The 144,179-nt window shown below is 32.3% G+C and overlaps 3 protein-coding genes and 1 long non-coding RNA gene across 4 annotated transcripts in view; all 4 read right to left on the minus strand.

Annotated features, from left to right (window-relative positions):
- LOC134699296 (cytochrome P450 4A25-like) overlaps positions 1–11,922 on the minus strand; it is a 12,543-nt gene extending 621 nt beyond the window's left edge. Inside the window, exons 1-11 of the mRNA XM_063560904.1 lie at positions 11,749–11,922; positions 11,104–11,305; positions 9,832–9,959; positions 8,506–8,630; positions 7,424–7,486; positions 6,465–6,588; positions 5,267–5,396; positions 4,224–4,347; positions 3,327–3,522; positions 2,182–2,264; positions 1,352–1,417 (exon numbers count right to left, since the gene is read on the minus strand). Of these exons, the coding sequence (XP_063416974.1) occupies positions 1,352–1,417; positions 2,182–2,264; positions 3,327–3,522; positions 4,224–4,347; positions 5,267–5,396; positions 6,465–6,588; positions 7,424–7,486; positions 8,506–8,630; positions 9,832–9,959; positions 11,104–11,305; positions 11,749–11,919 (1,412 nt within the window). The 5' untranslated portion in view covers positions 11,920–11,922. The remainder of the gene's footprint in view (positions 1–1,351; positions 1,418–2,181; positions 2,265–3,326; positions 3,523–4,223; positions 4,348–5,266; positions 5,397–6,464; positions 6,589–7,423; positions 7,487–8,505; positions 8,631–9,831; positions 9,960–11,103; positions 11,306–11,748) is intronic.
- A 19,454-nt stretch (positions 11,923–31,376) lies between these two features.
- On the minus strand, positions 31,377–45,149 carry LOC134699338 (interferon-induced very large GTPase 1-like). The gene is made up of 6 exons (XM_063560948.1): positions 45,129–45,149; positions 44,674–44,746; positions 43,923–44,032; positions 43,457–43,547; positions 35,999–36,232; positions 31,377–35,155 (listed from the first exon to the last, which is right to left on the minus strand). The coding sequence occupies exons 1-6, from the start codon at positions 45,147–45,149 to the stop codon at positions 31,377–31,379; spliced, it is 4,308 nt and encodes a 1,435-aa protein (XP_063417018.1).
- Positions 45,150–62,512: 17,363 nt separating this feature from the next.
- LOC134699339 (probable serine racemase) lies at positions 62,513–104,801 on the minus strand. Its single transcript, XM_063560949.1, has 10 exons — positions 104,699–104,801; positions 88,917–89,113; positions 75,484–75,525; positions 74,201–74,367; positions 72,693–72,774; positions 71,325–71,451; positions 70,439–70,489; positions 68,915–69,042; positions 65,755–65,805; positions 62,513–62,674 (listed from the first exon to the last, which is right to left on the minus strand). The coding sequence occupies exons 1-10, from the start codon at positions 104,799–104,801 to the stop codon at positions 62,513–62,515; spliced, it is 1,110 nt and encodes a 369-aa protein (XP_063417019.1).
- A 9,746-nt stretch (positions 104,802–114,547) lies between these two features.
- Positions 114,548–119,183, minus strand: LOC134699288 (uncharacterized). Its single transcript, XR_010103546.1, has 3 exons — positions 118,878–119,183; positions 115,916–116,003; positions 114,548–115,229 (listed from the first exon to the last, which is right to left on the minus strand). It is a non-coding gene; the product is annotated as an uncharacterized LOC134699288 (long non-coding RNA).
- Positions 119,184–144,179: the final 24,996 nt, after the last annotated feature.

Consider the following 144,179-nt stretch of genomic DNA (forward strand, 5'->3'; position numbering starts at 1 on the left):
AACGAAAATAACGTAGATATTCATATGATATATATATATCTCATATTGAAATCACTGAGATAAATGTAGGCCAATGCTTATACAGCATAATTGAACGGCAAGATAAAAAAGAAAAGCTAATAAAGCATGAATACCTGTTGTAACATTAATACATATATTATAACAAGAATGTGTCCCCAGTACACAGATGCCCCACTCGCACTATCATTTTCTATGTTCAGTGGACCGTGAAATTAGGGTCAGAACTTTAATTTAGCATTAAAATTAGAAAGATCATATCAAAAGAATAAAATTGAGAATGGAAATGGGGAATGCATCAAAGAGACAACAACCCGACCATAGAAAAAACAACAGCGGAAGGTCATCAACAGGTCTTCAATGTAACGAGAAATTCCCGCACCCAGAGGTGTTCTTCAGCTGGTCCCTAAACAAATACATACTAGTTCAGTGACAATGAACGCCATACTAATTTTCAAATTGTACACAAGAAACTAAAATTAAAATAATACAAGACTAACAAAGACCAGAGGCTCCTGACTTGGGACAGGCGCAAAAATGCAGCGGGGTTAAACATGCTTATGAGATCTCAACCCTCCCCCTATACCTCTAGTCAATGTAGAAAAGTAAACGCACATTAAAAAATCAATTCAAAAGAAGTCCGAGTCTGATGTCAGAAGATGTAACCATGTATACTAAGTTTCTGGTTGATTGGACTTCAACTTCATCAAAAACTACCTCGACCAAAAAAACTTTAACCTGCAAGACAAACGAACGAACGAACGGAGGGACGGACGCACAGACCAGAAAACATAATGCCCCTCTACTATCGTAGGTGGGGCATAAAAACAGTAGTAAAAATCTACGTTACGGCTCAAGCGAAAAAGGAATCGAGTTGAGATGATCAATGATAATCTGTGTATCGCTATCTCACCTATGACGACGTTGTTAATTTCATGACAACGGGCATATGTGTCCTTAGTTTAAAGCTATAATTTTCGTATCATTAGACTCCGCTGAGAAAGAAAATGATCAGTCAGCAAGATCAAAGAAAAATTTCGAAAAAAACAATAATCTATTATGTAGACATTTACTAGAAATTTATTCTGTGGTCATTTTAGTGACCAGTTTTTTTTTGCAAGATCATAAGGACTCTACCAATTATGGACTGACGTAACTAAATGATACTTCAAATCAATATACACAAAACTTAAGGATCTGAATGTTGAACAAATTAACATCTGTCGTGTTGTTTTTTTTTTATGTGTTTTTCGTATTTAACTTTGTACTATAAAAAAGTTACAAGATATTGTGTACAACAGTTTAATATCATTGATTATGAACATCTACAAACCTCTGAACTAATCTGCTGATCATAACTTTTAATTCGTTAATTCCAAAATTTTGGCCAATACAATTCCTGAAATAAGAGTAAGAATAAAAGCAGAAGTGGCGTTTATCGTCAATGAACAATCAGCCTGAATGTAATAAAACAAACTCATAATACATTTCATACAACTTGATGTCTTTAACGATAGACACTGGACGTAATGCCTTTTTGTTTTATTTGTTAAAATAGTTATTTGTTTTTATACTGATTAAGATAATAACACAATGTTGACTGCTATTCCCCAATTATTTGACGTTTTTACCTACTAGTAATATGTCTGTTTGTCTTGCTCACACATTGTTGTCAGTATAATAAAAACCTATGCAATTATCAAACAATGTCGTGGTTTAGCTAGCTTTAAAACCAGGTTGTATCCACAATGTTCTGCATAAGAAAATGCATGTATTAAGTCAGAAATATTGCAGTTGATTTTTTTTCGTTTGGTGTGTTTTATCTATTGATTGTGGCCATTTGATAAGAAACTTTCCGTTTTGAATTTTCCCTGAAGTTTTTTTTTTTGGCGAATTTACTTTTATTTTATATATAATCTCTATATGGAACGAGCCTAAAGCTATAGTTACAGAATCATTTTCTATTTTAAAACAAATTTAAGTTAAGACTATAAGATGTAGTCTACACTTTCTTAATCGTACAAGGGAACATACCGTTTTATTGAAATGAGTTGTTCTTATATTCGGCTTTACTTAGCCATTCCTGCCGAAGACAAAACTAGAAAAGCTCCTCGGAAGCAAGAAATGTATAAAAAATTGTTTTCCTTTTTTTAAATTTTTTACCTTGACCCAGCAGCAAATGGTATATAGCTGTATGGATGTCTATCAGTTATATCTTCTTTCAAAAATCTCTCCGGTTTGAATACCTGAAAAAAAGTATCAGATACAATAAATAAACAGCAAAACAAATAATAAAAAGATTATATTCTCAGGATTGTTTAAGATATGCGAAATATATCAAAGAGACATTCGAAAAAAAAACTGACGACGCCATGACAAAAAAGAAAAGACTGCTTCCAAACCCTCAAAGCACCAAAACAAACAACAGATCATAATTCAATTCAAATTGAATGAATGTGCCTACTTCAAACTACACATTTTTTCGAAGAGGTTTTTAATCTAAAATAGTCAAATATGTTTTTCGCACACAATTTGAATCATCAAAACCAAATCGGAATCTTATCGATAATTGTAGAAATCCAAACCGGAACACAGATAAGATGATATAAGACAAAATTGACATTGATTTTTTTCGCATAACCATTACCTCTGATCCGAGTCCAAATTCGACGGAACGTCGCTACTTTTAACCATGATCCCGGATATTACACCCCAGCTCCTTTGTTCTAACAGGGGTTATCTGAGCCGGATCACCCCTACCAGATCACCACAGTTTGAGTTTCTTTTATTGTTGTGCCTGCTTTTCTTTGTTCTGTAACATTTTGGCGGGAATGTCAAATCCATTATAAAACTTATAATTAATTATACGGAAAACATTTTCCATCAAAATTCAAGTAGAAAAATCCAGCGTATATGCTGGGATTCAAACTCAAGACCTTTAGCATATCAAGTCACGACACATACCACTACACCAGGACGACTGAATACGAACTAATGGTAATTTGACATACTTAAAGGAAGCAAGATCTTTTTATAAGTGGGGCGAGTTTTCAGACATGTATGCAGTGGAATTTAAACCTTTATCGTTAATAGGTGAGTTTCAGACTGATTGTTCAATTTGATTCTACACTTTTTCAAAAGAGGCGCGGGGATTGGAACACCACTTTTTTTTTGGCCGATCAATGCATGTGGATTAGGACATATAATTGGAACCCCCTCCTCCCTTTGTCCTGGGTTGGGAATCCCCCCTCCCCTTTTTAAATTGGCTGAATCCGCTACTGAGGTGGGCAGAATTTTGTAAGATTTACCTCGTGTTCAGGCCAAACATCTGGATGATGATGAATCGAGTGAATACTGATATCTATATGAACACCTGCTGGTACTGTTATGTCACCAAACGTCATCGGTGACGTCAGTAAGCGTGCTGTTCCCGGCACTGGTGCAAACATTCTCATTGATTCTTTCACAAAAGCTGTGAGGCAAGGCATCTCTTGAAGATTTCCCCTGAATTAAACAAAACAAATTTGACGTGTCACCAGAAGATCATAACAATGTCGGATGCATACATGTATATCTATAAAATTTTATCCGTCAGATGTCCGCACGACATTATTTTGCAGATATCAATTATTACATTTTACCTTCAATAAGCAAACATACTTGAATTAAACCATATAAGATTTTTATAAAGTATCATTATTCGTGTAGTTAATTGACAAAACGATACCATCGCAGAATTCAGGATTGAAACGGAGAATGTGTTAAAGGGACAACAACCCGACCAAGAAAAGAAAGCAGAAAGGTCCTAGGATTGAAACGGAGAATGTGTTAAAGAGACAACAACCCGACCAAGAGCAGAAAGCAGAAAAGTCCTACGATGACCAAGGAAATCAAAATGTAGTTTTATTACTGACTTTTGTGCATTATTGAAATTGAAAATGAAAAGAAAGAATTTGAACAAACAACAGTTCTAGTTCGAAGAAGGACAGATAAAATCATGGATGTAAAAGAAAAGAAACAATCATTTAATTGTCTTTACATTGGCATACAGGAAATTATAAAATAAGTAAGTTGCACAATTTTTGACTCATTTTGTTTGAAAGTAGAACATTCGGCCCTCGATTATAAAGAAATGCTGTTTTTCGTCTCTATTTTTTTAATAAAATCATTCTCCGACCATGTTTTATTTTTAATATTAGACGTACCACGTTACCTCTAACCTATCTTCGAGTACCTCTGATATTTCAGTATATACTTTTTCCTGCTCCTCCGGATATCTCCCTAAACAGTATATAGACCAGCTAATGGCAGAAGCTACGGTGTCGTGACCTGCAAAGAACAGATATGCACAAATAGTCGTTCATGTACCTCTAAAGACACATTGTATAGAATGTTAACTTACTGTGCGTAGTGCTGTGTGTTTGTTTATTACATAATGGCTAGAGATATACGGGAGGTTTGAGAATTTGCAAATCATATTTAAACCCGCCGCATTGTTGTGTTTGTCCAAAGTCATTTACATTTGACCTTGTATGTTTTTTTTAAATTTTGGTTCATTTATATGTTTCGGAGTTTAATTTGACCTCAATTTTCGTGTACTAGTATACACTATTGATTAGGGACCTGCTGTTATGAAGACCCATTGGTAGCCTTGGGTTGTTTTCTGTTCTTTGGTTGGTTGGTTGGTTGTCTTTTTAACACATTTCCCGTTTCCATCTCAATTCTATTGATCACTTTGACATTTTGACTGGTTTTAGTTGACCTGTCACAAAATATGTTTCCAGATCAGAACGTTTTAGAAAGAAATTTAAATCTACCTATAAAGTAGATGTGATACGCAACCTTCTGATTGACAAAAAAGAATATTACCAAATTCTTTAATTTAACCTTCAGATGGTGTCCTGTTGCTCCATATGCCACACTTCATCGGATGCTTACATCTCATATATACTAGTTGGCATCAGTAAAAGATTTCAATGTGGCTGTCTAATTGACGTTACAAAAACAGTCTATCCTTTCTACGAATGATGAGTTGAACTCTATTTTTATTGGCCAGTGTTTGTATTGCTTAATACTTAGTTTTTGTCGTAACGTTTTTTTTTAAACTATAATTATTTGTCTTCTTGCCTTTTTCCCTAAGTATTACACAATGTTATATGTGCGGCTTGGGTTTTTATAACTGTTCATTTGTGTATTTCTTTTTCTACGAGAATAATCAAACATAAAAACTTAATCTTTAAACCTTCACCTTCAAACATAAACGTTTCCACTTCAGCTCTAATATCTTCATCAGAAAGTCCTATTCCATTTTCATCTTTAGCTGTAAGAAGTATATCTAGAAAATTAAGATGGCGCTTTGTTGGTAGACCTTTTTTCTTCTACAATGTAGAAAACATACAGTTGAAAAAAAAATAATCATAAAAACTGAGGTTCCAACATATGTGGGAAAATTGGATGGATTTGGCTCTTGTTGAATGTCCTTTTTGTCATATAGTTCCTAATTTAATCAATTAATTACACATACTTGGCATCCAAGCTTTATGTTCGTGTGCGTTATAAATAACGTCACGATTCGAAACCGTTCAAGGCCAGGCCTCACGGTCATAAAACTTTCGGGCACGATTTTTGTACTTAGACTCGAGAATCAACCAATCAAAATACTGGATTTCATGTTTCGATTATGATTTTTGTGCTCCAAGCACTGAGCAAAGTTTTATGACTTCAACCCCTGGCCTTGCGGTCATAAAACTTAAGAGTCAGTTTTTTTTGTACTCGTACTCGAAAATCAACCAATCAAAACGCTGGATTCCATGTTTCGAGCATGATTTTTGTGCTCCGAGCACTGATCAAATTTTTATGACTTCAAGGCCAGAAGTTCCTGTTTTGAACTATAAAACTTCAGGGAACCATACGCTCTAATATGCAATTAAAGGTGTGTTGATTTTTGCAGCACAAGTCAGGATAAGGTACAGTTTTGACATGAAATAACTGCCACTTTATTTGAAATTAAGACAAAGAAGCCATTAATGCAAGGACGTATATTATGTTAGTTATACGTCTTTGATTAATGCTTGAAATTGCAGAATTTTACATAGAAAGTAATGGGGCTATAAATTAGTGGTTTTATACCTATAGACACAGTTGATATGTATGTTGGCAGTTTTACTCAACCAGTTTTACGCGAAGTAGCAGAAAACAGTACATTTCTGAATCTAACTTGAATTTAATTATTAAAAAAAGAATATTATAATAATATATATCCTTTAATGCTTTTCAAACAATTAACAAATAACGTGCAAAATTCAAACTGCTTCTTTGTGCTTTGCACTTTTGATACACTATTGACATTTTATTTATATTTCTGATGTATTTTGATCTTGCCCAAATGATAAAATAAGACGATACATGACGTATCATGTGATTCTTACGTGCTTTTTAAAACGTACCAGAAGTTGCTGCCTTTCGTTTATAATTCTGTTAGAAAATTCGTGTGAATAATCACAAAGCTGCTTCATTTCCCTTCCTTCGTTAGAAAATTGATAGATGAAATCAATCTGATACCAAGGCTTTCTAAAAAAGAATGATTAGTTTTCATCGTTTTTATTGATAAGTGTTGAACGATGATGTTCAATCTCTGATGCTTTTTTTCTTTCAAGACAATAATTATGCATCCATATATGGTATCAAAGTTTGCGAAACGAAATATTTTAAATGGAGTGACGTTACTTTGCAGCAAAAGTTGATAAAACATACGAATAATCATTTTTTTCTGTCTTAGTTCTAAAACCGACGTGTCCTTGAAAAACACTTACCAGCATTTTGTGGTATGGCCGCGCTATGAATTGAGCAAATTACTCAAATTAGTCAAAATTCTGTTATATGTGGAAACAATGAAATAATGTATTCACAAGAGTTTATGTTTTGATAAGAAATTGGTAAAAAAAAAAGGATGTCATTCAATCGTATTCAAACACCTGCATCTTTGACATCATTGCAACACCTGCGCTGTGTTTATCGCTGTAGATCTCTCTTCCAACTAGGCTACACAGATATAGCTTGAGTTAGTCATTGAATCGTCGGTTTTATGATGTATTGTGGCAAATGAATGGTCCACCTTACAGATGATACATGTAGTTCTTGGTGGCGTTCGCGTTGCGCAGTAACATGTTACATAATTTGTATGTAGTATCTTGTGGACTAGTGGACTAGTTATTTTCTGCGTCGTCTTTTCGTGGTTTTTTTGTCGGTTTATCAGCTGTACATTTACGCTTGCTTTTTCTGTCTCCGTTTTTTGCAGACCATATGCATTTGCCGGTCGTGAAGGCTGATAATTGGACTTATCCTGCAGTGAGAAAATCAAACTCGTTGAGATCATCAACAATAATATATAAATACAAATACTTACAAGCACCTCGACAGCGTTAAATATGACAATCTGTTTACAGCATGAACATAGGGATGTTTTGATCTGTAACGATAAACTTTGTAAAAAATATAAATTGCTGTTCGTTTATGGCTTTTTTTCATTAGAATATACCTTACGTTTAAATCGAGGGAAAAGAAAATATCAGACAAACACAAAAAAAAAGAGACAGAAAACAGTTCGACGAAAAATCCAAAATATATCTTAACTTTATCAAAAGACAAATGCCCATACAGTATATAAAGTTCAAAACCATCCCAGATCTATTTACCGGATTTATAATAACATAAGTTACACGACGGGTGCCACATGTCATGCAAGATCTGCTTACCCTTCCGGAGTACCTGAGATAACCCCCATTTGTTTTTTTTGTTTTTTTTGGGGGGGGGGGGGGGGGGGTCGTGATGCTTAGTCTTTAGTTTTCTATGTTGTGTCTTGTGTACTGTTATGTGTCTGTTTGTCTCTTTATTTGTCAGCCATGGCGTTGTCATTCACTGAGAAAAAAATCAACTAAATATTGCGGAGTGTTCATTGAAAGTTGTTTTAGTCATTACAGCGTTATAAGATTAAATATGTTTTTTTCCTTAACTCTTCTATATTCTTCCTTCAACTATTCATATTAACAGGCAATATAAGTGTACATTAAGGTAGATAGATAAAAAGTTTTCTAGTAAAGCAAAATTTTAAAACTATTTTTTACGAAAACATCCTACGTTTTGATTTTCATGACCTTTTTAGTCTGGTACAGTATATTTGCAAAAATTTTTTTATAGGTAAATTATTTTGAACTACAAATGTAGCTATAGGGTGAAACAAAGAATTAATATTTTCTTGAATGTAAAATAACACAAAACACATTAAACGCGTCGAACTTACATTAATTCAATTTTAACGGACTGGCGGACGAACGGATAGATGTCCGCATATATTGAACAATATAATGCCCGCCCCATTTTGTCGTAGAAGGGGTGGGGCATACAAGTAAATCACGAGAGAAATATTATTTACAACAAACCTGCAATGAACAATGTCATCGATAATATTTTCCTTTTATACTTACTCACCCCTGATCTTGTATATTTCCTTGGTACGAAAAGGCACATCTTAATATAGTGTCTAAGGTTGCTAGCGCTACACGCGGGAAAATGTCTACTGCATCGCCGCTTTTGGAATAACACTCCAGTTTTTCCTAATAAAGTATGCAAACGAAATTATATAAAAAAATAAAATTAGAAATCGCTTAGAAATGTTATTTTAACTAAAACTAGAGCACGACATTTATTGTACGGGTAACTGTTTAGAAATGAAGGTCGTATTTTGATTTCATAATGTTTTTTTTAATTGATATGTAATAGGTTTCAACCATGATTTGAAAGATTAGTACGATAAGGACCTTATTTGACACACAACAGTAAACGATATACTACGGCTTCATAACGCAAGTGGTATTTTTTTTTTATTGATATGCAAGGCTATTCTGAATGAATTATCTAATCTACAAAGCGAGCACATTTCCACTTTTATCAGCTACATGTAGGAGACGGCTACCTTTTTCGAAAAGCTATTACTTGTATTGATATGAAGTCGATATGCTACTACACTAACGACGCATTTGTTATACATTGTATGGATCGATATTTTTCGTAAACAGTTGTTTTTTCGTCTTAGGATTAAAATTTTAACAAAATACAGTGATTGGAAAATCAAAGATATTACTCAGCTTACTTTTTGGTATTCATGTTGCTTGATAACAGAAATGCTCATGTTGTCTCAAGTGAAATGTTTTCCAATGTGAACTAACGTTATTCGTCTTACCCTTACTGTTGACAATCTTGGTGTGTTGACAAACTCCAAAGAGGCCGAACTAAGAACCAACAACATGATGATTGTAGAGTAAACAATTCTTGCATATATCTTAATTAAATATTCATGTTAAACCAACGATAATATAGTATAAGCTGTTTGTGTCTTTTCTGTTTTTATTGTGTTAGGGTTGCCATGCCACTGACGTATTCCAACAACCTCGCTTGGTCCCTAGTATAGTGTATGCACTGCCTTTATATATCACAATATGACATAATACGGGTGCCACGTGTGGAGCTTCAAGAGCACCTGAGATCACCACCAGTTCTTGGTGAGGTTCGTGTTGCTTGGTTTTTAGTTTTCCTTGCTGTGTCTTCCGTACTTTTATTTGTCTGTTGTTCTTTTTACTTTTTAGCCATGGCGTTGTCAGTTTATTATCGATTATGAGTATGACTGCCCTCTGGTATCTTTCGCCGCTCTTTTACATGAGTTAGTTTTGTTATTATTTACGGATATCTTCGTTTTTCTTCACCTTTTCTCTCTAATATTTTCGAATTTGGAAAACATCCCAACAAAACTTTACTTACAAGAAATATATCAGTAACGCTATTATATACTTCAACGTATGGTTTGAGTATTTCAAAATGGAAGCCTGGGGTCAAAAGGCGTCTGTTCCGTTCCCATTTTTTTCCGTCAGATATCAACAAACCGTCGCCTAGAAAAAATAATGTCTCAATATTGAATTATTTAAAAATAGTCACTAATATTGCATTTCATTAACTCATAGTGTAAGTATTTTAATCATTATCATTATCATCATTGTTAACACCATCATCATTATCATCATCATCATGAAAATATTACAGATGCTATTTTAAATTGATGCACTACTGCAGTACAGAAAGTAAAGGGGACAGGAAAAGAAAATGTCACTTTTGTTTGATATCTTCAGAACCCTATATATGCGTAAAATAAAAAAAAAAATCCTATTAAAACACTTGCATTTTTTCCAGTTAAAGGAAGACTATGTAAACTTTATAGTAATGAAGAAATAACAAGCATTGAAGTCTAGAGGACATGCATATATACAAATAAGGAGATGTGGTAAGGTTGCCAATGAAACAACTATGCACCAAAGTCCAAATGATGTACATGTTAGCAGTTATATGCAACTATACGGCCTTCAACAATAAGAAAAACCCATAACGTGTAGCCGGATATGAAAGGCCCCAATATGAGAAAATATAAAACAATGCAATTAAAAAATCTAACGGCCCAATTATTAACTGTTTACGGAAAGCGTATATAACAACCACGAACCAGCGACAACCACTGAACTAAATTCTCCTGACACCATGGAGAGACACACTCCCCCTCTCAACCACTTAACCTGGTACAGTGGTTTAATAGTATAACATAGGAACATACAATACAACCATTTGAAAAGGTCTCAGAAGGATACAAATAGAAATAAATCTAACAAAAACCAAAAAATAGACGTACACGGGTACTTGTACATCCCAAAAAGAAAAAAAGACGCAAAGAACACCTCTGAGAGAACTCGCAGTAAAAGACATCAAATGGACAACCAGCGTCGCGAAATAGTATTTGTAATATTTGTTAGCCCCTCTGACAACATTCTTACCTTTCATATTTCTTATATACAAGTATATGTAGATCCCTCCAACAGAATAAGGTAACCTTTCCAAACTCTTAATTATATGTAGGCCCTTCCGACAGCTTAAACTTACCTATTAAATTTCTCAGATGTTTGTGCCCCCCCTTTCCCGACAGGATTCTCACAGATCCAATATCTTATATACTGGTACATGTAGGCCCCTCATACAGCATTAGCTTACCTATCCAATCTCTGAGATATCTGTAGGCCCCTCCGCTACCATAAGCTTTAGGTGCTGAAGATTTATACAGTATCTGTGCCGAGTCTGGATGGCAGACCCCAAAACTGGCATAGAAAAACATACTCCAATAAACATAAACCTTAGGTCTCTCCTTTTCAACAATCTGTCCAAGAAGCTTGAAATATGATGCAAGATCATGAAACTACAAACAGAAGGCAATGTAATCAATAATGAAAAATATTTAAATTATTCAAAATTTTCTAAACATGCAAAAATAACACACAATTTTTGAAAATAAAATTAGAAAAAGACAGAAATTGCAAAAAGTTATAGTAAAACTTGACGAAGACAGATATTTCTGGTTATAGTTTAGTTTATTAATCCGATATGGGAACTATATTAAAATTAATACATGCCTTTCAAGAAAATGTTTGCTCGACAATTCATTTGTTAAAACGTTAGACTAATAGATGGACGATTTGTAGCTTAACATATTGCATTTACACTTGCCTATTGTTGAAGACTATATTGCCTTGTAGATGTCTCATGATAATTGCTGTCGTTGGATTGCGGTCTCATTGACTTCATATTCAGTTAACTTGTCTTCCTTAATTCCTTTTGTACAATTAATTCATGTATGCTTACCAAATGAAGAGAGCCCCAAATAGGATGAATCGGACCAAGAGTTGTAATGTTTTGTCCGAATGTTGCTGCTCGCAACTGTCTGAATTTCACCATAAAAGCTCTGATTTTCCATAGTAAGTACGTTATGACAATAATAAACAAGGATCTGTATATGTAAGTACTGAACACCATTGCTGAAATTCAATGTACATGAACATATAGGATCTGAAATATATTTTATTTTTCATTGTTTTCATAATTCAAACATTTCTACTTTCATTTCAATATAAAATCAGAATTGCAGAGGTTTAGGCTAGTCCTACAATATAAGATTTCGAAAGGTTCATTTCATTTACATTCAACGAGGTTCAACAATGATAGCAAAACAAAAATATCCGATAAAAAAACGTTGAATGTATCATCTTTCGAAGTTTTATATCATATGACTAAGGTTTATTTCTGGTAACTCATATATCTACAATGGGCGTATGAGAATTGTACACAATGCACAGAACTGTATTACACAATTGTTAGTCCGGCAACACATATTTTATTCCATAGTCAATATTTCATACTTGTAATATTCTTTCATACTCCATCTTAAGGGCATATCCAACAGTTTATTTCTGACGGTGAGAATTTTTTCCCTTTAAGATATTTTATTCTTCAATTGACAGAGAATCGAATTTTGCCCAAAAAAATATATGTTGTCGATTTCGTTTTTGCAAAAAATGCTGCTGAAAATTGAACATTTTTGGAATTTTGGAGTAAAAAACGTTTTTTATTTAAAAAATTTAAATATGATTTTTTAATCAAAATATACTTATATAATTGGGCTCAAATTGAAGCAAAATAATTCAAGATGGTTAGAAAAATCTAACTTGACCATTTAAAGAATTAATTCTTACTCAAATAAAGACAAAAACGTCATGGTTACCCCCAAACACGGTAAGAAATGAACATTTGAAATGCACATTTTAGATTTTTTTAAATATTTCTAACGGTGTCGATTTGACCAAAATAAGATATGTTATTCTTTGAAAAAAATGGAACGTCATAACGTTTTGAAAAATATTTGTCACCGTACTCGTTTTTGAGAAAAATCGAGTAATATCATACTGTTTACTCAATCTCTTCCGTAAGCCTCACAAATTGCGCCAAAAATAAGACGTTTCGGAACGTAACGTTATAGTTCCCGCTAATTTTTCATAGGCAGTGCGACGGTGTTGCAGACAAATGTATTTTTACACTGTGACTTTGTTGGATAGTTGTCTCGACAGCAGTCATGTCGCCTCTTCTTCTTTATAATGGACCAGTATATGAACGAGATAATAATTCAGTTAGCTCTTCTATAGTGTTCGTCAAAATTGTGAAACCCGGGTGTGAAACATGCAAACCATTAACCCGAATAATTCAGTCGTTATATTCCGCTGATCTTCGATTACTACCTAGCAAGTAGGAGAGATCGATTACGGGGAGGTACTGAATTATTCGGTTTAGCAAACCATGGAATAACAAACTATTAAAATAGTCCCCGGCTATCGTATACGGTATTTCATCCCTCTTCCTCTGAGTTCAGTATTTTTGTGATTTTACTTTTTACAACAAACGAATTACACGTTAGAAGTCCGTTTCTGTGTGTCGGTCTATAGTAAATTACTTTACAAAGAAGTGTTTGTCTTACACTGATTTACATTACACTGTCTATATAATTTCACATATCGAAATCAATAAAGAGCACGTGAAATTTTGCAACCAAACACTTGTCTAAAATCTCACCCACTCCGTATTATATATTCCTGTTGCAGTTTTGGCTTTTTCTCTTTACAGGCTTCTAGCTATAACAAAAATCTGTATGTTGACTATTAGTGTTTTGAATTATATGTGTCGTTGGTTTGCTGACGTATTGATGTATACCTTTAAAATCTTTATCATTAAAAATGGATTGATTGGGTATAGAAATATTCCGTCTCTGGACTGCTCCTGTCCAACAATTACGTGTATATATTTGCTAAAATTGGGTGCGGCCGTTTAGCTGCTCGGATGTATAAATTTGCAGCCTCATTTAGTCGAAATAAAAATGTCGTAATATCAGATGCATAGAGTAAGGAGAGTTTCGCGCTATCTATACGCTAAAATGCCATCTAAACGCTAAAATGCCATCTAAATAAATGATTGAAGGGATAAAGGAACTTCGAATAAAATCTATAAACAACAACAAAGGTCACATGAAAATTGAAGTTGCTCCTTTTGCAGTTGTAGATGAAAACATACTTTGTTGAACAAAACAGATCAGTTTGACATTAACTTGAGCATAAACAAAACGACCGAAAAATGTTGAATGTTGAAATAAATTGTGGACATTTTTTCGTGTGTTTTTGCTTTTATGACATATTTACTATAATTTATATAAGTATATGAAATTGAAACTGTGACAGTATTTTTTTCACCTAAACAAGCCTGACTGCCGTGGTTTTACGCTTCAATATATGAGTTATTGCATATATACACAATGGAAATTGTTTTCTGTTCTACTGCCCTCTACATAGTTTGGCTGTATACAATGTAACCACTGATGTAGACTACTAGAGTGGGGCGCTCATATTCGCCGTGGACACAATTTCGCCGTTTTATAATTTTAAGGTGTAAAACTTCAACGGATGGTTGAAATGGAAGAAATATGCCGATAAATTATATTTTTAAAACAAATATGGTTATTTTTGAAAATGAGACATAATTTCGGAACTAACCGCAAAGGACCGAAAAACGGACATCGGTTTACAGCCAATTTCCTGAATGAAAAAAAAATTCAAAGAAATATTTCTTAGTTATTTTCTTGACTGATTGCCCAAAATTTCAGTTTTTTACACCTTTCAAATGTCTGCTATTCATCTATAATGAAATTTATTTGATAAATATTGTTTAAAGCTGCAGTTATTTGGTTTAAAATAGATATGCAAAAACGGCGAATATGTGTCCCCCGTTGACAAAAAATCAGGAAATTTCAAACACCCTTTAATCACACTTTTCAGATGATTTTTCTCAAAACAAACACGTTTTCAAGCTAAGAATAATTTGCATTTGAAGTTATCTTCATATAGAAATATCAGTATACTTCAAAAACATAAAGACCTGAACATAAACTGAAGAAAACATGGAAAGATATGGTGAAATTGAGCACCCCACTCTATATTATTATTGATTATTCAAAAAAGTGAATTCAAAGAGAAAGATGCGGAAAGAAATTCTAAAATTTTCGTTTTGAAATAAGATATAAAATAAAAATAAAAAACCAAAACTGGAACACTGTTTGAGACAATTATCAGTTGAGAACTAATGATTATGCATCACTATATGAAACTGATGAATTGATTGTTGCCATGCTCCATGCTCCAGTGGCAAATATATCACGCATATCTACGACGAGGCGAGAGTGGATCGATCGATACATTATCAAGATATAAAGAGTGTACTAGCGGTAAAACGTATGCCGTACTAGATAAAGTTGAATGATGATCAAAATCGTGAGTAAAGCTATTAGCCCCCCCCCCCCCCCCCCCCCTTCCCCATTTTGAATTATGGTATTTTGTCAAAGGCTGGGTTTTTTTTTCCATCATGTTATTGACCTACTGACTGAAAAGGGCGTGTCTAATTAGTAAAGACACCTACACTGTTTTTTTGGGGTGTTTTATTTTTAAATTATATTTGTTTCCTCATACATAAGTAAACACCAACATCGTCGGATATTTTCTACTTGTATGTCAGTGTATATATTACAATGTTTTCCTATTTCAATATTTTTTTATTACTGTGTCATCTTTTGTTTTACATTGTTTACCGGTTAAAGTTCATATTCATTTAAAGAGCTACTGTATATCTATTAGCACTTCAACGCAAAGCTAGATGCATGATAAATGCTATATTACGCCGTATTTATTTTTTCTCAAGAAACCTTTTTTTTCATCTTTCTCAAGTAAAACCAAACTTTAAGTTTTCTATCCTGAATGACAAAATCTCGGAAAAAGTTGATAAAGAACTATAAATTACAATTTGTGCTACTTTCTTATGCAATAATAAATCATTATGCATTTGCTCTCGTTGTTTTCTACTGTATTGAAGATAATTTAATAAAACGGAAACTTAAGTGAATATGGTCCAGTAATGATTAAGATAATTGCAGTTCTTTTATAATAGACCAAATGGACAAAGATATCTTTTAGTTTTGAATTCTAGTTCTGCTAATATTCTGTATGATTTTTTGCCGATTCCCGCCGTGCCATTTCCAATGAGGAAAGAAACCGCTCTTTCCAAACGGCCATTATGACGTCGTTGAAACACCGTGAAATTACGGGAAACAATAGACGACGTTTACGTTTGTTATTACCTCCCCTGAAACTGTTGGATATGCCCTTAATTCATTTTTTTTATGTGTTATGCAAGATGAGGGGGATTATTACACTGTCAAACAATTGAATTCGGGTCATGAATTTGAAAGTGAGGTAGTGTTATAGTCTAAGTGAAATAAAGAAGCGAGACTGGATGCTTTAGATAGGATAAGTGTCTCAAAATGTGCATGCATCACACGTCATGCGAATTTTCAACGGAGTGACTATTTGTCCGGCTAGCCGGACGAATCTAGCCGGACGAATAGTGCCAGGGCTATTTGTCCAGCCATTGCAATTTGCAAGTCATATAATGTGAATTCGGAAGTGTGAGTAATATTATCTTCAGTGACACCAAGAGGGCGCGTGTAATTCGATCACTGATTTATAATTTTAATATAATGGCTGAAAACGGCAAGATCAATATTTGGGATATATTTTACAGTTTTCTGAATTTGACAGTGGAACACGCCGGATAGTATGAACTTCAAAGAATGGTATAATCTTATAAAAGGGACTCCAAAAATGAAATCACAAGGAAAATGGGTAATAAAAGACGATTGATCGTAGAACTGTAGTTTTACAAAATTATTCGACTCGCTACAGCTGTGTAAATGGTGGAAAAGATGTTAAAAGCAGCAGTAGTTGAGAAAGGCCTTTACGATTGCTTATCTAACTGAATAAAATTTAGCTTAGTTATATTCCGAAAACGAATCCTGCAAGTAGCCCTTGAAGTGGTATATATAGGATGGGGTGGAGGTTACACACTTGAAGTGTGGATGTTGGATATAGGATTATAAAATGTGGGGTAACGAAATACACGGGACAACAAAGATGGGATCAGGAGCAACAGAAAAGAGGCCTTTTGCTCCGGCCCCCTTGCGTAATATATATTTTTTTGGGGGGGATTATAGAAATCTCCAAATTCTCACTCAAAATATGGGTAACTTTATGGAAAGGGGTCTATATTTCCCTTAAACAGCAAAACATAATAATTTGTGCCTTTTTCAGCTAGACAAAATCCTTTACGTTAACTTAAATGCACGAGTCAAATACTACCCAAGTTTGATTTACAAGTAATTTCTTCTCTCTTCACTTAGTATATAAAAAAATAGGGATACACAGTATATGATTTTTTTCTAAATACTTAGTATTCGTTATCCACATAAGACGATATACTAGTAAGAAGAAAACAACAATTTCAATTACCAGTCAAAGGCCCTAACAATAAAGATTACAACCATTTGCATGCTACCCCCTGTTGCTGCTGAAGATAATATTACACGTACACACAAATAGTGACATGCGCATTGTATTGGCCGGACAAATAGCAACTGCCAATTTGCAAATAGGCAAAATGATCCTGTCGGGAATACGTAACAAAAAACTAAAATTATGTATGTTTACTTGATCATATGCCTTCCACAGTATATATTTGTTCGTTGTACTTATTTCAAATGTTTCGTTGTTGCTGTTACAGAGAAAGATTATAGTTGTACTCCTGTTGTTTGATCATTGCTTATTAGATTTTTTTCACGGAAGTGTACAGTTTATTCGTATATTGTATTTGTAGTTTGGAGAAAAAAATCTACGCTGTATGGTTATCTACAATTGTTTACATTCTCGTTCTTATTTGTGTCTCTGGTGAAGTGCTGTTTGTTTCTTATTTCATTATTTATCGTATATAAAAATTTAAAATAACAGTTAGACTACTGTATATTTCACACACTAGGTATATACAAATAAGGAGATGTGGTATGATTATCAATGAGACAACTATCCACTAAAGTTCAATGAAGTGGATGTAAGCAATTATAGTCAGGCCCTCAACAACGAGAAAAAGAAACCCATACCGTATGGTCGGCTCTAAGATAAAAAGATACCAAAGATAAAAGGAAAATCCAATAAATGACAGAATACATATTAAATTACAGACAAAATTATACAATATACATTTTTATTTTGGTATAATTTTATTTTCTAAAATATTGCTACAAAAGGTCCAGACATGAAAAATAAGAAATAATTGAACCAAGAAAACTAACGGACCAATTTATAACAAAACAGTTGACGAAAAACAAATATGACAGACACGAACCAACGACAAGCACTTAACTATACAGGCTCCTGACTTTGGACAGGCACATGCATAACTTGTCGGAGTTAAACATGTTTGTGATCGCACAATCATCCCTAACCTAGGACAGAGGAGCAACAGTACAACAGTTGCTCAGACCAACTCTACCAGTACATACAAACAACATAGACGTTACGCTCGATGTTGGTGTCACTTTTGGTAACGTCGTATGTTAACGTCAAAATCATATTATGTAGACGTTTTGTAATATTGACGTCCCGTATATTCGTTAAACACTTTGTTTTCTGTTAATCATGAAAGGAATTATGGGTGCATGCCAGGTAACATATAGACAAAGGAAATATAAGATAAATGTGTATGGTGTTTTGTGAAAAGGGCGGAAATTGTGGGATTTACGCTACATTCAAATCCACGCGTATGCATTCATGCACAATTTGTTATAAAATAATGTTAATACCGGTTGAAAAAAAACCAAGATTATTCTTTTATTATGAAAATCGTACTAAAGAAGAGAAACGCTTACAATTTTAGATTTTTTTAATACTTGATCTTTTTGTTTTAACTTTAAATGCGGTTGTAGGGAGGTCCGACATAATTTTTTTTTATATCAACCTTAAAGTAGTTTTAAAAATTAACTTTTGCGTATTTTCAATGATTGTGATGTCTGTCAAAATTCTACGATGACAGTATTTGATTGTCAAGTTTGAATTTTTGGGGAATGGGATGGTTATAAAAGGTTCGCCTCCGGGTGCAGGAATTTTTCGCTAAAATACCCATTAGTGGCCTTCGACTGCTATCTGCTCTTTAATTTAGTCGGGTTGTTGTCTCTTTGACATATTCCCCGTTTCCTTTCTCAATGATCTGTATTTGTTTAGTATTCATTGTTTTCTCTCTCTCATTCACCTGGGTTTTTTTCGTTGATGGTATCTTATTTAATTATTTAATTGTTCTCATTTGGTGCATTTTTTATTTCTCAACGAAATGAGTTTCTGTTCCTTAGAATACAATTTAAGTAAAGATGTACTTTAGTGTCATGTGATTTTCTCCCGGGTAAAGTTTTCAATTTTGCATTTCTCTAAAATATCACAAACAAAGTACCCATTGTTTAATACAAGATTTATCTAACACGAGAAAACAGACAAATTATGCGTCATACATTTCTAAATCACTTCTTTTAATATCAATTGGAGAAATTAAAAAAAAAAAAAAAATATTCAATGTAATAGATATTATTGCTTTGGACAATATTGGATCAATATTGTGAAAGTTCTATAGTGCTCTCATCCTGTGCCGTGACACCTTGTGAACTTGCCGTGACACAATATAAATGTCAAATGAATATTAATGAAGCATAAATTAAAGCATTCCTAAATATGTTTTTTCTCTTCTTCGGTTAAAACGAGTGTATTTCTTTTCAAAATATTGTCTTGGCATATAAACAACACGGAAGCGGTCGCAACAATTGCTTTTTTTTATTTTTTAAAAGACTGTCCTGTAAACCGTGATGTTTTTTTCTTTATGAAATAATGTCCATTAATTACAGCTGTTCCTTCAGGGAAAGTTGAACCTTTTTTACTTTATATTAAGGTTCCCTATACTTTAGAGGTAGGGTTAATTCATGGTAATTGTTAGGTTAGAAGATGTTTTAGGTTAGGGTTAGGTTATATGGTTAGGGCGAGTGTTGCGGTTAGGTATGGATTAAGGAATGATTTGGGGTTTATAATAGTGTAGTATTTAAATGCTCTAAGTGTTGGGACCCCTAAAGAAAAAGAATGCCGAAAGTTGACCCTCACTCATTAGTTTCTTCTCCTGATAACATAATTATGACTCCAAGATGTAGCATTAAGGAGGAACTAGTACCGTTTGTAGATGTTTTGTTTCTACTCGATGTATGGTCCGTATACCCTTTATTGGTTTAAATGATTTTCTATCTCTAGGAATTTCTTCTACGTATTTAGAAATTCTTCGTTTGCAAGCATATGACCATTGTGTTGTTAATCGTGACTGCGTGAATTGAAACAGTTATACAGCCGAACATATCTGAAATTGTCCGCGTATATAACGGCAATATCTGCTTCATTTTTCAAAAGTCCACCTGCAGCATACTTTGGACCCTTTCTATGACAACTTTCAAAATAATGCCTAATTATTTGTTTATATCCAAATTTGGCTACATATTCTACTAGGGTACCAATGCAGTGACCTATAATTGCATTTGTCTTCGTCATTAGAACTTAAGTCTTACTAGTGGACAAGTCAACTTAAAAATATCAGACATGTTGAGGTGAATATTTGACATGCCAACCTAAATATCCAACATGTTGATTTAATGTCCAAAACTTTCTTCGTCAATATCTATGTAAGGCAACATAAAGTATCGATGATTTTTATTTGATACATATATACTTTTAAAATATCAATCATATTAAAAACGGAAAATTTTCTACCTATGTTTGGAAATATTAATATCCAATTATAGGCTGTACGTATAACATATCTCCGTATTTGATTGTTTACATATCGATATGTTCCGTGTGTCCGTATTCGTATACATGTATGTAATAACACAATCGTTCAACTTTCTTATTCAATACTTTAATTGATACGAATATCCATTATCGTGTATGATTTGTTAGTTGTATTTTGAGGCGATTATCTCCATTGAAGATATTAATTTTGTATATACATGTATAATTTTGTTGTTGTTGGGTTTCTATTTCATTAGCTTTCACAAAAAATGACATGAAAGAAAAAAAAAACATTTGAAAGAAAAAGTATATGCAAAATTTAAGTTTTATATGTTTTTATAACAAAATAAAAACGTTTTAAAAACGCCATAATACAAAAAACGGTTACATATAATGGTGAACGTCAAAAAACGTCAAATAATCGTCGCTGTGACATTTTGGTAGACCACCATGTGACCACTATATTTTGATAATTAGTACATTAATCTTTATCCTATTTATATTGAAATGTTCCTTCGGCTTGAGAATTTCCGATTATCGCTTAAATTTTCTTCTTAATTATACAGTTTTTACTTATTTGTAAAGATTTGTAACAACTTGTTTTAAGTATTTTAGAAAAAAATTGAAGATGCCATTTTTGTGACATTTTGGTAGACACCCTTCCAACGCATTAGTAATCGAAATAAATTGACAAAAATATAAACGAATGCATACTACCGTTTCTTTTTTATTAGGAATTTATCATATTGGCTTCATTTCTCCGTTTTAAAAAGCACAATCCTTTTTTTTTCTTCGTTTTCTTTAAAAAACATCGAAATTACTAACGTTAAACGTTAGTTAAAAGTTTTGTGACGGGAGCCGTGTGCGGACTCATATACATAATATGATTTTATGTAATGCTAAAAAAGAGACTGCGATATGAATAAATGCCGTTCAGATGTTCTAGATTACCGGACATATAGTATTTTCTGACTAGATAACATGCTTTACATATTTTTACTCGGTATTGATAATTTCAAGTAGAGCAAGATTTTTAAAACGTTGTTGTGACAATGTTTTTCGGGACTTTGATTTTGATAATGATGTCGATGTTCTCATTGAATTCGTTCTTTTAAATTGGAAATCAATGTTTTTAAAGCATTTTCCAAGTTTGTTTTACATAATGACATTTGATATAAAGACTTTGATGACAAATAATCTCGCTATCGATCGATTCTCACCTGTTATGCCGCAAAGGGCTTATATTTTTCCTTCAGTGTCTACAAGCTGAAATGACTTTTTCCAAGGTCTACTTGTTCGAAAATGGTGTCAATTGCGTTATACAAATATGACATCACAAAGCCCTAACGTTCCTCTTTCAAATGGTATACAATTTTTATATTTTATTTACTTGTGGGTACCCGAAATTAGGAGGAACCCTCAAAACCAATATTAGTATGTTACCCGTCTACACGCAAAAAAATATGATTTGTCTCGTTTGTTTTTGGAAAGCTTAGTGGCAAAGGTTAATAAAAACTAATAAGCCACCATAAAAATAATGTTTTAAGTGCTCTGAAGATTTTAACACAAAAAAACATTTGATATTTCCGGTATTTTTCTTATTTTAAGCCGATTATTGGTCAGAGGTACATAAAATCAGAAAACGTCACCAACATCGAGCGTAACGTCATAACAACAAACTATGCCATTATTTCTGCAACTTATTTCATGATCAATGTTATTAATTTTGCTCCAGTTCTTACCTGCAATAATCTGTAACACAAAGTTTGGTATTTCAAAATGGTAGCTTGAGGTCAAAAGTCACCATAATATTTGTTTCTTGTTTTGCAGCACCAAACAAATCACAATGAGGCTCCATATTTGTGACGTTACAAAACTAGTGGTTTTGAGGAGTACAGCGCTTTCCCGCCGTCCGTTACTTTGCTAGCGATAACAGCTCACAAAGTTTCAAGTTTGTTGCCAGCTGTTTCATGCACTTTTACTTCAATATAAGAGCTTGATAAGTTTTCATTTCTAGGGTAAAATACACTATTGATTTTAAGACCCCTTAAATTAACACATATACCAGAATATATTGTCACTAGCTAATAACGGAAACAATTATCCAAGTTTGAATACAAAAATCTATTCCGAGATGCAGTTGGTCTATTTAATGTTTAATATTAATGAATTAATAAACTTCAATATATCACTTCAAAAAAACATTTTTGAAATGGGCATTCTGATTTGAGGTTCAGGATTTTGAAAAAATAATTACAGAAGGTTTTTTTGAAAAAGCTAAGATGACGTCATTATAATCGATTTTGTAATTACCAACTTGAAGATATATCAGCATTCTACTAGTAGTATAGAAAGAAAATGTCAAGTCAGTTTCCTCTTTTTATCTCTTTTTGTTTTATTTCAATAATTTGCGTCCAAAAATGGGCCTTTTTCCGGCCTTGAACTGTCTTGTTATGCCACGTTCACACGTACATGTACCTTTAACTCGAATCGAATGCGAATCGAATTCGCTAATTGCGTTCACACACTCTTTTTTTTTTTTAATTCGAATTGATTCGAATGGGGTAATTCGAATTAACTAATTCGCATTTCAGTTAGGATAGTTAAGCGAATTTGATGCGCATTCCAATTCGAATTAGAATTGATGTTAGGACGTTAAACGTTTCGAATGCGAATTAAACTAGACATCTACAGCTTTTTGAGGCCTTTGCCAAGGATGAGATGATTTTAGCTACTCATACTTTAGATTTAAACAATCAGTTTACTTTCCCTGTCAGTCATAGAACAAAGTAACACGCTTCTCTTCCATTTAAGATCTTTCATATACTTCGTTCTGATGTCGGATATAAAATTGTACTTAATTTTTTATTTTGATCTAAACAGTGACCTGTCTGGTCATACTCTTATCTATGTTCATGACAATTTGACGATATACGATTTCGGCGAACAGGAAGAAAATCATCGACCAAATTAAAAATAAATGTTATGCTGCATGTTGTAACTAGATGACGATTGACGAACATTTCAAAAACACATGATTTGTAGTTACTGAGAAAAAAATGTAAATGAAATTTGATATTTTTGCATGGAATTTTAAATAGGCAAAGTGTAACAAGAACTTATTTGTTTTGGTGGAATTGTAGATCTGCGATATTGCACCACCAGATGAAAATTAAGCAGCGTAGTTGGTCCGAGACCACAATTGTCGTCCCTTGATTTTCAACAAATATAGTCCCTAGTGTTGACAGTGGGTTAATTGCCATTAATTTTTATATCCCTTCCAAATTTATTTCTCCATGTTTAATGCCTCAAATTGCAAGAAGGGAGTTGAAATTGATCTGTAAAAAAGTTTTGGGTCCCGATTTTTTAAGGAAAGTAGTGATTTGGTCCAGCTGAAAAAGGTTAAATATTAGCACTTCGGAACCTTTTTTTAAGTATCCCTTTTACACGGTTAAATATTATCAAATACTAATAGATCTATAACATTATAATCAAGAAGGTACAGTTTTGTGTGTAATCCTTTTCAAATCAACCTTTCTGACTATACTTGGATTGTATATCCGATTCGGCTTGATTACATAGATGCAAGTTAAGATATAGTTTTTGCTGGTGGCTTTCCCTTATTTGAATTGTTTCGAAAAGAAGTTTTCAATCTTGGTACAATACCAAAAGAAGCATTTGGTGACCGCAATTTTTTCTCTTACATCCGTTTTCATTCAATCCGTTTCAAGAATCGATCAAAAGGAGGTCACACAACCCTGATTTTGGTGTCCAATAATGTAAACATGTTTTCCTCATTTAAAGAAAGATGTGTGTAAACATTAATACTACTTTGACATAAGATTTTCTTGGTAGCGTATTACGGAAGCTTTTAAAGCCAATAGTAATTTCATAATTTTATTACCGATGGGGATATACACGGTCTTTATTTAGCTGTTCTTTTAATCAATTTTCTGAAGTTTCAGTTTACATTTTAAAGTACGTCCTAGTCATATATTCAATTTACGAATTACGGGATAAAGAGGGAAAGAAAAAAAAAAGGGGGGGGGACATTAAAAGCTCTCAAGTCGAAGAGAAAATGACAACCCCATTGCCAAAAAAAAAAAGGAAAAACAATTAGGTCCAACAAAACACCATACAGAACACCAACATTAATGCTGAGCATAGTAAACATTTACAAAAAATTAAAGGAGCAAAGTAAGGTAAATATATCTAGATTGATTCCCACCGAAAAATATTAAGTATGCCATCGGATTATACAAATAAACTGATATTGGCAAAAAATGAATACAACACTTTTAAAACAAGGAACGCTCAAACCGAATAATTGGAATCCAAGAATGTATATATAAGAACCGAAACAGTTGAAAATCTATATGATAAAAAAGGATCTAATAAAAGAAAAATCCGTCTTAAGCTAATTGGCAAAAATTAGTAACCAGTCTAAAGCAGATCTTGCTCTACAAGTGACATCCATCCTGTTGGTCATGGTAAGAACACATTTGATGACAAGTCTCATTCAATAGTGTCACAATCGTTAAAGAAGACGAGACTTTGATTATGTTATCAATCTTTAATGTGATTTTATGAAAGGTTAACAGACACGTCTAAATAATGAAAATATATTAACATTGAAAAAGGAAAAAAAAATGTTCAGTAATTAACTGATGTTTTTAGAAACATCTTCAAAAATTAGATAAAGTATTGGGTTCAACAATACATTTGTTTATTTTCTTTGGTTACATCTTCTGACATCAGATTCGGACTTCTCTTGAACTGAATTTTAATGTGCGTATTGTTATGCGTTTACTTTTCTACATTGGTTAGAGGTATAGGGGGAGGGTTGAGATCTCACAAACATGTTTAACCCCGCCGCATTTTTGCGCCTGTCCCAAGTCAGGAGCCTCTGGCCTTTGTAAGTCTTGTATTATTTTAATTTTAGTTTCTTGTGTACAATTTGGAAATTAGTAAGGCGTTCATTATCACTGAACTAGTATATATTTGTTTAGGGGCCAGCTGAAGGACGCCTCCGGGTGCGGGAATTTCTCGCTACATTGAAGACCTGTTGGTGACCTTCTGCTGTTGGTTCTTTATTTGGTCGGGTTGTTGTCTCTTTGACACATTCCCCATTTTCATTCTCAATTTTATTGCATACTACTTCTCAATCCTTCGTGGAATTTTAAGAAATTTTTATAGAAGTTTCTTCGCCATCAAAAGTAATAACCATCTAGAGTAAAAACATATTTAGGCAAAACATTTTTTCTTTAAATGATTGCTAAATGGACTTTCTGGTATTTTGCATTACACGTTAACAAGACCAAGTGCAGGCAAGACACAACGTTACTTTGAACTCTTAACGGGTTTTTGTGGTCTAAGTTATGTGTGCAAAAATTGAGGTGCATGCACAGTATGCAACACTTCAGTGCCATAAGTTGAACAAAAACTGCTTATTATTCCAGTGCACTAAAGTTCATTTCTTTTTTTTTTTGTGGGTTTTTTGTTTGTTAATCTTTTTTTTTATATGTTGATTGTATTTTTGTCAAGCTGTTGTTTTCTTTGACTTATGATTTCTGTTAGCCTCTTTGATATTTTTTCTTTTTTTCATACAAGAAACGTGCACGAGAGCTTCGTTTCATTTAAGTTGGTATGCATACAGACATATTAATTTGGTAAAAATACGTATTAAAGACGTCTTGCTCAATTTTGGCCTAATGTACTAAGATAAACTATGTTCAACTTTTTGTTTAATGTTTAATTATAATAACAATTTGGTTACAAAATGCTAACAAAAGATAGCAATAGCTACACGAATGATATCGTTCCTGTTTCTGTACATTTTTCACATTTTTTTTTAACTATTGTTTTTCTTTAAGATGATTTCAAATTCTCTCCATTCTTTTCTAATTACTAAATTTAAGATTTGTATAAGATTTCCTATAATTTATTATCGTCGGTATAAAAATATAAATCACTTATAATATATATTATATATTAACATTCACACATAGATGATTCAGGTTCTTATTACATTCCTCATCTTATTTTTTCTCTCTCATATATTTACATTTTCTCTGTCATCATTTGTTCATTTGAAATTTTAGGTGAAATATTTTATGTACTTGTAGTATCATCAATACCAAAATATCCCATAACTATTAAAATTATGGCTGATTCTTTTAATTGAAACACTCATTGATATAAAATATCTTTCCGACATAACTTTTTATAATAACATAAAATCTCTTTTTAAACCAGATACAGATTTACTAATGTAATACATTGTACATGTAAGTAAGTATACGTCTATTTACACAAAACATCACGTCAAAGTATTCCCAATTATTCAACACTTAAATTTGAGTAATTGTCAAATACTTTTCCTTTCATCTATATTTGCAATTACATGTATTTATCTAATATTGGACAATCAGGATGACAATGGAAATCGCATATGACAAGTTAAACTGTACAATTGATATCTAATAACGGATGACAGATATGTAATTGAGTCGAAAGACAATAATCAGTTCATATATACATCATAAACAACAAACATATAAGAAAGTGCAAATAATAATAATAATTATATTCTAAGACTCTATACTTTTTAAGACAGGTAAATGATAAAACTATATTACAAAAAGATTATTATAAGTTCATCCATCTTTGACACGAACTATATAACTTCCTACAAGTTATCAAATAATAACATATTTAATAATGCCTGCAGAAGTTTCATTTTGTCTTCAAACATTTCAAACATTTTTTTCTGTTCTAATCGAAATCGTTTTTTTATATAGATTTTACCGTTGGTTTTCCCCTTTGAATTGTTTTACACTAAGGCCCGTTTTGGAGACCGTACTTTATTCTATAATTGTTTACTTTTATAAATTGTGACTTGGACGAAGAGTTGTCGGATTGGCACTCATACCATATCTTTTTAAATCTATGCTTTCGAAAAAAATGGAAAAAATGTTTATTTGATTGTTAATCCCTCAAACATGACGACAATGACGTCTATGTGATTCTCATATACAACTTTTGTTTGGTTATATATTTTGGATGGTTGGAATTGATGTTTTTTTTACTGTAATTGCTAAAAGTAAAAATTTTTTTTTTTTAATATACTAAGAAAAAAAAAAAAAAAAAAATGCTTCATAGATAGCTAACATACATCGTCGTTTTTAACAGGTTATACCTCAATTAGTAAATAGTGTCAGTCTCAGTGAAAATATAAAGTTTTTATTCAAATGCATAACGGTCATGTGCTGCGAAATCAGTTCTTCAGACTTAAATTCATGCTCCGGGCTTACACGTATATTATTTATTTGAAATTTTAAATAATTAGATATTCAGAATCTTTTCAATCAAATAAACACTATTTTGTATATATACTCATAATGTCGTTTGTGATCTCCTCTCTCGATTTTCTTTTCAGAAAGTGCGCCTGATTGCCCCATGGTTGTCTCCAAAACAGACAATAGTTCCAGTGCAATTTTTAACTCTGTAGTTGCTAAGCTATTCACAGCATCTTTATCAGATGCTACACACAAATCTTACTCTAGAATGATAAATAATTATTTACAATTTTGTGAGACGTATTATGCTGAATGCAGACCATTTCCATCTTCCCACATACTCCTATCTCATTTTATTGCTAATTTATTCTTACGAAATTATAGTCCATCAACTATCGCCACCCATATATCAGCTTTGAGTTTTGTGCACAAATCAAATAGTTGGCCTGATCCAACAGATATGTTTGTTATTCATAAAATTTTGAAAGGTGTACAGAATTTGAAAGGCAAAAATGACCCTAGACTACCAATAACTAAGGACATTTTGATCAAATTAGTTGACTCTTTGCCGTGTGTAATTGTTAATGTAGACAACCAATTAGCCCTTAAGGCTATGTTTCTACTTGCTTTTTATGCCTTTTTACGAGTAGGTGAGATATCGACCAAAAGCGGCTCCGATATAAAGCAGGTGCTTCAGGTTGGCGACATATCATTTGATCGTGAAAATAGTACTTTGAAAGGTATGTCTATAACCATGACATATTATAAACACAGTGATCTGCATCCAAAAACCATTTATATCCCGATTTGTGCAGATAATATTACGTGTCCAGTCACTCATGTACATCACTATCTGTCTCAATTTGGACATTCAAGTGGACCTTTGTTCCAATTTAAGTCTGGAGCTCCAGTTACTAGGTCTTATTTCACCACCTCTTTAAAGTCGGCTCTCTCATTCATCGGTTTAGATACTCGGTACTATAAAGCACACAGTTTCAGGATAGGGGCTGCGACTTCTGCTGCTGCTAGGGGAATTCCCCACTCCGTGATTCAAGGGATGGGAAGATGGAAATCGAGTGCTTTTATGAAATATATAAGGATGCAAAATTTTTAAGTTATTAGTTGCACGTTTTGGGTCAGCATTGCCTGCCAAAACATTTGTCACTTAATTATTTAATATCTGTGTCTGTTGTATTAATCATTGCCATAAGAAATGCTAATTTCAATTTTGATTTGTACAGTTGTGTACATTATTATATGTTTTGTGATTTGTTTTGAGAGCATGTTATGGATGTCAGCATTGCCTGGTCTGTAGCTGCAATCTGTTATTTTTCTTTTCTTAATATTTTTTATATTTACATAATTGATTTTTATAACATGAATTTTATGTACATAGACTGGATTCACGTCGCCAGAGCCCTCGGGTGGGGGATCCACTCTTAATGTAAGAGTGTATTTGTGGCAGATTTTTCTCCCCACCTTTGCTATTATTTGTCATTTATTCAATTGATATGATTTTAGTTGATGTAATTTCGTATTAATTATGTATTATAATTGCATATTAATTATGAACTTTTATGTCAAATGTTTTATTTGCAAATTGTAATTTTTTGCATTTTATTTTTGAATAAATGACCTTTTTTCGTCAATCTTGTTTTTATAGATATAGCAAAACAAGCTCAAACTCTGGCTGACATGTTTATATGTCAATAAGTTTATGGTATCTGTCTGTCTGTCTTAAAACCAATTTTATTTGCTAATTAAGAAGCGGAATAAAATAATTTAAGACAGCAGGGAAGATTAATTTTGTAGTTTTATAGCTTTAACTGATGTAAAGAATGAGAACTTTATATTGTAAATTTTACGATGTCTCTGAAGTGACCAGTGGGTCAGATTTGTATAACATTGCTATTTGATTAATTGTCTAAATTGTATAACACTTTTTCACGTGTAGAAAACCATGTGAGTGGATTTCTTACTTCTTATTGGTCAATGATCTTGCGGGGTCAGCACAAGTTTACGTGCCATGTGTGCACTTCCTTTTATCATTAACTTTCGTCTTGATAACTTGTGATTCTAAAACATTGCGTGAAATTTAAATTTCCCACCCGCAAACCTCCCTTTATTTTATCTTTACATGTAGCCTTGTAAATAGATTTTTTTAGTTGGGCAGATTTTTCTCCCCACCTTTGCTATTATTTGTCATTTATTCAATTGATATGATTTTAGTTGATGTAATTTCGTATTAATTATGTATTATAATTGCATATTAATTATGAACTTTTATGTCAAATGTTTTATTTGCAAATTGTAATTTTTTGCATTTTATGATTTTGAATAAATGACCTTTTTTCGTCAATCTTGTTTTTATAGATATAGCAAAACAAGCTCAAACTCTGGCTGACATGTTTATATGTCAATAAGTTTATGGTATCTGTCTGTCTGTCTTAAATACTCATCGCATCTACAACATATCTGTGGGTTGCCGTTATAAACAGTCTTATATTGTAATGTTAAATACACAAAAAAAGTGTGATGAAACTTTAAATAGAATGCAATTTCCTGCTATTTAGTATATGTTTTCATTCATAGATACCTAGTTATTTTTTATTTTTTTAAAAATCTTTTTCATTTTAGTACAGCCTGAGGTTTTTTGGCTATTTATTTGGAAATTAGTTTTTTTGTCAGAGGTAGCTTATGAAATGATACCTTTGCGAATTCCGGAATGAAAAATGATTTGTCGCTTTAACGTATAAATGTTGTTGACAGCATTTTCGAACTGATATTTCAGCGATATTGCAGTTAATGTTGCAATAATCTCCAAAATTTGTAAATAATGCCGATTTTGGCAAAATATATCCATAAAGATAATTCTATAACTGAACGTTATGATTAAAACAAATCAAAATGAAACTGGCTAATGGTATCAATCTACAAATGGCAAATGTGAGGCCTGATGTTCTGATGAGGGACTAAGCATTAAATAAAGTATTGTTGTTGGCGTTGTTGTTAGAATGAAAATTTTTGATATTTTACTAGCAAACATGAGGAGTTAAATATCATTCGCAGCTTTATCCTTCATGACAACTTATTTATGAGATGTATGAACCAAAGTGAGCACAGATGCAGAAGCGATCTTTCATTCTATTGATATGTTGACTATTTTGTGGTAGAAGTATTTTTATGTGACATAATTTCTAATTCGTTTCTTGCCTCTAAACTTTTTGTTGTAAAAGTTTACCATAGACAAAGAAAACTTGACTTTTCCGCTTGGCAATCCCCTGTCAGTACTTTAAATTTGAATTCGTAATGAATGATTTGTGATAAATTTAACAAACGATTGAAAATGTGGCGTAAATATAAAATTTAATCCCGATATCTATAATGAGTTTTTTTGCAAACATCAAAGACTCTGTATTGCCTCTTCCTTTTGAACCAACCACCAGTTTTCGGGAATATCTGGTGCTTCAGTGTTATACATTTCCTTCAGTTGATCTTTAAATTTACATGTTACCCACATCCAGTACTTTGATACATCGGAATTAGGTGGAATGTCCCAATCGGGATAATGTTCTTTGTAGTTTTTATATGGTCCCTCTTTGTTTCCTCTGATATAAATCGCATCTGTTGTAATTGAATAATTGCAAAATTCTACTGCCAATTTGTTTGTTGTATTCCAACTGCAACCACCTATACCTTCTGGGCGATGCTGTAAACATTTATGAGGAAATTTGTCTTCTAAATGATTTTTATCGCTATTCATACAAGGTTCATGGCAAAACATACAATTTGCCGTGCAACCCCATAGACTCTCCATTATTTCTGAAATAGGATTTTTCTTCCATTGGACATTATCTGAATTCACATTTGAAAAAGTGTCTAGCACCATGTCTTCCATAACAGAAAGCTGTTCATTTAAAATTACGACAAAAGTATCCAGATTAGATATTTTCCTATCTCTGACATGAATCAGAGTATCATTGGACAAAGGTAAATCTGGAGATTTACAGTTATGCAATATAAACGAATCTATCCATTTTGGCATACAGCTTGACGATCTACCTTGACAGTCTTTTGTTGCATCTGATATACATTTGGAAATATGCGAAAATATTTTTGTCACCCGACTCCGCGCTAATTGATTATACAAGCATCCACTATGAGTTCCTGCTTTCTCCTCAAACAGTTCCCTTTTTAATAATTTCATTATCCATCTGGTGGCATAGATGTATGGATCGGAAATAAAAGATTTATATTTTCGAAAATCCTCAGCTGTAGCCAAATGAATAAGTATATCTTTAATTAAACTGTATTTCCTATTTGCAAAGAGAATCTGGATACTTTCTTGTGCATCAATAGGGAGACATTCATATACTTGGTCTACAACAGCTTTCACTATAGCATCTCTGAAAAATCCAAAAGCAATTAAGTCTTCTGTTGCATCTTCAACTGTATTTTTGAACAAAGCCCATGCTGTGCCTTTATACTCTCCCATTTGTGCTTTTGGGCTATTCTTTATATTATACGAATCATTCATTCTTGTAAAAAAGCTAATTGCATACCGCACAACATGATTCATAATCATAGCACGAAATGGCGCGAGCAAGTTGAATTTACATTCATTTTTAGTGTGTTGATTGAATTCACTGTACTCTTCTGAAACAATGTACAAAATTTCAGTGACGTATGACGGATCAAATCGAATGCCATCGGTGTTGAGCTCTTCTAGCTTAAGATCAATTTTTCTAAATATTCTATTTGCAAAATCGATTGCTTGATGTTTACATTCATCTGGACTCACTTCGCGCCAAAAAATATACAACTTGCGAATACTCAAATGTTTCTTTGTTGAAATATATATTTCCGTCAAAGTTTGCTCAAGGTGTTTCATGTTTTGATAAGCTTTTGCGTCTGGTAAACGCAATCCTTTATCTATAAAATCTTCTTTAAATGTTGCATCTGACGGGAACAACTCAATGAGTAGTGATTCGATTTGATCTTTAATTGGAACGATATCGGTGAAGTCTTTTGTGGTAAAATTATTGATCCATGAGTTCCAGAGACTGTTGAACTTGTCCTCCATTACCATTATACTTGGTACTTGTCCTTTCATTTGAAGAGCTAATTCCTTGGCCATATTGTTTATTTCCATTTCATGTTTAGTTTTTTCACTTACTCGAAGTTTTTGTATTCTTAATTCTTCTTTTGTATTATTCACAGCTGTTTTTGCTTTCATTATAAGACTTTCTGCATGATTACAAAGTCTATTTCGTTTAGCCTGTGTCCACTGGATCAAAATGTCTTGAAGTATGCTTTCTGCAACAAACTGATCTAGTTCATGATTAAGATCTTCAACTTGTTTGTCAACTTCTTTTGTAAGTTGAATCATAATGGCAGGAACTGCTATTTCAAGAGCGTCTTTATTTACACAACTGACAAGTTTGCTTTTTGCTTCAGATTTAATGAATTCCAAAACATACTTTTCCAATTTCCATGCTATTGCTTGATATTTTTGATCCATGCTATTATATGCCTTTAGTTCGAGACTGTTACGAAAGCTGAAAACAAAATCGTCTTTCAGAATGCCATTCCAGAGATCGTCTATTCGAGAAGCAGTATCTGCGATAGTCAAATACGTTTCTCTGCCATTTGTCAGCCGAAAGATGATGGCTTCCTTCACTTTACTCACACTCTCACTGTATCCAGGATTGGCAGGAGCCATCGGCGGATCCCCGTGCCAAAGGTCTGAAAAATACCAAACATTTTTTTCACTATCAAAATCTATCACTTGATTGAATGACTGTATATCTGCAATTTTTTCTTGTTCTGCCGCCTCTCTTGTCATCTCATCTAGAACTTCCACAAACTTTTGTCTACCTTGCATCATTTTGTCATTAGCGTCAGATGCTGGCACATTTTGATGAACAAAAACGCAGGTCTGTTTAAGATTTATTTTTTCGTTGGTTAATTTTAGTCTTAGGAAGGCGTGCACAGCTATTTGCAAAACATCTTTCATTTCAGCTGTATTTTCGCCCTTTATATTGACAATTGTTATGTCTCCAAGTCCTATAACAAACGTTGCTAACTCATTATCATGGGTATGTTTTTGATTGGCTAGTTCTGGGGCTCGTAGACCTTCTGTATCAATGACAAGAATGTAGTCGAATTTAGTGTTGGCTGTATCTATTGGAACTAACTGAATAAAAACACCTCTGGTGCATCTTCCTGCACTCACTGCAAATTGAAGACCAAACATTGTATTCAGAAGTGTAGATTTTCCAGAACTTTGAATACCTAATACAGACAGGGCTAGAAGTTTTTTCTCACCCAGTATTGTCCTCAACTGCTGAAGAACAGCTTTAACCCAACACAGGGGCACGTTAGCGATGTCACCGTCCATTATTTCAAATGGTTGTCCCATGACGAGCAGTTTTGCTGTTATTAGAGGAAGCATATTTGCTAAAGATTTAAGATTAATTGTATCTTGGCTGCGGCATTGATAAATTGATTCATATATTTGACCCATCTCTCGACATAGATGTTCAAATCCAAACGAAGCTTCAGCTAGTTTATATTCAGTTCTTTCTAGGTCCTCTTTACATTTTTTTATAACATCACCTTCTGTTTTGTTGTCCCTGTTTGTTTTTAGAGCTTGCCAATCAGTTTGATACTGAGACAAGTATCCAGGAAGTACGGATCTTGATCTCTGATCGAGGAATTGTTTTAACCAGAGAACAAACACTGTGCAATCTTCGTCTGATTGTATCATATTTGATAGTATATCTAATAATGTCTTCATAAATGGTCCCATGTTTTTACATATTTGTAATTGTTTTTTTCTCTCTTCATTCATTTCGTTCCTTATTGTACCTTGTTCGGGCAAACTTTTGTACTGAGATGATTTATTAACACTTTTGAGTTTCTTACTCCAAGATGCCCAAGTAACACCTTGAAGGGGTACCACTGTCGCTTTTACATTCAAACAGATATATGGTATTTGTCTAAAAACATTTAATGCTTTTAATTTAGCTGTTTTGTAAAGTGCAGTTTCCTCGTCTGTACCTATCAAACATCTAGGTAGCCTATCGTATACCGACTCTCCTATATTTTGTTTCATCATCCCTGCAATTGCCTTTCTCATTTCAGTTTTGATGTTGGAAGTGCTTCTCATTTGTCCACCAACTGACAATATACATACGTTAACCATTCGCTGGTAGCTTTCCATTGATTTTGTAAAAGTTTGCAGTTTTTGTTTTACTACCATTTTATCAATTTGAAACGCATCTATGGCTACAACAACACCTTTTTCGTTTTCAAACATATTAACGAGGACACCATTGAATGTTTTGTCTTCCAAATCGCTAAGTAACACCATTACTACTAAAACATCTGATAGTTGTGACATTCCACAAAGTTGCTCTGTGTATAAAATAGCATTTCCTCTCAAATTTAGAAACATTGTCGTATTTCTAAGGATTGTTGATTTGTTCGATGGAATGTACCAGGCTGCTTCAACCATTCCGTCACTTAAGATTCGTTTTGCTGTCCCGAGGGGACAGTCCTTATTTAAATAGGTATTGTGATATTGATCTGTCAAAATTTCATTTAAAAGTTTTGATTTTGAGACTGATGGACAACCTATCCGAACAAAAGAGACAATGTCACATGGGCATTCCACAGACATATCTTGAAATGTACTTTTCTGAATTTTTTTTTCTAAAATAATTGACCGCAGTGGCCACACAGATACCTCTATGGGCTCATTTCCAAAATTTGGGAGAATAAATGGAATAGAAAGCTTGCACATGAACAATTTGTTCGCAATTATTTGTTTTAACATTGGGCTACTACATTTAAATAGCGCAAGCAGCAGGTCAAGTGGATTTATTTCAATCTTATCTTCATTGCCAGTATCATTCAATATATGATCAAAGCAAAACTCATCTGACATGTTTTTATTTTGACCTTCCTCGCAATTCTCAGATTTAATATTTTCAAGAAATTCATGAAGCATTTGGTCCCTACAGGTACAATTCATCATTACAATATTTTCCACAAATTTTAATGCAACATCTTTCAGTTTAAAAGATGTTGTTATTGCCCGAATGCTCATAGCATCCACTAACATTAATTTATTTGGATAAAACCTTTCTAGTCCTATTCGCTTCAAGAAATGAAGCATGCTGCTGCAAGAATCTTGAGGAACTGATTTGCTTGTAGGCGTACTTGTTTTTTCATGGTCTGCGAACTTCTTTTCCTCTGAGAAAAAAAATGAAAATCCAGTTGTGACATTTGGTATTTTAATTCAAGCAGTATAGCTGTTTTATCATGTTCATAAGATAACACAGTATATAGTAGACCTCATTACTAAAAAAATTAACTCTTAGTACATCAATAATTTTTATAGAAAAATAATACTTTTAGAAAAAAATGGCATTTAGTGTATATATTTATATTATTTAAAGAGAAATCATCGGTAATTTATTCATACAATTTGATAGAAATAATCTTTTAAAAAACAGACTTTCTCTTTGAGGTATTGGGCACACTTTTCAAGTTTTTTAGCACACATAACTACCAGTTAAAGTTATTTGAGTAGAAAGTAGATAAACCATTGGGAATGTGCAAAACCATCTCGTTCTTTATTTTTCTTAAAGAATCACCGAAATATCCCAAGACCTTGTGGAAAATATCAACTTCACAAATAAAAAACGATGATCTGACATTGTTTATCGTCTAAATGAAGTGTTAGAGTATTTTTTATTTGTCTTTGTAAATTATTACTTTTATATATCGAACTAAAAGACGAATTAAAAGAGTTTGTATGGCTTTGTTGCATAAAAAAGAATGGCCAACGTAGAAAAAAGTATCTTGTTTTACAGAACGGATAAATCCTACTCTGAAAAAAATCACTCTGATTCAAAAAGAAATTTTCCCTCTGAAACTGACGTTGTCAAAATGCTTGACCTCATAATTGACAATGTATAATTTACGTTTGAATAACGTGTTTGTCAACAAACTATCGACATTCCAATGGGAACCAATTGTGGCCCTTTTCTTGCTGACATGTTCTTTAATTCTGATGAGGCTAAACTCATACAGGAACTACGGGATTATACTATTTTCGGGTTTGTAATAACATGAACAACACGACGGGTGCCACATGTGAAGCATGATCTGCTTACCCTTCCAAAGCACCCGACATCACCGTGAGTGTTTTATGGGGTTCGTGTTGCTTAGTATTTAGTTTTCTGTTATGCATTGTTTACTATTATTTGTCTGTTTGTCTGTTTTCCTTTTTAACCATGGCGTTGAAAGTTTATTTTCGATATATGAGTTTGAATGTCTCTGGTATCTTTATTTTTATGAGATGAACATAACCCGTACCATGCAAACAAATGAATTTAGAATAAATGGCCTATTCCCGATGGAAGGATTGCACTTTGTAAATATAGCTGTTTAACAAGCCATACGTCTTTTGGGAAGATATGTAATATTCATAGATATGTTTATTTGTTAACTTACTAGTTGCCAGATATTATCTCTGAGTTCCAGCGCATTGAGACATAACTGTGAATTAGTCACTGGATAACCAGGGAATTTATTCAGTGAATTCATATATAAAATCATAGTTTGTTAGTTTTACAGTTCATGGTTATTACATACATTTTACAAACTATATTGTTTCATGATTACGGAAAGTGTACCATTTTGTCCGGTTTTGTTTCTAAAGATAAAACTTTATGATCGTTGACCTTTAACCTTATTGATGAAAACCGTTGAAGCTGGATTAATTTATATGTTTTATTGATACACACGAACAACTTCAACTTTAGTTAAAAATTACATGTGGTAAGTTTCGACATTGTTGTTGGAAAATCATTTGATTAAGTAATAAAGTGTGTATAAAAGTATTTTGAGACAAAATTCTGTACATTTTCACAAAACATGCTGTTTTGGTTTATTACCACGTGCTCAGATCATATATTGTCAACTTTTGCTACACAAATTTTATACATGAAAAAAAATATTATATCAGCTATTCATGATCATATGTATCTTTTTACATCATTTAAAAATTTTCTGTTTTTAGCATTAATATATATGTTAATTTCGTATGTTTTTAAAAATTCATTTCTGAAAACTGCATAAGCGTCTATGTCTTTTTGTTTATAATTTGATATATGAGTGCTTTTATGAATTGAATATAATAAGACAGTTAGAAAGAGATTTATATCATTATACATAGGATCATGTATTTTATAGCCCAGTACTAAAGTTTTAAAATTAAAAATATGTGACCCAATTTTGATTTTGCTTACAAGTACATATATTTTCTTCCAAAATTCATGAAAGAATTGACATTTGAGAAAAAAAGTGTTCGTAATCTTCAGTCACGTTACACAAGTCACACATACTTGTTTCTTGTATGTGCCATTGTAGTAATAATTGTTTACATGGTAGGATGAAATGGAGTAATTTCCATCTTAACATTTTATATTTGTTATTAATTAAATAGGTAAAAGTAAATTGAAGCACATTATTTATTGGAGTGATTGATTCTAGATGAAAGATGTTTTTCCATTTGGAGAACCCTAGTGGTCTCTCCTCATTTTTGTTATTTAAATAGTTATATATATCTTTGGATGACATATTTTCAATTAGTTCTGTTTTTTTGTTAACAGTCAAGGACAAGTTTAATTTTGTTTTTACAGAAGTTTTCAAAGATTTGTCAGATTTTAATGTACTAACCCATTCTTTTGGAATGCAATTTTTCAATTTTAAAAGTTCTGAGATCCAATTGGTTTTTGAGGTTAGTTTCTCCAATATAAGTTTTTGTGATATGTGCCCTTTTTGGTCAATTATATCATTAATGAAAATAATACCATCTTTTATCCAATTTGGGTAAACTAAACATTTTCCTTTAAATTTTATATTTTTATTACCCCACAACATTTGCTGCCTAATATTTCTAAAATTTATGATAGGCGTATTACTTGTTGATGTATTATATGCTTCATACCAGCTCTTTAATATGTTCAAGTAAAATGAAGGTAGAACATTACTTAAATTAGGTAATGATTTTATGTTGTCAGGCATCATATAAAATATAAGGTTGTTTTTACCAAATTTATTGAAATAATATGTTTGAATAACTTTCCAATTAGCAAATTCTTTTGCCGTTAATCGTTTAACCCATGAAATATTTAGTGCATTTAAGAAGCAATCAATGTCAGTAATTTTTAGACCTCCATTTGTGTAATCTTTGGTAAGTGTTGAGCGTTTTACCTTTTCTTGTTTATTATTCCATATAAAATTATAAATAAGTTTTTTAAAATCTTTTATGTACATTTGGGGTATTGAAACAACCGAAGCCAAAAAAGTAAGATTAGGTAAAATAAGCGACTTAACAACTGTTATTCGTCCTATCACATGTATCATGGTTAAATTTCTTTTTTCCCAATCAAGTATTAATTTTTTTGTCTGTTTCATTGTTTTTTCAATATTTAATTTGTGACATTCACTTTTATGTAATCCGAAGTAAACACCTAGACTTTTAATTGGTTCTTTGCTCCAGTGTATATTTTCAATTTTTTCTTTACAATGTTTAAGTCTACCTAACCATATACCTTCTGTTTTAGATTTATTCAGTTTCAAACCAGAAAGTGTTCCAAATATTTCTATTAGGTTTAATGATTGGTGTATTTCATTTTTTGAACTGAAAAAGAGTGTTGTGTCATCAGCCAATTGAGACATAACTTGGTAATGTTATCAGTATAGAAAAACATGATAGCGTCTTGAACTTAATTCTCAGGATGTATAAAAGTGGAGGTAGGTATAGTATAGAATTTAGGTTAAAACTCGCAAAGTTCAACGCATGTAAATGTTAAAAAGTGCCGTACAGCCCCATATTTCGACCTTTGAATTAAATAGTAATGTATATCAATTTTCCGTTCTGGAATAACACATTTCACGAAACATCATGGTAAAAGTGGCACAGATTTGTAAAGTCAAATTGCTTGTTTCTGGATCCTTAATATCAGTTCAAAAATAATAAAGTGGCACAGTTTTAGCCACAAAGGGTATGGCAAATTGCATTGGTTATATTTACAGAATTGCAACTTTTTACGGTGCAAAAATAGATCATAAAGAATTTCACCAAATCTGGTTTAACTCGTATATTTAAATGAAGTTAACACAAGTACAAAGTTTTAGGATATTTCAGGAAGAATGCGAAAATCCTGGGATTTAACTATGATGACTCAGTATAGATTCACAGTTTACAGTATACATTGTTTACATAAAGCCCTTAATAAAAAAATCTTAATGTATGCATATCTATAATTTGAATTGTTTAGAGAGCTTATATTTAATTTTAACTGTCGTTGGAACTCATAGATCTTCACTGAGTATTGTTTTGGGGTGGCTTTGTTCTGTCGATAAGCCCCCAAAAACAAGCCGTAATAACACGAATAACGAAAAAAATGGTTTTTAGTGACTGTGGCAATAAACAAGAGACTCCCAAGAACCTCAATCGATCACTTGTATTTGCTTTTCAATATACATTAATGAGTGGCTTAAAATTTTCATATAAATGTTCTTTGTATTCTCATATTTTCTTCATAAACAAAAAAAGCTTCTTTTTTTACACATATGTTCCATTTTAGCTACATGTATATATATAGTGGCTATGTTTTTTGACGTGCAAGGAAATAAAATACAAAGTTTATACTAGATACTCTAAAACTCGTTCAACCCAAGTTTGGCAGAAATTGAATTCATCATGAAAAATTGTCTTAAGAGGGCAATAACTCCTTTAAGGGTCAATTTACAATTTTGTTCATACAAAGCTTATTTGCAGCTCTAACTTTGCTTATGTAGACGAAACACAAGTCTTGCGTACTAAATTATAATCATGGTACCTTTGATAAATATTTGCTGACTATTTCTGTTGTTTACAGTTTATCTTTATCATTCGAGATGATAACCAGAAACTGCAAAAAATCCTTAAAATTACTATTTTAGTGGCAGCAACCGAACAATGGGTTATAAGATTCATCTGAAAATTTCAGGGCTGATAGAGCTTCATCTGATAACTACTTTACCCCATGTCAGTTTTGCTCTAAATACTTTGGTTGCGAGCAAATCGAGTGAGTTCAATGAACCATCTATAAATGGACAATCAACAAAAGGAAATCAAAAATCATCTTTTATCATTAATTTTGGAATTAACCTACCCATTAAAGATTTATATGTCAAAATCCAGGAAAATGCAGTGTTCATTGTAAGTATTTGCTTTATTTAACAGGGCACTAACTGTCAAATTCAGTTTCACTCATCATATTTGATTTATAACAATGAGAAATATTTATCCAAATTAAAAGAGTCTAAAATAAACATTTCACAGGGAATCGGTTCTATTATATATAGCTTGATTTCGTGTGTATTTTAATCTAGACACCATCTAAAATAGATATCGAAATCGTGCAATTAGATTTTTATAGTCCTGTCTAGTTTTGTTTTATAGATTATGCATTACTTCACACGCACAATCCATGCGATCTCCAGTTAATTAAGGAGTAAAATTGAAGTTCACATAGATACTTTTTTCAGTGATGTTGAATTGTTTACTTGCCAATGAATAATCATTATCAATGTTTCTGAGCTTATTTTGACAAAATAGAAGCAGACTGGTTGCTAAAAGCGAATTGATATTTCACTATTTAACTTTCATTAATGATTGAACAAAAATTCAAAATTTAGATTTTAAATTTATCTCGTAGTCAGTTCGCTAGAAAGTCGTCATTATTGAGAGCCAATATATTATCCACTTATCTAAAAGTGTTATAAGTTATTTGTATCAGATCACGAGTTTGTTTACCTTTATTGAAAATCTGTATGAAATATATGGTCACGGATATAACCAAATCGTCGTCACAATCCCAAAATCTTTATTTGGAAGATTATGAATTCATCAAATTACGCGCTTCACTGATTTTGTTTATACCACTTGTAATACAACTAATTTTATAGCGAATCAGCATCTGTTTGCCTAGCCGAAAAACCTGCTATCAAGCAAATATGTTATTTTATCAAGTTCGTTGCCTGATATTACTATCTGTTAAAGGCAATCTGTTAAGAGCAAAACTGAAATAAGATGGCATGTACTTTCTGATTTTAATTCCTATCGTTAGATATCAATGTTTAGATGGTGACGTTCCATTGTCACCATCTTATGGTGTTTATATATCTCAACTGGTACGATTCGCTTGTGTATGTAATAACGTATTAGATTAAAACGAGGAAAAAACGTATTACGGAAAACTTTTTAATCATGTTAAACCAGGGTTTTTAGTTATCATAAAATAGTCAAAACATTTACTAGATTTTGTCATCGGTACACGGACATTATTAGTAAATATAACTCCCCTTGTAGACATCTTATACATTCAGGTATTTCACATTCAATCTTTTATTCTTAACAAAACACAACAATGTCAGTATTCAACTGAAAAGCTAACAAAACCTTTAAACAGACTTATTAAGAAGGGATATAGTTACGATACTGTTGTCAGGATATTAAAGATTGCGTATTTTGTCTTTAAAATTGATTCACTTATAGGGTCTTCGCATCGGAATCAAACATATGTATTACAAAACCAGTTGTTGGCATGGCATGGATTTTGTTCTTCTCATATATTTATGATGATACACCGTAATACTAAACCCATAACGGGAGGGATTGATATTCATATGACGAAGACTTAATCTTTCAATCTGTTTAATTGAGGTCTGGAGATGGCATGTAAGTAACTGCTTGTAGTCAAAATCTCTGTTGTTAATTTATGTATTATTGTCATTTTGTTTAGTTCCTTTTGACTCGTACTTGTCTTAAACTGAGTTTACTATGCATATTGTTGTGCGTTTGTGGTTTCAACATTGGCTAGATGTATAGGGGAGGGTTGACATATCTAAAAAAACCATGTCTTACCCCACCGCATTTTTGCGCCTGTCCCAAGCCAGGAGTCTCTGAACTTTGTTAGTGTTTTATGATTTTTAATTTTAGTTTCCTTTGTATAATCTAGGGTTTAGTATGACGTCCTTTATCACTGAACTAGTAACATATTTGTTTAGGGGCCAGCTGAAGGACGCCTCTGGGTGCGGGAATTTCTTTGCTGCATTGAAGACCCGTTGGTGGCCTTCGGCTGTTGTCTGCCCCATGGTCGGATTGTTGTCTCTTTGGCACATTCCCCATTTCAATTCTCAATTTTATTTGAGACTTTTATGCACCTTTTAGTATCTTTTAGTCGCAATGCAGTATGTCCTTAATGACGTGGGCGTTCTGTTATTTTTAGCGAATCAGTCAATTCTTTCTGATCTACATGTAAGCAAATCTTATCTAACAAATGTTTATCTTTTCTGACCTACGCTAAAGTCTTCTAACTTTCTCTAATTTGTTTTACCTACGCTTATCTTTCTTACCTTTGTTTATTTTCACATCAGAGTTGTGCGACACGCTTTCCTCCGTTTGTTGATTCATATCATCTTTTAATTTACTTTTTTCTTCTGTTACCTGTGGATACACACATACAAAAATACTTATTTACTGAGTCAATGAGCGGGAAAAGTTGTACCCTTTTACAAGTTTTATATCTGAATCGTCTGTCTTTTCCTTCTGAAAGTTTGGGAAATGCCTAATATAACAAATGATTCAACCGCAAAAAAAATATTAGATTTTCAACAAACAAGACAAATTTCAACCACTTAAACTACCCGATGCATAGTCTTCTACATAGAACGTTTTGTTTTTACCGAAAGCATTTAAGTTGGGTGACACTGATGAGTCTTTTTAAATGAAAAGGTGTGGCCCGCATACGAAAACATAAGCTTGGTATATTAAATGGCTGTTAATTCGTATTTAAATAATTTGATTTGAAATTCAGAATACCTCGCTGTTATAAGTATTTCCGTAGCCATCCCTCTCAATTTCTTCAGTTTTATCTGACATTTGTATTTCTTTTGCTGCCGTTTGCCTTAAAGGATTTTTGCCTTGGTCCTCTGAAAAAAAGTTCAGAAAAGTTTTAACCAATCAGCATTGAATTGAATACAAAACCTTTGTTCTAAACTACAAACTTTGACGATTCAACCACGGGTTAGGTGTTTGTCTAAAGAGAGTAAAATGTAAAATGGTTGGATTGCCGAATAATTTGCAATTTAAAATCAAACTAATAATTGTTAACATATTTGATTTAGTACGTATCTATCGTAATCTGTCAGTGTGTTTGGTTTGCGTAGCTGATGAGAGTATCAATTGTTTTTTTTATGCATTCAGGAAAGGATGTTGTTAAAACAGAAACACGTGATGCTATCAAATTTAAGTAAAGCCATTGAACACACACTTTCAATAGTTGATACGGGTAGTTTTTAAAAGTTTCTTATTATTATTTGAGTATTCCTAAACACGATATAATTACTACATGTTAACTAAATATAAAGAATTTCATAAAAATGTCCCAACTAACAAGTACCCGTGTCTGCCAAACCTTTATTGAAAACATAACAAATTCTGCCGACATGATTGTGTGTCAAACAAATACTTTCGCCAATCTAAAGAGAACAATGTATACAAACAATGTATCAAAGCATTATGTAATATACGTATGTAATAACATTGTGCCAAACACATTGTCGCTCATTACCTTCGAAGTCACTGTCTACTATTTCATCTTTCTGATTTAAGCTAGAAGGTTTCTGAACACATGCTACAACATCCTAAAATATATATAAAAACGAGGTCACTTATTTTGTACATTTTCCGTGTTTTCATATGATAATAAAAAGTAAAATCACAAAATTACTGTACTTTGAATATAATTCAAAACAAAAAGTCCCTTATCAAATGGCAAAATCAAATGATAGAACACATTGAAGAAATAGACAACAACTGTCATATTCCTGACTTGGTGCAGACATTTTCAAATGTAGAAAATGGTAGATTGAACCTGTTTTTATAGCGTCATACCTCTATCTTTTATGTCAATCGCATTAAATTTTATTATATTAACAACGATGCGTGAACAAAACAGACATAATACATTGAAGACCCATTGGTAGCCTTCGGTTGTTGTCTGCTCCATGGTCGGATTGCTGTCACTTTACACATCCCCATCTCCATTCTCAATTTTATAATAGATAAAATTGTCAAAATAGGGGTACATCAGTCACCAATGTCATAATCTCAATTAGAATTAAAAAACAACTGTTCAGAGAACGATTGAAAGTTTTTCCACCAATATTATGATTAAGTTTAAAATGGCATTTCAATCGTCAAATGATAGCTTATTGTACGCTGATTCCAAAAATGTCTGGTTTCTATACAATATTTTTCAAATAAGGGAGATAATTTGTTACTACCGGTTTGAAAAATGTCACTTTCGATAATATTTAAATATTTACATGACACTGATCCCAAAAATAGCTGGTTGTATATACTTTTATATTAATAAAGAACAATAAAAACGCTACTTCCGGTTTACACAAGGTCACTTTTTTTTAAAGTTGAATGGTTTGATACCTTTTGCTAAAAGTCTCATGCCTTTATCATGCATACATGTGAGGTAAAAGCAAAGGTCAAAATATAGAACGTCAAATTAAGCTATGACCTTGAGATCAATTTAAAGGTCATGAACCAAGGACCTCAAATCAAAAGACCATAGGTCTTAATTATATATGGTTGATGAGTTATATCACCCTATGTATATTTTTAAATACAAGAGGGGAGAAAACTCCCTTTTACGTTCAATGTACCCTTACAATCAAAATTTACGTGCTACGACATATCGCAACTAACTATTTAGTAAAACTAATTTGTTGATATCTTATACGGTTTTTGGAAATAAGTGAAAATAAGCCAAATTCAAAAATAAGAATTTCACCTTGACCCTTGACTTTGACCTAAATTTCATTTTTTTGGACGAAGGACCTCTAATCAAAAGATCCAAGGTCTCTATCACCTATGGTTTTCAAGATAGAAATGCATATCACTTATATCAAATGCATAAGAGGACATAACTCTCATATGGAGTGTTCATATTGCTTTCGTCAAAATAGGACAAATCATACGTAGGATTTAACGAGCAATTTTATAAAATAAATTAGTCGTAAACTTTTACGGTTGCAAAGGAGTAGTGGACAAAAGGAAAACAGTGTTTGGGGAGATAACTCCTACAAATAAAAGTATTCGGTTACGCAGGGTAAATTTCAAAAGCGCATAAACTGTTCAATATCATATACCAAATATCTAAGCGACATATTGGGAAACAAATATTTATCGCAAGAACAATATAAAGCGGAAGAAAAAAAATAAAATAAATAAACAAACCAACTGTTCAGAGAATAATTGAAGGTCTTTCCACAAAAAGCAATGTATTTTAATATGAAAGTTGTCAAATTAAGTTTGAGATGTCATTTCAATCGTTAAATGATAGCTTATTGTACGCTGATCCCAAAAATATATCGTTTCTACACAATAGTTTTTGAATAAGGGAGATAATTTGTTACTTCCGGTTTGAAAAATGTTACTTCTGATAATATTTGAATATCAAATTGACACTGATTAAAAAATATCTGGTTCTATATACTTTTTTTACTAATAAAGTACAAAAAATAGCTACTTCCAGTTTACACAAGGTCACTTCCGGTTGTTTTTTCAAGGTTAAATAGTTTGATACCTTTTACCAAAAGTATCATGGCTTTATCATGTATACATATGAGCTAAAAGCAAAGGTCAACATCTAGAACATTAAATTTAGCTATGACCTTGATATCAATTTCAAGGTCATAAACCAAGGACCTCAAATCAAAAGACAATAAGTCTTAATTATTTTTAGTAAATCAGTTGTATCACCATACACGTATTTTTAAATACAAGAGGGGAGAATACTCACTTTTACGTTCAACATATCCTTGCAATCAAAATTTACGTGTTAAGACATGTCGCAACTAACAATTTAAAAAAAAAATTGTTGATATCTTATACGGTTTCTGAAAATGAGTGGAAATCAGCCAAATTCAAAAAGTAGAATATGATCTTGACCTTTGACCTTGACCTAATTTTCAATTTTTTAGACAAAGGACCTCAAATCAAAAGATCCTAGGTCTCTATCACTTATGGATTACGAGATGGAAATGCATATCACTTATATCAAATGCATAAGGGGAAATAACTCTCATATGGAGCGTACATATCGCTTTGGTCAAATTAGGACAAATGATTGGAAGGATATAACGAGCAATTTTGTAAAATAAATTTCTCGTAATCTTTCACGGTTGCAAAGGAGTAGTGGACACAAGGAAATCAGTGTTTGGGGAGATAACTCCTATACAGTAAAGTATTCGGTTACGCAGGGTAAATTTCAAAAGCGCATAAACTGTTCGATATCATATACCAAATATTTAAGCGACATATTGGGAAACAAATATTTATCACGAGAACAAAATTAGGCGGAAGAAAAAAAAATCAGAAGAAAAACAATAGGTCTTTCCACAGAAAAGTGGAAAGACCTAAATAATCAGAAAAAAAACAATAGGTCTTTCCACAGAAAAGTGGAAAAACATAATAAAAACAAACAAATATTAAACAAAGAAGTGCAAAAAGTATCTATCAAGTTTTATAACCACATTCATTGCTTACTTCTATAGTCATGTATTTTAAATCAACCTGCAACGCTTAAAACATTTTACACAAAATATCCCTAAATAAGTATAGCATAATATAGAATATCTATTTAGTTACTATTATATAAATCATGTGAAAATTGGATACAGAAAATCGTACAAAACAAAATTGAACACTTAGTACATTAAAAAAGAGAAAATAATCAAGTAATTTAGCAGCATTGGTTTGTGCCAGACACTTCACTGTTTTATATGAACAAAACACACACCTGTTATTGATTTGTAGCGATTCTTTCTATTCTTGTAACACCATAGGAATAGTGTTTTGTTCCAAAGAATCCAAAATTTCAGCCAGTGTACAATATATAATGAAATTGTAGGCAAGTCTAAACTGGAAGACTGTCATAAAAAGTCGGAGAACGGTTATACATTGCGTTTACTTCGTCAATGACAAAATGATTTTAAACTCATCATGTGTCAAAATAGTGTTATGATTTATATTGCCAAATGTAGGAATGGTTGAAATATGTGCTTCTGGACCTTGATTTAAAAAAATACTCACTGTAGGTTTAGAAACGAAGGCTCCTGAGTTGGAAATAATGTCTTTGAATTTGTGAATTGCCTCATCCAAATGTAAATTGTATTCGTCACTGTCCACAATTTCCTGTTCAATATTTTCGACTTCTGTTCCATCTAGAATCTTTGAGTCGAAATCTTCAAGCAAGTTCCTCTTTTTCACCAGTGTTTCTATGGCTGCTGACAGTTCTTGATTTTTAAAATTATTTTCCAAAATTTTGTCATTTGTTTTATTTATCAGTCTTGTGGTGGCGCTTCTGTGTCCACTACGAATCGCTTTCAGTTTCTCCATTTGTGGAAGCACAATAATTCAAATAAGAATGATTGCTTGACCATGTAGTATTTTAAACTAAATTAGAGTTTTCATCATTCTCATTCACATAATTTTGAACTCTAAAAAAAATAATTATTATAGCATAAATTAATGATAATATCTTTTTCAACATCAGAAATTTTACTTCATAAATATCGTTGAAAATCTTTAAGCTAGATTGATGGTTTATTGCCATTTTGGAATGTCCTAAGACAATAGAGAAATATATAATTTCTACTTGTAGCAAGGGAACAAATTCGATGACACAATTTTTCTTTTTTATTATCTTAAAACATTTTATAAAAACCCATCTTCATCAAAGTTGTTATCGTTGGCTATTCTTGTAGGATCAATGGAAGTATTTTCTTAATGCTTACAGTATTGAAGACTAGCTTGTCCATTTTGATATGACAACTTCAACTTCGTACCTGTTTTGGTTCCTTCAACTTGTTGTTTTGTTACTGATGAGTATTTTACAGATGCAACGCGCGTTAGGTGCACATATGTTTTTAAACCTGGTCTCTGGGATGAGTTTATTGACTGAAATTATCAAGATTTGAATGGTGTTTTCCTACACTATTCGATTGTACACGCAAATATAGTTTTTTTTGCTGTTGTTATCTTTTTCTTCTTATCGTTCGCATTTACACTCGCATACCAGTCTGCTCAACAAATCTAGTGGTCTTTGTTATTAAAAGTTGTACGGATCCTATGTACTTCTCATCTTTAACTAGTTCAAATTATCTTGCTTCCTTGAATAATTATTACAAAGTTTCGTATGACAGTCAAGTGAACTAAATCAAGTATAACATTGTTAGTTATTGATTCATTTGCACAATTTAGTGGTCCAGTTTTGTTTAGTACAATACGGAAACTTTGAAAAAAGTTGGCCTTTTTGTTTCTTTAAAAGCAAGAACAATTCCCAAATCTTAGAGATGGTTTTGGCAAGTGGCAAAAACATAACAGTTAAATGTGCTTTTGCTTTTTACCACTCTTTCATTCAGATGTCTTTTGTGTCAAATATTTATAAGGAAGAGTTCTAAAACATATAATATTCGTCACAATCAAAAATATTCTGAGGCTTGTAATCCTGAAAAAATTGTCACATTTACAGTGTCTTTGTCGCCACTTTCACCACACACTTCTTTATTCTTGCATCATTTGCAACTGTCCAGCATTCCATTATGCAGTTGGCTTTATTAATATTACTTTTACTATTTGGTCCCGTCATTGTGTTATTGTTTTATGGTAAAATTTTGTATTCTTGTTTGCTAATGTGCTTGGTAGGCCTATTTAGGGTTTCCTTGAAACATATGACGTGGTTCTATACATTGCGTCAGTGTACTATTGTCTTTCATTTTTGTTAATGTGCTTTTACTGTTTGCCTATTTGTGCTTCTATGTAACATATTTGATTGTTTATCTAATCTAACATTTTTTTATATAAGAAATTGTCTGTATTTCGATAGTTATTTTGATTCGTGTGGTGTGTTTGAGCTTTTGACCTTGCCATTTAATGAGGGACTTTCCGTTTTAAATTGTCATCGGAGTTCAGTATATTTGTCATTTAACTTTATTCAAGTCTAGTCATATGTGAGGTCTTATTCCGCTGTGAAATATAAGGCCTTTACTTCAAAACTGAACCTCTCAGAGGAATGATTTTGCTCTGTCTTGCCATTGAGTACCTGATCAATTAATTCTCAATATTTCGACAAAATTTGAAAACATTATTGCAAAACTATCCGCATATAACTGGTTTTAAATTCCTTTCTTTTTTTCATAAATATCTGACACTGGTCCCTTTCTTTATCAGAGTTTTCGATCACCTTCAACCTTTTGTCTAAGCTTTAATCCTTCCTAGTCCATTTTGGCAATTTTCTTATATTCTCTGTGCACAAATAGGTATCATAGCCAAATTGTATAATGCTTGAATGAGTTCTACAGAAAAACTGAAGATAACGTACCTCAAAGACCTTATTTCCAATTAAGTTAAACCTATCTGAGCCCTTAACGAGCCTCAATTCACCTTACAATCTGTTTAAAATATACAATGCTGTTGATTTGTTAAATGGTTCAGTGGTTGTTATAGACATATTTCATGACTATATTTGATTTGTTGGATGTCACAAGTGGTCAAAGTACTAAGGTGTCTGATGATCAAAGTTGAACTGTGCATAATATCAATCATTGAATATCATGTTGAAAACATTTGAAATGCTCGAAAGCTCCAGAGTATGATTTTAAAATTATTTGTTCACACTTTAGCGACGTATTTAACAAATTCATAAGTTAACAATGCATGTTGGGTCAAATTACGTACATAGGTCATATCATTGAAATATATAGGTAACTTTAAACCGTAACAATAACGATTATATTACCTGAGATAATGTTCGTTATAAAAACATATCATTACAATGATTACATACAGTCTTATAAAATCACAAAATTTAAGATAAACTTGAAATTCGTTGAGATTGCAAGTAAGCAAGTGTGAAAATTAACACTTACTTTGTTTGGAATAATTAAACACGTACTTTAGATCAAATTAGTATTTATAGGCAAAATTCATCGTTATGTCGCAAAAGCACTGAATAATTGGCTCCAATGAAAATGATATTCATATGGCAACTGAGAGATTCTTTAGACAAAGTGGCCAACTCAGTGTATGATTAGAAAAATTTAGTTAAGATTTGAACAATTACGATTGGGAACAAAGACATACAAATGTCAAACGCCTTATCCTGTTACACTTATCGTGCTGATGTATTGCTGAAGTCTGTAAAATTACTAGCAACTCATTTGAAATGTCAACAGTATAAGAAGGGTTCATCGGAGACCAAAAGGTCTTAGTTGATCATGTCAACTTATAACTGATTAAATCCGAGATCGAGTGTTGAAATCCCGCTTGTGGTCAAACCACCAGCAATTACTGTAAAATTATTGCTTAACCTAATTATTTATTGCAGCGATATTTTGGCCAACCAATATGACGACACATATTTCATATATTTGGTATAAAGTACACATGTTGCAATTAGATTTGTTTTGTATTGAATATTGTATTGTATGATTGTAGTAATAATACATTCCTACGATCGTTCATCAAATACTGGGATTAAGACGTCCTATCAATCGATTGAGAGTGACCTACATGTATATACTTACTTCAACTCATCTTATACTTTTTCCTTCTGTTGTAAATTGCAGGTAAATTTAGGTCATCATTTTCTCGTCGGATCGGAAAGTTTTAACATATGTAATTATGTTTTAATGTCCCGGCCCTGATAACATCTGTAACAAACAAAATAGATTTACGTTTGTTAACATGGGCTCTTGTAAAAGGTTGTCTCCTTGGCAATTAACCTACATCTTCGTTTTTTTTTAATATATAAGGCTTTGTTTCCAATTATTTGTTTGCAACATTTTGAATATAGGCTAATGTTTCTCACTTATTGTAGGTCTTTGACCTCTTTCAAGGACTATTGGTACTAAGACAAGAATTTTATGATGCACAAAAAGGTCGAGAGGTTATGTCACTTATATTCTTACAACAATTTTCAAAGCTTAAATCGTATATAAAACAATTATATAACATCATGACTAAAGTAAACTAATTGGTTAATAGTCTTTAATTGCATAGACTTGTTTATTTTCCATAAACTAGTTTCATGAAATAGCTTTTTCGAAAAAAACAGATGAAATTGACTAGAGGCATTCAGCCAACTATAAAATAAACTGTAAAATACAACGTAAAATACAATAATGCGCTTACATACATGTAGATTTTACTGTTGCAACTGCTAAGATAACTACATATATTTGCTCATAACTTAACATTGATCCGATTTGGAAAACTCATTTAACAATTAAAATGATGCAAATGAATACTTACAAATAATTTGACAACTATGAAAGCCACTGTTTACTACCTGTATACAAATTGTGTGGTATTATTTGTTTCCAAAAAGTGCATGCACTAGTTGAGACTTCATATTTTGTTTTGTTCAAAACATCTATTCTTTTGTTAAAATGTTTCTTATGACCTATATTCAGGTTTCAGTAAGGTGCGTTTAAAAAACTCCTCAACCAAAGAATTACTTTACCTGAGAAGAGTTTCTTATTTCAAATGTCATTACAATCTATATTTTGTTATAAAAACAAGCTTATTCTCAAAATTTCGATAGACTTTGTTAGTGTTTTTCTTCTCTTTTAAACTGTTGGTACATTTCTTTATTGTCGTAATTTTTTATATTTGAATGTCATTCAGTTATACGTATATATCTGTACCGAAAACTGTTGCTTGAACCAACCGTTTTGTCAGAAGAATTACACTGGTTATATAGCAGTTTGACAAACACCAATTTTGATCATTGAGAAGCTTAATATTTCTTTTACAACACGACGTTATTAATACGTTTAGCTGACTTTACAAAGTTATCTCCCTGTAGTGTTAGGTACCACCTTAATATTTCTTTGTATCAATCATGACCAAATTCATTCAATAAACTACCTCCAATTGACGGCCCTTTTTATTCGGTTGACAGTTTTTCCTTTCTTTATACTACAATTTCACTTTGAAGTATTGAGGTGTAAGAGATGATAAAATCACTAAATGTTCTCCTTGACAACATTTATGTTTGTTTCTGCAATGAAGTTTCTCGACAGGTGGCTGGTACTCCCAAAGGCACTGTTATGAATGACATTTTATGGCAAAACTCAGATTAGAACCGTCGAAATTGTATTCAATTGATAAATTCAAAAACACTTATTATAAATGCCTGTCCAAGCTAACTTTGTGTTTTTGTTAAATGTTTTTTCTGATGCAGTACTTTATTTGAAAATTTTATTTCCCATAAAGGGAAACCTAGCTATAGCCCTTAACGAGCCTCAATTCACCATCCAATCTGTTTGAAATATACAATGCTGTCGATTTGTTTGATGGTTCAGTGTATGTTATAGAAATTTTTCATTACCATGTTTGTTTTGTTGGATGTCACAAGTGGTCAAATCACTAAAGTGTATGATGATCAAAGTTGAACTGTTTATAATAAAATTCATTGAATATCATGTTGAAAACATTTCAAATGATTGAAAGCTCCAGAGTATGATGTTAAAAGTATTTGTTAACACTTTAGCGACGTATTTAAAAAATTCATAAGTTAACAATGCATGTTGGGTCGAATTACGTACATAGGTCATATCATTGAAATATATAGGTAACTTTAAACCGTAACAATAACGATTATATTACCTGAGATAATGTTCGTTATAAAAACATATCATTACAATGATTACATACAGTCTTATAAAATCACAAAATTTAAGATAAACTTGAAATTCGTTGAGATTGCAAGTAAGCAAGTGTGAAAATTAACACTTACTTTGTTTGGAATAATTAAACACGTACTTTAGATCAAATTAGTATTTATAGGCAAAATTCATCGTTATGTCGCAAAAGCACTGAATAATTGGCTCCAATGAAAATGATATTCATATGGCAACTGAGAGATTCTTTAGACAAAGTGACCAACTCAGTGTATGATAAGAAAAATTTAGTTAAGATTTGAACAATTACGATTGGGAACAAAGACATACAAATGTCAAACGCCTTATCCTGTTACGTTACACTTATCGTGCTGATGTATTGCTGAAGCCTGTTAAATTTCTAGCAACTCATCTGAAATGTCAAAAGTATAAGAAGGGTTCATCGGAGAACAAAAGGTCTTAGTTGATCATGTCAACTTATAACTGATTAAATCCGGGATCGAGTGCTGAAATCCCGCTTGTGGTCAAACCACCATCAATTATTGTAAAAGTATTGCTAAACTTAATTATTTATTGCAGCGATATTTTGGCCAACCAATATGACGACACATATTTCATATATTTGGTATAAAGTACACATGTTGCAACTAGATTTGTTTTGTATTGAATACAATCTTAAATTGATATCACTTTTAAAAATGCATAACTATATGATTGAAGTGATAATTTGGATCCAAACGTTTTTAAAGAAGAGATAGAAGAATACATTCCTACGATCGTTCATCAAATACTGGGATTAAGACGTTCTATCAATCGATTTAGAGTGACCTATATAAACTTACTTCAACTCATCTTATACTTTTTCCTTCTGTTGTAAATTGCAGGTAAATTTAGGTCATCATTTTCTCATCGGATCGGAAAGTTTTAACATATGTAATTACGTTTTAATGTCCCGGCCCTGATAACATCTGTAACAAACAAAATAGATTTACGTTTCTTAACATGGGCTCTTGTAAAAGGTTGTCTCATTGGCAATTAACCTACATCTTCGTTTTCTTTTATATATAAGGCTTTGTTTCCAATTATTTGTTTGCAACATTTTGAATATAGGCTAATGTTTCTCACTTATTGTAGGTCTTTGACCTCTTTCAAGGACTATTGGCACTAAGACAAGAATTTTATGATTCAAAAAAAGGTCGAGAGGTTATGTCACTTATATTCTTACAACAATTTTCAAAGCTTAAATCGTATATAAAACAATTATATAACAACATGACTAAAGTAAACTAATTGGTTAATAGTCTTTGATTGCATAGACTTGTTTATTTTCCATAAACTAGTTTCATGAAATAGCTTTTTCGAAAAATGCAGATGAAATTGACTAGAGGCATTCAGCCAACTATAAAATAAACTATAAATTACAACGTAAAATACAATAATGCGCTTACATACATGTAGATTTTACTGTTGCAACTGCTAAGATAACTACATATATTTGCTCATTACTAAACATTGATCCGATTTGGAAAACACATTTAACAATTAAAATGATGCAAATGAATACTTACAAATAATTTGACAACTATGAAAGCCACTGTTTACTACCTGTATACAAATTTTGTGGTATTATTTGTTTCCAACAAGTGTATGCACTAGTTGAGGCTTCATATTTGTTTGGTTCAAAACATCTATTCTTTTGTTAAAATGTTTCTTATGACCTATATTCAGGTTTCAGTAAGGTGCGTTTAACAAACTACTCAACCAAAGAATTACTTTACCTGAGAAGAGTTTCTTATTTCAAATGTCATTAAAATCTATATTTTGTTATAAAAACAAGTTTATTCTCAAAATTCCGATAGACTTTGTCAGTGTTTTTTTTCTCTTTTAAACTGTTGGTACATTTCTTTATTGTCGTAATTTTTTTATATTTGAATGTCATTCAGCATGTTCAGTTATACGTATATATCTGTACCGAAAACTGTTGCTTGAACCAACCGTTTTATCAGAAGAATTACACTGGTTATATAGCAGTTTGACAAACACCAATTTTGATCATTGAGAAGCTTAATATTTCTTTTACAACACAACGTTATTAATACGTTTAGCTGACTTTACAAAGTTATCTCCCTGTAGTGTTAGGTACAACCTTAAGATTTATCAATCATGACCAAATTCATTCAATAAACTACCTCCAATTGACGGCCCTTTTTATTTGGTTGACAGTTTTTCCTTTCTTTATACTACACTTTCACGCTGAAGTATTGAGGTGTAAGTGATGATAAAATCACTAAATGTTGTCCTTGACAACATTTATGTTTGTTTCTGCAATGAAGTTTCTCGACAGGTTTCTGGTACTTCTAAAGGCACTGTTACAGTTATGAATGACATTTTATGGCAAAACTCAGATTAGTTGTATTCAATTGATAAATTCAAAAACGCTTATTATAAATGCCTGTCCAAGCTAGTTTTGTGTTTTTGTCAAATGTTTTTTCTGATGCAGTACTTTATTTGAAAATTTGAATTTATATTCTCACTTAATGGGCCAGTTGAAAGACGATTATGGCTGTTACTTGACCTTTGGTCTAAAATTGTTATTTTGACACTTGTTGGAAACACGACCTTTTTAACCTGTTGATATTTCGCATATGGATTCAGAACCTCAAGTCAATGTGTTGCGTTCCATGGAAGATAATTACTCATCCTGACATTGATCATTGAAGGTCAAATTATTGAGTTTTTCCATTTCAAAAATCATAAACAGTAAATGTTCAAACCAATTTGAGCATTTATTACAGCGAATGTCGGACAAAAATAAATTATTTTGATAATTGCAAAATTAAATATCATGCATTACCGCAAACAAATTATGATTTAACAATATATGCTGATATTTTTTTGTAATTATAAAAACAATGCTAACATTTCTGAATAAACAGTATACTCTTGTTTGACATACCAAGACCTTATCAATGCACCGTATGTGTGAACATTTAGATCATCCTCGCAATGGACCCCTAATAAAGTAAATCAATCACTGTTCATGTATATCGACAACTATTTATGGTACAGACCTCCATCCTACACCATTGATAGTCTTAACTACCGTGATTGGACATTTCCATTTTGTCACAGTTTTATTCCCTCGATTACATGCCCTGCTCCCTTCATATATATATATATATCATATACAGTGAAACCTGTGTCGGAATAAACAGGGTTTTTCTGCAATGATATGTATATTTTTGGAACAGGACAATGTGTTGGTTAATGCAGGTTGTTGGAAATACAAAGGTGTCGGATAAGGCAGTTTCACTGTAGTGTTAAATATCATGAAAGCTATGTTTTATTTTCTAGTGCTTTTATAGGTTTAAGAGTTTACAAGTGTGACGTCCATTTTCAAAGAACTAGTACACATTTTAGCTTTTTGGTAAAAATACAGCCCGCCTCCGAATGCTGAATTTCCAGCTGTTTTGAAGACCAATCTGGGGCTTTGGCTGTTTTCGGCTCTTTGGTCGAATAAATGTATATTTACATTTTTCATTTTAATTCTCAATGCTTTTAATTTGCCTTACAACACTGTTATTGATTATTTTTTTCGCTGATGTCAGTAACTTCATCGTCTTCATTTTGTTAATTATATATTTTATACGTTTTAGATCATCATCCATAAATATTTGGAACTGCTATGACCATTCATTCTTTCGATAGTCAAGTCAAAGGGGCGATTTCATATCATTCTGCCAAGGGCAACTAAAGTTAGGGAGAACTGACAATATTGTGTTTTTTAATAAGCCAGTTTTAACAAAATGTATAGACATATATAATAAACACATCATTATTGTATCGTATGTGTTCATATCAGATAACCATATATGATAAATGTACATAAAGGCCAATGAAACATACATTCATAAATAGTTCTTACCTGTGTGTGGTGGATTTATCTACAAATAACATCTGATTGTTATATAAAGATCATAACAGGTCAATGGTGAAGATAAATTAAAATAACTTGCTACCAAGTTTTCAATGTAGAACAGATATTTGTGGTTTACATGTTTTGAAGTTGGAATAAGGTCTCTGTCGCTTTTTAAAATCAAATATTACTTCACACTACAAATACATGAGAAGGTTAATTCCAACTGACTTCCAAGGGAGAGAAGTTTTGTTTTCTGTTATACTATGATTTTTAATTTAATTTATTTTTTTTAAATTCTAGAGCATAGATAAAAGGAAAGTATTGTTTTAAATTATTGTCATTTGCTTAATTTGGGATGACTTTGTGTAAATACGGTGATGATTAAGAATTATTGAACGTATTGGTAATTCATGTTATCTTAAGTCTATATCGAAAGTGATGACGACCATTCCAAGTACAATTTGTTTAGAATCCATGTTATGTTACTGCACTAGTTTTAATGAAATATGTCGATATTAAATAAGCGTTTTAAGAAAAAGTAAAAAAATAAATTACCAAACGAGGGATATTCTATTTGAAAAGTCTCTTAGCAAATGGCACAACCAAAAACTCGATTTCATCAAGCGACTGGATAACAGCTGTTATACTCCTGACAAGCATTGTACTATGTAAAAAATGGCGGACCAAATCCTGTTTTATAACTAGCTTAACCTTTCATTTGTATGACAGTCGTATAAAATTTCAAAAGATTGACAATGATGTGTGAACAAAACAAACAGACATAATGGGTAAAAATGTCAAAATAAGAAGTACATCAGTCAAAAATCTTAATCGATATAAAAACAAGCAAATATTCAACAAAGTTTAACAAAAAAGGCATATAGACAAAGCACTTTATCAAAAACGAAAAAACAAAAATAACCATTGCACAATAACCATGATAACACAACGACGTGATGTAAAAGTACTGAGCCACGTCAAATGGATATCGCCAAACATAGAATAAACAGTAAAGGTAATAATTAACAAAGACAAATAAAAGAATATTATAACACATTATTAAGAAGATAAACATTTTCAGTAACTAAATCTATTTTTCAAGACCATCTTGTATCATTTGTGAATTTGAAACGGAATATGTTTCAAAAAGATCTTGGTTTTTCCGATGACCAACCTCAGAAAAAGGACTAGCCATTCTTTGACATTCACCTGGTTCGTCTCCTTTCTGTTCAGATAGTATCAAAGGTACCAGGATTATAATTTAGTACGCAAGACCTGCGTTTCGTCTACACAAGACTCATCAGTGACGCTCATATCGAAATATTAATAAAGCCAAACAAGAACAAAGTTGAAGAGCATTTAAAATCCTAAACTTCAAAAAGTTGTGCCAAATACGTCTTAGGTAATCTATGCTTTGGGTAAGAAAATCCTTAGTTTTTCGAAAAATTCAAAGTTTTATAAACAGGATATTTATAAAAATGACCACATTATTGATATTCATGTCAACACCGAAGTGTTGACTACTGGGCTGGTGATGCCCTCGGAGACGAAACGTCCACCAGCAGTGGTATCGACCCAGTGGTGTAAATAGTTATCAAAGGTACCAGGATTATAATTTTGTACGCCAGACGCGCGTTTCGTCTACACAAGACTCATCAGTGACACTCATATCGAAATATTTATAAACCCAAACAAGAACAAAGTTGAAGAGCAGACACTTGTGACTTTTACAAAGCCTGAGTAGTAGCTGCTAGCAAATTTTCAGACCGAATGAGTTAAGAGATGTAAATACCATATGCGGGTGTAGTTGATATATTGGTAAATGGCAGGGGAAATTGAAAATTTCTAAATTTAAATCCTCTCGTTTGTCATTGATTTCGGTAAAAAGAGGATCGGTCGCTTATGTTAAATTCGAATCTAAAATGATACAGAAGAATTTTCTAAATTTCTAATTCTGGAGGATATATTGGCGAAATTTTACAAGTGTTAGCTTCCTCAGGTATAAGTAAGACTAGATGATCTTTTCTATTCTGTTAACAATTCATTTTGGTTGTTTTCCATTAGATATATATGTGCTAGTTATCTCAAACTTTTCGTCCTCAGATTGTTAAGGAAAATTCTAATTACATACTGAATTCCTAGAGTTTTATATTATAATTTGGTTCTTATTAAAAAAAAATAAGACTTCTTAACTGCATTGTTACTTGCCATCAATGAACAGATAAACGTTAAGAGACAATGAAACGTCAACAGAATTTGATTACGCAACGTCATTTGCCAAACATGTTTACGGCCGCAACGTCAACTGCTAATCAAATTGCCGAGTGCCATTGAGTACAGATTCATGCCATAAATGTTTCCCATCAACTGAATTGCCAAAGAATCAAGGAAAACCTTAAATGCCCTAAAGTTCCAACCGCATAATTGCCAAAACCAATTAATGGGTTGAACAAATGCAAAACCAGAAGGTTTAAAACAGAACCCAAAACATGTCGGACAGAATTTGTTGACCTTTCTAACAATTATTTTGGCGTTTGCAACATGCAGTCTTTGCTTTTGACCGTGACACATTCATTCAAAAATAACACAAAAATAATCTAGTGTTGCGTTTCTAAAGTCGGTCAGTATACGTAAGATAGTTTAAAAATGTACGTTTGAATACGGAACAACATTCGAATGAACTTCTAATATATCAATAATAAAACTACCCGAAATAGAGACAATTATTTTCACAATACATGACTTGTATAATTCATTTGTGTATTTTTACAGGTGAACCTAATAATAAGAATGTTGAAAATTGCGGTCAAATACTCAAGGACTCAACTTGGAAGGATTCACTTTGAAATGATACAAAGGTCAAACTCCCGGTTATTTGTAAAAAAAAAGTTGATTTAAGCACGAAAGATTTTTTTTTAAAAGTCCCTTTTCAAACAGGAACAGAAAAGCTAACGCATTTAAAACGCAATTAAAAACCCAGAGCAAACTGAAAAGCAGTGAGAACATCAGACGTGAAATAATCAAACACATGACTTTTCACTTATGTCAAAACGGTTAATATATTTCATTCAATGTATAAAAAGGAATAAAGAAGAAAAAATGGTTACAGGAGGATAAACGGCAAAAGGCAACAAAGAAAACATAGATCGATGACAAACATATAATTTATCAGATTGTATAAACAAATATTTTGTCTATGAGAATGCATTCGTTACGCACAAAATTGCAAAGAACAAGTTTTGAAAATAATTTCTAAATGTATCTGGAAGGGTAACATGAACGGATTCTACATCACTTACAAGTTGAGACAGCCCTTAGTAACAGTTTTAGTGAAATTCTGTGGTACGTTTCACAAACGCAAAAGGGGGAGTCTCAATTTCATCTTGGCTTATTTCTCGCTACATTGAAGGCCTGTTGGTGACCTTCTGCTGTTGGTTTTTTTATTTGGTCGGGTTGTTGTCTCTTTGAGACATTCCCCATTCTCAATTTTATTCAGATATAAAAGACATAAATACAAGAATAAAATAAATGTATTGCCGAAAGAAATGATGTCAGTGTACTATTTAGAAATGTTTTGTTTAACAATGTTTAACATTTTAAAGGTAAACGCTAACGCTCCGTGTAAAATATCGACAAATATAATGCCTACCCATGTTAAAATGAGCATAGAGCATGACATGAAGGAATTATTTCTAAAATAAATTACTCCATGTACAAAGTGTTACAAGTGCATATCAATACATTTACAAACAAATGACAACTAATATACCGTTTTATAACGTTCATGGATCGACACCCGCCCATCCGATCTCCCGTGGACAGCAGTGGGCGTGTATTCCACGCTATACCGTGGACCGGTCGGTGGCCGTGGACGACCGATGTCCATTCAATGCACACGACATACCGTGGACAAGTGAACACGTGGGCGGGCGTGGACCGAAATGTCCACCCGATGCACACACCCAACGTTGGCGCGAGGAAATGACAAAGTCCATGTGGGCTGTAGTGTATATGTGTCAAGATAAAAAGATAAAAACAGAGCTTCATATATCTTATTCGACTTATTGTCATATTACAAACAGTTAAAAAAATATTATGTAAGGTTCTTTGAAGACATTAAACATGCTAAACCTACAATTTGTAAATTGAAACACAAATTTTAAATCATGCATGTGGATGTTCAATTAAGTCTTGTGACGAAATATAAGAACATTAATATTGATAGAAATTCTTAGCTACTATTTTTCGATATGACACAGCTAAGTCATTAGCATATTTTATTGATTCATATAGGGGTAAATTCAGTAAAAAATCTCCCATTGACTTTAATGCTAATCTATGTGTGGAGATAAATTTATACCAGATTTACCTTTAGAAATTAAAATCTTTCATATATCATTCATGAGTACAAATGTAGCCCTATCTTTTGCAACAATAAAAACATAGGGTCATGCGGCATTTTTGGGCATTCACATGGCCTTGTTTACAAACAATGTAGATTCGCACTGAATTCCTATACTGACCCCCATTACTTTTCAACCCTGAAGGGAAAAAAAATTGTACATTCAGCATTTATTTTTAATTTTTTTTCAACTCTAGTTTTGATCCATCTACCAAAAAATATTTATTACAAACATTATCTGCCAATCAGAAGAGCATATAACTTCAGTGTTATACAGAAAGCTCTCCCCTAAATGGGCGGTCCCTGATGACGTATATTTATTTACTGAATTTACCCCTATAGTATTAATTTATACAATTTAAACTGCTCGTATTTTTGAAGCTCGCTATCCCTTCAGTGCCTTCTGCGAAAACCATGGTAATCTATCTATGTCAACGTTTCCACCACATATTATAATGCCAATTTTCTTCATACTAGGATCCATTTGTCTTAACTTTTCTGACATGGCAGCAGCTACTGTTGCTCCAGAAGCCGCTTCTAAAACCAACTTAAATAAAACAAAATATAGTTTTAAAAATGTCACAAAAAATTAAAAGAGGGAATATATCTTCCTCATGCGAAGCTCGGATCACTTGCCCGGTTATGACTATATGTTTGTTCTGTTTGGATTTTACATCTTTTTAAATAGTTTTAGATTTTAAAATATTTTGACCTTGAGCCATACTACAGTGACATTAACTGATGAAACGAGTATCTGGTGCAATAAAATTTATCAGTTTTTGTTGTTAGTTTCACTTCAATTTTCATTATTCCATTCTATGAGGAAAACATCCTTATTAAAAAAAACAACATTACATTCTATATTGATAATTTCAGTTTATCGACGCTTAGTAAAATGTGAAAGGCCGTATGATATACAGATACACGTCTTGACATACATATACAATGTACAACAAAAACATTGCAAGATCAATATCTTCAAAATTGAATCTTGTAAGATAGATTATTAAACTGATGGCTAATTTGCATCTAAAGAAATATATTTCATTGTGTGGTCAAGACTTTCATTACATGTTAATGTGTAAAAAAGAATTATAGTCACTACCAAATGTCACGATCGTATATTTTCTAAGTACTTGTAGGAGAACATAATTTATACACCAAAATTTGTTTACCGAATTGTTAAATTTGCATATAGTGCATTATCTTACCTCCAATACATTCATAGGAATATAATTGGTTTAAGACGTCCGCGTGGAAACCGTGTATATCATATTAGGTAAGTAAGAAGGCGGGGCTAATTTCAATACACGGCGAGTAGTTGAGGACCATGTTAGATGTGGACACTACTTGGTTATTTAAATGTATTGAAAGTTCAGTTTAATATTGTTATATCAAGGTTGTTGTAATTAAATTGTTATTGTTGACATTTGTTGTTTGTGCAGACCAATGAAAGAAGTTCTTGAAATTCAACACCTGAACACTTAAATATAAATGTAAGAAGATGTGGTATGCATACAAACTAGTTACTCTAATCTAAGTCTAACTTCAACAAATAAAGCTTCGCTCTGACCCCATATGGAATTTACTGACTCCGTATATATCGTATTAGGTCACTAACACACTATGTAACTAATAATGTCAGGTTGAAATACAAAGACCAACCAAAAGTATATTATCGCACCTCGGGTAAATAGTCACATTGTGATTTTAACGCCGTCACGTGGTGACCCCCTATTGGCCGGTAGGGTGTCAGTAAATTTCATAGGGGATATCTTGGCGGCGATGGAAGATGACGAAGGTGCCGCTTCGAATTTTCAAAACGGTATTTTAGATCAGTTGATCAGTAAACAAAATCAGTCCTTTAACAGAAGTTAAGCTTTAAGTTTAATTTCCCATTGCAAACAACATGTGACATCATATTTCGTCTGCAACAAAATGGAGAAATTTGGAACGTCATCACGTCAGGACATTGACGATAAAAGACGGAACATTAACTCCGACAAGACACAAAAAATTAACACCCTATATGGAAAATTGTTCAGGGAAAATCTTACCAGTAAAAACCATGAAGCGGACTTTGAAAGATTTACAACATAACTTTTGGATGAAGCGTTGTCTCATTTCTACCTTGATGTTAGAAAAATAGATTGCTCAATGTATTAAACCTCTTCCTTGGAATCGATTCGACATTGCTTAGATCGCCACCTTAAAGCACCTCCGAATAATAAGGTATTTGACCCATATATAGAGATTGTACGAATTTGTGACCGGTAACAGACATTATCTGAGCATCATTAAATTACTTTAAAATGTTGTTTTTTATGATACCTACACTATAGATCATATATAATTTTGTATTCCAGGCTCAATGTATTGTCCAATAAAATCCTTTATAAAGTATACAGACAAACTGCACCCTGATTGTGATAGGTAAGTAAATCTAGCAATAAATAAGACTACAACCTTCAAACTATTTTAAACACGTCAATCATAAGGACCAAAACCCCAATAAACATGAAACAACATTGGTAAATAAAAAAAAAGGAAAAAAATCCACCGAAAGTGTATCAAATATGGTATGCATATGTCTCAATTGTTTTAAAGGTAAAGAAAAAATATATTTTTTAATGTTAATTCTTCATTTTATTCTTCATTTAAAAAAATTAGATTGCGGCAGCGTCCAAGGGACTGTTGGGATGATGATGAAAACGAAATATAGTATTACAACGCAGTTGTTGGGGAGGAAAAGCTGAACACATTTATGAGTGACCTGAGTTTAACATGCCAAAAAATATACAAATCATTCAATCTTCAATTTTGTAAAGAAATAAATTTAATGATGCTCAGATAATGTCTATTACCGGTCACAAATCCGTACAATCTCTATCCGTTTATCAACGGGTAGACACGCAAATAAAGTTAGAAATGGGCACCTGCTCTTATTGAAGCAGACACTCCACAGAGTTAACATTCCGATTTCGAAGGATTTGATTTGAACGCTATATTAGGGGACTTTGCTTATTAGGAATCATCTATAAAAAAAAGTAAAATCACAAAAATACTGAACTCAGAGGAAAATCAATTTGTAAAGTCCATAATCACATGGCAAAATCAAAAAACAAAACGCATCAAAAAAGAATGGACAAGAACTGTCATATTCCTGACTTGGTACAGGCATTTTCAAATGTAGAAAATGGTGGATGTTAGAAACACAAGACAAGCTGCCGGTCAACAATTATTTCACAAATGTACAGTGACAATTGTTCAAAATCTAACATTGCTATATTCATACTAGAAAATACTTTAAACACTTGTTAGAAAATGTGTTAATAAATTCCTATTGTTATTGTTATTATTATGATATTTCATACTTAACTTGACACAAAACGTTCTCAATGCGATAAATTCGTTATACGGTTCGCTACTGACCCCTACGGATCCATAGCCGGTTAGTAAAATATATAGGAAACACGGGCTACGGCCTGACCCCCTATGGGTTTTACAAACCCTCTATGGATCCGCCTCACCCCTTATCGGTTTTACTAACCCTCTATTAATCCGTCGTGGGTCAGTAGCAAACCATAAAACTTATACTATTATACTAAAATATAAATTTACATTTACCTTCATATGTTGAAATGCAAACTGCATACCCTTTATAATATCTTCTTTTCCCTGAATAATAGTAAGCGGTTGTCACGTTTTTTTTTGTATATACTTCTAGTAGCTAATAATGTGGTAATATAATCATACATTACAAACAGTCTGATTCGTCAAATATAATACATAAAGCTACCATACTAAAATGTAAAGATAGAATACTACTGAAGAAGGGTTGAGTTCCATATGTCTGCAAGTTATAGATAAGGAAATTGAATTGGCGTAGAGTAATAAAAAGACTATACAAAAAATTAATCAATAAGACAAGCGTCTTTTGGTTTCGTGACTGCATAATTTCTCGGAATTAAAAGGAAGACGAAACTTTTGATATACAAAAAAGAGTCAAAATATGCCAATAGGAAATTCAACTTCCAGAGTTGAAAAAAACACTATCAATAAAAACAAACTACAGTACACAAGCTCCAAAAGGCATATTCAAACTCAGATGTCTAAAACAAACTGAAATTTCCTTGAAACAAAATGTTCAACAAAAAACAATAAAAAGACTAACAAAAGTATACATAACACAACATAGAAACTAAGAACTAGACAACACTAGCCCCATCACAAACAGGATGTATCGTATGTGCTCCGGAAGGGTGAGTTATCTTTTGGCCTCGTGTGATACCTGAGCTTTTGCTCTTATAAATGCAACCCGGTGATAAGTTTAATTCGTTAAGTCATGGTTTAGTCATGGTTAAGTCATGGTTAAGTCATGTTTAAGTCATGATTAAGTCATAGCCATGGTTTAGGAAAAAAGATCGGGATTCAGGTTACGACAATTGATCGTTTCAGAATCTAGAGCATCATGGGTAATTTCATCGTTCGTACCCCAAATTTAAAGTGAAATAACGTTACCTCATTGGTTGAACTACCATTGTTTATATAACGTTTTAAACCAATCAAAACGCTTTTGTGTACGCTTTTGAAGATATTACTCAGGATGCATTAGATATTGAAACGGTGAATTGGAAAAGATTTGTGGTCATCTGTGAAACAACGTTCACCATACTCGTGATTTCGTCCGTATATTTTTGTAAGGGGATTTCAACTTCCCGAAGTAAATACCTTATTAGCAACACCCGTACATCAACGAAAAAGACAAACCAATAACAATACCGAACTCCAAAAAAAACCTTAAAACGAAAAGTCTCTTAGCAATTGATAAAATCACAAGCTCAAACTCATCAAACACATGTAAAATCACTGTCATGGAAACATTGGTAAAACATGCAAGCTCTAAAATATCAAAACATCTGGGGGTATGCCTCTTGTCAATTTTAAGATGTACATGTAAATCAATATTTAAGGCAGACCTAACTGTAACTGCTGTCTCCTTTATCTACAATTCGTGGGATAGACATGATAGAGGCGTTCAATATTATCAATTTACATCCAATTGTTTAGTGAGAGGAATCTGAAGTTGAAAAATAATAATAGCGTCTTTCCATTCATCATAAGAAGTTCATTGCGAAATCAGCCGCATAAATAAATGCACGAAGGGAACAGTTGGTTATCATAGGAATGAAGAACGCTTGTTGAAAATCAGAATCTGTACATGTTATTTGTTATGGCATGTCGGTAATTTAGGTATCAAATACAGTGATGGAAGACCTAGGTCTTTATATCTGGTTGCAACTAAGAAGGAACATAACACAGACATATGATCATTTAAGATTTTCTCGTCAGTAACAGTTTTCAATTGAATTTTCCATACCTGATTTCTTTATTAAGCAGTGTATGTCATTTGCTTTTACAAACAATATTTTAGTGGGGATTTTTTTGCAGTAAATATTAAAAGATCGATGTAGCTTGTGCTTTAAGTGCCAGTCTTTGTAAGAATCAGGCAATTTAGGTAAAAATTAAAACATGATTAGAAAAAAACCATCGAGCTAATCATGCTATTTAATACTAACCATTATCCTGAGTTAAAAAGTATGAGTCTTTCGTTTGTGTGTGTCTGGTTATATCAAATAACTTGGTTAGAAAATTGGTTAGAATGATATCAAATTACAGAGTATTCGTTAATTTCTAGTGTATTTCAACCAATTTGTATCTTCTATTACCAGAACAGAATGTTTTCACCACTGCCTGATTCTTAAGCAGACTGGCACTTAATAAATCCATTCAGTTCTTCAGTTCTAATTTGTTTCAACGACCTCACGGATTTAACCCATACGAGTATATACGTCTTCCCCTTTACGTTTGGCCATTGCCTCGAAAAATCGTTAACTTAATGCATTTTAATTTAGTATTTTGAAGTTATGTTTACAATTAATGGATGTTTAACTGAATTAGCAAATAATGATAAAGAAATGCATTTTGATACAAACAATATTTTTTTTATGTGATCGTACCTTTTGGAAAACATGTTTTGCGAATACTGAAAATCATTGTATCAAATCTAAATAGTTTGGTTTAATGTCAGGAATATGACAATTGTTTTTCATTCGATTAATGTGTTTGACGTTTTCATTTTTCTACTTGACTACGGACTTTTCGTTTTGAATATTTCTCAGAGTTGGGAATTAATAAAACACATTGTAGCACAATATCGATCGTCTGTTTTGTTCACGCATCCTTGTCAGTATAATGGAATCTGATGCGACTGTCATACAACTGAGAGGTTTAGCTAGCTTTAAAACAAGGTTCAATACACCATTTTCTTCACATGAAAATGCCTTAACCAAGTCAGGAATATGACAGTTGTTATCCATTCGTTTGAAGTGTTTGAGCTTTTGATTTTGAGTTTGATTGGGGATTTTCCGTTTTGAATTTTCCTCGGAGTTCAGCATTTTTATGATTTTACTTTTTATTATACATTAAGAGTGACTGTTGCAAATCCATGTTTACTTTTTTTTTATCATCAGAAAGTTAATACATGTAATAGCAATCGTCTCATACATTATTTCAAAATACATGTTCATATTCCCTCTGTATCATCAATATGAAATAAAAGAATTCTCTGCACCTATACGTTGAAAGCATCAGGAACAAGATGAACGTATATGATAGAAAGGGTACAAAATTATGTAATTTTTTATTTATTGATCAACACTGCCTTAAGCCGACACAATACAAAAATGCATTATACAGGTATATTTTATTCTACTGTATGACTTACAACAGTGAAGACATCCTTTTCTACTAGATCACAGATAATAGGAAAAGTGAGGTGACCTAATTGCTGTTGGCTAATTCCGTCTGCTATCGTATCCAGAATTTTTGGAGGGTTTGGCCACAATCTTTCACCTTAAATTAATTATACATTGTGATGTTTTTTATTACATCTCGAATTGAAAGTTGACTTATTGTAATAAAGAAGACAAAGCAAAATTACGGTTAAGTTAGTGTTCACCTGAAGGTAAAGTTATAAAACAGAAACAACTGAAATATATCTTTTAAAAACAATCCATGTACATGTAGTTCATGGGACAAGGACATCATAACATAAAATATAAGTTACAATGAAGAAAAATCAAAAATCGACAAGGCATCAATACTTTCAAGTATCAGATTTCTAAAAGTTTCATAGATATAAGTGTGTGATTTAAAAGAGTTGTACAATGTAGAAGACGGATTTCTACCGTCTTACTGTGTAGAGAATAAAGTAAACATAGATATCAGGAATAAATTTTGTATATACGTCAGACAAGCGTTTCGTCTACAAAAGCCTCATAAGTGATGTCCGAATCCAAACAAGTTGAATATTTCAAATAAAGTATGAAGTTGAAGAACATTAAGGGCCAATATTCCAAAACGTTTTGTCAAATACAGCTAAGATAATATATTCCTTAAGTAGAAAGGCCTTAGAATTTTAAAAATTCGAAAGTTTTGTAAACAGCTAAAGACTGATTTCTGCTTTACTTAAAAGATTAATATATAATGCATTGCATTATTTCAAATAATTAAGAGATTTAGAAAGTTGTGATATCACTGTATCACATTATGATTGATTCAGAGCAGTTTAAAAGCGTTTAAAAAAATATTGGATTATATTCTAAATACAATAACTATGTTTGATCACTTGATTTAATTAACAGTATTAATTTAAGGGGAAAAAATAGTACGAGGTTTGTAGGTCGTTAGAAACAGGAAGAAACCCGAGAACTTCCGTGTTTTTCTCTTGTTTCGTAGCGATCTCAAATACTAGTACTTAGATTACACTTTATATGTCCCTTCAATGTACGGATATTAATTCTATCATGCACAGTTGTATATGTTATGCATCCCCCTCCCGTACAGCTGTATTGTTTTTCCATAAAATCGACAGGGCTTTAAAAGCTTTTTAAAACCACGACGAAAACCATAAATCGAACTGTGAAGTAGACATAACTCTAAAATTCAATTTACAATTAATGTAACCATTCCCTCTCAACAGAGTCAGGATCAAATAATACAGTATATTCTGGTCGATTGTAGGACAAAAGAGCATACATGCACTGTCTTTATCAACTCAAAATTCTTTGACAAGGAGATGGTAAGAGAGCTTGTAAGTTTTCACATTAATTGTTATTTGTTGTTGGTTTTGTCTGATATGGATTTTATTTTTGATACAATACTAGTATTCGTTTGATTCTATTTTTTGGGCGTTGATTTGTTCTTTTGGTTCATAGTTACTATATTCTTATTGCAGTATTTCAATTACCTGATCGCATGCACTTCTCAGCCATTTTGCCTTCAGGTTCTACCACAAATACTGAAAAGAAAGCAATGTTAAGTTGAGAAATACGTTAAACATAAAAACTGCTCAATACATTGTATTCATTTTGCAATACTATCTGCACAGGTTGAAATGAAGCATGAGTCATTGATGACTTAATATTTACAAAGAAAATTTATCGTTTCAATATCAATTGTCAAATATTCATTGCTTCTCATGTTAAATTTCTCCTTGATTCTTCCATATTAGCATTTGTAATTTGAAGCCACTGAAAATCTACAACAACAGTAGATGAACCGTTATACACAGTATAAATCACACTTGACACCAGACGTTTATACAAATGAAGTATCGTCTGCTAGGCTGGTGTCATTTCTATGCGTTTCGAAAACCATTTCTGGTAAAGAGCGTCAACTCAGATGCAACAAGAATTATGACCGAGAAAACACTTGCATGTCTTACGTTCTGTAAATACATTTAGTAAATTAACACAAGAGATGTCGTAACAGTCCATCAATTCTTGTTGGTTTATGTATATTATAGAGTACATTAACTCCCATTGAAGAACACGTGCTCTGGAGAGTATAACATGAACTGAGATATGAATAGCATGGGCATACAGAACGTTTGATACTGTAATAAAATAGAAGAGTTCAAATGTGAATACAATCCTGGTCAAAATAAGGTCAAGAGGTCATACAAAACACAACAGTTTTTGACAATTTATTTGCTAGTAAAAAAATACTTTTTGATGAGTTTATCAAATGAAGACCAAGTGAAATTCGATAACTTTTATTTTTGAACAATATCCCGTTTCAGATCAGACAAGACACATACATGTATGTAGAAAATATGATATAACGATATTTACCTTTAACATTTTTGTTGATAGCTTTAGCTGCAATAGCTATACCAGATATCATTCCGCCTCCACTAGCCGATACTAATATCGCATCTAAATCTGGTACTTCTTCTAAAAGCTCCACTGCAATGGTACCCTGAATATTTATAAAAGAGTTTAAATCCGTTTTGTAAATTCAAGGAATAATGAATCGTAGTTACGAAGACAGAGATATTCTTCAATGTAAACAAGATTGAAAGATTTTTGGAATTTAACCCAAAATATCGTAATCTTGATCGTGGCGGCCAGTTTCGAATTTGTGGAGCAAGCAGGAGTGAACGGAAAACAGGAAAAACTTGGAAAATAAAGATTTGATTCGAACCCACTTAATTCGTGCTGGTTATAAACTCACAAACTCGGTGTTAACATGCTCACGGGTTGTAAGGTCGTCATATCGAGAAGTGTATAATGCAGTGATTTTGTCATAGTTTTGATAAGTTAGACATGGTTGTGTTATGTCTTTTTTTATTGACATAATGTCGTTGATTTCACCCACAGTGGAAGAACTACTTAGAGCATTGGGCAACCGAGGTCCCAAGGTAAACGAGACTGCCATCCAATGACTAAGCAAACAACATACATACAGGGGACAACATTACGTATTTTCTGTACGACCGTACGGGGACCTATAATTGTTAATGTTTGTGTCATTTTGTTTTTTTTTTAATAGTTGTCTCATTGGCAATCATACCACATCTTCTTTTTTATATAACTTAAAATAACTGTAAAGGTAACAGAACACACAACTACAAAAAAGAATGCAATCAAAGTTTACTTTTCCCTAATCAAATAATGCTCTACGTTTCTGAAAGCAAACTCAAAGTACTTAATATGATGACATAAACAATGACGTCTAACATGATTGTCTACAAAGAGTTAAAAAAGATACAAACTTGTGTAATTCCAAGAATAAGCATTTAATAAATATTTAAATGCAGAAAAACAAAAAAAAAACCATTTAAGTACTGCTTCAATCAATAATTTAGTGATACAATGAACGAACATGATCAAATTACAAGTTTGAAGCCAGCCTCTGGGTACGGGATTCTATCGCTTTGTTGAATTGGTGACCTTTGACTGTTTTCTGCTCTTTGGTCGGGTTGTTGTCTCTTAGACATAAATTCCCAATTTCCATTCTCAATTTTAATGACATATTGAAGATTTTTTTTCTGTGAAATCAAAACATCATAAGCACGATACCCATAGAACGTTAATTTTGTGCAACTGAATAGTGTTGTTTGATTATATATATATTCATTTCGTACATTATACACGCTCTGATCATCCTCCTCAACATCGTCGACATTGTCGTCGTTCTGTGATATCAAAATGTAATACCTGTCCAGCGATAATATCATGGTCTGCCGTGTGAACAATTGCATATCCTTTCTCTTCTACTATCTTGTCACAGATTTCTTTTCTATATTAGATAAAATCAAATAAAAACGATAGTAACTGTTACAGTGGTACAAATATAATAACAAATGCAAACAATTTAAGAAACATAATCAATTCTATTGAGAAATCATTAAAAACGTTTATATTAAATAAAAAGATTTGGTATGATTTCCAATGAGACAAATCTCCACCAGAGATCAAATGACGTATATATCGTTTACTACCACTCCCTCCCCACAAACAAATCATTATAGGGGAAAGAGTTTATAATAAATCAATTTTCAAATGCGTTTCCAAAAAACGTTGTATAACTATGAATTACTGGCTGTATGCTTTTAACAAGTTGATGAAAAGAGAGAGTAGCTTTTAGTGTTATTTAAAAATGATCATTCACAGAGGTTTATCATATCACATGTCATTGAAATATTTTCTTCAAATTTCCATTGTAAATGAAATGATATTTTAAAAGACAATGTCGAGCTAAAGCTCCCGTATTAATAAACATCAATTATCACATATTGTATACAAAAACATTAAGTTTTGCATATGCAATAACTGCACATTTACCATAGTCATATTCCTGCTCGGGGGAAATAACTGATTGTTGTGCCCTTTTATGACGTCATACGCGTTCATAACATCACTGGCGGATGAGAAACGTCGATTAAAATGACAGCGTAATATTTCAGTGGAGGACAAAAATATATATTCTTGACAGACACATGTTATTCATTTCTTTCTTCCTTTGTAAGCATTTGTATATATGTGATAAATAATATGTCCGAAAATAGCCTTGGTATCACCCCTCGGCCGATATGAGACCTTAGCGCCTTGGGCTAATACGAGAGTCTTTGGATGATACAAGGTCCGATATGTAAAAGGACATGTTATAATTTATAATTATAAACACGTGAAGATAGCCAAAAACATCAATATTGAGAGATTGCCAAATTTTCACTATATCAAAACAGAATTATGTTGTAGGTCAACCAATGGATTGTCTTTCGAATACAAATTAATTCAGTTTGGTTAGTAATGTCATTTGTTGAAGAATTTGATAAAAAAAAATGCTTTTAACAGCAACAAGGTTTTTTTTCCGCAATGTAAATTTATACTCTTCATTCTATTCATTTCTCTTCTTTTCGTCACTTGAACAACGTTTATGTAGCAACAATTATGTTCACGTCATACTTAGCCTTTGATAAGGTAGGCATGATCCCAAATGTTCTGCAACCCAGGTACGTCTGTTAGCCTTAAAGCCGAAGGGACATAAAGAAAATACGCAGCATAGCACTTTCATAAGTATGTTGGAAAGCTGAACGGCTACTTATATATAGTTGCTAAAATTTACGTCATTTGGTCTTTTGTGAATATTTGTTTAATTGGCATTCATACCTCATCTCATGATCTTACACTTCATTTAACATTAAAACGATGTGTAAAGTTACCTTCCACTTGGGTAAGGTTCACAAAATATCAATTCTGCTCCATAACCTTTAATAGCCGCAGCTTTGACTTTAGAAGCTTTGTTTGGAATAATAACCGAACATTCGATACCTGACATACGAGAAGCCCAAGCTGTTGCCTGCCCGTGGTTACCACTGCTGTGAGTGACCTGTAGTAAATTCATTGAAATTATATGATAAGTACCTAGTATTTGAATAGGGTAATTCTATACGAAACAGCAACTTGTTTTTTATAATTTTTAACAATATAACAAATATTTCCAAAAGGTGACAACAGCATTATCAAGTGTCCAATCTACTTTACCTAAGAAGGTCTAAATCAAACATAGCCTTTAAAAAACTGAACACAGATGACAAAATATCTATCGTTTGAAGGAAAAAAATCATCCATAATTTGACCCGATACATAAACATATAGTGCAGGTAATAACGTATAAAAAAAATACATGGTAAATTCAGAAAGGAGAAGTCTGTAAAACAGTTACTGACATCACTAAACGCTATCAAACAATGGAACGATGCAAAACAACTGCCATATGTCTGACTTGGTACAGGCAACTATCAAATAATTTGTTGGGTTAAACCTGTTGATAGTTTTGTTTCATTGATAAAATTTGGAAAGCAAACAACTCAGACATACTAGTAATAGGTAAGGTAGAAGACAACTGATGTGAGTAATGTCAAACCAAAACTCCCATCATTTCAATCACTTCGATCAGCGGAAGCAACAACAAAATATCAAACATAGTTAAAGGATTAAGACGGTATAATTAAGATGTCCTAATTTAAAAGTAAAAAGCGTTTGTTCCGAAACAGGTTAATTTCTAGGAGACTTATTGTTTTTGCTTTGGGTCTATTTCGATTCTCTAAAGAAATTAATTAGATTCTATTCAAGGGTATTATTCAATATTCTAAATGCACATGTAATATAGATAAATCAAAGTTGTTATGAATTGGTAATAAAATCTGTTACCCACTAGTCGATATATTTTGTCGGTAGCTGAAACGCACGTAGTTGACCAATTTTATACATGTAGTTTTAACAAATGTTCAGTCACCTACCTCTTTCTTTAAATAACGAATCTTTTATTTTACCACAGTGAAAGTAAATATTTTTAATATCAGCAAATATTTGGCATAATATTCACGTACAAATATACTTTAAATATGACAATAAGGTTTGAGTGGCTGTCGGGCCTCAAGACAAGCAAATCAACGCTTAATGTTTTTTTTTCTTCATAAAAATGGAATTGAACATTACATACCACTCCTTTCAAATCTGGATCTGTTTCTTTCAATTTCAAAATCTAAAATATGAATTTGTATGCATGTAAGAAATGCAAGTGTTAGTAATTATAGTGCTTAACGTTGTTTTTTTTCAAACTCAAGAGGAATATTCATTTTGATGGTTAATGGAGCTTAAAGCATACGTAACAATGCATACAATGCTCCTATACATATACTTAAGGGTTTTGTATTAAAAGCACGTATAATAAATTATAATGGCTAAAATTCAAGACATTGTAATTTAAGAAATTTTAATGTCCTAAATTCGGCCATAGTTTTTTTTCTTCATATTCTTATTAGGTGTTTATGATATTTTCATGAAACAACCTTGTATTTTCGTTACTTTAAATTTGTAAAAGACCAACACTCCGTTCTTAATATTTTTCAATAAATTCCGTTTGTCCAATCTTTTGTTGTTAGAGTTTTGCCAGATTCTTGCTTGCGCGTTTGATATTTAAACAATCATTACCAGCCATATATACTTTCCGACCTTTTCTTTCTACATTTGTTGATCATTGCGAATAGTAAGCAATTATAATACATTGGACTTTTATTTGACACTGTTTATGTAATATTACATTGTTATTTTAATTATAGTAAATGAATAATACTAGAATATTTTAGATTGATAGTGAAAGTAATTGTGTATAATTATGTTTGAGAAAGTGTTGGCAAATTCCGGAATTTACCCGGTTACTAAAAATAGTTTAGTTATCATTTCTCTAGTTAATTATAGTTTGTTCTAGAATTAGAATATTCTTTTGATTTTAGTATTTAAGATAATGGTTTTGATGGATAATCATCATTGTAAAAATAGTAGTAACAGAAGTATAGAAATATTATCAGTGTAACTAGACAGAAAGAGACGGATTATTCCAATGTGGTAATTTTTAACTGTACATACTGTAGGGAAAACGGTACTATTTATTCTGTCATAGGCGACAATACTAACATTTTCTAAATTTACCAGTTTTTATGATAATAACCTGGATAAAACAGTTATCTATGGTGTTAGTACTTTATTACTGTATTCTAAAAATTGAAGCCAAATAGTATCATGACCAATTTCCAACGGAGCTTGTTTATGTTATCAATGCCCACCTTCAGTTTGCACCAAATTTATGAAATTTTGGAAGCCTTTTCGAATAATTCTCTAGAAAATATTGCAATAGGTTTTAAAATTTATATTGTAAATTTACACACTGCAGTTATTCATAGATAATTAATAACATATATTGTACCCTTACAACCAATCACAGCGCACCTAATTTGACTTCCTTCACCTGTTATGGGTACATAAAAATCCAACCTACTGCTGGGAAAATGTAATACTACCGTGTTTCCTGTAAATAGCTGTTAGTTATTGGATTAAAGATATAAAAAGATTCCGTGTTAGTCTGATTTCACCACATTGTACGGTGCCGGAACCCGGGAATTACATAAAGAACACGGAAAAGAAGTAACCACAGAAAAGATGGCAGTCTCATATTTGAAAGGACTCTTTACAAGGTACAGTCATTTGTTAGCTAAAGAATAAGATAAAAGTGGAGATTTAATAGCAGAAAGAATTCTAGATGAAAAAGGATTTTGCAGCAAAACATGAAGATAGACATTTCACTTATATTAGAGGAGAAAGAAGATAACTAAGGTGACATTGCAAATTTAACAAAGGCAAGCGAAATATATTTTAAATTGCTTGACAGTGTAATACAGCGCTCAGACGAATTAAAAATATTCGAGGAAGAAATTCTGGATAAAATTTCAGATATTAAGACAACATAATCGGCCACGGACCACAAAGTCGACGTTTATTACAATTGCAGACACAAATGCGAGAACAGATATAACAGTTACAACAGTTACAACTACAAGAATTACAGAGGAAAAGTCAACCTTCAACAGTTAGTGCAGTTAAAATTCCTAAATTAGAACTAGTTTCGTACAATGGAGATAACTTAAAATGGACAGAAATTTGGGATTCATTTGAAGCAGCAGTGCACACAAACCAAAGCTTGACATCAATAAAGAAATTAAATTACTTGACAAGCAAACTTTTTGGAACAGCTAATTCTGCTATATCTGGTTTAACGCTCTCCCATGAACATTACGATGTAGCAATTTCAATACTAAAGGAAAAATTTGGAAATATTCAATCTGTTGTCACCGAGTACTATTCAGATGTAATAAACCTTCAGTCAGCTTTAAATCAAACTACACATCTACGTAGACTTTATGATGAATTGGAAGATTGACAATAGGGAGGTTAAGATAGTTTTACAATACTTACATAACTGCTAGGGAAGCTGCAGAAAGTCTAAGGAAATACATACTGGTCCCAGTTTTGAAGAAAAACATCAGTCTAAAATCAAGTCAAACAGCAGTTTTTTCAACCAAGAAAACATTTATCTGCAGAAGCTCTGATGACAGTATAGCCATTTGGAAAAAACTCAGGCAGTGGAAATTCAATGGTTTGCAGATATTATGATGGACACCATTTGAGTGATGAGAGCAGAAAGTTCAGTACAATTGAAGGCAGAAAGCAGAAAATCAAGGGAAGTTGTTATACATGCTTGAAACCAGTACATGTTAGTAGAGACTGTAAATTTGAAAAAGCATGATGCAAACAGAGAAGGGGCACCATAGAAGGCTGTGCCAAAAGAAAATTCCCTCTCAACAAAAAGAAGTTTCACATCTAACTGATGAAATTTGTGAAATAGCTTCAAGTGAAAAGAACGTACCAGAAAATAGCGTGTTGTTCTCTGAAGATATAGTTTTGATGCATCCAGCACAAACAGCTGTGTCAAATACAGAAATTAATGAAACAGAAGTAGCAAGACTATTAATGAATTCCGGATCTCAGCGAACATATATAACAGAACATTTGGCCAAGAGATTAAACTTGAAGAAGAAAGCTACAGAGGAGATAACTCTTGTCACATTTGGTGCAGATAAGCAAAAAAAAACCCATTAATAACACAAAAGGTGTCACTACAAATCAGACTAAAAGATGGCGTTTGTATACTTATTAATGCTAATATTGTTCTTAAGATAACAGGGTCAATACTAAGAAGACCTTTACATATGGATGTATGTGAAAATGTGAAATACTTATGTAACCATCTTCAACTTGCTGACACACTGCCCAGTTGCTTAGAAAGTTCAACAATTGAGATGCTTATCGGAAATGATTATTATTTGGATATCATATTGCCATAGAAAATAGAAATTCAACAAGGGCTTTATCTATTTGGCTCTAAGCTAGGATGGATCTTTACAATAAGGTCACACTTAAATGATGAAGAAAGAGAGAACAAAATGACCATGACAGTTAATGGCTTGTTATCTATAACAAAATGTTGTATCCACTCTACAATTGACACATGTCTACGAATCAAGCCTTCCATTGAAGATTTCTGGAAATTAAAAACTATTGGAATACAAGATTGTCCATATACATCAGACAACGAAAATACTTTGAGTTACTTTCTCACCTTACTCCAAATGGAAAATGGAAGATATCAAGTAGCCTGGCCGTGAAAAGAAATATTACCAGAACTTCCTGAAAATAGGGAACTTGCATACGGAAGACTAAAGTCACTTTTTCAGAAGATGAAGAACAATCCTGACCTTTTTTGGATTAACTTGGACAATAACAGATGATACATTCACTGTGAACAGTGCAAAAATTGATAACATGTTTCCAGTCACCAAAAGAGAAGTATTAAAGAGAGTGGCTTCTGTGTTTGATCCACTGCGATTTTTTACACCTGTGACTTTAAGAACCAAGCAAATGTTGTGGAACAAGAAAATGGAATGGGATGAACAACTGACAGAGGAAGATATTCAGCAATGGAAATAAATCTCTTTTGATTTAGAAGAAGTTCAGGAATATCAATTGTGAGACGATTTTGTGGACAGATTCTCAATGTCTTTTACACTGGATAGGAACAAAAAAAACCTCTAGCAACATTTGAAATGAATTGTTGATAATAGAATAAGGGAGATTAGGCAGCAATAAGACATTCAATTTCAGTACGTCTTTACGAAAGAAAATCCAGCTGATATTGCAAGCAGAGGCAACAGTATCACTGTTAAAAGAATACATTCCCTCTTGGTTAACAAAACACAGAACTGAGTAGCCTAGGTGGGATCTCACAATATAAGTGTTGACAATTAAAATTCGATTGAATCAGAATACAAGGTATCTAAAGTATTACATGAAGCAACATTGCTTGCTGGAGATGATCCTGACGGAGAAACAAACAGTTTTACTTTTCTACATTAGCTAGAGGTATAGGGGACGGTTAAGATCGCACAAACATGTTTAACCCCGCCGCATTTTTGTGACTGGTCCAAGTCATGAGCCTCTGGCCTTTGTTAGTCTTGTATTATTTTAATTGTAGTTTCTTGTGTACAATTTGGAAATTAGTATGGCGTTTATTATCACTGAACTAGTATATATTTTTTAGGGGCCAGCTGAAGGTCGCCTCTGGGTGCGGGAATTTCTCGCTACATTGAAGACCTGTTGGTGACCTTCTACTGTTGTTTTTTTTTTCTATGGTCGGGTTGTTGTCTATTTGACACATTCCCCATTTCCATTCTTAATTTTAGTTTTGGAAATTCGAAATCTAATATTGCGTATCTGTTAGACATTGATTGTATCAGATTTTCCTCATTTATCCTCTTGATTAGAGTATCAGCTTAGGTATAAATATTTGTTAAATGGTTCAATAAAGAGACGATATCTGGTACTGTAACAGCTGCAGAGCTAGAGCATACAAAGTTATTGTGGATAAAATCTGTTCAAAATCAATGTTTTGAAGAAGTGATGATAGCAGTTAAAGAAAATAAAAGACACAACTAAGTAAGTCAGTTAGGGCTCATTTTAGACCAGGAAAATGTTATCAGCTGTATTGGTAGATTAGAAGCAGCTCAACTGTCAGAAGGGGCAAAAACACCAATATTACTTCCAAAGAAAAACAAATTTACTGAACTGTTAATTGAAAGCATGCACATAAAATACTTTCATGTTTGTGTCTTACAAACTTTATCAGCGATGGTTCAAACGTACTGGATTCCACAAGGACGTTTAAAAGTAAAAAGAGTTTGGAGAAAGTGTACAATCTGCAACGGTGTGAAGGCGGACCATATAAAATGCCATGAATGCCTCCACTACCAAAGAAACGTGTAAACGAATCAGTCCCATTTACATATACAGGAGTAGACTATGTTGGACCATTTTTTGTGAATTCAGACACTAGACGCAAAAAAGTATGAGTTTGCTTATATACATGTCTAGTGGTTCCATACATATGGAATTAATGCAAGCAGGTCAGCAGAGGAATTCTAACTAGGCTTTCGAAGGTTAATTGCTTGCTGGGGTAACCCAAAACAAATAATTTCAGATAACGGCGTAAAAACATACATGGCAAATGAAGGAATTCAGTGGCAATTCATTGTTGAGTTAGCATCTTGGATGGGTGGATTTTATGAAAGATTAATTGGTATTGTAAAACGATGTTTATGGAAAACAATTGGAAAGTTATGTCTAACAAATGAAAAATGTAGAACTCTTTTAGCTAAATCTGAAGCAGTAGTGAATTTTAGACCACTTGTATATATTGGAGATGACATAAATTCAAATATTATTCTTACACCAGCACACTTTTTAACTCTGAACCCTAAAATAGGATTTCCAGATCATAACGACGAAGATTATACAGATCCAGAATGTTAAACGCAAATCAGTAGTGCTAAAAATTGCTATTGATATGGAAGTAAGGACAGAAACATCTAACTATGTTTTGAAAAACGTGAGAGATAAGTATCTTATTAGTCTACGTGAAAGGACTGCAAACAAACTAAGGGGTGGAAGAATTCAGTGCAAAACTCCAGCTAAGGTTGAAAACATAGTGTTAATAAAGGAAACCTTCCACGAGGAAGTTGGAAAACTGGCCGTATATGTCAATTAGCATTCAGTCGAGATGGTCAAATAAGGTCTGGAAAAGTTTGCTACCTAAAAAGAAGACATTAAATAGAGCTTTTGTTATGATATTGTAATTATTATGTTTATTTATGTTGGCCTAATTTGTGTTGTATGGCCTGATAGTTGTTTACCAAATAATCTTATAACTGTGCAGTCTAGAAATCACTGGAACAATCACAGAATGATTGGAACTTTCTAGAATGATCCTTATAAAAGATGCGAAATTTAAACTTCTACGTTATTCCAGAAACTTCCGTTGTAACTTTCCAGGATTTTCCACAATGTTCTAGAGTGTTCTAGAATTTTCCATGACAACACTATATATACAGACACTAAAGTTAAACTCTAATTATTAAACTTGGACATAGACATTGATAGACATTAGTATTCACAACATTTGGATTGACCCTTTTATTCTACAAACAACATCATATTGGATTGTGAAAATAGTAGCGAACGTTATATTCAAATTGGATTCCGAAAGATTTCCGGATACAGATAAAGATAACAGATTGGACTCATATTTTGACAGTTAAGTTAACAGTAATATTTGTGTAATACCTTTTGTAAACTTTTGTATATTAAATATTGTTAAATTTTATTATTGATTTGTGTCTTTTGTTGGCTACAATTTAAAGGCGATTTCTGGCCGTAACAGAAATTGGGGGCTCGTCCGCGATCTTAAAATATTTATTCAAAATTTGTTTAGTATTTTTATTAAAACTAGCCAACAAAATTCTACAAAATGGCATTTGATGCTGGTAAATTTTTGAAAACGCCAGACCTGGAGAGTTTTGATAATTTAAAGAAAGAGGAATTAGTGTTGCTTGCTAAACAACTGAAATTTGTTTTTAAAATATCTATGAGAAAACAAATTATTAAAAATTTGGTTAAAATAAATTAGTTGACGCAGAAATTTTAGGTGAAGAGGCTCTTGAACTCAAGGTTGAAAATGTTGACGCCTTTAAGTTAAAACAGCTTGAATTAGAACATGAATTTAAATTAAAACAGGCAGAACTGGAAATGAAGGAAAGGTTAGAAATGGAGAAAAAAGAAAAAAAAGATGAATTTAAATTTAAAGAAATGGAAATGAAGGAGAGGGAAAAAATAAAAGAAGATGAATTAAAATTAAAACTAGAAATGAGAGAAAGGCTAGAGATGGAAAAACTGAAAATTGAAATGGTCAAAGAAGAACGCAACACTAAAGTTCACTCGAAATCAGATTATTTTGATGCAGCAAAAAATATACGTTTGGTTCCGAAATTTTGTGAAAAAACAGTTGATAAATATTTTCCACAGTTTGAGAAAATTGCAAATAATTTGAAATGGCCGAAGCCATATTGGACTACGATGCTGCAAAGTGTTTTTGAGGGTAAGGCCGCTGAAATTTATTCCGCACTTCCATCAGAAAAAAGTTCTGATTATGATATGGTAAAACAGGAAGTTTTGAAAGCTTATGAACTAGTACCAGAAGCATATAGACAGAAATTTAGATCTTATAAAAAGTTTGATTCACAAACATATGTGGAATTTGCTCGGGAAAAAGAAGATCTATTTGATAAATGGCTTACGTCAAAGAAAACAGATAACAATTTTGATAACCTAAGACAATTGATGTTATTAGAAGAGTTCAAACAATGTGTTCATTTAGACTTAAAAACACATTTAGACGACAAAACTGTTGAATCAATACATGATGCAGCTGTTATTTCAGATACTCATACTCTTTCACATGAAAGAAGTTCCAAGGGTCAAATTGTTAATACTTCCAGTGGAAATTACAAAAATCAAAGCACTGAGCATACTGATAGTAAACCTGTTCCACAGAATAAGAGTCAGTCCAGTTATAATATGTCTATTCCAAAATTTGATACTTTTGAGAAGAAGTCACTGACTTGTAAGAAGATTGGTCACCTGATGGCTGATTGTTTTAGACTCCAGAAGAAGAATGAACGAGATGATAAGCCGAAGACTAGTGCTTGTACGACACCTTATATTACCAGTACATTGGAATGCCCTGCGCGTCATGCTTTTAAGTCCAGTTTTTGTGATTACATGGAGGAATACGAACCCTTTATGTCTGATGGGTTTGTTTCTATTGTTGATGATACCACTCTTAAGCCTATTAAGATTTTACGGGACACTGGAGCTTCTCAGACTTTATTGTTAGAAGGTGTGTTGCCTTTGTCGGAGAATACTTCTGTTGGTGCCTCCGTTTTGTTACAAGGTGTAGAGTTAGGTTGTATAGATGTTCCTCTCCATCGTATTTATCTGAAGTCAGATTTAATAACTGGACCAGTTGTTGTAGGTGTTCGTCCTAATCTCCATGTTGAGGGTGTTACCTTATTGCTAGGAAATGATCTAGCTAGGAACAAAGTGGTTGCTGAACCAATTGTTACCAGTGAACCGATGGTGGATGTTAAATCACCTGAAGATGATGCTGAATTGTATCCAGCTTGTGTTGTTACTAGGGCGATGGCTAGAAAACAACAAAATGAGAATTGCAAGAAGACAAGTTTGATTACATGGACCTTTCTGATACTTTTATAGCTGATATTGAAGATCCTGGTAACTCAGAAAAGGCCATTATAAAACCACCTAGTGTTAACAAAAATGTGATTATGCCATGGTCAGATGTAAACAGCCATTCATTAGACCGAAAGAATTTACTCGAAGAACAACATAAAGACCCTGAGGTTCTTCAGCTCAGCCAGAGGGCTCAACCACAGGAAGAAGCAGACAAAGTGGCCGAATGCTATTACCATCAGGACAGTATTTTAATGAGGAAGTGGAGGCCTCCTGATGCTACTCCAGAGGAGGAATGGAGAGTGCTATACCAAGTGGTGGTGCCTAAAGTTTATAGACAAGAAATTATTGGTCTTGCCCATGACACCCCCTTGGCTGGACACTTAGGTATAAGGAAGACTTGCCTTAAGATCTTGCAGCATTTTTACTGGCCTAAACTTAGAAATGATGTTGCAGAATACTGCAAATCATGTCATATATGCCAGGTAGTTGGTAAACCTAACCAGAAAATACCACCAGCACCACTTCTGCCTATTCCAGCCTTTGATGAACCTTTCAGCAGAGTTCTAATTGACTGTGTTGGACCTTTACCAAAGACCAAGACTGGAAATGCATATTTATTGACAATCATGTGTACATCTACCCGCTTTCCTGAAGCTATTCCGCTCAGAAATATCAAGACACCTACTATCGTCAAAGCTTTGATCAAATTTTTCACATTAGTAGGACTTCCTAAGTCTATACAGTCCGACCAGGGATCAAATTTCATGTCAGGTTTATTTCAGCAAGTCGTATACCAGATAGGGATTGCTCAGTACAGATCAAGTGCTTATCATCCAGAATCTCAAGGTGCCTTAGAACGTTTTCATCAAACATTGAAGAACATGATTAGAACTTGTTGTCTTCAATTTGACAGAGACTGGGATGATGGAGTTCACTTTCTACTCTTTGCAGTCCGAGAGGCTGTTCAAGAATCCCTTGGATTTAGTCCCTTTGAGTTGGTATTTGGTCATACTGTAAGGGGACCGTTAAAATTTATAAAGGAAAAGTGGCTTACTGAACATACTGACTTGAATCTTTTAGACAATGTATCTAGATTTAAAGAAAAATTGTATACTGCTTGTCAAATTGCTCAGAAAAACTTAAAAAATGTACAGAACAAGATGAATATATGGTATGATAAAGATGCCAGGGACAGAGTTTTTGAGCCTGGTGATAAGGTACTTGTATTTCTGCCTGTCCCTGGACATCCTTTACAGGCTAAATATTGCGGTCCTTATACAATGGAGAGTAAAATTAATGATTTGAATTATATTGTACTCCAGGTCGGCGCAAACAAAATAGAGTGTGTCATATTAATATGTTAAAACCATATTTTGAGCGTACTAATGTACTATGTGATAGTAAACCAGTTGCCACTTTAGGCATGGTTTTTGAGAACAATCATGACAAACCAGATGTAATTGAACCAACTTTTAGTTGTAAAACTATGGAAGAGACAGTTAGATTGAAAAATTCAGAAATTTTGTCAAATTTAGATTCAAAACTTGCACATCTGTCTTTTGATCGTAGAGAAGAAATAAAAACTTTGGTATTTTCTTTTAAAAATCTTTTTTCAGATGTGCCAAACAAAACCACTGCTGTTTGTAATGATGTTGATGTCGGAGATGCTTCTCCAATTAAGCAACATCCTTACAGGCTCAATCCACTCAAACTTGAAGTTATGAGAAAAGAAATTAAATATATGCTTGACAATGATATTATTGAGCCGAGTAACAGTGAATGGAGCTCTCCTTGTCTCCTTGTGCCAAAACCAGATAAAACTTTTCGTTTCGTGACTGATTTCAGAAAAGTAAATTCAGTGTCAAAATCTGATTCCTATCCGATTCCAAGGATAGACGATTGTATTGACTATATTGGTCAAGCAAAATTTGTGAGCAAATTTGATTTATTGAAAGGTTTATTTGCAAGTTCCATTGACACAGAGAGCTCGTGAAATATCAGCTTTTGTTACACCAGATGGCTTATTTCAATATACTGTAATGCCATTTGGCATAAAAAGTGCTCCAGCTACATTTCAAAGAATGATCAATAATGTTATAAAAGATTTAGACTGTTGTTATGCTTATATTGATGATCTTATCGTATGTAGTGATAGCTGGGAACAGCATTTAACACATTTGTATGATACTTTTGATAGATTGTCAAAATCAAATTTGACTGTTAATCTTGGTAAAAGTGAATTTTGTCAGGCCACTGTTGATTATTTAGGGCATACAGTTGGCCAAGGTCAAGTAAAACCTATTATGGCTAAAGTGGAAGCTATTTCCAAATTTCCACCTCCTACAAATAGAAAACAACTTATGAGATATTTAGGCATGATTGGATTTTACAGAAAAAATTGTTCAAATTTTGCGACTGTTGTTCAACCATTGACTCATCTTTTACGGAAAGATTCTAAATTTATCTGGAGCGAAAATTGTCAAAAAGCTTTTGAAAATAGCAAATCACTTTTAATTAATAGTCCAGTTCTGATTACTCCAGACTTTGAAAAACAATTTAAACTTGCCGTTGATGCAAGTGATGTAGGAATAGGAGCTGTTTTATATCAAGAGACAGATGATAATGTTGAAAAACCTATATCATATTTTTCGAAGAAATTAGATAAACATCAGAAAAATTATTCAACTATTGAAAAAGAGGGTTTTGCAATGTTGTCAGCACTTCAACATTTTGATGTATATTTGAATCCCACTGTATATCCTATTCTTGTTTATACTGATCATAATCCTCTCACCTTCATGCATAAAATGAGAAACAAAAATCAGAGGTTGACTAGGTGGAGTTTATTGTTACAGGAATATGATGTAATTGTAAAACATATTAAGGGTAAAGATAATGTAATAGCTGATGCTTTATCTAGAGCTTATTAAATCACTTTGTATATATTATTTATTTTTGTTCATATTATTCATGATAAGTTTTTGTTACACTAAAACTTCTTTTAAGGGGGGAGATGTTATGATATTGTAATTATTATGTTTATTTATGTTGGCCTAATTTGTGTTGTATGGCCTGATAGTTGTTTACCAAATAATCTTATAACTGTGCAGTCTAGGAATCACTGGAACAATCACAGAATGATTGGAACTTTCTAGAATGATCCTTATAAAAGATGCGTAATTTAAACTTCTACGTTATTCCAGAAACTTCCGTTGTAACTTTCCAGGATTTTCCACAATGTTCCATTATAGAGTGTTCTAGAATTTTCCATGACAACACTATATATACAGACACTAAAGTTAAACTCTAATTATTAAACTTGGACATAGACATTGATAGACATTAGTATTCACAACATTTGGATTGACCCTTTTATTCTGCAAACAACATCATACTGGATTGTGACATTAGTAGTGAACGTAATATTCAAATTGGATTCCGAAAGATTTCCGGATACAGATAAAGATAATAGATTGGACTCATATTTTGACAGTTAAGTTAACAGTAATATTTGTGTAATACCTTTTGTGAACTTTTGTACATTAGATATTGTTAAATTTTACTATTGATTTGTGTCTTTTGTTGGCTACAATTTAAAGGCGATTTCTGGCCGTAACACTTTGAATATGCTATATCCTATAGAATGTGAAGAGTTAAATGAGGGCTTAACAGACTCAGATACGGAAAACAATACTGAGTTGATAAATGACAATACTAGTACTACAAGAGATAGAACACAAAGACAAGCAGCCCGAACGGCAATGAAGAAGATACAAGAACAGTTTGAATAGTGATATACTTTCTTTGGCCTCTGGAGTGTCGCGAATAGTACGCAATTATAAGACATTGGACTTTTATTTGACACTGTTTATATACTATCACATTGTTATTTTAATTATAGTAAATGAATCATACTAGAATATTCTAGATTGATAGTGAAAGTAATTATGTATTTTTAGGTTTGAGAAAGTTTTGGCAAATTCCGGAATTTACCCAGTTACTAAAAATAGATTAGTTATCATTTCTCTAGTTAATTATAATAGTTTGTTCTAGATTTAGAATGTTCTTTTGATTTTAGTATACATAAGATAATGGTTTTGATGGATAAACATCATTGTAAAAATAGTAGTAACAGAAGTATAGAAGTAATATCACTTTAACTAGACTTTAACTATTCCAAAGTGGTAATTATTAATTGTACAATCATGCATTCTGTATAACTGTTAGCTATTGGATAAAAGATATTAACAGATTCTGTGTTAGTCTGATTTCGCCACATTTGTTACATTCAAATCAAACGAGGTGTAAATTTGATATTCAATTTATACGATACATTCCACCATGTAATGAAATGCCTCATTTTAAAAAAACTCTCAAATTTTCCTTCAGCTACAGTTAAAAATATTTTGTTTTTGTTTTTGTGATTCACCAGCACCTTACGAATTTTACGATTAATTGTGATTAATTGACTGTTGGTTACTTAACGTCCAATGACAAAATCTGGCATGCATGTTCAGGACGAATGCAGTTAACGAGTATAAACATGACATGCAAGAACAAAATCTGACAAATACGAAAATCCTTACATTCTCGAGTTATATAATTCTACACAATACAAAGATGTTGTTGTTGCTCAACCAATCATAGACCTTATATTAAAAAAAAAACACATGCACATCACTACACTAAGCGAGATCTCACGTGCTTACGAGTTGTAAACCCGTTACAAACTAGAAAAAAATACTATTGTTTTGAATGTTACAATGTATGAGTATACGAACTTTTTATGAAATGCAGACCGGCATATTGTGGTATGCATTTATCGTTATCTGAAAATGGTTTTCTCTTTTAAAAAATAATCTCTTAAAAAAGATTTATAACAACCTACATACTTACTGAATTTAGTGCTCCTCTTGCTTTAAAAGATCCAGTTTTCTGTAAATTTTCGCATTTGAAAAATGCTTCTCTCCCAATTAAATTATTAAAAGTCGAACTTGTGAAAATAGGTGTTCTGAGAACAAACGGTTTTAACCTTTCGTGTGCTTTGTGAATATCATTGACAGTTGTCCGACTCGACATTGTCACAGTAGAATTCAGAACAATTTTTCAGTTTGTTGCCTAGTACACGTTAGACAAAAAATTCGAACATTCCTTTCTATTTAAAAAAAGTGATTAAAGTTGTGTTTTATACTGTTTTCACACTAATATTAAATCCATACTTACTAGCCTAGGCGCAACTTCTGAAACACGATATTTTAATATTAAATCAAAAAATATAATGCTTCACTAAGTATATTTGAAGACATTTTCATCGCATAATAGTTGGAATATGATTAAACTTGATTCACAAGTACACGTTAGACAAAAATTTCGAACTTCCTTTCTATTTAAAAGAAGTGATTAAACTTGTGTTTTATACTGTGTTCAAACTAGTATTAAATCCATACCGGTCCCACTAGCCTAAGCGCAACTTCTGAAACACGATATTTTAATATTAAATCAAAAAATAAAATGCTTCACTAAGTATATTTGAGGAAATTTTCATCGCAAAATAGTTTTAATATGATTAAACTTGATTCACAAGTTAACATTAATTTAATGAGACCATATTAAATAAACGGGTGACTGCACTTTGATTAACATTTTGTATCACAAATTATTCCTTTAACACGCTTCAAAAAATGCAAACAATAAATAAATTCAAAAACCAATATATAAATACACAGACAATGAACGTATCTGTGTCAAGAATATTTCCCTCATACATAATTAATCGTAATTATTTTGATTTTCTAAAATAGTGATAAGTTTATAAAATTGTTTACTGTACCTTCTTTACGAGTTTCAGTAAGTATACTGAAGGCCAAATAATTATCATTCGTTGGTAAAATCATTCTGGGGCCTGGTTTTCGAAATCATCATAAGATATGTCATAATCTATATTTTAGGACATAATTTATGATCATCTTATGACTATCAGATGATATGTCATAGGATGTAAACCAAAGCTGTCTTCAGAGAGTCAAAGCTATAATGCTCTTATGACTGTCAGAAGTGAAAATTATTTTCTATTATTTTAAATAATGATTCAAAGGTGATAAATGTAAAAAAGAAAATAAATAGTTTGGTGGAGATTTATTCCCCCGAGGGTATCACCAGCCCAGTAGTCAGCAATTTTTGTGCTGACATGAACTTTCATTGACATGGTTATATTTATAAATTAACTGTTTACAAAATTTAGATTTTTTAAAAACTATGGCTTTTCTATCTCAGGCATAGATTACCTAAGCTGTATTTGGCAAAACTTTCATGAATTTTTGTCCTTAATGGTCTTCAACTTCGTACTTTATTTGTCCTTTTCAACGTTTTGGGGTTCGAGCGTCACTGATGAGTCTTTGTAGACGAAACGCGCGCCTGGCGTTTATACAAAATTTAGTCCTGGTATCTATGATGAGTTTATTTGAACATGTTATTATTATCATTCTTAATATTTACGAATAGTTTATGTTCTTTATAATGAACATGAAATTTCATACATTATAAACCTGCTCGTGCATTTTTCATTGTTATTCAACGCAAAATAATTATCTTAGAAACCTGGGACGATTTCATTTCACATCGGATTTCTGTTGTCTACTTATTGTACCTCGAACTTATTTACCCGATGTAGGTCTTTAAGTTGACGTTCAATTTACTTAAAGGTAATCGGACTTGGCTAATGAGATACGCCTTCTTAAAATCAGGGGGTCCGAAATAGGATCGGGAAAAAACACCTAGCAAAATACCTTAATTTACAATTTAAGAATTTGTTTGATTCAAAGTGCTTTTGGTTGCTTAAATATCTCCGATCAATAATTAGGCTGTATTTTGTGGAAATAACAACCTGTCCCGAACCTGGAGATTTTAGCTGCAATAGGAATTTATTTATAAAAAAATTCCATATCTCATTTACCTTTGGTGGCCATTATTGATTGTAAGTTCATAACATTTTGTTTATGGCATTCGTCTATCGTGGAGAAAAAAGAGGAAAGGAGGGCTAAAAAGTTTACTTACGAGTTCCATCATTATGTTTCAAATCTATTCTATTATGGCATACAGTTTACCTCTAGCGAACGCTCTGCCTTGTTGTAAAAAGTACTACTCTAAATTTGTAAGCATTTGCTTCAGATTGATCCACTTTGAATCTAGTCGTGAATATGCATGAAATATTCGCCACTTGACACAAAGGAGCAATAAATTAATCAGCTTCATTTAGAGATGTATAATCATTTGTCCTCAGTTGATTATAGTCTCAAACAGTTTTCCTATTTTTATATATTTCATTATTATTTACATTTGAATTTTTATGCCTAAATCTTAGCATTTCTTCCAACATTTTTCTGTTTGCATTTAATCTTTTTTTTAAATTAAAATAACCGTTGTCGTAGTACACATCAGGGGTTAGTTACGTTGTATAATTTCCAGCAAAAACTAATAGGGGAGGGACCTAAACAGAAAAACAATCTTCATTGATTGGCAATAACTCATATATTGAAGCGTACAATGACGACTGTCTCGTCTAGGTGACAACATTTGCTGTTTCAAGTTTATTTATATCTCAGACTGGTATACATGGTATGATAGTTGACAACAATTTATAAAAAAAAGATTCAACTTATTTTGGGCGTTACATTTTTTTTTTATATTGTGTTGCTGATCGGTTTAAAATGTTATATTTTTTTCATCTTCTATATCGGAAAAAACTGTGTATTTATAGAACCCACAGGCCAATCGAACGCACACATTTAGTAAGGATATACTGTAGACCGGTGTATTTCTATACCCAAGCGAATCATTTGGTTTGGAATAAAAGGAGATATAGTAGGGTGTCCTATCAACAAATTTTATCAATTTGCCTTAACGGAACAACACACGACTATATTCTACATCTTTGGAAAGAGCAGAATAAGCCTCATTGTGCCATCGAAATAGCGTTATCGTCGTTGTCTACCGTGGTTAGGATTTTTTTTAAATCAGGGTAAAAGGTCAAAGCAAAAATGTAAGAAAATGCACAGTCACATTTAGATAGCTTCATTCTTCTAGATCTATTCGTTTGGAGCAAAATAAAATTTTTTTTTTTATAGTAAAATAGCTGTTGTATCAACATTAAGAACTCATTTTATATTTTTATCCCCAAAAATTACTTAAGCTTGACTTTTTTGCATTAAGGGTGAAAATTTGAAAATATCAAACAGCTGTTAAATAACAGTGACCGTGACCTATTTCAATTTCTAAATTTGTTATTTTTGTATTCAAGTTGTTACAAGTAATATCTAAATATGCTTATGAGTTCTTAACTTTAATCATTTGTTGAAAACACAATGTGTTTTTGACGTCTTTTGATAGCAATTAAGGTGTTCGTCAATTTCTAGGTAAATATCATTTTTTTGTTATTGGGTGCAAAATGGTATATATAAATGATTTGTTCCGAAATTAACTTCGAACTTGGTTGAATTTAAAGCTCTGTGTTTAGCTTTGCTTTAAAGAAGCAAAAATTACTGCAAACCGAGAAAGGGGGAAATTATGAAAACAACACGTCTATTAGAACAGGTAAAACACCCCTTCCTACATATACAGATGACTAAATGAACAACAATTGGCTTTAATATTTATAAGTTTTCCAAAAATGACAAAGGGAGAGGGTTATGTACAGCACTGATGTTTTTACAAACAAATGCAAACAAAAAAGGCGTGAGAAACCAAAAGGAACATTAAAAACTTATAAATGAAAACAAGCAGACAACAGTATGGCTAAAACACATTTAAAAAAAAGATCAAATGCAAGTAGAAATTATGATCGAGGCTAGTATTACCTACTACGTTCTATGGTCTCCTATAGTTTAAGCCCACCAACCATACCAAGGTCCGAGAACACATTTAATTTACATATCTTTCGGAATCCCCACTATAAAGATTATTACTATATTTCCAGCGATATCAAAATTGATTATATTTTTTATTTATTGTTTAAAAAATATTATGGACTTCTTAATTTCATTCGATAGCTAACAATGATTTATAAGGTACATACAGAAAAAATGAAATCTTATACGTCGTCATCTTCGTCGCCATCAATGTTTCTAACTGCAACCAGACGAGTATTTATATTTTGACATATATCATTTGCCTGACATGGGCATACATCTGTACAGGATAGATTTGTCGAAGCAAATGCAACCCTTTGAAAAAACAGATTTCCCCTCACAAGTTCAAACTAAATCTTGCAGAAACTAGGATGACATCTGACCCTCGAGATAGATAAGGCATTTTTCTTTTCCCATTCGAACTGAAGAGGAGAACGTTAGGTTAGTTTTGGTGTTTTGGAAGATATCTTTACGTCTGGAGTGAAGCGCTTATTTCATATTGTTTAAAAGTAGTTTCACAAGGAGGAAATTTGAAAAGGGAGACATTTTGAAATGTAGCCAATTTTACTCTCAATTTATTTAAGCACAATGATCTTTTTTAAGTTTTGGCTTGAGATCATCCAACCTAACAACAATATCTCGAGCTGTATCTATCGATTCATCGATGTCACAATAAGAAAGGTTTTAAAAATCGATGAAATCATCTGAATTGTCCTTCAAGACTAATAAACAGTGCTCTTATCGATCCTAAACAGGACCGATTACATTGTATCGCATCATGTAATAGCATTGCGGCTGGTACGATGTTACAGGTGGCAAACCCGATACTTTTACATGTGTCATGGACAGGTAAATAGCGGCGCAAATCTTGTGTGCAAGCTATATTGCTTGTTTGAAACCATAGCTCATGCGTATGCTGCATTGAGGGGAAGGAAAACCATAAAATACTGAACTCCGAGGAAAATTCAATCGGGCAGTCCCTAATCACATGGCAAAATCAAATGACAAAACACATCAAAAACGTTAACGAATGGACTACAACTGACATATTCCTGACATGGTACAGGCATTTTCAAATGTAGAAAATGGTGGATTGAACCTTGTTTAATAGCGCTAAACCCCTTACTTGTACATATGAACCAATAAAATCAGAACATCTGTATATTGTGATTTTATGTTTAAGCCTACCCTTGATTTTTTACTCACCAAACTGTTTGTCTACATGAATTAAAATCATGTAAAATCATGCGAGTATCTTCTTCATCGGGCAAACAAAATAATTCTTAAAACCTGAATACTCCGTCTGAGCTGATTTAGGGTCCTCGAAGTGCTAAATAGAACATGACTTCTTCATGTATCATAGTAACTGTTGATATACCATGATGCCGAACAATCAATTCACCAAGAAATCTGATTAAGGCCTGCTGGTTCTCACTGACACAAAGAAACTTTATCCAGTCAGCAATTTAACGACCATTTAAATATGACCCGAAACACTTCACAGACGAACAAGAACTTGATTCAGCTTTAAAATAACTGCAGTGTTGTGTCTTGGAATGTAAGATTTATTGCAAGAATGATGATACAATATTTTGTTATCATCAGTACGCAGATAGTCTAGGTCTGAAGTATCGTGCAATATACTAAAATGTACAATGATCTTTCCATCCTCCAATAGCCTCGCATATTAATAAGCAATTCAATAGAAGAACCATGACATATAAGTTATATCACACCATTATCCCATTGTATTTTAGTCCTACTTCGCTTAGGGTTTGATTATCATAGTTTTACAGGACTGTGAATGTGCGCCATATTCCGGGTCTGAAACGTGACCGAAGTATTTGTGTTGTATATTAAAATTATAACAAAACTATCAATTAAAAAAAAACCATGATTAAAGTTATAAAAAACAAACAAAATAATATATCAAGTTACTAAACAAAGATCTTCAAACAAACTGGACTATTCAAAACAAACAAATTGATCATACAACAAGCAAAAAGAGAAATAAAGTTAGTGACAATTGTCCCACAGGTGTTTGAGGACAGGATCCTGTATGAGCCCCATATAGTCCCTCCCCCTTTTTTTTATCATAAATCTCAGATTTTTCGATATATATCACTTATTTGTACTTATTTGTACCATATATATACTAATATATCATATTTATACTCTAAATATGCATGTTTACTATCAACGTGAATCTCGACTATAGAGCGAAGCGAAAGGTTGCCAACTTCGTTTCAAGAAATTGGGGCATTGGTCGGGAAAAAATGTTTTAAAATCTAATAAAATGTCACTTACCGGTCTAATCAACGAGTACTTGCTGTTCCCATAAAATTATCCTTATTGAATATCAATATCCAGACATAATATATTACTGTTTAAACACTTTTAATTAGTTTTTTCGCTGGCGGTGTTGCAGTTTTTTTGTCCATTCAACTTCGATCAACGGAAGTTACAAAACAACGACATCTGTGTGGTCTTCAGCTCAAGAAGGATAACTCCACCTGAAAACGCGGGAAATAAGATGAGTTCCGGGGTAGAAAAAGTCAGAGATTTTCGAAATGTACACATTCGAAATTCTCGTATGTTTTCTTTCGTTGCATTTACACCGGAACTCATATAATTTCCCGCGTTTTCAGGTGGAGTTATCCTTCTTGAGCTATCGTTATATGATAAATTCAATTTTCAAGCTCAATGATAAGTATCATTTGAACAAATAACACAGAAAGCAATAATTTTATTTTCGTGTTGATGAGGTATCTTTGGGTACAGCAGTCATATTCGCAAGTTCAATGCATTATATGAAAACAAACTCTTTAATTTAATATGTTTGTAGATAGATGTTTTTGTGTTCTGTTAAATTGTTCCTCTTAAGATTGTTACACGATGATGACTGATTTTCCCATATTTTGACTAATTTATTTATTGTGTCTGTTTAGTTAACGCATCATTGTAAACATAACGGAATTTGAAGATACTGTCATCAACGTGAGAGGGTAAGCGCTATAGAACCAGGTTTAATCAACCATTTTCCACATTTGAAAATGCCTGTACTAAGTCAGGAATATGACAGTTCTTGTCTATTCGTTATTGATGCGTTTTGTATTTTGATTTTGCGGTTACACGCCATTATTCCGCAAGAATATTGGTCCGACAACCCATAAATCCGACAACCCAATAGTCCAACAACCCATTGCTCCGACAGCCCAATACTCCGACAACCCATAAGTGCGACACTTATCAAGTCATTCATCAGGGTATCAGGGTAAAATAAAATTTGTGTTTCTGTATTATTACGGTTAGATATTTTAAGAAATAACTCCGTATAAATAACATATGGCTGAGGTACATGTAGTTCAAATACTTTCTATATACTAAATTCGAAATCTGTATATAGAATATAACAGAAAAGAATCCTTTTCCAAATTAAAGGATCTTTATTAAAGAGCATATGAACCAAGAACAACCATGATTGGTACGAGCTACTGATGACACCCCCGCCCAAACATTTCGGTAGACGAGATAGTTTTGAGTTGTGAATCTGAAAAAGCATATAACTTACTTTTGTAAACCTTGAAACCAAATTTCAGAAATCATTGTATTGTAGTTCCTGAGAAAAATATGACGAAATTTTTCAACTTGGCTGTCATGTAATGAGTAATGAATTTGAAAACGCATCACACGATAAAGCCGACTTCAACAAACATTTTTGAAATCTTATTAATGTAGTTCATGAAAATGTTGCAACGAAAATATTTATGGGACGGACGGACGAACTGACATATCGACGGTTGAACGGACGGAGAGAAAGAGGTAAAACAGTATACCCCTAATTTTTCGAAGCGGTGGTCTAATGACTGGGTCAACATTAAGACATTGCAATACTAATAAGATATAATTATCTCTTTAGCACTATAAGCATCAGACACAATTGAAGCTAAGACAAAAAGAAAAAGAAACTAACACATCGATAACAAATAACAGTCCGTATCTAGACATATACTACATAATTCAAAAGAAATAACAATGTAATCATCATTACCCCCATAAAAGTAAAGTTTTCTCTTGTTAAAATCGAAAATTTATCATATTTATCTAACTTTGTAAAGTTCTTACATGTGCTAGAAATATGGTGAAAGAGTTCCTCCCTCAAATTATTATGCAGTGAGCATTCGATTAAAAATTGACGCTCATCCTGAACTTTATCAGCTGTACAATACGATTTGTTAGTATCTAGCATGTTCAATTCTTAATGTAATGGAAGAGCACCGATTCTGAGTTAACATATGAACTACTTTTCTTAAAATCAATGATATCTAAATATTTTGTTCTTCTGGGGTCCTTTAAAGCTTGTTGTGAGACAAGGCCCCGTGTTTAAGGCCATACCTTGACCTATAATGGTTTACTTTTATAAATTGTTACTTGGATAAAAAGTTGTCTCATTGGCAACCACACTAGTCCTTTAGTATTTATATACGAATATACATGTATTTATATATCATAATATACGGAGTGTTGAATGACATATCTAAGTTGTATTAAAGTGACCGTTAATTTAGTTTTTATTTTATTATTGTATCTAGTGTGCAAACGTAACACACAGGCGGACATCATGGTACTTTTAGATGTCCAAAAGAACCAGTCAAATGTCAAGTTGCAGTACCGACATAAGTTCATCGAGAATTTACGGAAAGTTTAAAATAATGATGGGTCTAACAAACGAGTAGGCATGATAGCATACTCAGATCATGCTGATTATATTTTCAAATTATCGTGGTTGGCCAACTTAGACAAACTTATCGGTTTTGCCAATAATGTTGATTTAGACAAAGTGCCAATCGAATCGATTCTACGCCATGCTCCTCAAGTTGTAGGCGTTGATGCCTTTTCGAGTTAATATATATGGTGTACGACCATCATATAGGAAAATAATTCTGATATTTTCCACCTTAACGTCTGATTAATCCGCTGAAATAAGAGACACCATACTAGATTTAAACATATCAGATATTGAAGTTATAGGAGTAGCCACAGGCCATGATGAGGCTATATTTAAATCATTATACAGAAATACTTTTGGATCCAAGTCAGTTATTGTTTATAGACGTCGTATGATATGTGTAATGATACTGTTTTTAAATTGTATCCATAATAAATGTTTTTAAATTTGAATCCAAGTAATTAAAACTAATCTTATATAACTTGAAAAAAAGAAAAATTATCAAGACATACATGTATATATGAAAAGTATTGTACCCTTCTCCAAAAATATGTTTTATCAAAAACAAACAACAAGAACCAATTGAAAACAAAAACCAACAAGAAAACAAAAACAAAACCAAAATATCACAACCCTCCATAAAAAACAACAACAAATAAACATAAAAAAACATCAGTATAAAATCACATTCGTATACCTTTCAGGTACATGTAAACAAATAATAAGCGCCCAAATGAAAAATAAATTGCGTTGTACGATTATTTCTATAAAGAAATAGTTGAATCAATCTTTTCAAATTTCATTTAATTGCGCATTTCTGCGTACCGAACGAAATATAAACATCTACCTTAAACATATGACTAAATGAGTAATCACGTCTGTTTTAAACCGTCTAATGGTACAATGTATCATGTTCTCATTTATCACCAGAGGTCAGGGATTTAATCCTAAAATGGATTATTGATAAGTTAAATTTAGCACAGATCATAGCATGAACGAATTTTGTAAGTAAATTATATCAGTAAGTGCATTTCAAAACACCCACTTAATTGGTCTTTTTTTTTAATCAATTCTAAGTATAAAAAAAAAAATAACAGTTATTTCAAATATTTTAGATATATATTCATCGAAATCAATTTCTTAACACGCCCCTAAACTGGATAGAGATTATTTTCAAAAAATCAAATTAGAATACGAAAAGTATATATATGTTAATTGTATCTAGACAAATACTTCCTCTTTGGATACCAAAAATAGTTCGATTGAACTATTTTGTTTTGAAATATGTCATGTATAGCCATATAGAACTCTTTTCAAAAGATAGATATATTTGCATGTACTGTTCTCTTTAAAACTCTTTATAACATAACAGAAGTGTTTGCATTATATTACAAAATGTATTGTGGGCTAATATAGATAATTGGGAATAAAGCGGATTTATTAGATTTAAATGAAAGTAAAGGTATCAAGTTTACCTAGAGAAAATTGCTGAGTTATAGTGTATGAAATATTATACATCTAAAAAAATACAAGAACTTTAAATATGCAAAAAGATAGTTTTTACGTAATATATAACTCTTGCCCCTCCCCATAAAAAAGAGTCTTGATGAACACAGATAGGATATATTCACTTGTTTTGATGTTAAAATAATATCAGCATATCATGATGAATACCTCAAATTGGTACGCTTAATCATTCATGAAATATTTGCCATTGAACGTTAAGAATCAGCATTCAATCAATCGAATACAACACATGATAACGAATAGCTTTTCAATATATATGTTTGAGTTAAGCCTGTGTCTTCTTTGCTTCCTTCTTTCCTTGGAAAATAAAATACATTGCAAATCACATAATCATATATGAATGAAGTGAATTGTAACGTTTAAGAACTGTAAAAATACTAAAAGGTATAAAGCTATATCTTCGTTTACGTTGACTGATTTTAGATTGTGTGGACAAATTGAATATAATTTTTATAAACGGCTGAGATATATTTTCATTTGAAAGAAAATGCTAACAATCTGCTTAATTCGACGTATCCTTATTGTTTGTAACGGCACTTTCTGATAAAACATTTTTGTTCGTCAGCGACTGGCAGTATTATTATATCATTGGTTGATAAACATCAGGTAATTATGTTGCATATCGTTTGACACAAAAAAAAAACCTTTCGTGAAACACGGAGAGTTATACAATTCTAGAATATGGGGTACTATTTTGTTCTCCTTTATGCTCAGTTATGACCAACTTACTTTTAGAATTCCTGCTTAGTTAAGTTTATTGTTTAGAAAAAAAGTCCCGGTATGATTTCAGGACATAGAAATATGATAATTGTATAGATGTACTCTCATTGCACTCAGGTAATATAAAGTTGTTTTTTTTTCACCACTGCACAATTAATTTTTATATCAAAATAGTGTACATAATGCAATCAGTTTTTAAAACGTTTGTACAATATATCACCAGAGAACTTTAAGTACGTGCAAATGTACCAATTGTTCACTTCCGAAAATTATAAATAAAACTGTCATGATTGTAGATAATTATAAAAAGAATCAATGATCTGAAGTAACTACACACAATGCGTCAAGCAGAGTGTTAGACATACATTATATGTGAATAACATTTTTAAAAAGTTCGTCCCGATTCTTTATAAATCATTTTGTTTGTTAAACTGGAATAATAGCCGACTTCCTCATAAAATTCCTGGTAAGATTTGGTATGATTCACTCATAAATAATCATTTTTACCAAAACAGTTATTTATTTGGTAGGTTTTCAATAATTCAAGTTTCATAGATAGGACGATATTGTAACACGTAGCAGTTTATATAAAATAAAATTTTAGTACAATCTGATATCTAAATGTTAAATGTGTATTAGATATAACAGGTTTTGTTTGAGAATGAAGGTATATATATATATAAGTATGAGAACGTTAATTAATATCGAAACAAGTATTATAGAACTTATTATGTTACTTGATATGTTGATTAACTTTCTAACGTGATCTACAAAAAATACTTTTAATATGCGAATTCTTATTCAAGATTTTATACAACGTAAAAGAATAAGAAAAAATCTTTACCTCTTGAGTTACGAACAACGTAACAGTACCCAAATTTCTTCGACTACACAACTTGCTACCATTATTTCATTCAAAGCGACTTATATCTTAAAGATTATCTAAGAGACTAAACAATTTTTATTTTTATAACAAAAAAATAGTTGTACCTATTTAACTTAACAACGCTTATTAATCGTCAAAAAGGCTCTGCATTCCCTTTATATATCAACAGATTAAGTCTCCATTGAAAAGAAAGTAAAAAAGAGATGGTTCAGTAAGACCCCTTTCTGGCCCCAAAATTAAGCAGTTTTACTAAATTGAGGAAATGTAATCTTTTAGTTATTTATTGGAAAGAAAAATGCTTCTGCTACATAAATATTGGCTGTTTTTGACAATATAATGCACATATATCTGGTACTAACATCATAAAGTCATGCTAAATTACTGAAATCTTCACAATTTCAGCATTTTAGTTAAATTTTAGACGGTTTCAGTCTAATTTTTATAACAAAAATACAAGCCAAATTTAAGAAAGCTAGATAAACAAACCCAGTAAAAATTCTTGGAAGTGAACTTCAATAAAGTTATCTGTTTTTATGTCGAATTTCTGAAATAAAAAGCTAGACTGAGGCTAAAAATTGCCAATTTCAAATACTTAAAACCGCATACTTTCAACCCTTCGAACAGTTGCAGTTTTACTAAACTGCATGTCACTTATAGTTCAATTTAAAACACCATGTTAGCATTTTAAAATCCTAAATCCTAGTGAGTATTGACTGTAGTGGTTAAACCTACATGCAAGTAATTAAAATGTTTAAGTATTCAAATAGCAAAAAAAAAAAAATCAAAAAGAGTCCCTTGCTTATCTTCAAACATCATGCCCGGTATAAAAACACTTGATGCATTTTATAGAATTCCATTTTTAAGTACTAGTATTCTAACTGTATTGGTTTTTCTCAGCTTTTAGTATGATGCTCGTGCTGGTGCTGGTGCTTTTGTTTTTAATTAAATTTTGTATTGCGACCATTGTATTGTCACTGGTATCTATAACAGCTCCGCGGTATATGAAACTGTCAACCGACTCTATTTCGTCTTTGTCAAATATATAGACTAGATGCTGTTGTCTTTACACACATTATTTAACATTTCTTCTTGAATTTTTTTTGAAATTCGTTCTTGCCACTTTCCTCGTATATCATTTGTTTTGTTTTGAACGTGTGTCCTTATTACTATCAAAAGAGCTACAACGTATATTATCTGTAAAATCAATGTATTCGTATACGCATAAAATGCATCAATTATCTATACGTTTTCCTGAGTTGTTTCGCTTATTGTCCAATAAATTACATATAAAATGATTCACTCTAATTAAAACAAAAAAATATCTGATACAAGAATCGTAGAAATGCTCAATTTCCCTATTGACAACATATTTGTTAAGTTTGGAGGACGAGTTTTTTGACAAAAAAATCAGCATTACTATTGGAACTAATTGTGTTGTTTACTTGACAACTTATTTTTGTATTCATAGGAGTTCATATTCCGTACCAGAGCTTTCCAAGAAGATTGAAAGAAGTTATGATTATTGTTTAATTTAACGTTTCACTACATAGAAGATATCCGCTTAATAATGGAGAATTGTCAGTTTCAGAATTTTGAATTCTATATTTCAACGTAGCAACATTTCAGCAGTGTTTTGTTTAACTATATATCTCCCAGCTAGTATTCCCGATTTGGATATTTCATTTTTAATCATAATTAACATGATAGAGAGTAGCTGTTCAAATGAACTTATTGAACCAAGGGATAACAAATGGGGAGGTCGAAGTCATCTGGAATTGGTTTCAATTGATCATCATGGAATGACTTTGTCACAGATGATTAAGGATATGTTCCAATTTATCAAAATCACAATTTCCTCCTATTTTCTTCTATTGTGAAATAACTTACTAGTACAATCACAAAAATACTGAACTCCGAGGTATATTCAAAAAGGAAAGTCCCTACTCAAATAGAAATATCAAAAGCTTAAACACATCAGACGAAAGGATAAACAACTGTCATATTCCTGAATTGGTACAGGCATTTTCTTATGTAGAATATGGTAACTGAATCTGCTTTTCTGGCTATCCAAAGCTCCGCGCTTTATGGCAATGTTAAACACACCGCTAAAATGACAACATTACATGATGGGAACAGAGTACAAATAAAAGCAAAGACAGAGACATACACAAATCAATAATACAATAGGACATTTCGATATGTTAACCACAGAATAACAACGAATAACTAAAATAATTAAGGTCTATACACAAAAAAAGCTTAATAGAATTACGAAGTGTGTGTCTAACACGAATGGATAAACGCCACAAAAAGTAACGTCACATGTAAAACCATGTATAATCCACCATTTTTTACATAAGGAAATGCCTGAACCGAGTCCAGAATACACGACAGTCGTCCTTATCGTTTGCCTCTTGTCAGGCTTTTTGTTTATCTTAATTTGTGAAATGTACGTTCTTTACATGTACACTTTTTATAAACATGTTTTTCATACCACATAGTCATCTATAAAAGGCACCGAAATTACAAATGTAAATGTAACAAACATTGAACGAAAATAAAAATATGGTATACAGCAACAGACGACTACCCATCAAAGACATTTAACCTGAAGGAGTTGAAACTTGGGTTTTTAATTGATTGTTTCTAAATTTTTCATCGGACAATTAAAGCAAGAGTTTTTGTCAAACTTGTTAGTAACTACATGTCAGTATGCAAAGTACGACAACTGAGCTGATGATACCCTCGGGGACTGATTGTATACCAACTTCTGAAATATCAGGAATGAAAGACATATAAGCTAATGTTCGTATTGTTATGTCGTTGCGTTGCTGTCTCATTGATTTTCCCGACACCATCACAAAATTGAAAGGTAAAAACGTTGATAGACAGGTGGCACATAGTAAGACAAACGTGAAGAAGAGATGACTAAATATCTGCACGGAATGTTTCAAAATAAGAAACAAAGTTAACGCGTTTGATTGCAAAACACAAAAGGGAGAGAAGCGAAATAATTACGTCACATTTCAAGTTTAATTTAAGAAAACTTTAATTACTAATCGAAATATGAAATAGAAAAATAGATGAACATAATTATAATTTGGAATGTCGCATGCGAGAACAGATATGCTTATCATTTCGGTGAGTTAATATAAATGTCCATGCTATGCAAACAAGTCATTTATGTCAATACGACTGTTTTGAATTTTTATCTGTATTTACATCTTAATTGTCTTTTTGACAAAGTGTGCTCGGTATCATCTCCTGCTAATTAACAACAACACGACAATAAATTTTAATGGAAACCAGGGACAATGAAGAAGGATTGATAACAATACTAATGCATCAAAATACTATACAATTTAGCTGAAACAGAATATTATAAATCAAATTAACAATGATATATTATTAAAAAAAATAGACATAAAATGCAAACAGCAAACAAACAATCAAAAATCAATCAATAATAAGAAATATGATAATTCCTAAAACCAAATGTGTTTGTTAACAGTATATCACGGTAATTATGATGAAAGTCAAAAGTTATCTAAAGACATAGTTCAATGTTAACCGACCAAACTTTGCATCGGTTCAATATAATTCTTTTTTAGCCAGCTCATTTTGTAGCACATAATTTTCGACACATTAGCTCGTACTGATCCAATCATCACTGACTGTACAGCAGCAAACGTGGTCCTTCTTGAATTTATTTCGTAAAATTCATTACTCGAATCACCACATGCCTCCTCAGAATGAAAAATGCATTTATTGGTTAACATGATAGGATTCAGCAAAGTACACAGTACTATTAACTCTTTTGTCTCGTTAGAACTGAGCGAATAATATTTCTCGTAATCACGGAGTCGGCGAAGGTTTTGACTTGTACGGCTTAAATCTAATGCAGTGCACATACAATCCAAGTAATACATCAAGCGAGCTTTAGCATGGTTTGGAACTGTGACTGTTACACCAGTTTTCTTCACGTCGATGTCCCTAAAGCCTAGAGCAAAAGCCATTGTTATAAGACAACTGCGAGTAAAACTAAAATATACTATTCTTATAAAACAGTGCAAAACCTGATCATGATAGTGGAGGAAAGGGTTTATATATGTTGATGAAATGTAGGACATGAGTAAGATCTATATTTATTCATTTTCCAAAAATTGGTACCTGACAAAAGCAGGTACTTCCTTGTTGAATACTTGGATATATATACAGACCAATCCCATAACCTTTAACTTTAGATAGATAGGGTACATACATTGATCAAATAACGGTTTAAATCGGTAATAGCATGAATAGCTAACGTTAAAAATAAATGTGTTAAAATACAAAGTCAAACTACAAATTGACGAAATGAATATTGAATTTTTCTTGAGATATTGCAGTATTTTACAGCAATATGTTGCATCAAGTTCGAATTGCAAAACAAAGGGGTTTATCGACAAAACCTGCTGAAAATAGCTTTTTGTTAAAACGCTAGGTACACATGCTAGTATGTTCCAACTTAATGTTGAAATATGACATGAAAATAAGAGAGGTTATTAAATTATTTAATTGAATAAGTTACCAAGTATACTGCAAGGGTTAACAAAGAGAAAACAATAGAACTAAAATTAAATAAGTCTCAAATATAAATCAGTATGTACGTCAGTTTGTTTGTGACAGCACTTTCTTATAATGTTTTTCGTTCTCCACCGACTTGTAATATAATAGTATTTCATCGATTGAAAAACATCCAGTAATCTTGTTTTATATCGTTTAACAAAAAACAAAAACAATGTTCTTTCTTGAAAAGAGAAGAGTTATACAATTCTAAAATACTAGGTACTTTTATGTTCTCCTTCGTGCCTACGTAAGACTTACTTGTCTTTCAAACTCCTGATTATCTTAGTTTATTATAGTTCAAAACAAGAGATGACTCCGTACGTCTTCAGGTCATATAATAAACACAACTTGTTTTGCCCTATGGTAGTTTAAACTTATTGTTTTCGGCGCTGCACACTACCTTTATATATATATATATATATATATATATCAGAGGAGAATATATAATGCAATTGGTGTTTTTATAACTTTGTAAAATAGATCCTCAGAGTACATTAAGTACGTGCAAATGTACCAAATGTTTACCTTCCAAAATTCTAAAATTGGCAATTTAGATAATAATAACCGATGTATTGAAAGGACAGCTGTCAATAGTCTTAAGTAACTAAAAACCAAACGTCAAGGAGAGCGTTAGACATTCATTGTATATGGGTAACATTTTGGAACAGTCCATGATGCCGATTTTTAAAAAATCATTTTTGTTTGTTTAACTGACATACTACCTCAAATTATTTCTGGCAAGCTTTGGTATGATTCACTCATAAATAATCTTTTTACAAAAAAGGATGTTTAATTGGTAGGTGTTCCATAATTTATATTAATAAATAGGACGATTTTGTCACACGTAGTAATTTGTTTTAGTACAATTTTATATTTAAATGTTTATAGGTGTACATTCTTTTTGTAAGTACATACAATACTCCTTTATATCAGCTACAGTATTTTTTAAATTGATTTAATACCTAGTAAAAAAAATCACCGAAATTAATTTGATAGTCAATATGTTTCTAAACAGATATATCATGTTAAGGAGGGGTATTTGCGAAAAATTCAAGTCGAGAGAAAGTTAAATTTCGCGAGCCGTTAGGTGAGGGAAATTCATTCTCAACACTGGTATTTTCCCCAAATATCCCACAAGAACATGCTATATCTGTTTAATTACACAGAATGTTAATGTTGAAAAACACATTGATGATTGTGACGTTACAAGCGTCCAGTCATACAGTATTTTTTTGGCAGATACCACGGCAGAGAGGGTAAAAAATGCATATCCTTTTGGAAAATACCATGGCGGCGTTACAAAAATGAACGATATTCATTTGATAACAGTAACTTGGCGAAACATACACTAGCTATCAACCAATCAAAATCCAGGATATTCTTACATAAGGTGTAATTACATCAAAAATAACATATCATCATTCGGTATGAAAATAAAATATGAATTTGGTTTCAACATTATTTTAATGAAAACATAATTGAACCCAAATTTAAATTAAAACCAGTATGTACTTCAGTTTGTTTGTGACAGCACTTTCTTATAATCTGTTTTGACCTCCAGCAACTTGTAATATAATAATATTTCAACAATTGAAAAACCTCCGGTAATCTTGTTTTATATCGTTTGAACAAGAAAAAAAACCTGTTCTTTCGTGAAAAGAGAAGAGTTATACAATTCTAAAATACTAGGTACTTTTATGTTCTCCTTCGTGCCTACGTAAGACTTACTTGTCTTTCAAACTCCTGATTATCTTAGTTTATTATAGTTCAAAACAAGAGATGACTCCGTACGTCTTCAGGTCATATAATAAACACAACTTGTTTTGCCCTATGGTAGTTTAAACTTATTGTTTTCGGCGCTGCACACTACCTTTATATATATATATATATATATATATATCAGAGGAGAATATATAATGCAATTGGTGTTTTTATAACTTTGTAAAATAGATCCTCAGAGTACATTAAGTACGTGCAAATGTACCAAATGTTTACCTTCCAAAATTCTAAAATTGGCAATTTAGATAATAATAACCGATGTATTGAAAGGACAGCTGTCAATAGTCTTAAGTAACTAAAAACCAAACGTCAAGGAGAGCGTTAGACATTCATTGTATATGGGTAACATTTTGGAACAGTCCATGATGCCGATTTTTAAAAAATCATTTTTGTTTGTTTAACTGACATACTACCTCAAATTATTTCTGGCAAGCTTTGGTATGATTCACTCATAAATAATCTTTTTACAAAAAAGGATGTTTAATTGGTAGGTGTTCCATAATTTATATTAATAAATAGGACGATTTTGTCACACGTAGTAATTTGTTTTAGTACAATTTTATATTTAAATGTTTATAGGTGTACATTCTTTTTGTAAGTACATACAATACTCCTTTATATCAGCTACAGTATTTTTTAAATTGATTTAATACCTAGTAAAAAAAATCACCGAAATTAATTTGATAGTCAATATGTTTCTAAACAGATATATCATGTTAAGGAGGGGTATTTGCGAAAAATTCAAGTCGAGAGAAAGTTAAATTTCGCGAGCCGTTAGGTGAGGGAAATTCATTCTCAACACTGGTATTTTCCCCAAATATCCCACAAGAACATGCTATATCTGTTTAATTACACAGAATGTTAATGTTGAAAAACACATTGATGATTGTGACGTTACAAGCGTCCAGTCATACAGTATTTTTTTGGCAGATACCACGGCAGAGAGGGTAAAAAATGCATATCCTTTTGGAAAATACCATGGCGGCGTTACAAAAATGAACGATATTCATTTGATAACAGTAACTTGGCGAAACATACACTAGCTATCAACCAATCAAAATCCAGGATATTCTTACATAAGGTGTAATTACATCAAAAATAACATATCATCATTCGGTATGAAAATAAAATATGAATTTGGTTTCAACATTATTTTAATGAAAACATAATTGAACCCAAATTTAAATTAAAACCAGTATGTACTTCAGTTTGTTTGTGACAGCACTTTCTTATAATCTGTTTTGACCTCCAGCAACTTGTAATATAATAATATTTCAACAATTGAAAAACCTCCGGTAATCTTGTTTTATATCGTTTGAACAAGAAAAAAAAACCTGTTCTTTCGTGAAAAGAAGAGAGTTATACATTTTTAAAATACTGAGTACTTTTTGTTCTCCTACGTGCCTATTTATGACTTGTTGTCTTTCAAACTCCTGATTATCTTAGTTTATTATAGTTCAAAACAAGAGATGACTCGGTACTTCTTCAGGTCATGCAATTAACACAACTTGTTTTGCTCTGGTAATATGAAGTTATTGTTTTCGGCACTGCACAAAACCTTTTTTTCATATATCAGAGAAGTACACATAATGCAATCGGTATTTAAATAGGTTTGTAAAATAGATCCTCAGAATACATTAAGTACGTGCAAATGTACCAAATGTTTACCTTCCGAAATTCTAAAATGGGCATAATTGTAGATAATAATAACCGAGATATTGAAAGGACAGCTATCAATAGTCTCAAGTAACTAACAACAATGCGTCAAGGAGAGCGTTAGACATACATTGTATATGGGTAACATTTTGGAAAGGTCCATGATGCCGATTTTTAGAAAAATCATTTTTGTGTGTTTAACAGATATACTTGCTCATATTTTTTCTGGCAAGCTTTGGTATGATTCGCTCATAAATAATCTTTTTACAAAAACGGATATTCAATTGGTAGGTTTTTAGATTTAATAAATAGAACGATGTTGTCACACGTAGTGTCTTGTTTTAGTACAATTTGATATTCAAATGTTTATAGGTGTACATGGTCACTGGGGTAAAGCTGATGACCGTAACTGCATTCACGGTCATCCCAAGATGTCGGACGAAAAATTAGGTCAGTTTCTGTATTGTCTGTTTAAGTGTTTCTATATCATTTTCTTTACCATTCATACATTGAAACGATGTAAATTATAAAAGAATCACTCGGAAATCACTGATTACTTCCGAGAAATGTGCATGAAACGGGAAATTCGATTTGAAAAAGTCGCTCAGATGAACGTAAATCACAATCAAGATGACCGTAACAGAATCAGCGATTCATAACAAGGCTTTTAAGATGGCCGTAATTTGTAAATGATGATCGTAACTTTTGAAGGATGACCCTCAATTCTAAGAAATATCCGTATGTATATAACTACCTTTTTGTATCAAATGATTAATCGTGTTGGTATAAACATATTAATATGATAGTATTATCCTATAGGTAGAAGAAAATAAGTAGTCCTTCAAATGCAAAGATTACCATATATATCTTTTTTACAGTAGTGGGTTTAGTTTTTAAAATGACTTTGCAAAATGACATGCTACAAAAGCGCGATAAAATGACACCTCACAAGTATAATGAAAAAAATGCGGTGCACAGCCTCCAACTGCTCGACAAAAGATTTTTTTTTTAATTTCTGGGATTCCTTTTAATGACATATAATAAATACACATTTTTAAAAATTTCAATGCATGTAAACCCATTGATATTATATCGTTTTCCATTTTGTCGTGCAAATAAAATAACAAATATTTGAAAATATTATACGACTAAACTAGTGAAGGTGAGCTCTAGCAAAGTAGATCCTTAAAATAGTCTTGTACGAATAGCGTATCACAAGGCGGAACGTTGTAAATTTTTATATATACAGAAATGTTATTCATACAGTCAGGATTCTACTTCTTCAAAATTATCTCCCCATTACGCCAGTTCATGCTCACAATCGTAGAAATGGAAGCCATAGGGATGACGCTCTGCCAATTTTGCTCTTGAAAACTGATAAATTTATCCACATTTATTATTACACTATTACGATCGATCGTTATATATCAGTTATATCTTAAAATACAAATGTATCTACTAGCTAATGAGCATCAGTTAATGATCTTGTCTGCATTGATTCAACTTAAAAATATTGTCTGTTCGGATGTCAGGTGGAATTTTGGAAAATTCTTACGCATTTAAAAAAATTATAATTAAATATTTCGTGCCGTGGAAGGGCCGATTAAACATTTTCAGTGGTTGAAGATTATAAACCCTAGTTATCACACACAAGAAAGTCATATTTTTTTCGAAGATATCCATTTTCATCATCCAAATTAAAAGACTGACGTCAAGTACTTTTAGAAAAAAATAGCTATTCGAACACACCTACTCTGTTTTTGTGATTCATTAGATAGGTATTTCACTTGACCCATATATTTCATCTTTTCGTACTGTGATTTTTTGACGTTATAAAATCAACCTGTAGCTTTGATATATAAAAATGATAGAATCTGAAGTGATATCCTATATTAAATACTCTTGCTTTGTAAGACAAAATTTACACCAAACATGCCCTAACATAAAAAGGTGTACGCGACTTTCTCTTTCCGATAAAATCGTTACCTATTTTGGGGAATTTTTTCATGATTCAGTCACATAATAGAAGGGCAGACACGAAAATTTTGGAACTAAAATATTGATATGTTCTCCGTCCGTGGTAAAAAAAAATAAAAAATCAGATTATGCATTTTCTACATCCAATTTATAGATGTCGACTTGATATCTTATTGTTTTGCATTACTATGTAATAGATACATTGAAAACTTATGCAAATGGTGTTTTTAAAATAAAACACTTCGTAATTAAGAATAAAATTGTCTTTTTAGTTGTTTCTATTAACTTTTTAAAATTTTGTTACTATATCAAACATTACAGTAAACATTTATCGCTTTCTCGATAAACAAAGAGCTTCGATTATTTTGTTCTATTTCAAAAGTGTCTCCGCCTGCATATATCAAGACAAATAAAGATTTTAATCTGCTTCCTTTGAAACCATACACATGGGCTCGATTACCAAATATTCGTATGTATTATTAATGTTTTTAAAAAATATTTTCTATTCCGTTTTTTATCATCTGTGAGTAATCACTTTCTATGCTATGCTTATATTCAAATTTACTTTTAAAAGTCACCTAGAATGTAAACCGAAACGCATACAGCTACAACGTTAACGCAAGCAATTAAACACATCATAAGTGGAATACCCCCCCAAAAAGAAAAGTTCAACAATTGATCATTAATATATTCAACTGCGTCATTTACAAATTAACATAAAAATCATTTAACGTGTACACGAGACAAAACATATTTTGAACACGCATCAAACACCTGTTACATTAAAATTATGGAGGTAAATGCTAGAAATTGTCTTTGCTGCAAGGAATTGTATATTTCAATTTAAGTATACAATTCCTTGTTTTCTGACATTGTTTGTCTGAAAACCATTTTATGAACTACTGGAAAACTTTACAATAGCTAGAAGGACAAAACCAGAGTATTGGTGACATTATCTTAGATATGAACAACATTATCTGAAAACAATTAAGGTTCCTGTGTTTATGTCTAAAACCATTTCCTGAATAAAAATGCTATACTGATGCTCAAAGTTGCGAGCTTCAAATACTTTTTTACACTGCATACTTTCAATCCTTTAAACACAGTTGTAGTTTTACAAAACTACATAAAACTTGAATGTATATCATGATTTTTCGGCAAAGTTTTAATGTCTCTTTGTTAACTTTTGCCTCTTGTCCGTTTTTTTTTCATTTTAATTTATGAAATGTACACACTTTTAAGTTTTATCTCTTTAATTTGTCTTTTCTCATGTTTACTTATATGTTTCTCGAATTTGACATATTGGTAAATCCCAAACCCTTAACTAATGAGTATGGTCATTCACAATTAGCTATACAAGAAAGTAGCAGCAAATCCTAATACATAATTTTGGCTAGGCATGGACAAAACTTTCTTTTTCTAGACAAAGTCTTAAAGCAATATTGAATTGCTTGGAAGATAATCAGTGAAGTTTCTGTTTTAAGACTCAATAATTGGAATAGGACTGAATTATGTTCATTCTTCTAACATGAAATCGTTATTTTGTAAACAAAACATATGATATTGATCGGACACTGAGAACTCAAATTTCATATTGAAATGTTAATCGCAATAATGGAAAAAAACCCAAAAGACAAAAATATAAGCAATTCCACAAAAGACTACATACAAAACGGAAGACCGAGAAAAATGATCCCCTACAGAAATCTATTGGATTATATCTTAAAGAATAAGCAAATCCTGTTGCTGAAGTAATCGTCTTTTTCTGTCATCGCAGCAAATAACAATGGTATTACAAAATACAGTCAAATGCTGATATCTAATAAAGGTAATTGTTTTTTTTTTTTAAAAAGGAAACACATCTTTTAATTTTCAATCGTTCGAATCGCCTTTCTGGATGTTCCTTCATCAGTAACGCTTAAATCATAATATTTGAAATCTAAGGACTAACAGGGACATGAAATAATAGCTAATATAAAAACATGACAAATCTCTTCCATATATCGATTGGTATAGAAATTAAAAACTATAGGTCATCACACGGGCTTCAGCAATGAGCAAAACTAATTCCACAAAGTCAGTATAAAAGACCAAGAAATAAAAAGTGTGAAGCAATGAAAATACAAATATGATATACAGCAACAAAAGACAGCTACTGCAATCCATCTAAGGTTAAGATTGAGGGTGTTGAAACTTTAGTTTTAAATTCCAATTACTTAAAATGGTCAACAAACAATGAAACGAGATTTGTTATCAATCATGTTTAAAAACCTCAGTAGAAAAACTAAACTGATGATAAATCGGGGACAGATAGTCCACTTATTACGGAAATATTGCAAAAGAAGAAACAAATGCCTTTGATTGAAAAACACAAAAGGATAAGAAGCGAAATAATAACGTCTAATTACCAGTAAAATTCATGAAAATAGATAACTAGATGTAAAAAAAATATATATAATTTTGAGTGTCGCATGCGAGTAGATGTGCTTACCATTTTGATGCGTTTACTATCACTTCCGACGTTTATTACGCCATGCCAAGATGTCATTTATGTCAGTACGACTTTCCCGTTGCTGGTAGATTTTTTTAATTTAATCCATTTTAACATGTGTATTGTCCGTTTGACAAAGTAAGCTCTGTACAGTCGACAGATAAATAATAACAAAACGCCAATAAATTTAATAGAAACCTGTCACAATACAAAAAGTATGATAGCAATACTAATGCATCTAAATAATATACAATCAAGCTGAAACATAATCTTTAAATTCATAATACAAATGATATATTATTAAAAAAGATAAAGATAAAATTAAACACACAAACAAAAATCAATCAATAATAAAAAACATAATAAAACCTAAAACAGTCTCCGGGACAAGTTTGCAATTCCGCTGAGTGCAAAAGTTGTCACCTTAATTTTTGGAGTTAAGTCAAAACAAAGTTGATAACTTGGTTGGTATTGGTTCCCTGATATTTGTCCTAAAAAATTTTGGCTCTAGCACCACTGTTGAAAAAGTTATGCCCCTTTTTCAACAATTTCCTCAGAAGAAAAATACTTTTCCTCAAGGGAAATCAAATTTCCCTGAAGGAAAAAGATTTTTCCTCAAGGGAAATTGTTTTTTCCTCAAGGGAAAAAGATTTCCCTTAGGGAATTTGCTGCATAATTATTTCCTTTGAGGAAATTCTATTTCCTTAAAGGAAATTCTTTTTCCTTAGAGGAAATTCTTTTTCCTTAGAGGAAATTCTTTTTCCTTAGAGGAAATTCTTTTTCCTTAGAGGAAATTCTTTTTCCTTTGAGGAAATTTGCAGCTTCAAATTTTCCTTTGAGGAAATACTTTTTCCTGTGAGGAAATTTGTAGCTTCACATTTTCCTTTGAGGAAATACTTTTTCCTGTGAGGAAATTTTTGACAAACACTTTTCCTTGGAGGAAAATTCAAGACAACAAATTTCCTTGGAGGAAAATTCAAGACAACAAATTTCCTCTGAGGAAATCATTGTTCTTCAAATTTCCTCTAAGGAAATTTCTGAACATCAGATTTCCCTTAAGGAAATGTTTTTCCTTATTTTTACTTGTTAAACATTTCTTCACTACACCATGTATACAAACAGTATGAATATAATTATTAAAAGACTGTAGAATTGATGCAAATGATATTTAAAAATTTAATAATAAATGTTTGACTCAAAATTTTAATGACATTGAAAATAATACAGTCTGACTGTTTAGATCTAGGTATTGTTTATACTTTTTGTATAAATTTAACTTTGATTTATAATTTTTTTGGAGCAAATGCTTCTGTTTTCTTTGTAATTGTTTCAATGCGATACAATAATAAGCAACCAATTTGAATGTCATTATATCATTTGTGGTGTTCTAAAAAAAATATTTATATATTTGCAGATTAAATAATAAAATAAACACTTTTCGTGTTATTTTAAATTAGAATTTCTTCTGTTTCAGCTTGTGAACAGTTATTCAATCCTCTATGTAAGAATTCAGTGAATACATTATTCCATTCACTAAACAATTCCCTTCAATTCTAAGAGAAATCATTTTTGCAAATTGTTCTTCAATGATCTTCTTCTGTATATTTATTATGAGGGAGCGATGTAAATGAGTGGATAAAACTGGTGTTCCTTTTTTCAACAACAAAATAGTATTTGTTCTGCATTCTCCTTTCTTTTGATTAAGATATGTTGTTGCTTTTATGCAATAGTGTTTTCAGGTATCTATGATAGAACTCCATTTTGTTTTATATGGTCATTATCACATGTTGAAATTTCCTATTTCTTTTTTGCAGGAAAGCACACATTCCATTTCAAATTAATCCAATTATGCACTATGTAAATAAATTTCAACTTTAAGTTTCCTCTTCAGTTAAAAGACCTATTGATCATGAAAACCGAGATGTCTGATCACCTATAAATACACAAAAAAAGCAAATAAAATGTTATAAATGGAGAAAGAAACAGCAATAAATGTTTTTCATGTGTATCTTTCCTTATTAAAATACATTAAGTAAACTTGAACTCGAGAAAAATAAATAACTGCGATGTAGACTAGAAAGTATAAAATGCAAGATAAAGTATTCACGAAAAATTAGTTGATTTACAGTAGTCAAGTCCATGTTTGCAGGAAATTTACATCATTGGTTGTCTGGTGGAGAGTTGTCTTATTGGTAATCATACCACATCTTATTTTTATATAACCTTGCCATATTCCTATTGTGCCTGTCCAAAGTTCAGAGCCTGTAGCTTTTATCAGTTTAGTCTGACACTAAAATTTAGTGGTTGTTGTTGTTGTTGTTTCATACCAGTCATATTTATTTTTTGTAATTTATTTTGTTATAAACTAGGCAATTAGCATGATTAGTTTTACAGTTTGAATTGTTTCAATGTTTCATCTTTAGGTCTTTTATACTTTGACTATAGTATAGGGTATTGATTTTCTCATTATTGAAGGTCGTAACAGGCCTACAATTTCTTTCTCAAAGCCGTGATAGTTTTCATATTTAATATACCACATCTTTGAATTTTTATAGTAATCATGATACTAGTAATCATCTTTCAAGTTCAATAACTTTTTAAAATTAAAAGGTGCCTTACCATTTAGGTTTAGTTGGCTTCTGCAAATTTTACATTGCCTATCATTTCTGCTGTATATTATTTCTCTGTACCTTCTATAGTTCTTGTCCTATACATAAAAGAGTAAAAGTTGAATGACATCTTGCATCAATATTTTTTCTGTTTAATGTACATTTATATGTATATTAATGTGTGTTTAATAAAAATCTAAACCATGAGTGCTTGATAAGCTTCTTGCCCTTATAGCTGGTCTGTAAGCTTTAAATGAATTTTATTGATCGACTAAAAAACTATGATCACTGCGCAAATAAGACCCCCGCCCTCCAAAAAAAACAAAACATGCACAAACAGTGGTATTCATTGACATAAAACATGTATATAATTTGGCTCAATTTATAGATCTCTCAAGTGACTATAAGTTTAAGGCTGCGATTTTTTTAACAAATACATTTCTAAAACCTTTCAAAGATTTTGAAAATGGACAAATTTTAAATAACTTTGCAACAACTAAAGTTCCTTAACTCTGCATCTTATAAAAAAATATACATGATAAATAGGGAATGATACTCCAGCTTGCATATTATTCAAAGTTTTAAAGGAACATAACTGAAAAACGGTAAAAGTTTTACTACAAAAATTTGAAATTGATCTGATTAAAATTGTGATAAAAAGTATTGTTTTAAAGTTTAATAAAATTTGGTTGAGGGAAACTTAAGTTAGAAGGCTGAAACAATTTTTTTCCATTTTTAAAGAACATAACTATAGAATTTAGTAAAAGAGACACTACCAAATTTCAAACTTAATCTGTATTTTGTGGTTATAAGCATTGTGTATTGATTTCATAACATTTGGTTGAGACAAACTAAAGTTTAGAAAACAGGAAACCAAAAATTCAGCATATTTTCCCCATTTCTAAAGGGGCATAACTCTGATGCTCTAGTACAGTAACACTGACATCACCAAAATTCAAACTTGATCTGAGTATTGTGATAACAAGCTTTTGTAAAAGTTTAATTGAATTTGTTTGAGGCAAACTAAAGTAATGTAAGAGAACAAAAAACAACTTTGGGACAGACGGACAAACGATCAAGTGTTAAACATTATGCCCCCTCCACTTTGGGTCATAATAATAAAAAGGGTGTTTATGTCAAGATATAAAAACAATTAACCAAAGTTTCATAAAAATTTGTGAAAGCATTCTTGAGACTATCCTAATCCCAAGTCATGATAGTACAATGACATAAATCAGATTTTTTTTTTAAATTAAAAGGAAAATTATCATGTTTATGTTATACAAAAATAATTCACCATGCAAGTTTCATTAAAATTGCTCAAAGCATTATTAATAGTATACGTACTGAAAAAATCCCCCCTTTTATGAATAAAATCCATAACTTTAAATTAAAAATTTAAAATCCCTAAAAATTAAAAAGGACCTTAATTATCATGATTATATGTGACTTGTTATTTAACATAACAAAAAAACCAAAGGCAATGAAAGAGAAACTGACAATGCCAAGGCAAAACATAAGATGCAGAAAAGAAAAACAAAACAAAACAAAACACTAAGCAACACTAAAAAACTAGTGTTGAATTTATGTGCTCAGTCAGTCAGTGAGAGTTGGCAGATCCTGACCTACTATATCTATGCTTAAAAACATAAAAATCATATAGTTCTAAACATATTTTGTAAATTTATACTTTATTAACAAGTGAAACTGCGAGTTACTGCTCACTGATGATACCCCCGCCGCAAGTGGATACTATAAATAGTGTAAAAATATGCAAGTGTTCGGTAAACAGGAAGATGTCGAGTGATGAATCTGAAAACGCATCACACGGTATAGCTGACTTATATAAATCCTAAAACCAAATTTAAGAAATCCTTGTATTGTAGTTCCTGAGAAAAATGTGACGAAAATTTTCAACTTGGCTCAGTATCATGTGTAAAATCATACAAGTGTTCGGTTAACAGGAAGTTGACAAGTGATCAATCTGAAAACGCATCACATGGTATAAATGACTTAGATAAACCCTGAAACCAAATTTCAGAAATCCTTGTATTGTAGTTCCTGCGAAAAATGCGAAGAAAAATATTCATGGGACGGACTGACTGACTGACTGACTGACGGACGGACAGACGGTACGACGGACTGACAGACAGAGGTAAAACAGTATACCCCCCTTTTTTGAAAGCGGGGGTATAAAAGTTGTCATAAATAGCATAGACACCTTTGAGTTTTGAGAACCACATGTGTTAGTGCGAGTATAATCATTGATAATCATGCACAAGATTGACTTTTTAAAAAAAAGCCTATATATTGAAATTTTCTGAAAATATTGCATGCATTTATTAATATGACCAATTTCAAGAAATGCACAAAGATGCGAGATGATTTATATAATTGTAATTTCAGTAATTTACAGTAAAGGCTTTTATCCCCACTGCATTTTGCACTTTTTCTTATTCAGGAGCCAGAAGTTATGGCCTTTGTGACCTTTGTATGATTTTTACTTTAGTTTCTTTTTCTTTGTATTGAAAAGTTTAGTATGACGTCCATTATCACTCAACTACTATACATTTTTGTTTAATGGCAAGTTAAAGCATGCCTCACAGGCACGGATCCAGGGGGCTGAGGGTTGGACATGTTGGAACCCCCCTTTCTTTACTGGACGATCAATGCATTTGAATGGGGACATGTAGTTTAACACCCCCCCCCCCCAAATTTGTCCTGGGTTAGGAACCCCTTTATATGACTCAGGATCCACCCAAGTCTCATGTTTTGGGATTTTCTCGTTGCAATGAAGACCCATTGGTGACCTATGGCTGTTATCTGCTCTTTGGTCATGTTGTTATCTCTTTGATACATTCCCCATTTCCATTTCAATTTTCTTTTCAGTTCTATTATAAATATTAGAAACGAGTTTGGCGCGTTTACAAAAATATAATTGTCTGTGCTGACAGGGGAGTATGTGTGCATACCAATATTTAAATTTTCTAGGCCTTCTTTTTGAATATTTTGTGCATTTCTTGGTAAAATACTGTCAGACCTCGAGTGCTGTTGTTTTACAAAAACGGTCAAGTAATGTAGGGGAAAGAAACGAACTAAAAAGAACCAAAATAAGCCACAACTAATGGGGGTCTCATTGGGGGTTCTGTTCACGGATCCCGCTTAGTTACTTTTTATTTTTTTAGATTCCCGCATGATGCCATTACGCTTACACTATATAAGTGAACAATTCTGATATTTTTGTAATTTCCCATGTCCCGCTAAACTTCATTTCGCTTTTTCACGGCACAACAAAAAATACGCCGCGACAATCCCGAGTCCCGCTCAGACCCCCTTATACATACATAATGAATAGTTTACTATGTAGTCAGTAGTCGGGTCAAATACACATGTATATACTTTTAGACGACCTTAGATTCATTTCACAGCGAAAATACTCATTAATATTGAACATTTTAGATCACTTCACATTTAGATTTTATAACTTTTAAAATGAAGACCTGGCATATAGATTGAAGATCATTTAATCGAAAGATGGTAATTTCTCAATGAGCAACTGTAACCAGGTACTGCATTTTTTTGCATGCGTCAAGAAACAGTTAAAAGTTAAACTTCTCATCTGGACTTTTTAATTAGTCTGTATACCGGACCTCTTCTCTATTTTGGGATTGAAAAAAATCTAAAGTTAAAAATGCGGTTTTGAGCCTATTTCTTCTTCTTAATTTGGTAACACGTTAAGCCATTAGTGACACTAATATGGTATATTACCAATAATAAGGCCATATATTTCGGTGTGTAGAAATACTGCAAAAGACTTCTTAGTGCACTAAAAAGAAAGTTTTTGCATTAAGGACACTAAAACGATGTTTTAAGATCACAGCGAGCATGAATATAAGAGGATATGATTAAAAACCTCATATCTATAAAGTTAGGTATCAATAGATTTTGTAATTTTGAATCTAAATGACTTTTTAATAAACGCGTGCCACTCGCCACGTGACCAACGGTTTATTGCAGATTCCCGAATCATCATGTTCAATCAACCTAATCCAATAAACAATTGTCTTTTGATCGTTACTTATTGATTAATCAATGGTTGTTAACCTAACGGTTTAGCGTGGTATAATTTCAAGTTTATGAAAGAAAAATAAAAAATAAATTTTGTGTTTTAAAACTTTGCCTTTGTTATATATATTTAGTTTTTAAGGAAATTGCTAAGCAAGCTTTTTTTTTAATTAACAAACTCTATTATTAATATACAAATTGAGAAACAAAGGCTTTTGATATTTTATTTCCTTACTAACAACACAAGAGTTTACATTCTATCATTATTCCTTGAAAGACATTTGAGAGTATGTGGTGTCCATGTGGTTCTTCAAAATCCGATTACAGAAGTAATATAGAAAAACTCCAAGAGGTAAAATTATTTGACGTTTTAAAAAGAGAATTATAGAATAAATCATAACTGTCTTCTATGAACGATAACTTTCAACTGGTGTCAATGCTTTTTTTTTTAACAATTCATCTTTATTTCAACAATTGAAGACGAATACCATTTTATTTTATAATGTAATAAGCACTATGGGCAAGCGCGGATCCAGAGCTTGAAGTGGGGGTTTGGAGGGAGGGGTTATGTGAGAAATGTTTAGAACACTAGAGAAGTTTTCCTGTTATACCAAACCATATGTTTTTCAATAAATGGCACACTTTTTGTTCATCCGGCATATGGTTACTCTAAATAAACTTTTAAGTGTATATATATATATAATTCTATAAGTTTAATTATTTAATCGAAATATCGATAAATGGCATAGTTCCTGACATTAGAAAAATGAATGAAGTATTAGCAACCAAATATCAATCCTCACTTTTCCGTGAAGTGTTCACAATTATTTGTCTTTATAAAATTAAAAGGATGAAAAAATCCCAAACTGAAAAGAGTTGAAAATACGGTATTACTTTAGAAGTAAAAAATATAGCAGACAGAATAAATACGACAGAAACAAACAAATGAAAAAAAATAGAGAACAATTTGAAATACCATATACTAGTACATGTTTAATCAGTATACTAGCAGATTATTCATGGTTCAATGTTGAGCGAACATGAATTTCTACCGATTATACTAAAGGTGACAATCAACTTTTTGAGGTACGTGTCGAGAAAACATTATAGAAAAGATATAATTTAAAATTATGAAAGGAGTAGGTCCGGTTAGGACCGATTTTGGCCTCAAATTTCAGGTTCATCTGACGAAAGATTTTGACCACTTTTGAAACACTTAAGTGTCTATTTTATTTGATTTATTAGTGTATGTGGAAGATTTTCACTGATTTTGTCATTAAAAACGATCCGATTCAAGCTCAAATATGAAAAATCCAGCAAATATGCCGGAAAATGTCACTTTTCAGATGGTTTTTGCCATTTAGCATGACTTTATGGTGCCAGTACCCGATATATGTGCCATGCATGTATTGTCAAAAAGCCCATATTTATGAAGCTGAAGCATTCTACTGTCCAAAAAATAACTAAAAGTTTACTTTTAACAATTTTGTAAAGCTGCTATATTTTGGGGCCTAAAAGGTGTCTTACCGGACCTTCTCCTTTTACAAAGTCTATTTCTATATGCCATATCCTTTGTGACAGTTGTATCATTCCATCAGGTCCTTAGTGCACATTTTTGTTCTTAGTGCACTAAGGAGGTCCTTTGCGGTGTTTCTACGGACCCCATATATTTGAAGCTGTTCAAAATTCTGTACATTATAGGTACGTGTATCAGATCGGACAATTATTGTCATATATATAAAAAGAATTACTGTATAAGTTATCTAGTATGAAATATGTCCACTGGACCGACCGTGTAAGGGCTATATATATTATATCATGTATATAACCAGTCAATATTAAAAAAAAGATGTGGTATGATTGCCAATGAGACAACTATCCACAACAGACCAAAATGACACAAACATCAACAACTATAGGTCACACAAGGTCGTTAAAAACTTCCATTTATTGTTGTCCACTGAAAATAAGCTCATAAAAACACGAATCCCCGTTTACTCAATTTCACCTTTATTTGTTAATATTTCTTTATCTTTTTCTTTTGATTTTATCATATCTTTTTTTGTGAAATATTTTGTGTGGTCGGCGAACATGAAATTGCCTCCGATGCTACAAAGAAAATTTGTTTAATGTCATCTGTTGCAATATATGCTAAGTACTACACGTGGACAGGATGTTCCCCAGAAAATAAGTTATACACACCCCGATATAACCCCGAGGGCACACGCTACTGTCATATGGAAAATTACTGGGTCACCTGTAAGATGGTAATCAGCCATGCAACTAATTAGGTTACTGACCATGTCACTTCAATTTAAAAAGTTTATCGTTAAATATCAAAATGATAAATTCATTTTTAATCAAAAATTTAAGAACTAAAAGATTTATCATTATAATGAAGTGAAATAATTCAACCAAACTCGTATAAAGATTATATACATATTTTTTTAATCTATGCCGGAAAGAATTGAAAAACTGTATTTATAATTTTTAATTTGTTTTATAGACATCTGTGTAGGTCTCATGGAATGGAACTCACGCATGCCTAATTAAGATTTTTAAATTTATTGAAAAATATAACAAAAATTTAGGTTTGATATTAAATTAAAGTTTATACCTTTCCGCGCTGTAATTTATTTGATATGACATGAATCAAGCAAATTGTTTGAGGGATTTATGGGTTTGTCCATACAACGTATAAAAAAAGAAGTGTATGTTATTATAGTATTTCACATGCCTTGTTTTCGCCTTAAAGCTCATTATTCAGAGTGTTTCAGACAAGATGATGAAAATAACGTGCAAGATACTTTTTTCGATTATCGTGAAGAGACAATTTTAATTCCCATTCCTCCATGCACTCTACCCCTGTTGAATTGTATATTTATAATTCCTCGTGCATTTAATTAGCCCTCCCCCTTTCGTGGTTACCGTTATGCCAACAAATACCCGAGGCTTGATTTACATGTAAAATTCATGGGCGGATCTAGTCATGATAAAGGAGGAACTGAGCGAGAAATAATTCTTGTAATCACGAAGCCGGCGAAGGTTTTGACTTGTCCGGCTTAAATCTAACGCAGTGCACATACAATTCAAGTAATACATCAGACGCGCTTTAGCATGATTTGGAACTGTGGCTGTTACACCAGTTTTCTTCACGTCGATGTCCCGAAAGCCTAGAGCAAAAGCCATTGGTATGAGGCGACTGTGAGTAAAACGTAGCTATACCAGTCTTATCAAGTAGAGTAATACCTGATTATGATTAGTGGAGGAAAGGGTTTATATATGTAGTGTCAATGTAGGACAGTGGTAAGATCTATATTTATTCGTTTTCAAAAAATGGTACCTGACAAAAGTAGATACTTCCTTGTTGAATACCTGGTAATATACACTGACCAATCCCATAGCCTTGAACTTTAAATAGACAGTTTACATACATTGATAGCATAACGGTTTAAATTGGTTATAGTGTGAATAGCTCGCGTTACGAATAAATGTGTTAATAACGCATATTAAAAGTAAATTTATAAAATAACGGGTCCTAAATGAAACGGTCATTAGGGCGTGACGTCATTTATTGAATGTGTCAATATTTGGCATGTGACATCACAGACGTCAGGGATGGATCCAGAACATTCATATCTGGGGGGGGGGGGGGGGGGGGGGGGCAGCATGAGACCCAAATTCAATATTTATTTAGAGATGTATATTATGCGAGTATAGGTGGTAATGGTGGTGGTGATGATGTGTGTTAGTATGTTGGGAAAAGTAAGGGGGGGGGGGGGTACGTCTTTTTTCTCTCTCATTTTACACTATTCTTTATTCTTCTGCCAATTGTTCTGTATAATATCATAATTGTCCTGAGGACAGTGCACGCATGTAATATATGCCACTGGAAGTTCAGCAACAAACAATCACTTCTTGTTTCAGTTATTTATATTTATTGGTCCCATTAAGTCGCTGACAATGACAACCAAACTTTTTTTTTTGGGGGGGATGTGGGGGGGGGGGGGGGAAGAAGGCCGTTTTTTTTAAACAAATTATTGGTTTCCTTTAAAAATAGAAGCGAAAAGAAAAAACAACATTCAGTACTCATTCATTTGAAAACAAGTCTTGCTTAAAAAAAAGTTTGTTGTTGAATATAAAGTCACAAAAAGACAGTTTTGAAGAGAAAAAATCACAAAAATGGTAAAACGAGAGTTTTTCTATGAAGACATATCCCATATAGCGATACATTATTGGCACTTAACATTTATAAGTACATATTTGTTTAAAACACAGACTTTGATTAGTAATTGCATTCCTGATCAGAAGATTTTAATTAATGATATTGTATTAAAAACCAATAAAATATTCGTAATCAACATGTACAAATTATACTTTACATCAAATCTTTTAAAAAGAGACAGTACATACATGTATAAGTGTCAATATTTTCACATCCATCAATAAGTTGTCACAAATCACGTATGTTGAGCTGGGGTTAATTAACGACCAGATGATAAGTAAAATCAAGCTGTGATTAGTTTCCGCTCTAGATAAGCAGATTTAGTAGCAATAAAATTATGTTAGAATATTTTTTTATTGGTGACATGAACTAGGGGGCACGTGCCCCTTGTGTCCCACGGTAAATCCGCCACTGTAGACGTCGGGCTTTCATATTTTCTGGCACACGAAATGCAACTATAAAAAGAACTAAATGAAATACCATACACAACAATCCAATCCAACAGTCACGTCTCAGTCATTACAGCTGAACGGACGTATGAGGGTTTACAGTTAGATATCAACGACTTACTACTTAAGATGACAGAAACCAATCCATGCCGTACAGATAGACGTAGTAGTTGGCGTACACGCGTTAACATGCACTCGAAAACCATTGTATCATGGGGAGTGTTATGCCGATTAACGTCCGAGGGCTGTATCCTACAGTAGGCTGTTGGGTGATACGACCTACATTTCACTGCCTCACGGCTTTGGTCCTGATCATGCTTCTTGTCATCTTTTGAACAACGTCCGAGATCATCTACCAGTAGTCCATCATCGAGGCTAGCGGGCTGCCAAGCTGATCAAACTGGCCCTGAAAGCAGCCGTTAGTGAAGAAAAACATCAAAATAGTAAACAAATTAAAGAAAAACAACTCACCAAAACCAAGATGGCGGCCTCCATATTGCGACCTCCACTACTTGTTCCTGACCCACGGCACAAAATATTGAAATGCTCACCAATCGTCTTCGGGCACCGAGCCGACCGTGCGAGGGCTGAAAAGCCAGTCAAGGTCGTTAAACACTTCCATATATATACATACAAAACACACAAAAAATACAATAAAAAAAATATTTTTATGAACAACAGGACGAAAATTACACAGGTGATTCGGATGAATAATTAAGCAATTAATTTAAACTTTAAAACAAGACAAAAGTAAATCATAAGGTAACCAAGGTGCTAGGGATCAGAAAGCAGTTCATATATACTCTCCTGTTTAAATATATGATAGAGCGTATAAAACAGGGCAAAACCCTCGACCAATATCATCCCTCTATGTATTGTCATTCACTCTTAAAACATTTCGTTTTTTTATATTTTTTTGCAGTTTATTATGTTAAAACGCTAGAGTGCACATGCTAGTATGTTCCAACCTGATATTGATATTGTCAAACGTTTGATATCAGTTTGCAGTGTATGTAAAGTGCAGATCCTAAAATATCATTTTTACTGTATATGCAATAAATGTCTAATGTAGAATGATAAATAAACAGACGAACTTTTTTTAATTTTTGAAGAAAATGAAGAAAATTAGTTAAAATGTATATGTTCAGAAATACATAATACTAATAAAACAAAGTAAGAGATGCGAGCGGGGTTTTATCGCGCATAAAGCCATCCAGATGTGAAATATATACCAAAATAGGTGAATATTTAGGAAATTTCACGAACAGATCGTGCAGGTGCTTTATAACTAACAGGTTAGATGTTGTTGCAGTAAAAAATATTCATTTTAATACAATTAATAAAGTTGTAGAACGTAGAATATGTTTTGTCACACGGTATAGCTGACTTATATAAATCCTAAAACCAAATTTAAGAAATCCTTGTATTGTAGTTCCTGAGAAAAATGTGACGAAAATTTTCAACTTGGCTCAGTATCATGTGTAAAATCATACAAGTGTTCGGTTAACAGGAAGTTGACAAGTGATCAATCTGAAAACGCATCACATGGTATAAATGACTTAGATAAACCCTGAAACCAAATTTCAGAAATCCTTGTATTGTAGTTCCTGCGAAAAATGCGAAGAAAAATATTCATGGGACGGACTGACTGACTGACTGACTGACGGACGGACAGACGGTACGACGGACTGACAGACAGAGGTAAAACAGTATACCCCCCTTTTTTGAAAGCGGGGGTATAAAAGTTGTCATAAATAGCATAGACACCTTTGAGTTTTGAGAACCACATGTGTTAGTGCGAGTATAATCATTGATAATCATGCACAAGATTGACTTTTTAAAAAAAAACCTATATATTGAAATTTTCTGAAAATATTGCATGCATTTATTAATATGAACAATTTCAAGAAATGCACAAAGATGCGAGATGATTTATATAATTGTAATTTCAGTAATTTACAGTAAAGGCTTTTATCCCCACTGCATTTTGCACTTTTTCTTATTCAGGAGCCAGAAGTTATGGCCTTTGTGACCTTTGTATGATTTTTACTTTAGTTTCTTTTTCTTTGTATTGAAAAGTTTAGTATGACGTCCATTATCACTCAACTACTATACATTTTTGTTTAATGGCAAGCTAAAGCATGCCTCACAGGCACGGATCCAGGGGGCTGAGGGTTGGACATGTTGGAACCCCCCTTTCTTTACTGGACGATCAATGCATTTGAATGGGGACATGTAGTTTAACACCCCCCCCCCCCCCAAATTTGTCCTGGGTTAGGAACCCCTTTATATGACTCAGGATCCACCCAAGTCTCATGTTTTGGGATTTTCTCGTTGCAATGAAGACCCATTGGTGACCTATGGCTGTTATCTGCTCTTTGGTCATGTTGTTATCTCTTTGATACATTCCCCATTTCCATTTCAATTTTCTTTTCAGTTCTATTATAAATATTAGAAACGAGTTTGGCGCGTTTACAAAAATATAATTGTCTGTGCTGACAGGGGAGTGTGTGTGCATACCAATATTTAAATTTTCTAGGCCTTCTTTTTGAATATTTTGTGCATTTCTTGGTAAAATACTGTCAGACCTCGAGTGCTGTTGTTTTACAAAAACGGTCAAGTAATGTAGGGGAAAGAAACGAACTAAAAAGAACCAAAATAAGCCACAACTAATGGGGGTCTCATTGGGGGTTCTGTTCACGGATCCCGCTTAGTTACTTTTTATTTTTTTAGATTCCCGCATGATGCCATTACGCTTACACTATATAAGTGAACAATTCTGATATTTTTGTAATTTCCCATGTCCCGCTAAACTTCATTTCGCTTTTTCACGGCACAACAAAAAATACGCCGCGACAATCCCGAGTCCCGCTCAGACCCCCTTATACATACATAATGAATAGTTTACTATGTAGTCAGTAGTCGGGTCAAATACACATGTATATACTTTTAGACGACCTTAGATTCATTTCACAGCGAAAATACTCATTAATATTGAACATTTTAGATCACTTCACATTTAGATTTTATAACTTTTAAAATGAAGACCTGGCATATAGATTGAAGATCATTTAATCGAAAGATGGTAATTTCTCAATGAGCAACTGTAACCAGGTACTGCATTTTTTTTGCATGCGTCAAGAAACAGTTAAAAGTTAAACTTCTCATCTGGACTTTTTAATTAGTCTGTATACCGGACCTCTTCTCTATTTTGGGATTGAAAAAAATCTAAAGTTAAAAATGCGGTTTTGAGCCTATTTCTTCTTCTTAATTTGGTAACACGTTAAGCCATTAGTGACACTAATATGGTATATTACCAATAATAAGGCCATATATTTCGGTGTGTAGAAATACTGCAAAAGACTTCTTAGTGCACTAAAAAGAAAGTTTTTGCATTAAGGACACTAAAACGATGTTTTAAGATCACAGCGAGCATGAATATAAGAGGATATGATTAAAAACCTCATATCTATAAAGTTAGGTATCAATAGATTTTGTAATTTTGAATCTAAATGACTTTTTAATAAACGCGTGCCACTCGCCACGTGACCAACGGTTTATTGCAGATTCCCGAATCATCATGTTCAATCAACCTAATCCAATAAACAATTGTCTTTTGATCGTTAATTATTGATTAATCAATGGTTGTTAACCTAACGGTTTGGCGTGGTATAATTTCAAGTTTATGAAAGAAAAATAAAAAATAAATTTTGTGTTTTAAAACTTTGCCTTTGTTATATATATTTAGTTTTTAAGGAAATTGCTAAGCAAGCTTTTTTTTTAATTAACAAACTCTATTATTAATATACAAATTGAGAAACAAAGGCTTTTGATATTTTATTTCCTTACTAACAACACAAGAGTTTACATTCTATCATTATTCCTTGAAAGACATTTGAGAGTATGTGGTGTCCATGTGGTTCTTCAAAATCCGATTACAGAAGTAATATAGAAAAACTCCAAGAGGTAAAATTATTTGACGTTTTAAAAAGAGAATTATAGAATAAATCATAACTGTCTTCTATGAACGATAACTTTCAACTGGTGTCAATGCTTTTTTTTTTAACAATTCATCTTTATTTCAACAATTGAAGACGAATACCATTTTATTTTATAATGTAATAAGCACTATGGGCAAGCGCGGATCCAGAGCTTGAAGTGGGGGTTTGGAGGGAGGGGTTATGTGAGAAATGTTTAGAACACTAGAGAAGTTTTCTTGTTATACCAAACCATATGTTTTTCAATAAATGGCACACTTTTTGTTCATCCGGCATATGGTTACTCTAAATAAACTTTTAAGTGTATATATATATATAATTCTATAAGTTTAATTATTTAATCGAAATATCGATAAATGGCATAGTTCCTGACATTAGAAAAATGAATGAAGTATTAGCAACCAAATATCAATCCTCACTTTTCCGTGAAGTGTTCACAATTATTTGTCTTTATAAAATTAAAAGGATGAAAAAATCCCAAACTGAAAAGAGTTGAAAATACGGTATTACTTTAGAAGTAAAAAATATAGCAGACAGAATAAATACGACAGAAACAAACAAATGAAAAAAAATAGAGAACAATTTGAAATACCATATACTAGTACATGTTTAATCAGTATACTAGCAGATTATTCATGGTTCAATGTTGAGCGAACATGAATTTCTACCGATTATACTAAAGGTGACAATCAACTTTTTGAGGTACGTGTCGAGAAAACATTATAGAAAAGATATAATTTAAAATTATGAAAGGAGTAGGTCCGGTTAGGACCGATTTTGGCCTCAAATTTCATCTGACGAAAGATTTTGACCACTTTTGAAACACTTAAGTGTCTATTTTATTTGATTTATTAGTGTATGTGGAAGATTTTCACTGATTTTGTCATTAAAAACGATCCGATTCAAGCTGAAATATGAAAAATCCAGCAAATATGCCGGAAAATGTCACTTTTCAGATGGTTTTTGCCATTTAGCATGACTTTATGGTGCCAGTACCCGATATATGTGCCATGCATGTATTGTCAAAAAGCCCATATTTATGAAGCTGAAGCATTCTACTGTCCAAAAAATAACTAAAAGTTTACTTTTAACAATTTTGTAAAGCTGCTATATTTTGGGGCCTAAAAGGTGTCTTACCGGACCTTCTCCTTTTACAAAGTCTATTTCTATATGCCATATCCTTTGTGACAGTTGTATCATTCCATCAGGTCCTTAGTGCACATTTTTGTTCTTAGTGCACTAAGGAGGTCCTTTGCGGTGTTTCTACGGACCCCATATATTTGAAGCTGTTCAAAATTCTGTACATTATAGGTACGTGTATCAGATCGGACAATTATTGTCATATATATAAAAAGAATTACTGTATAAGTTATCTAGTATGAAATATGTCCACTGGACCGACCGTGCAAGGGCTATATATATTATATCATGTATATAACCAGTCAATATTAAAAAAAAGATGTGGTATGATTGCCAATGAGACAACTATCCACAACAGACCAAAATGACACAAACATCAACAACTATAGGTCACACAAGGTCGTTAAAAACTTCCATTTATTGTTGTCCACTGAAAATAAGCTCATAAAAACACGAATCCCCGTTTACTCAATTTCACCTTTATTTGTTAATATTTCTTTATCTTTTTCTTTTGATTTTATCATATCTTTTTTTGTGAAATATTTTGTGTGGTCGGCGAACATGAAATTGCCTCCGATGCTACAAAGAAAATTTGTTTAATGTCATCTGTTGCAATATATGCTAAGTACTACACGTGGACAGGATGTTCCCCAGAAAATAAGTTATACACACCCCGATATAACCCCGAGGGCACACGCTACTGTCATATGGAAAATTACTGGGTCACCTGTAAGATGGTAATCAGCCATGCAACTAATTAGGTTACTGACCATGTCACTTCAATTTAAAAAGTTTATCGTTAAATATCAAAATGATAAATTCATTTTTAATCAAAAATTTAAGAACTAAAAGATTTATCATTATAATGAAGTGAAATAATTCAACCAAACTCGTATAAAGATTATATACATATTTTTTTAATCTATGCCGGAAAGAATTGAAAAACTGTATTTATAATTTTTAATTTGTTTTATAGACATCTGTGTAGGTCTCATGGAATGGAACTCACGCATGCCTAATTAAGATTTTTAAATTTATTGAAAAATATAACAAAAATTTAGGTTTGATATTAAATTAAAGTTTATACCTTTCCGCGCTGTAATTTATTTGATATGACATGAATCAAGCAAATTGTTTGAGGGATTTATGGGTTTGTCCATACAACGTATAAAAAAAGAAGTGTATGTTATTATAGTATTTCACATGCCTTGTTTTCGCCTTAAAGCTCATTATTCAGAGTGTTTCAGACAAGATGATGAAAATAACGTGCAAGATACTTTTTTCGATTATCGTGAAGAGACAATTTTAATTCCCATTCCTCCATGCACTCTACCCCTGTTGAATTGTATATTTATAATTCCTCGTGCATTTAATTAGCCCTCCCCCTTTCGTGGTTACCGTTATGCCAACAAATACCCGAGGCTTGATTTACATGTAAAATTCATGGGCGGATCTAGTCATGATAAAGGAGGAACTGAGCGAGAAATAATTCTTGTAATCACGAAGCCGGCGAAGGTTTTGACTTGTCCGGCTTAAATCTAACGCAGTGCACATACAATTCAAGTAATACATCAGACGCGCTTTAGCATGATTTGGAACTGTGGCTGTTACACCAGTTTTCTTCACGTCGATGTCCCGAAAGCCTAGAGCAAAAGCCATTGGTATGAGGCGACTGTGAGTAAAACGTAGCTATACCAGTCTTATCAAGTAGAGTAATACCTGATTATGATTAGTGGAGGAAAGGGTTTATATATGTAGTGTCAATGTAGGACAGTGGTAAGATCTATATTTATTCGTTTTCAAAAAATGGTACCTGACAAAAGTAGATACTTCCTTGTTGAATACCTGGTAATATACACTGACCAATCCCATAGCCTTGAACTTTAAATAGACAGTTTACATACATTGATAGCATAACGGTTTAAATTGGTTATAGTGTGAATAGCTCGCGTTACGAATAAATGTGTTAATAACGCATATTAAAAGTAAATTTATAAAATAACGGGTCCTAAATGAAACGGTCATTAGGGCGTGACGTCATTTATTGAATGTGTCAATATTTGGCATGTGACATCACAGACGTCAGGGATGGATCCAGAACATTCATATCTGGGGGGGGGGGGGGGCAGCATGAGACCCAAATTCAATATTTATTTAGAGATGTATATTATGCGAGTATAGGTGGTAATGGTGGTGGTGATGATGTGTGTTAGTATGTTGGGAAAAGTAAGGGGGGGGGGGGGGGGGGGGTACGTCTTTTTTCTCTCTCATTTTACACTATTCTTTATTCTTCTGCCAATTGTTCTGTATAATATCATAATTGTCCTGAGGACAGTGCACGCATGTAATATATGCCACTGGAAGTTCAGCAACAAACAATCACTTCTTGTTTCAGTTATTTATATTTATTGGTCCCATTAAGTCGCTGACAATGACAACCAAACTTTTTTTTTGGGGGGGGATGTGGGGGGGGGGAAGAAGGCCGTTTTTTTTAAACAAATTATTGGTTTCCTTTAAAAATAGAAGCGAAAAGAAAAAACAACATTCAGTACTCATTCATTTGAAAACAAGTCTTGCTTAAAAAAAAGTTTGTTGTTGAATATAAAGTCACAAAAAGACAGTTTTGAAGAGAAAAAATCACAAAAATGGTAAAACGAGAGTTTTTCTATGAAGACATATCCCATATAGCGATACATTATTGGCACTTAACATTTATAAGTACATATTTGTTTAAAACACAGACTTTGATTAGTAATTGCATTCCTGATCAGAAGATTTTAATTAATGATATTGTATTAAAAACCAATAAAATATTCGTAATCAACATGTACAAATTATACTTTACATCAAATCTTTTAAAAAGAGACAGTACATACATGTATAAGTGTCAATATTTTCACATCCATCAATAAGTTGTCACAAATCACGTATGTTGAGCTGGGGTTAATTAACGACCAGATGATAAGTAAAATCAAGCTGTGATTAGTTTCCGCTCTAGATAAGCAGATTTAGTAGCAATAAAATTATGTTAGAATATTTTTTTATTGGTGACATGAACTAGGGGGCACGTGCCCCTTGTGTCCCACGGTAAATCCGCCACTGTAGACGTCGGGCTTTCATATTTTCTGGCACACGAAATGCAACTATAAAAAGAACTAAATGAAATACCATACACAACAATCCAATCCAACAGTCACGTCTCAGTCATTACAGCTGAACGGACGTATGAGGGTTTACAGTTAGATATCAACGACTTACTACTTAAGATAACAGAAACCAATCCATGCCGTACAGATAGACGTAGTAGTTGGCGTACACGCGTTAACATGCACTCGAAAACCATTGTATCATGGGGAGTGTTATGCCGATTAACGTCCGAGGGCTGTATCCTACAGTAGGCTGTTGGGTGATACGACCTACATTTCACTGCCTCACGGCTTTGGTCCTGATCATGCTTCTTGTCATCTTTTGAACAACGTCCGAGATCATCTACCAGTAGTCTATCATCGAGGCTAGCGGGCTGCCAAGCTGATCAAACTGGCCCTGAAAGCAGCCGTTAGTGAAGAAAAACATCAAAATAGTAAACAAATTAAAGAAAAACAACTCACCAAAACCAAGATGGCGGCCTCCATATTGCGACCTCCACTACTTGTTCCTGACCCACGGCACAAAATATTGAAATGCTCACCAATCGTCTTCGGGCACCGAGCCGACCGTGCGAGGGCTGAAAAGCCAGTCAAGGTCGTTAAACACTTCCATATATATACATACAAAACACACAAAAAATACAATAAAAAAAATATTTTTATGAACAACAGGACGAAAATTACACAGGTGATTCGGATGAATAATTAAGCAATTAATTTAAACTTTAAAACAAGACAAAAGTAAATCATAAGGTAACCAAGGTGCTAGGGATCAGAAAGCAGTTCATATATACTCTCCTGTTTAAATATATGATAGAGCGTATAAAACAGGGCAAAACCCTCGACCAATATCATCCCTCTATGTATTGTCATTCACTCTTAAAACATTTCATTTTTTTATATTTTTTTGCAGTTTATTATGTTAAAACGCTAGAGTGCACATGCTAGTATGTTCCAACCTGATATTGATATGGTCAAACGTTTGATATCAGTTTGCAGTGTATGTAAAGTGCGGATCCTAAAATATCATTTTTACTGTATATGCAATAAATGTCTAATGTAGAATGATAAATAAACAGACGAACTTTTTTTAATTTTTGAAGAAAATGAAGAAAATTAGTTAAAATGTATATGTTCAGAAATACATAATACTAATAAAACAAAGTAAGAGATGCGAGCGGGGTTTTATCGCGCATAAAGCCATCCAGATGTGAAATATATACCAAAATAGGTGAATATTTAGGAAATTTCACGAACAGATCGTGCAGGTGCTTTATAACTAACAGGTTAGATGTTGTTGCAGTAAAAAATATTCATTTTAATACAATTAATAAAGTTGTAGAACGTAGAATATGTTTTGTCATTCAGTTTCTTCATATTTAACTAAATTCCACTATGATGATTTCGTAATGCTAGTCATGTTTACTGTCGAATAATGATACTATTCTTTCATTTTCACTGTGGAGCGAATCATTAGTATTGTATATGCGGTGCATTTTCACTGTATAATTTTTTTATTTTTTTGTATCTATTACAGCTCATTTCTTTAAGCATGTAGAGCAAGACTTTAGTTGACTTGCTTGCTTTTCTTTTATTGGATAATCATTATGATAACACCCAATTGAATTCAAATATTAAAAATACAGGTTAAACTATGCCTATTCATATTGTTCAAAAATGTCAATCTTATTTACAAAGTTTGTATAAACAATTAAACAAACAAACAAAGCAAGCAAGCCAACCAAAGTTTTGCTTTACATGCATTAGGAAATTAGCTGTAAAGCCTTAATTTAGCCGACTTGCTCAAACAATAGATAAAGTAAGAGCAAAAGATTCGATAAAATTTAACTTACGGAGGAAAGTTTGGTTTTAAAACACATTAATAAATTCAATAGAAATAACATTTATTTCAAATGTATTCCATTTAGTTTCTTATAAAGCGTATAGGGATCTTTATCCTTATTTTTTTTATCCATTTCCATGACACTTCACCACTAATTACGTACATCTTGATATAGATTGAACCTTTGTTTTCCCGTTTAAAAGGTTTTACACTGGAGCTCTTTATAACTTGCTGTTCGGTGTGAGCCAAGACTCCATGTTGAAGACCGTATTTTGACGTATAATAGTCTACTTTTATAAATTGTGACTCGGATGGAGAGTTGTCTCATTGTCACATACGACATCTATATATGGCTCAAAAACTAAACGAGACGGGATAAAAAGGGATAAAAAAAATCCACGCTACTTTTTTAATATATTTATAATGGGCTTAATATGAGTCAGAATAGAGTAAAATAGTGGGTATCATTTCGTGACAGGTGAAAGTCAAATGATTGTGGCGTGAAAAACGAGAAATGAAGTCTAGCGGGACACGGATAATTACAAAAAAATGAGAACTGCATAGTATAAGCGGGATACGGGAATCTGCCAAAACAGAAAGCAGGATCCGGGATCAGAACCCCACAATGAGACCCCAGAATAAGATATTTTTGTATATTCATCCTATTGTTACAATCATGCCTTCAATAACAAATGTATCCGATGCATGCATTTTTTTTATATTTTTGGTCCCTTTTTCAATTTTGTGGGGTCCAAATTTATAGACAAAAGTCCTTTAATATAGATATTTGGGATTCGTTGACATGCTGAATCTAACCGTGTATCTAGTTTGGGGATTTTTTGCCTATTTGCTGAAATAGCCCACATAGAGTTCCAAAGGGTCTAAAATCAACAAAAATGAATTGTAGCATGCATTTCGTGCACAATAACCCAAATGTGTATGGTTTTACCTCTGCGGTAGTATCCATTCGCGGATCTAGAATTTTTCATTTTGAGAATCGCTTTTGTTACAAGTTTGAAAAGCTATATATTTGATGAAGAATGAATGAGGAGTTTGTATTTCAATTTGAAAATACATGTATTATAAATCCTAAAGTCATCAACTAAGTTTTTTCATTTGTTGCAAGTGCATTTATCACATAATTCTACAATAAAAAATTCTCGCATCTTTGAAAATTCTACAGTAATAATGACTGCACTAACAGTGATAATTCATCGCATCTATAGTTAAAATGGATCGCTTTCAATAATCGATATGCTATATTATGATGCTTTTATAACACTTATTTGAACTTTAATGCTATGTTTGTATATTATAAAGACATATCACAATGAAAATATGTTAAAACTTTCCTTCAAATCACTTAACTTGATATTTTCAAAACGTAAACAAATACAGATTTCCCATGATCCTTTATTCTACAATAGACATACCCGCATATAACAGTAAAAATGAACTAGCTGGATTCGCACTTTATATACACTGAGTTTGTATGGACTTATTAACCGATACGAAATTATGCGTTAGATATTAAACAGATACGGATTATTTTTAAATGTTTTAAATGTCGTGATGCTGTTTTATCGTATAACCATGAGCAGTTGATTGCTAACTTTTTTGTAATATCTTTATTTTTTCATTATTTTTCTTTTAAAAAATAGTACCTGACAAACAGATACTTCCTTATTGATTACCAGGTAAATCAAATGTTTATTTTAGTTTCTTTTTTCGAATAAACTGACCCATACCATATAGCCTTGAACTTTACATAGATAGGTAACATAATATTTAACTGTTTAACTATACAAAATAATGGTTTAAATCGACGCTATCATATATAGCTCGCGTTAAGAATAAATTTGTTCATAGAGCATTCAAGACAATGATACGAAATTTTCTGCTTAAACTTAGTTTATCTTTTTTTTTATTTTGCAGTATGGTGCTACAAATTTTAGGTATCAAATCCAAATCTCCAAAAATAATCCAAATATAGAGAAAAATTTTATGTAAAATTATTTGAAAAAACAACGCTTTTGAAAAACCTTACTTAGTTTTACCATTATCTCTTTACGATAAGTTACTTTAACTAAAATCACAATGAAGAACGTTTCGAAAATTTTTTATTATTTACGCTTTGGTCTACACAATGAAATATTCTTATTTAAATAAATAAGAAACTAAACTATACAGTCATCAGTCGTAACTGTTTAACATCGCTTTTGATATTTTAATATTCTGTAGTTGATTATATTGGAAAAGCTTCAAATTGAAACTTCACGTGGAAAATTTGACATGAAAATGAGGAGAGGCCGTACGGTGACCTATAGTTGTTAATGTTTGTGTCATTTTGGTCTTTTGTGGATAGTTGTCTCATTGGCAATTATACCACATCTTCTTTTTTATATTGTAAAGTTTCAATGAAACAGTTAAATGAAATGACTACTATTACAAAAAGGGTTTAAGGAGTAATCAATGATCGAAATTAAAATGGAGGAAGGACCAAGCAGACATTTATCGTTTCGTATGATATATTCTAATAGTCTATAGAATACTACATACATGTACAAGTATAATTAAATAGTGCCTACAAAAAAAACATGCAATCAATACTAATGTCAGTGAAAAATCAACCAAATTAAATGTAATGCTTGATAGAAAAAAAACGAACTTGGTTCGATTCACACCAAACGTGATTTTTAGTGGCGGAGGACATTTGAGCGCATTGATAGGTCATCTATAATACTAAAATTACGAGGTCCAATTTCACGTAAAAACGACGAATCGCAGAATTTAATATTATATATAACTAATATAGTACAAAGATGTAGATTAAAAATTACACACCTCCAGGCCCTTTTGTTTTCCACGTAATTAATATTGCCAATAATTAAGAAGTTCCGGGTCGAGTCCGCTACCGATACCAATAGTATATTCACGTGTTATCTATTACCTTATCTGTACGTTCCGCATCTGACAGGCGCACTACCAAACGGTGTTTTCAGGATTAATATGCTATATACACGGGTCATAATCACAGGGTTGACACTATTAAATTGTCAACTTGCTGCTTATTGTAGAATTTTAATCAGTAAAACTTTCTAAGATAACAATACGAATACTTAAAATCTGGACTAAAAATAAGGCGTATAGGTACAGTTTTCAATTTGTTAGTGGGCATAACGTAAACCAGCGAATCAAAGAATTCAACTTTATTTATTACTTATATAGGACAATGCTGTTGATTAAACAAAATACTCCATTCCAGGACCTTTTGTTTTCCAAATAATTAATATTACCAATAATTGATAAGTTCCAATTCGACGGGTTCAAACAGAAAGATTTGAAAGCAGAAAAAAACGGCGTATCTTATAATCGGCACGACTTTATCAGAATGATGACTACTAAAATAAGGCTTGCACATAGTTATATACTTTAATTCATTCACGGACCCGTGATATCACGGGTGTGTTTTAGTATGATGTAAATCAAAGCTGTCTTAAGAGAGTCATTGCTATAATGCTCTTATAGATATAGGAAATGTGGTGTGAGTGCCAATGAGACAACTCTCCATCCAAATAACAATTTAAAAAGTAAACCATTATAGGTTAAATTACGGCCTTCAACACGGAGCCTTGGCTCACACCGAACAACAAGCTATAAAGGGCCCCAAAATTACTAGTGTAAAACCATTCAAACGGGAAAACCAACGGTCTAATCTATATAAAACTGTCATAAATAACATTATTTTAAATAATGATTAAAAAGTGATAAATATAAAAATGGAAATGAAAAGTATGAACATACATGTATTAATTATAACCATTCTAAATATTTACGAATACTTTTTTTATTTCATTATAATGAACATGAATAACACAAAGGAATTGAAATATGAGTTAATAATTTGTTTAAATTGAGTATGTAATAAATATTGAGCTTCGCTTTCGTGTATTATCATACATGCATTGTTTTTTTAACTGTGAATACTTTTTAGATTTGGTACATCGAGTACCCGCTTAACGAAATGCCCGTGCTATTTAATATACTAGGAACAAAATAATATGTATATCTTTTTATACAAAACCATGAGTTAGAAAAGAGATTCAAATTTTAGTTCACGTAGTTGAGAAAAATACTTTATTTTACTATATAGCTATAACTGTGAAACACAACAAATTTTGTTATTACAATTAACATGCAATAATACATGAAAAGTAACTAAAATGTTAGTTGACAATCATATTAAGACCATCATAAGTCATGTGGTGAGTGGTCTTAAGTTTACGACAAAAGTTATGACAAATCGTTACTTGTGACCCTTTCGAAAACATACATTATCTTACGACTATGACATGTCCTAAGACCATCACAAGATACTTTCAGTCATAAGATACTTTCCAAAACCAGACCCCAGGCCCCTGATTGATTTTCTAGTCTGAAGCAATCATTTAAACTATAATATTATTTGGAAATTTAGGCAAAACTTACCAGCATTAATATTTGAATCGTAGAAATAGGTCTTTCTCACGATAAAATATTTTTTAGCTGTTCAAAATAAGAATAAAATAAAAGTAGTATGATCTTTAATGTGATGACTACCTATCACAAATAATATGATGTAGATGTAAGCAACTACAGGTCACTTTACAGCCTTCAGCAATGAACAAAACTCATACCGTATAGTTAGCTTTAAAAGGGCAATTGTATATGGAACTTTGTTTAACCTGTATACAACTTTACATATCACAAGTTACACATCTCGTATTTTTGAAGGGCAAACATTGACATTTTGCTGTGAGAAGAAGAAATGATCACAATAGAAGTACTTAATAGGCTTGCTACGAATGATTCCGACAACGAAGGTAGTCACGTGTTGTGTACCATTTTGTATCTACTTTATAATATATACCGAGAAATGATTGATAAATAATAGTTGCAAACAAGTGTCATTATTCAAAACGTTTAAGTGTGTGTTTTATAAAGCAGAAGCATATATACTGACGGGACTTGACACTACCTAATAATAGCGGATTTGATTGTCGGGACATAGTAAATAAATTACACGATATGGAGATGTACTGATCCCAGTATAAAGGTATAAACTGTTTAAGGTGGGTTTTTTTCTTCAGAGACAAGTGTTTGCAAAATGTAAGATAGAAAAATAGAAATAGCAAATTAAACGGGTTGACGTATGTAAAAAAAATAAGCAAACAATAAATACAGTTGTTCATCAGAAATGATTAAAATATAAAATTATGAAGTGAAATCGTATTATTGTTTACACATATTAGCCAACAAAAAAAAGTATTGAGAAGTTCGCTTATTAGACTACTGCTGATCAGATGCAATGCTAGCTATTAACAGCAGCAAACCATCACTCTACACATATCACCAGTCATGTTCGTTGTCTAGCACACACGTTGAGTATCATTCATCTGTTACCAAAGCTAATCCTGCCTATATTTACCGCAAAAATATAAAAGACAATTATAACTGAACATTCATAATAATAAATTAAAAAACACAAAGCTTGGAGGGTGAATTGATCAGATTGTTTTCCCTTAAATTTTTTTTTATTCACCTCGGCTTTGCCTCGGTTTACGATATTTACGCAGGGTAAAGGTCTGCTCTTTCACCACTAAGACAAGTTTTTTTTCACCACCAAGACGCCTCCTGGTGCGGGAATTTCTCGCTACATTGAAGACCTGTTGGTGACCTTCTGCTGTTGTTTTTCTATGGTCGGGTTGTTGTCTCTTTGACACATTCCCCATTTCCATTCTCAATCGTATTTGTTAATTTTATATATTGGTACCCGTGTAGATGAAAATTAATGCCATTCTAAGGTTTGAAATAGACAATATATTAAAATTGGTATATCAAATTTAAAATGTATATGATAAATTTTGTACATAAATTAGATTGAAATAAAATAAAAGTCATAAAGAATCAAACAAAATAAAAGCTTTGTAAAAGAAAGCATGATAAGCATGATAAGTGTAGTAATAAGTTTTGTACAATCACATTTTAGTCTACATTACCTATCTTTTCCATGCTTATTCAGTGGGTGAAAACGGCATATTATAAATATCTGCGACCGAATAACATAAAACTTGAAATAAAGTCGGATACTAGAATACAAAATAGTTGACTAAAGAGTGCTTATGTTTCAATTATTTTCTCTAGCAATTTTAATGAAAGGAGAAGCGGGAAACATGACAAAGATAAAATAAACCAGACAAACAGTCTTAGAGGCATGATTTTTTTTTATAAGTTGTTAGTGGCTTTGAACTAGCTGTTAGATAACTGCGAGTACTCTCAGATCTGTTCATTGTGTCTTTTTGTGTCGGGATGTATAAGTACCCGGCCACGTCCACTTGTATGTTTTTGTCTATCTGATGAGTTAAGCCTTTTTCGACTGATTTTTATAGTTCGTTCTTATATTGTACTATTATACCACTGTCCCAGGTTAGGTGGAGGGTTGGGATCCCGCTAACATGTTTAATATCGCCACATTATTTATGTATGTGTCTGTCAGGAGCCTGTAATTCAGTGGTTGTCGTTTGTTTATGCGTTACATATTTTTTTTTTTGTTAAATTTTTTACATAAATAAGGCCGTTAGTTTTCTCTTTTGAACTGTTTTACATTGTCTTATCGGGCCTTTTATAGCTGACTATGCGGTATGGGCTTTGTTCATTGTTGAAGGCCGTACGGTGACCTATAGTTGTTAACGTTTGTGTCATTTTGGTCTTTTGTGGATAGTTGTCTCATTGGCAATCATACCACATATTCTTTTTTATATGAATTAAATATCAATAGAGGCCAAAAACACAATCTTAAACAATTAACGACCCTACCGGCTTGTTTGGACATACTAAGAGATTTCGTCAACTTTACTACTTATTCAGTACCACAGACTATAAACTATCAGTATCATTAGGTGTAAATTTATTGCGATGTTTTTATTTTTGCGAAAAATGCGACAGGATTATCATCGCCATAATTAAAACTTTTTCAAGTTTTCTTCCGCGCTTCATACAAAATGTACTTCGGCCAACGCTTTTACACCCCAATAAATTTACCCAAAAAAGCATTCAATTCTTAAGTGTGACCATATCTGAAGTTTGCAATCTCATATGTAGTATTTGATTTATAATCCTTAAAACACCTTTTTCTATTTTTTGGGTATTTTGTTTTATAGAGTTTGACGTATAGTCCTAAATATGTTTTTCTCTGTCATCATACGTGACCATATATCCAAGCATGGTAATTATGGTTGCGAATATCTAATGTACATATAATATAAGAAGACGCTACAATGATCATGATCTATTTCAACTCTATCCTCTTGGTTCATTTTGTCTTCTTTTAAATGAATAAAGTGACTTCAATTCCTTTCGAAATCGTCTGTCATTATAAAAATATATAAAACTATTAACAACATGGTTCAAATATCCCAGCTCAAATCCAAACAGGAATATGTATGCCTCAGTTGGTGACATTTTACTAAGAGTTTCCTGGTAAACTATCCTTATTAGAGTCAATACCATGAAAGTGATTAGCGTAACAAAGAATATCAGAGAGATAACAACCAGGCCTATTGTAACTCTTGTTACGTTGCTAGTGATTTCATATTTGTTCTTAATGAAAAGCATTTTAGCAGACGACCTTCGAGTTTTCTGTAAAATACTTGTATCCATACTGTCTACTGACGATGCAACACTCAATGTGTTGTGTAAACCGTTCGGACTAGGTAACAGATTGCTAGGACTCAGGATCTCGGTATTGTCTATGTCCTTATTATTCGAATACTTGTCTAAAATTTCCTGATTGATGTTGCAATGTGTCGACATTGAATTCAGGGTGGAATAAGATGATGATTCGAAAATTTGTCTTTCATCTTGACGAACTTTCCCTGCTGGCTCCGTGGATGAACATTTGCTAATGCTAGCACACGATGCTTCCCCCTTAAGAGTCTTTTTGAATACATTTCTATTCTTCATCTGTTTTCTAATAATATTACTTTTCATTATTTTACTTCCAACGGGAATATACAAGCAGAAAATGGCAATTCCTTTTAAAACCACTTCAGGGTGATATAAACAGTTTCGTACTGAAAACTAGGGGTATTTCCCCAGTGAGATTTACATACTAATGGAATTCCCTGCTATTTATATACCACTAAATGAAAAAGTTGATTGTTTTTTATGTTCAATGTGAAAAATATATATTGAATTTCAATTTAAATGCCACTTGTGTCAAGATTGAAAATTAAAAAAAATGTTTTTGTGACTTCCTACTTATATGGGAGGCAACTCCATAAACAGCTGATTTTCACCTGTTGCAAAAAGCACTTTGATTTGTCAGGTAAGATAGCTCCTTTCGGAGCAGGCGAACGTAGGCTGAAACTACATTTTCTTAAATCAGCCGGACAAGCTCTTCGAAATTCATATTATAAGAAATCTTAAGGTTTTTTTAGGGGGAAAATGCCTAATTTCCAGCTGATAACTTGTACCAATTTGCATGTTTAAACAAGAGATGTTGGATTTTTTTTTATTTATTCAGAAAGTTCATAGAATTATTTTTCCATTGATGTAAAGATACAGTGGAGATCAGTTCTAACCTCTCATTAGAACTGTCAGAATAATCTGTCATAGAACTGTTCTAACCTGTCCTAGAACAGTTCTAGCTAGAACAGTTCTACCCTAGAACTGTTCTAGGTAGAACTGTCAGGATCAGTTCTAGGTAGAACTGACTAAATCAGTTCTAGGTAGAACTGTCAGGATCAGTTCTAGGGTAGAACTGTCTAAAACTGTTCTAGGTAGAACTGACCAAATCAGTTCTAACTGTAGAACTGTCAGCAGAACTGACCAAATTAGTCAGGACTGAAGAACAGTTCTAAATGACGTCACTGCAGGAAGGGCACTTTAGAATTTAGAAGAAAGAATCAGTTCCAATTACTTTACTATATATAATAGCGGATTTTTCTATATTTTTACTGATCAAAATTTACATGTACAAATATCAAAGTGGATAGGAGGTTATCCAACTCATCGGAGAAATATTTTTATAAGATTGCAAATGAAACATCATTATTTACGTTTCTTCGTTCCCCGTTTTTAACAGTCTCTTCATAAATATAACTCGGCATTTAATTCATGGAAATTTAATCTTAATTTACCTTGTTTGCCTTGGATTTACATTCATGATTTAGGATTCTGTTTTGACAAATGTTCAAACGAAAATTGTACAGTGGATGGATTATGGGATTAATGAAATCAGTGTTGTTAAACGTAAAAAAAACTACATGTCATTGTGTATGTACATTTGCATTAGCTCGTTGCCAAACTTATCCATAACGATTATGAATAATATCTGGGAGTCCTGAAAGTCTGAAAAATATACTCGAT

The sequence above is a fragment of the Mytilus trossulus genome, unplaced genomic scaffold, assembly GCF_036588685.1.
Source record: "Mytilus trossulus isolate FHL-02 unplaced genomic scaffold, PNRI_Mtr1.1.1.hap1 h1tg000050l__unscaffolded, whole genome shotgun sequence".
In the NCBI taxonomy this organism is placed as follows: Eukaryota; Metazoa; Mollusca; class Bivalvia; order Mytilida; family Mytilidae; genus Mytilus; species Mytilus trossulus.

Coding starts and splice junctions, on each gene's coding strand:
- LOC134699339 (XM_063560949.1), bottom strand. CDS start 104,801: ATGGCTTTTGCTCTAGGCTTTAGGGACATCGACGTGAAGAAAACTGGT. Junction 74,368..75,483: donor ATCCAGATTTGAAAGGAGTG/GTATGTAATGTT, acceptor AATTTACTACAG/GTCACTCACAGCAGTGGTAA. Junction 62,675..65,754: donor TTGCATTTCAACATATGAAG/GTAAATGTAAAT, acceptor GTTTTATTTAAG/TTGGTTTTAGAAGCGGCTTC.
- LOC134699338 (XM_063560948.1), bottom strand. CDS start 45,149: ATGGAGATGGGGATGTGTAAA. Junction 44,747..45,128: donor TGGAGATGGGGATGTGTAAA/GTGACAGCAATC, acceptor TATATATTTTAG/GATGTTGTAGCATGTGTTCA. Junction 36,233..43,456: donor TGATGTGAAAATAAACAAAG/GTAAGAAAGATA, acceptor TTTTTTTCTCAG/AGGAAAAGAAGTTCGCAGAC.